At 29.9% G+C, this 121,896-nt stretch overlaps 7 protein-coding genes and 2 long non-coding RNA genes across 20 annotated transcripts in view; 3 read left to right on the forward strand and 6 right to left on the reverse strand.

The window, feature by feature from the left end:
• Positions 1 to 13,765, reverse strand: part of LOC122529427 (serine-rich adhesin for platelets) — a 107,714-nt gene extending 93,949 nt beyond the window's left edge. For 2 of the 4 annotated variants that reach the window (XM_043655564.1, XM_043655561.1), the window contains exons 1-2: positions 13,526 to 13,765; positions 9,068 to 9,457 (exon numbers count right to left, since the gene is read on the reverse strand). The gene's annotated coding sequence lies outside the window, so the exon portion shown is untranslated. Of the gene's footprint in view, positions 1 to 9,067; positions 9,458 to 13,485 lie in introns of all 4 variants that reach the window. The other 2 variants (XM_043655562.1, XM_043655563.1) reach the window with 2 other exon arrangements.
• A 26,100-nt stretch (positions 13,766 to 39,865) lies between these two features.
• Positions 39,866 to 77,920, reverse strand: LOC122529429 (pyruvate carboxylase, mitochondrial). 3 transcript variants are annotated; one of them, XM_043655565.1, is made up of 15 exons: positions 77,790 to 77,920; positions 77,441 to 77,711; positions 61,735 to 62,243; positions 57,894 to 58,213; positions 57,517 to 57,667; positions 55,169 to 55,380; positions 52,945 to 53,147; positions 51,852 to 52,113; positions 50,005 to 50,323; positions 48,166 to 48,219; positions 46,503 to 46,970; positions 45,562 to 45,951; positions 44,458 to 44,893; positions 43,476 to 43,872; positions 39,866 to 43,002 (listed from the first exon to the last, which is right to left on the reverse strand). In XM_043655565.1, the coding sequence occupies exons 3-15, from the start codon at positions 61,865 to 61,867 to the stop codon at positions 42,754 to 42,756; spliced, it is 3,594 nt and encodes a 1,197-aa protein (XP_043511500.1). In that variant the 5' UTR covers positions 61,868 to 62,243; positions 77,441 to 77,711; positions 77,790 to 77,920; the 3' UTR covers positions 39,866 to 42,753. The 3 variants fall into 3 exon arrangements, with proteins under 3 accessions (XP_043511500.1, XP_043511502.1, XP_043511503.1); XM_043655567.1 differs by lacking the exons at positions 77,441 to 77,711; positions 77,790 to 77,920 and adding an exon at positions 77,041 to 77,282; XM_043655568.1 differs by lacking the exons at positions 48,166 to 48,219; positions 77,790 to 77,920 and having other exon boundaries at positions 77,441 to 77,588.
• Positions 77,921 to 79,821: 1,901 nt separating this feature from the next.
• Positions 79,822 to 83,276, reverse strand: LOC122529430. Its single transcript, XR_006306800.1, has 3 exons — positions 83,162 to 83,276; positions 82,988 to 83,054; positions 79,822 to 79,905 (listed from the first exon to the last, which is right to left on the reverse strand). It is a non-coding gene; the product is annotated as an uncharacterized LOC122529430 (long non-coding RNA).
• A 481-nt stretch (positions 83,277 to 83,757) lies between these two features.
• LOC122529324 (GRIP and coiled-coil domain-containing protein 2-like) lies at positions 83,758 to 90,592 on the forward strand. Its single transcript, XM_043655328.1, has 11 exons — positions 83,758 to 84,075; positions 84,344 to 84,686; positions 84,768 to 85,061; positions 85,131 to 85,682; positions 85,759 to 85,929; positions 86,019 to 86,136; positions 87,165 to 87,383; positions 87,461 to 89,893; positions 89,980 to 90,108; positions 90,185 to 90,249; positions 90,384 to 90,592. The coding sequence occupies exons 2-10, from the start codon at positions 84,369 to 84,371 to the stop codon at positions 90,238 to 90,240; spliced, it is 4,290 nt and encodes a 1,429-aa protein (XP_043511263.1). The 5' UTR covers positions 83,758 to 84,075; positions 84,344 to 84,368; the 3' UTR covers positions 90,241 to 90,249; positions 90,384 to 90,592.
• A 267-nt stretch (positions 90,593 to 90,859) lies between these two features.
• On the reverse strand, positions 90,860 to 93,330 carry LOC122529332. Of its 2 annotated transcripts, XR_006306785.1 has the most exons (4): positions 92,675 to 93,330; positions 91,857 to 92,033; positions 91,562 to 91,724; positions 90,860 to 91,488 (listed from the first exon to the last, which is right to left on the reverse strand). It is a non-coding gene; the product is annotated as an uncharacterized LOC122529332 (long non-coding RNA). The 2 variants fall into 2 exon arrangements; XR_006306784.1 differs by lacking the exon at positions 91,562 to 91,724.
• A 74-nt stretch (positions 93,331 to 93,404) lies between these two features.
• LOC122529331 (proteasomal ubiquitin receptor ADRM1-A) lies at positions 93,405 to 97,883 on the forward strand. Of its 2 annotated transcripts, none has more exons than XM_043655339.1 (5): positions 93,405 to 93,727; positions 93,871 to 93,987; positions 94,267 to 94,609; positions 94,713 to 94,894; positions 97,395 to 97,883. In XM_043655339.1, exons 1-5 carry the CDS (start codon positions 93,527 to 93,529, stop codon positions 97,788 to 97,790), a joined length of 1,239 nt encoding a protein of 412 aa, XP_043511274.1. In that variant the 5' UTR covers positions 93,405 to 93,526; the 3' UTR covers positions 97,791 to 97,883. The 2 variants fall into 2 exon arrangements, with proteins under 2 accessions (XP_043511274.1, XP_043511275.1); XM_043655340.1 differs by having other exon boundaries at positions 97,563 to 97,883.
• Positions 97,884 to 99,382: 1,499 nt separating this feature from the next.
• Positions 99,383 to 116,873, forward strand: LOC122529333 (protein argonaute-2). Of its 5 annotated transcripts, XM_043655344.1 has the most exons (15): positions 99,383 to 99,990; positions 100,161 to 100,433; positions 100,880 to 101,175; positions 103,759 to 103,875; positions 107,295 to 107,432; positions 108,001 to 108,281; positions 108,635 to 108,941; positions 109,030 to 109,252; positions 109,323 to 109,470; positions 109,796 to 110,059; positions 110,896 to 111,214; positions 111,440 to 111,791; positions 112,055 to 112,388; positions 112,480 to 112,679; positions 113,680 to 116,873. In XM_043655344.1, the coding sequence occupies exons 4-15, from the start codon at positions 103,764 to 103,766 to the stop codon at positions 113,786 to 113,788; spliced, it is 2,787 nt and encodes a 928-aa protein (XP_043511279.1). In that variant the 5' UTR covers positions 99,383 to 99,990; positions 100,161 to 100,433; positions 100,880 to 101,175; positions 103,759 to 103,763; the 3' UTR covers positions 113,789 to 116,873. The 5 variants fall into 5 exon arrangements, with proteins under 5 accessions (XP_043511279.1, XP_043511277.1, XP_043511278.1 ...); XM_043655342.1 differs by having other exon boundaries at positions 99,383 to 100,433; XM_043655343.1 differs by lacking the exon at positions 100,161 to 100,433.
• LOC122529335 lies at positions 101,938 to 102,645 on the reverse strand. Its single transcript, XM_043655348.1, has one exon. It carries the CDS (start codon positions 102,541 to 102,543, stop codon positions 102,352 to 102,354), a length of 192 nt encoding a protein of 63 aa, XP_043511283.1. The 5' UTR covers positions 102,544 to 102,645; the 3' UTR covers positions 101,938 to 102,351.
• On the reverse strand, positions 102,903 to 105,464 carry LOC122529334 (39S ribosomal protein L53, mitochondrial). The gene is made up of 3 exons (XM_043655347.1): positions 105,249 to 105,464; positions 103,453 to 103,565; positions 102,903 to 103,193 (listed from the first exon to the last, which is right to left on the reverse strand). The coding sequence occupies exons 1-3, from the start codon at positions 105,392 to 105,394 to the stop codon at positions 103,000 to 103,002; spliced, it is 453 nt and encodes a 150-aa protein (XP_043511282.1). The 5' UTR covers positions 105,395 to 105,464; the 3' UTR covers positions 102,903 to 102,999.
• Positions 116,874 to 121,896: the final 5,023 nt, after the last annotated feature.

Raw genomic sequence — 121,896 nt, forward strand, 5'->3', positions numbered from 1 at the left:
ATGGGCGCTTAACTCTATGTATTTTTGCGATACAACACGTTTGAAATAAAATTAATCAGTCAAACAACTGATTCGACTGATGTTAATTAATAACTAAAATCGGAGGTTGAAATATAATATTCGTGAAACGTACAGAACAAAAGGAAATTTGAGATGAGTGATTAAAATGAAAAAATGATGCAGATAAATAATAAAACAAAATGCGACATTTAAAAAAAAAAATAGATAAAAGCAATGAATAAGTGTAAAATATTCTTCAGAACAAATTATGATCACTGACGTGACAAAGAATATAATATTTGGTAAATTATTAATACCTGTAACATTCTTTCTCCAGTTTGGTTATTTAGGAAATATTTTGTCAATTTTTTCCTAATTATTCTCGTGAATTCGTAACAGAAATCACGATCACTCTCGACAATTGTAAAACAATTTCACAATTATGTCTGGAATATATCGATTCGAATATTTGGAAAATACTCCGGCGAGTTATTTTTTGATCCAGCGTGATAATATTATGAACAATTAAATCAAATACATAGAATGGAAATAGCGATCACGCTCGACAGTTGTGAGATAATATCATGGCCAGGATGTCGTAGCAGAGAGGAAGAAAAGGATCGCGAAAGGGACGACGAAGAGTGAATTCCGCGCATTGCTCCGAGCTGACGTGTCAACTTCCACAAGCAGAAAGTTTTCTCAAACGTATCGACTCGATGAATGAACGTTTGATGAATGAATCATTGATCGATCGTTGATTAAAGTCGTGTGATCAAAAACTTGGATCACAATCTCTCGAGGATTTTCACGAGCAGAAGATTCGTAGAATGAGAACTGATGAGAACTGAAATGACAAATAGAATAAAATTAGAAAAGAATTATTTACAATCGTGCTTCAAACATGGTAATTCATAGTAAAAATTATTTAAAGAAAAAAGGTTGTGCTGAAGTAAATTCGTTGAAAAAAAAACTAGCCTAGTCGGCATTGCTAGTAATAAAATAAAATAATAAAATAAAATAAAGTAAAATTACAAGACATTTATTATTTAATTTATCAATATCTTTATCATTATGATTAAGATTTTTTATTTATCAATTATATAATTATCCAATTAATTTTTTAAAACATTTAGTTCCGTTAAATTCTCCTAAATTTCTTATACATTTTATAGTATTAATTGAATTAATTAGATTATTTATTCGACCTTGAACATTATCAATTCGATTATCATCAAATTTAATTTCTGGACATTTAATTTTANATAAAATAAAATAAAATAAAATAAAATAAAATAAAATAAAATAAAATAAAATAAAATAAAATAAAATAAAATAAAATAAAACAAAACAAAGCAAAATAAAATAATAAAATAAAAGAAGGACTATTATTTATAATTAAAGTAAAAATAATTTAGAACAGTAAAAGCTGCTCATTTTTTAGTAAAGTAAACTCAGTTTTAAAGTAAACTCAACGCGTTAAAAAATTGAACTTCTTTCTCATCTTAACACGTATTACATTCTAATTTTAATAATTTCTGAAAACACTTCAAATTCCAATTTTAATAGTTTTCGAAAGTGCTTAATTTTGACGCTAATCTTCAACCCGCCGATATTACAGTTTACGTTGGGCACATTCGCATTCTGACAAATCCAGTTCTTCGAAAGCTCAACACGAATTATAGGAATTCAGTATTTTAATTTTTCCCACGTTTTTCTCACGAATATTATTTAGACAAATGTATGTACATCACACACACACATATTGAAATATTACACACTGTGAAAGATCGTAAAGGGCCAGGCGAAAAAAAGAAACAGAGCCGAAAATTTCGTAACATTCGCCGGGGCTTAGACCGAAGATATTTATCAGCAGAGATTAAAACGGGACTTCCCGTGTGTAACTGCATAAATTTAACTTTCTTTCTACGTACACGCGCCAACACACATGCCCAGATACCGTAACTTTTCGGTCCGGTCAACGAATACAACGAGCAGCATCCGAGAGAGAAAGAGAGAAAGAGAGAGAAGAATTAATATGACAACCCTTTCGATTGAAATCTTGTATCGTTCTCGAATGAACGATCTTTGTGTGTACGTGTATGTATTTTGTAGCATGTTACGTTTATGACGAATATTTCACATTGCAGGAAATATTTGTGTATCGTGTCAAATATCGATTTGAGTTGTGTATTGTTTAACATTGAAACATATTAGAAACATATTTGAAAGATGTGAGTCGTAGTAAAAAGGTTGACTTTATATTTATTACACAATTAGTTATTAAATGAAAATTACTAATATTTTTTTTGTAATTTTTCTGCTGTTCACTTTATAATTTGAGTATAATTTAATTTTAATTTAATTAAATATAATTAATGTGTAATAATAGTCGATTATCAAGTATCTAATTAGATATTTTGGAGATATAATGCTATTTACGATTAATTCCAAATATCCATAGTCTCCTAATTATCGAATTAAAATATTTACAATTACTATTATTTATTTAAAACGTGTTTGTTGAAAAATATCATTTTTTAAGGTTAACAGTTGAAATATTATTTTAAGATTATTTATAATTACTTGTAAAATTAAAGTGACTGAAATTTTTTTAATTTTTCTGCTATTCACTTGAATTTGAATCGATTATAAGATATTTAATTTGATATCAGATTACTACTTTGTACTAATTACAGTTATTCCAAGTATTCGTAGCCTTTTAATTATTAAATTAAAATGACCAATATCTTCTGATTATTCAACCGAGGAATTTTTATTATTTAACCAATAAAATAATTCACATTAATTCGCTATCACTCGATTCAGAAATCTTTGCCAACGAAAGCAATAATAACGAAAGTTATTTATTAAATTAACAAATATATAATTAGGTACTTATCGATTATTATTACACATTATATTTACAATTTTATATATATATATATATATATATATATATACACATATGTATTTTTTTTCTTTTTTATTTTTATAGCTTAACTTTACTTTGAACCAAATTGTATATTATCACTATATTTATGTATATGACTCAGAATCGGATAAACGTTATCGATAACTCTTTCTTACTCGCGAATAGTTGTTTGTACACGTACTATCAGTTAGTAAAACGCTACAACAAATACTTCGTTGCTAATTACTAACTTCGAAGACATTATCACACACACACATAAGCGTGAAGTTTCAACCTTACGTCTCGGATTAAAGAAACAAACAGGACAGCGATTACGCCGAGAATGATAAAACTGATAAAAGCGATCTTTATCTATTAAATACGACTCGACAGATGCGCGTAATGACGTGTAAATTATTTGCATTCAATTTACGCGACGTTGCCGCAAAAAATCCTTGAGCAGTTTAATTCGACACGGTGATAAAAATATTCGTCCCTGATAACGATGGACGTAGGCATTGTTAAAACGAGCATTTCTAAAATCTTTCGACAGTAATCTTTGTCGCGGACAAATGTCTGTCCAGGTTTTTTACAATGAGAAAAGTCGAAAGTCAGATTCTATACATTCTGCTCCATTTGTCTCTCACACTTTGTTTCCTGCATTCATTCTATGTTCTGTCGGGTTATTAAAATTATTGGGTGATCTGTAATTGTTTGACTTATCAAAATTAAAAGAGAATTCTTTGGTCGTAATGTAATATAGTGTAAATAATCGCGGCTATTTTATATATGTTAAAACTATAATTATCATAAAAAATTCCTTGATTATTGAAATTGAAAGAGAATTCTTTGGTTATTAAACTAATTAATTACAGTGTAATGCTATTTGTCGAGAATATTGTCGACATAAATTTAGAAAGAATTCGATTGTTAAAATTATTATTATTATCATCACAAATTTTTCAATTATTGAAATTGAAAGAGAATTCTTTTGTTACTAAACTAATTAATGATATCATAATATAATCCTATTTTTCAAGAATATTGTCGATTAAAGTGCAAGAAAAACTAGATTATTAAAATTTCCTAATTATTAAAATTAAAGGAGAATTCTTTCGTTAGAATAATATATTTCGCTGATCAATAGCTACAGCTTTTGCATAATGCTACTCTTCGACAATATCATAAATTTCAGGGCAAGGAAAAACGTATCGTATTAATGAATTGTGCTTCACATACTGGAATTATTGTTTCAAAGTGTCGATCAATATATCATTGGAACGAAATTTAAATTTAGAAGTTTAATTAAAGAATTAAGGATAAAATTATGGTAACCGAAAAATTTATACGAGTTTCTTATCTTATAAGTGTAATATTTCAATCGAAACTGAATGTCCTTTTCTCTACCTACGTAATTAACAAAGTTAACTGCGAAAGATTAATTTTCCTCCGGCGACTACGTATATTTCCAAATGGTATTTCTAGGGAAAACTTTCAAAAATTCAACGATTAATTAAGAACGATTTAGTGAAAGATTAACGAGCTTCTCCCGGAAAAGCTCCTCTCAATTTATAATATTTTCATAATTCCATCGAAGCTACGTGCACGTTTATTCTCTTTCACAGATATTGCTATACGACTAACAGAATTAATCGTGGAAAATTCGTTTCTTTCCAAACTCGTTCGGAAAGTTTAATTTTTAAAAATTTCGAATTCGTACGTATGTAATATTTCAATTAGATTGAAATTGTATGTCCATCTTTCCTCCATAATTAACAAAGTTACTCGCGCAAAATCAGTTTTTCTTCAGTACCTCAAGAGGGGAGAAGTTTAAAGAGAAAATTTCCAGAAATTCAGTGTGTTTTACTTGAATTTTGAAATATGCAAAATTTACGTGTAATATTTTAATTTCATTAAAACTACACGTTTATCTTTCCTCGCAAGTATTCCTACATAATTAACAAAATTAGCGAAAAATCAATATCACTTCAGTTCTCGTCAAACGTGTCTCAACACGAGAGAAATTTAAGAAGAAAATTTCCAGAAATTCCGTGTTTTACTTGAATTTTGAAATATGCAAAATTTACGCGTAATATTTTAATTTCATCGAAACTACACATTTATCTTTCCTCGCAAGTATTCTTGCATAATTAACAAAATTAGCCGCGAAAAATCAATATCACTTCAATTCTCGTCAAACGTGTCTCAACACGAGAGAAGTTTGAGAAGAAAATTTCCAGAAATTGCGTGTTTTTCTTGAACTTTGAAAATTTTCCCATTAAAAAAAAAAACCTCAGTTCATGTTTCTTCGCAAGTGTCAACCTTTCAGCTCTCGTCGCGACATCCATATCGCGTAACAATACCTCCGGTGTTTCGAAGAACAGGCTGAGAGCTTCTAGCTCAAACACAAGCACACAAGCGATGACAAAATCGCCACGCGTTAACGACATCTAAATTATCAAGTACGACGATCGTTAAAAGTTTAAAGCACAGTCGAAACTTGTCAGCGTCGGCCACGGCTTTCGACGTCGACGCCATCAGCTACCCCTGTATATTCTCGTTTGCACGACACGTATGTATGTGTATGTATACGTGTGCACGGCCACAAAATCGTTCCGCAACGATGAGAAAAAGCACTTGGCGGATGAGTCAGCCGCTTCTTTCGCAACTTTCTAACGTCATTTACACGCTCGCGAGTCCGTGTCCGATCGTTTGCATGCAACTCCGGCGCTAAACACTGCCAATCTATCCCAAACGAGCGCGATACCTCGCGATATCCGAGTGTTTCTCGATTTAACCCAATTTTGCGCTCCAATTTTTTCTCAAGTATATATATTCTCGCAACAAATTCTATTTAATTCCAATTTGGGGGGGGGGGGCATATCTGGTAAATTATTTACTTGAAAGCAAAAAGTTCGGTGAATGCTAATGTTTGATACAAATTTTTCGAGTGAGGTTTTGCGAGAAAGTTGCAAGCTTCTTATAAACTCGATTTGAAAATTACTCAAATAACACATTCAACTAAATGTTATCGTGAAATAATCTTGTGTTAGTTCAGTTAAATAAGCAAACGATTATCTTTGATTTATTTTATCGTTTGACTGTCGAACGAAATAATTTTTCACTTTATCTCTCGAATCGTTTTAAATTCTATTCTGTCATTTTTCTGACTTGAGATGTCTCAAATGTTTTCGATGTAAGAATACATATCATCGTCATTCTCATCTGTCTTTTTAATTTGTCTTATATCCTCATCCTCGTCCTTATAATTTTCATTTTCTCCTTTGTCATAAAATATTCTATTCATAGTTCACGGACAATATCTCGAAGAGACAAGTGTCCTTTGAACAAGCTGTCAACAATTCGCAGCTCGCTGTCTGCAACATGCCTGCTCGCCAAATTAAGCTAATTCACCTTCAGATTAACGGTTCCATAATGAGATTTGTGACTCTAAGATTTCAGTTATATCGTAAGGATTCGCGGAAGTTCCGTTTCACGAAAAAAAATTGAAAGCTCACTGATGTTCTGTGTCGTCTTAATCAGATTACCCTTGAGTGGAAGAACTTGCCAACAGAGTTTATTATCAGTCGAATGTTTCGTGTCAACTACAAAATGATATTTCATTTAATTTCCAAGTTTCCAACGTATTTCTCAGGGTATAAGTGAAACGATTGAGAATAGTAATGCAAATGATATAGAAAATGTTTTGATTAGTTTATTTCAACAAGCAAATTATTCCCTCCAAATTATCACAGTACAGTTTACTCCCAAAACAGAATGACTTTTTATTTTAACTGCTTGTTTTATTAAGTACTTTTATTTCAAGTACTTGTTTCTGCATATAATTTCGCAGAAATAGTTTCTGATTCTGTAGTGCAGAAATTGTCAAAAGTACAAAATTTCTCGCGTCTCATACACGCTCATACGAGCTCAAACATATTCAAAAACAAATGTTACTCACTGCAAATGATATATCACTGTGAATGTTAGTTTACTACTCCCTCTGTTTAACATGTAAATGTTCCATTATTTGTTAATTTACTTCAATTTCAATCGGCTGCGTTCGATTGATTTTTCTACGTTTCAACTTTCGAGACAGAAATAATTAATTAAGCAAACGAGACGAGTAAAATTTGTAATCAAAATTCTCCATCAGAAGTGGCAACTCCATAAAAGACTTTTTACATTTTTTACATTTTTCTTTCGCGAACGGTGCGTGGCACTCGAGCGGCAGGTCTCGAGTTTCGTCAAAGAAAATTGCTACTTTGATAAAGCCTCGCGTTTTTCTCTTTCTTTTTCTTTTTTCACGTTTTCCTAACGCGCCGTTCAAAGCATGAACTTGAAATAATCCAATTACGCTAATTCGACGACTCTCCTCGTGCAGTATTTCAATAAGGAACGGGATTCCTCTTCGCTTTTTCAGCCGCGGTCATTTCACCGTCCCTTAAGTCTGAAAATTGGACATCATTCCCCGTGATAACGACGCTGATTGAATTTTAATTCGCTTCTTTTCTGCGTTCCCTTGTGCAAAACCTTGAAACCTCATTTACGAAAAATAATGGATCCAATGTTGTCCAATTATGCACGAGTTAAAAAATACCGATAACGTGGAACAAACTAATTAATTTTATAGGATATACAAGGAAAAAGGAACAGTTAATTACACACGAAGTATCCAAATAGTTTCCCATTTTCATTGCTCTCGGAAATTAATTTAGATACTTCAATCAGCGTTATTTTATTTTATTATCGTTCTGTCGTCGTGCTGGAAATTAATGAGAGACACATCTTTCGTATTTATTATTCTCAATGATTCTTAAAATAATTGCATCAATCCATTCATGCGAGAACCATGAAATTCGTCGAGACGAAGTTTTTGTAGATTATTGGAAATTCGAGTGATTTTTTCACAGAATGATCTTTATTATATTTACTTTACACTTTAATCTCTTGGATACTGTTTTATAATATAATATAATAATAATATAATAATAATATATAATAATAAAATATAATATAATAATAATATATAATGTTTTATAATATAATATACGAAAGATCAAATTGTAGCAAAAGAAATAGTGAAAGATATTTCAAAAGAAAAAAAAATCATTCAAATTTCCAAAACATGCATCGTCTTGTTACAAAATACTGCGAACTTGACGTGTCTTGTCGATCAGAGAGAAGATATATACAAGTAAGAATGGTCGAATCAAAGACCAGTGTCGTAACGATTTATAGTGAGTTGCCACGGCCTGCATTACCTTTTATTGACTGATTAGACCCAGCTGGAGACATCCTTGAATAGATCGAGATCACTTAGAGAGCATACAGTTCTCTATCCAATTTAACACGGACATCCAATTTATAGTTTCATTTGAATTGTGAACACGATCAATTTTAAACGTAGCGTGGATCTTTAATTTTAATTTGTTCGAAACAAACGCTCGACAAAACTGGAGAAAATAAAATCACGATATTGAAATCGACTTGTACAGTCAGAGAGTCTTGCAACGACTGAATGCAAGAGATTTACTCTGTTTATCGTCCATTTATTATACAACACTAGATTATCTATCTTCGCAGTTGCTCAAAAAGATACTGGCATTTTTGTATCAAAATTAATATTAATTAATATTAAATTTACTTTGATTATTATCATTTGAATTATGCAGAATATTTCAACATACATATATAGCAGTTGTTCCAGTGTTAATCTTTCACCATTGACGTTGTGTTGGATGACCAACCCGGACAATATTGAATCTATGCAAATACTGACAATAAGCTAGCAACAGCCCACATAAAAGTGGACTGTGAATAGTTAGTCATAAGGGCAAGATCCAATAGTTGGTCATCTATGCTCCATCCCCTTTCACTTGACGATGATAACCAAATATATATAAGGACATGCTTTAGAGACATTCTATATCGCTAACAACATTAAACATTCTAAATCATTATAGAGACATTCTAAACCATTGTAAATCATTCTATTTCATACAAGGGAACAAACTCTTCTAAGCGTGTTGACTCCATTACACGGAATCCAACAGTTGAAAGAACAAATGAAAATTTGCTTCAAACTCGCCCAGTTTTCAAGACACACGCGAGGGGGAGGAGAAATTAATTTCTTTTTTTTTTTTCTGTACTTACTACGAGCAGATCTGAACGTGCTGTTGACCAAGGCGGAAGCAACGAGTCCGCATTATTCTCCCTCTTTCTCCGGCTCTGCCTCTTCACGACGTGACGGCCACACGAGAGAGAGTAGCCTTTCGAAGTCTTCGGCCGGTCACGCTTGTCCACGCGTGTTCTCTACCTTTTTCTTCCTTCTTTTTCCCGCGCCTTTCACACTCTCTCTCTCTCTCTCTCTCTCTCTCTCTCTCCCCTTTCTTCCTGTGTCCCTCAGGTCTCTCTTCCCTTCGATTCACGGGGGGTTTCGCACTACACCCGCGGGCCACAACACACGGTACCCATGGCGACGCGTTCTCCCGCCATTTACGCGAGCCTCTTCCCTCTTCCTCCTAATCTACTTCCGCCGCCGATCTACGAAACCGTTTCCCGTCTCTTTGATTAATTCGTTTGCATCCGCCGTTCGAGCTTCTATCCGTCCCTCGCGGATAGAAAGCCGAGATCGAACCCACAGATCTAGATCTGCAGATCTATAGATCTATAGTCACGATAGTATTCGGACTAGTAAGGCACTAAAAGTGCCCTTTGTGAAAATTCATCTCTCGTGTACATGGTACTTATGGTAACGAATTTGAGAGTAGTGTTGCAGCTTTATTATGTAAAGAAATAATATTAATTGTGATAGTTACTACGTTTCTTTAATTTCGTATAATATTAATTGTGATAGTTACTACGTTTCTTTAATTTCGTATATTTTCATAATATACGAATTGACTGTTATTTTCTTTTTCTTTTTGTTAATATAAAAAAAATATGTGTACAATGTACGAAACTTAAACGGTGGTGAAATGAAACTAGAATTCCTATTATTTCTCGTAATTTTGGATTTATGGCACTCGTCATTTGAGGGACTCATTTATGGAAACTTTTTCTGAATGTACATGTTACGAGTAGAACTCAATATCATGCAGATGCCGTCATGATCAATAAACTGCAGACGCTTGTGCATTTGTAAAATTTAAACGTGCAAAAATATAATAGATATGTAATATGCAGAAGATATAAATAATAATATCGAGTAGGGTACTTAGTAAATGAAACACGTCTGCTTAGGTTCGATTTCTCATAAAAATATGAATCCAAAGTCTAATAGTGACATGGATAATGTCCCTGCACTTTGGTTCTTTCGTGATCTTTGCATATTTATGTAAAGACGTGGAGATGCAAAGAATACACGCAGTACACAAAAAATATATAAAGTATCGAAAGAAGGAATACCCTCTTAACTGTATTCAATGAAATTTCAAACTGCATATAGATCCATAATTTAATCATGATTGTATTGACCAAGTTTGAAACAAATCGAGATATAAGAGTTGCATGATATCGAGTGTACATGTAAGGCAGTAAGACAATACAATCTCTAATTGTAAAATAAATTGTATCTTGTCAGACAGTTGTTAATATCATTTGATAATACTTTACGAGAATCTCGTAACATATTAATAAAATAATAAAGATATTGAAAATATTGAAGATATTACTAGCTGCAATTTTCATTTGTTTCGAACTGGCTTTTACACACTGTACATAACATTTTTCTACAGTAAGTATCCGAATACTTAAATCACTTTATGTACATTTCAGGTTCAAAAGGCAACAGCTAATAATTTTTAACCTTCGGTCAATGCCGTATACGCATATAGTAAAAATACCACATGCTGAGTAGATAAATGCTCAATAAAACAAAATTTCTAATAATTGCTCAATAAAATAACGCGCTTCAAACTGAAGTTGAACGAGTTGGAATCATTAACGCGTTTTTTTTTTTTTTTTAGTTGCGTATCCAGTTGTATATTCAGCACGAAGTGGTATAATGAATCGAAGAGAAAAAAATATTTGCAGTTAACCGGTGAATTTAAGTATTGCACCGACGTACGATGTTAAGTAAATACTTCGAGGAAAATCACGACAGATGATGTCGATACGCTTTAACGAGTAATCGATAACAATGCAAGTGTTTTCTCCGACGTGTAGTTACGTAGCCAACATTTTCAATTAATCATAAAGAATAAAATGGAATTGAGAAGTATTCGCGGAAGAATATTCCTCTTACAAAATTATTGCGAATGTTCGTGCATTTTTAGGGATTAGGAAAGTACAGAAATTTATAATATAATAATGAAGAATATATAATGAAGAATATATATAATAATTACAGTGAATGGTAGTACAATAGTACAGTAATAAATGACGTAAATAATTATAAATGGTAAAATTGTGAAATATATAAAATTCATAACATTCGACAACGTAGCGAAACAAAAATGTCGAAAGTAAAATACATTTCATGATATTTAGTGAGTGAAATTTCTTATTTGAGCAGATTCAAACAGATTTGAGTTTATAAAAGCGTAGAAATGCATGAACATACACTCGGAAAAAAACATTCCGCTTCCAAGAAGCTGCTTATTACGTATTCAAGCATAGTCAAGGTTGCTTATCGATTTACCGAATTCTTTCAAACATAAACGAATTTCGCTCGAAATTTCTTGCTCAATAATATTCTGCTCAAACGTTATTAACGATAAATCATGGATAACATCACGATGTTTGAACAAACGCAATCAATTTAAATCGTCAAGTGAATTGAGGATTTAATAACTATATTCGTCGTCAATTATTCTAATCATACGTCAGTTGAATAGAAATATAAATACTCGTCGCGATTAATAATCGAGTAATTCCATCACAATTACTAATCGTTGATTGCATTGAATACCGATATCAGACAAATTCAACGTCATTACAGATATACTATACTTGTAGAAATTGTACCATGTTTGATCGAATATTCCATTCTGAACGAACGCCGGGAATAAATGGCTATGGCCTACTAACCGCAGTAATTATCCTACACAACAATAATTATCCTACAGCAGCAATCATCGAAAATTCGTATTGATATACCGATCTCCTAGTTTGGTTTTGAATTTCGATATTTGCAAATAATTCTGGAATTTATTCTGCAATATTTATCCAGTAATTATAATATTCATTATTATTTTATTGTTACATTTAACACCTAATGTTCAAAGCGAAGTTATTAAATATTCTACTCGACAGACATCGAGTATGATCATTTCCTTGACGAACTTTCGAACAGAGATAATAGAACACAGAGTTGATTTTCTTTTTTAAATTCCTCCAAGATTCAAACACGTTGCTGATTCCAAACATTGAGCCGACGATGTATATACAATACATTGCATTCTTAGCGCGCTATTAATCCAAAACGATTTCGTTTTCCTTCAACGTTTATTAGTCACCGAGCAAACGCGACGAGGAGGAAGAAAACTTGTTGCACGATCCGGATTTTTAAATCCACGAATTTCTTGCTCAGCTGACCGCAGCTGTTATTATTACTACACGAGAGCAAAACGGATTCATTCTCCGACGCACTTGATCGTCGAACAAGATCACGGTGAGAATCGTTATTATTGCTCGCGGGGCGGAGAGAGACTGTCGATAACAGTTCGATGAACAAGCGGCTTAATTATCGAAGTTTATCGCAATCGTCAACCGAATTGCACGGTTGATTGTTAATCGTATAACTCGTCCGATTAGCCAAGCGTTAAATTTCAAACTAACAAATAACGTACCTATAGAGAGGAGACTTTTCGTCGATGAAAGAAATTGCGGCTCTACTAGAAGTAGATCTCTTTCGTCGAGAAATGAAAGTTGGAGAGGAACAAGAACTTGCTGTGCAAACTTGGACACTGATATGATGCTTTCAGTTATGTTGTAATATTAACAGTAATATTAATATTTAACGTAATAGCATTAATACTAATATTTTTTTAATAAATATAATAATATTAATATTATTGTAGTAAACTGTAATCTTATAATATAAAATATAATATATATTAATAATATGTTATATTATTATCTATATTATATTATAATATATTAATACAATAATATTATAATATTATAATAATAATTATTAATGTAAAATAACTACATGTAAATAACAGCATAGTCGTGTCTAATACTACAACATACTATACATAATAATATAACAGCAATTGTACTATAGCAAACGTAATGTTGCTGCATTCGTCACTTCCGCAAACATGGTAGAAAGTTTCTAAAATTCCCGGTTCTCTTACGACAGCTACTAATTTATTCTCAAATAAACGTAATTAAATCGAAATTAAATTCAACGAATCCTCAACTGAATCTACAATTCTCAGTGACAAAGAGTACCAATGCAATCAAAGGAGACACGCTTCAAAAGTTCCCGGTAAAATTTCGAAGTAACCGAAAATTAAAAAGGTTACAACTGTGTTACCACTAGGCCAGACTAGGTCGACAAAAAAAAGAGCAAAGAAAAGAACAATTTCAACTTTCGTTTCGGCTTAGGTTGCACAACCGACCTTTTCACAACTCCTTCGTGTAAAAGCAGATAATGCTAACCTTCGAAAACGTCCGTGCTCGTCGGATGCAAACGAACTAACGACCCGTTGGCTCTCGTCCGTCGCACGCGTGAAGCGTCACTGGCCGCCTGTCATGTGCACACGACGGTATATCGGCGTGGTTTGATTCCGCGTCGCCGGAAGTATTTCAAATTCACCGATTCGAACCGCGAAACAATATTAAATCCCGACAATGCGCACTGTAAGACGCTCGGCGCGAGACTGACTACGCGAGTCATACACGTACGCTCGCTGTTTCGGAGTGTCGTGACGTCCGCCAATCAGTGGCACGGATTCCTGCGTAGGTATGCGTCCGCGCATGCGCAGCAATGCCTCTTGCCGATCGCGAGTCAGTGATACCACTGTTTTGGAGTAATACCACTCTCAAACGTGTTTCGATTAACAGATTCGTAATTTAATGGAGATGTATAACAGAATAAAAATTTCTACGATTAATTATTGAGATAATAATATATTTGTTTCGTTAATTATAATTACTTGAACGAATATATCGAAACAAATATATTAGATCAGGTGTATTGCAATGAATATATTATACACGATTATTATTAAGGTAACAATTAGTCATAATTATTTGAATGAATGTATTGGAACAAATATATCAGATTAGGTGAGTATATTGTAACGAATATACATATATTGTGAAATTGTAAAACGTCACTTGAAAATATATTAAAATGAGTAATACATCTCTATTACAAGATTGTTAAGTAAAATATGTGTTATTTGTATGTTATGTGTGTATTATAATATTGTAAAGTAAAATATGTGTCGCATTTATACATTACAATTTTATAATATGAATTCATCAATTTAAGTGTATCTTTGTATCGATTTACAAAATGGAAGTAAAAGACGACGCTCGAAATTAATTTATAAAAGCAAGAGAAAATACGTATTAGAAAATGCAGCGAAAAATTAATGAGTTGCAACTTTTGTCGTAGACAGCTACTTAATAAAAGTATATTTTTAGGTGCAGTGTTCAGTCGATTGCGCAATTTCCATGATAAGAAAATGAATTCCATTATAAAATGTGTCCTTTCGCGGCCAAACTTTATAACACAATTCACAAATGCATATGTATAGTCACTAGATTATCATGGTATCATAGTCCCCGTGTAAATTAATGACAGGGGTTTTATATTCTTGAAAAACATAAATAATGAAAATATAAATAGCGAAGAATAAATAATTATGAAATACATATATTTGCTACGTTAGTTCTCTGATTTTTATGCATTTGCAGGGAATTTTTAAGTGTGCAATATTGCATAAAACGCAATATGAAAAAAAAATATATAATAAAAGGATGAGAGAAACAGAGAAAGGGAAATCATTTGATATCGCTGAAAAATACAAATAATCGGCGGGAGAGGAAAAATTGTCGACGAGCGTATTTCACGGAAAGTGACGCGCAGGTTTCCGAAACGAGTCTGCTGGACAAACGCGGATACAGATTACAGGGCAAATAAAATTACAGAAAAAGGGAAAAAAGAAAAATACAGTTGAAAGCGGAAACTGTGTAACAACGTGGAAAAACATAATAGTTTAAACCGTTTCAAAAATTACGCGGCGACAAATTTTTGCAGGTAGAAAAGCTACGAAACGAAGCTGTGGAAAAATCGATGAGAGAGACTGCTGCCACCAGCATATATACATTTGATTTTCGAGAAAATCAAATTAGTCAAATTTTATTTGATTAAAGGGGCCGCAATCCTCTTTGTTCCGTGAGAAATTGATTCTACGGCGCAGGCTGTAAAGGAATACCAATTCGAACAATTTGCAAAACAGATTTAAGCGCTTTTACCGACCGTTCTTGCTTTAATTTGGTATTAACAGTGGACAGTCGAAATATTTTGCACTATTTAGAATTGCAAGTGACAGAACTATAAGATACCGGTGATTTCCTCTCAATTTATCTAATAGAGATTTTAAAATAATTATGAATGTTCCACAGTTATAGTTAACTACACTTATACTCAGCTGCAAACATTTTATATTTGAATGTTTTATACATGGAACTTCTTTGAAGACTTTCGTGAGCCATGGTAAGTGCCAAGGATTTTTAAAATTTTTGATCGTAACATTCAAAGTTCAATAAAACAACGAAAGAGAAAAGAAAATTGTACAGCAAGTTTCAAAAGGAACTTCAGTCTTCAAACGTCATACAAAACATTGTTCACAGACGGTTGAATTTTTACTTCTTTTTGAAGAAAACTTTCCCACCCGCCGCGTAATGTTAAAATATCTTCGGAAGAAACAGCTGTCAAAGTAGAGGCTTCAAAATGAGTTCAAGTGGACTCGTGTGTAATTCCTTCTTTTTTCACGAGGTTGTAACAGTTTCAAGTGTCGACAAGTTTTTCATCGTCGAGTGCGTCCGAATACTTTTACGAGCCAGCAGATGCATTGCACACACACACACACACACACACACACACACGCACGCACGCACACATCGTCACTGTATTTTAATAGTTTCACGATCAAGCGGGATTCGACTAAATCATGCATTAAGAGTTAACGAATTAAGAAAATTATCGACGTTAAGCCACGGTCTGCTGCCTCGACGAGAAAGTGCGGAGGAGGATGCGCATTTTCCGGGTGCGCACGTATCTAAGAGAAAAATCCTCGAATCGTTACGGTATGCCTCGTTGCGAAAGGTAAGCCCGAAAATTGTGTTTCCGTAACAGCGAACGAATCACGGTAATAACGAGCGTTGATCAACTTAAAATCCTTTTTCTATTCTATTCCGAGAAACACGGGGATGTTGGCGCGGTAAACCAGTTTTCCGCGCGCGCTCTCCGCTTCGATTTGATTTTATTACGTTAAGCGGCCCCGTTGTTCGTCGAGCCTCGGAATAAAATTGATTCGGGCGAAGAGAATTTAACAGCAACGCGTTAAACACAGCCACAGTTATTATAAACTGACCTGTTATAAATATTTTAGAATTATTGAATGCCATTAACGAAAAGTGATCGTGCGATACGAAACGAATGGAATTACGTTAACTTCCCTCGTCCATGCGAAACTTCTTGAAAATTCCGAGACATTTAGAGACAACGTGTCTTCCCGAATCTATACAAAATAGTATTCGCCAATACTATCGATTCAATTGTGCGAAAATTTCTTGTTAAAATTATAAGAAGAACCTTACGAAATAATATTCATCGATATTATTAATTTAATTGTAAAAATATTTTGTGAAACAATATAATATTATATATTTAGTATAAATCTCGGAAGAATTTTATAAAAAATACAATACATGCATCTTTACGAAATTACAGAATCTTGATGAAATAATAAAATAACGAAATAATATAAGTACGTGATGGAATTGTAAGAAAAAATTTAGAAACAATACGTTTCTTCCAATATCTAGAATCCTGTGATTAAAAATAGAATTACAGAAATCTTACGAAATAACATTCATCGATAATATTAATTTAATTGTGCAAGAGACTCGTTGTTCGCTATAGCATTACGTTGTTCGTAATGCTGTGTTGCACAACAAGCGACATGATCACACACGCAAACCGAACTCAAATCGATTCGTACGTTCTCATAAAGAAATATCGTCGCGGCGATGTATATTTCATACCTCGACTATGCTTTTCCGCAACAGGAAATTGACGCGAACGAAAGTTCACGACACAATGTCGTTCGCGTGGAATTACAGATATGGATCTAGAAATATAGAAACATAGCGCATCGCCCGGTGGAGGAAACCATTACTAGGCGAATTGTATCTAATTTTTACTCTATTTTCTTCTCTTTGAATATATCAAAATTTCCTTTTCTTCGTTGTATTTTACTTTATGTCGCATTAATTATTTATTTTATATTTATTTGTTTCCCTCCCTTAGTTGATCAATCATACAGTGAAAACTTGACTGCAATCATTGTTTCAATTTTTCCTCAATGATATTACATTTTCTCTGAATTGGCCATTTAGGCGTATCAGTTATTGTTAATTATTTGATTGAATTTCACAATTCAGTTACACGTTCGCGAAATGTAAAAATTTCCTTTCTACCGTTGAGCAAAAAGAAATTGAGAGAAAAATTGAAACAAGATGTTCAAAAATCGTAGCAAAGGCTGCTACTTTCCTTCATTTTGCCACCGCAGTTTAATCTCAGTTGGAACAAAGAATAAGATTTCTTTAGATTTCTTGTAAATTCATACACTGAAAAGGAGAATATAAATAATATTTCCTCTAGCTTCTCCCCTAGAAACAAATTAATCCGTCGTTACTTCTCCACCCGCCGTTTCGTTAGAAAACAACGGAACAGTCACGAAAAGAACAACGATCCGTTTAAGACATCTTTCACCGCCGTGTCGTGTTTAACAACGACAAAGCGACTGCTGCCATTGTAACGCTCGAAAAACGATTCTGCAACTCTCCATTCGCACAAAGGTTTGAGATTCCTTTTTTCCTTTCAAACACTGAGCCGCGCGAATACGCGGGGAGAAGAGTTTTTATACTCTTCTATACGCGCAACCGAGAGTTTCGCGAAACGAAATGTGACTGAGTTTATTATAACTCGTAATGTCCGCTTGTTCCTGGGTTCACGATACGCCACGTAAATTTCGAACGATGGGAACAAAAGCCGGCTTCGCTTTGTGCGGCGCGCCTCGTTTCGTATTCCACGATGCTCTCTGTCTGCCGGTTGTGTTTCATCGTTGCTGAAAACGCGAATTACCCGCGTAAACGCCAGGCTCTACCGCGTGCAACTTTAATGGCACAATTAAAGAACGGGAGTAAGAATGAGCGGCGCGCGAGCACACCGTTTCCATTTTCCCGTGTGAGTTTGCACACAATACGGGTTTCCATGCCAAAGTCGTAACTTAATACACCGTTTATTTCTATACACGTGTGTATAATAACACGCGTAACTTGAGTTACACTGCGAATGACTATTTTTTCAACTTGCCTCTTTTCGAGCTTTTATAATGCCGAACAACGTTCCGTTTGCTAAACTTATTCTTCCTTTACCTTTTAGTACTCTTCCTTTTTGAATTTTGTAATTTTTTTTTTTTTTTTTTGTCATTTTGGACAGAATTTTCGTTCCTTGTTTTGAATTTTGCAATTTTTGCAAAGACAGAGTCTTTGTACATCTCGTTTGCTCAAACTCTGTCAAACTACGTCAATCTGGCTCGCTTACCGTGCAACTTTTTTCGACCGACAGTGAAAGAATTAATATTTCTAGTTACACTGCGAATGACTATTTTTTCAACTTGCCTCTTTTCGAGCTTTTATAATGCCGAACAACGTTCCGTTTGCTAAACTTATTCTTCCTTTACCTTTTAGTACTCTTCCTTTTTGAATTTTGTAATTTTTTTTTTTTTTTTTTGTCATTTTGGACAGAATTTTCGTTCCTTGTTTTGAATTTTGCAATTTTTGCAAAGACAGAGTCTTTGTACATCTCGTTTGCTCAAACTCTGTCAAACTACGTCAATCTGGCTCGCTATCCTCCGCTTACGTGCAACTTTTTTCGACCGACAGTGAAAGAATTAATATTTCTAAAATGTATTTCTGTCATTGTAAACTGTTTATTATAAATTACAAATATTATATATATATATATATAGATATATGTATTATTACAAAATAACCGTTCTTTATCAAATGTTCTTTTACACCTTTGTGTGTAAAATATTATATTTGTGTAAAAGAACATTTGATAAAGAACAATTATTTTGAAATAAAATTATAATAAATATTATATAATCTAATTATAATAAATATTATATTATCTTTGTGTAAAAGAACATTTGATAAAGAACGGTTATTTTGTACTAATACATATATCTATATATATATATATATATAATATTTGTAATTTATAATAACAAACAGTTACAATAACAACACCTTTTTACCATTATATATAGATATATGTATTATTATTACAAAATAACCGTTCTTTATCGAATGTTCTTTTACACCTTTTAACTGACTCATCTCAGGGAGTATTGACTTCTTATAATAAATATCTCACTGTTTCAATGTGTTCACAACGTGCTTCTGAATTATTGTCCCAAGTACATAATCAAATATCAATTATTCACATTCAATTGCTCTTCGTGTTATCAGTGTGTTATCTGTTCCAATTCCTCATTCATATTTTCATATATTTCATATATCATATATCTATATTTTTTGTATTATCTTCCCCTCATATAATTATATTATCATTATAATATATAGATAATTGTATTTATTATGCATTTTCTATATTTTGTACGTACAATGATGAATTATAAAATTGACCTGGATTGAATTAAAATGCACGAAAGGCGGATAACGAGACGTAATTTTTGTTATCCGATTCCGTACGAAACTGTCGCTCGATAAAAATTTACAAATACGATAATAACAACGTTTCACAGCATCCGGTATCCTTTTTATGCTTTTTGTAATCACGTGATCTCTTTCTGATGGAATTATTTCGAGAAAGTATCGATTTTTAATGAGAACTACGCCTACACGCGAGAAAGATGGTACTTTTAATGAAAAACTAATACGAATATGCTTAAAACTGGATATAAATCCAATTCCACGAATTTCCAATTATAAATCCAATATATTATTCATCCCGTTGGTTCCAAATACGAGGCAGAGTTCGCCGTTTTAAATAATCAATCCTCGCCGCTTCGTCTCACGAATCTTACGAACGAAATCTTTGTAAATAAACGTTAAACAATCGAACACTGTTAGTAAACACTGGCATCCATTATTATTTATTATTTATTATTATTTATTTACTTGTCTACTTATTTACCGAGCCCTTAAGTCATTTTCAGCTGAAAATTTTCTAACTTTAAAACTCATGTCTCGAATGAAAGCGAGATGTCCTAAATTTTGCAAAGCTGAACTATATTTTCGTAATCTGTATTCACAGAATCAGACGATCATTCAGATTAATTGGTTGAGAAACTTATATTTTAGAGAGAACGTAATGTATACACGAACCAGCGATAGTACTTGAGAATTAGGATTTAATTGAACTGAGGCTTCTTACTGTCAGCGTTTTTACACGAAATTTCTATTTACACGTTCCAAGATTTTTATTCATCCGTTTACGTAACGCCGCTTGATTGCCACATTGCAGTCCGCAATCTAAAGTGGATTTCACGCTTTCACGGTGTCATATCGGCGTCATATTAAACGCGAGATATCAGCGTCGATTGTGATTTTTTGTTTCACTATTATTTCTCCTTTTTCTGCGTGGAGGAAGCAGTTGCGATACACGTGCCCAGGCTTCTTTCGTTATTTATCGAACCAATGCACCGAGAAGAAAAAAAAAAAAAAAAGAAAAAAGGAAACGGATTTCCATTCGTGTCGAAATCAGTGGTTTGCAGTTTTATTCGACGTGGAAAAAGAATATTTACACGTAATTTATAGTATCGGGTTGGCTCTACACAATGCTGGCCGCAAAAAATAGTCGAATTTTAATCTCCTCCTGTTGGAGTTTGGAAATTGTTGCGCGGAATACGTCGAAACACGATATCATCGGCAATTTATAGGAAACGGAATTTTTCACGCCGTGCAATTTCAAAAATTTTGCGAGAATTTTAATCCTCGAAAATTTAAAAGTTGTTACGCAATTCGTGGAAAATTTGCAATTTGATGCCGGTTAATCCTGCATACTACGACGTTGAAAATAGTAGAATTACATTCCTCGTCGTGGTTTGAAAATTACACGCGAATAATCGGACGTGATTTCTAAAAAAAAAAAAAAAAATGAAGTTTGATGACAGCGCGAGCTAGGACATTGAAAATAGTGGAAATCAAATTCCCCGTTGAAAATTTAAAAATTGTTGCGCAATTTATGCGATCTAATTTATAATTAATATACAATTTAATAGCTAATTTATAGTTAATTCTGCACAGTGGAAACTTTGTTAATTTATAATTAATTCTGTACACTGCAGAAATAGTAGAATTATAGTTTTATAAATAGTATTATAATAGTAATTATAGTTTTATAAATAGTATTATAATAGTAATTGTAGTTTTATAAATAGTATTATAATAGTAATTATAGTATATTTATAATAGTATAGAATTATATTTGACAATTGTCTCAGAATATGTGAAAAGTCAGTATTTCGTAAGAAACAAAATTTGTTGTCAATTAAAACATTAAAAATAATGGAATTTTAATCCCAAAGACGAAATTTTGAAATTTTGAAAATTTAAAAAGAGTAAAATTTAAGACGAAAATTTAAAATTTTGAAAATTTAAAAAGAGTAAAATTTAATTGAAAATTTATCAATGATCTCGCAGTATACGAGGACACTTTTATTTTATTTTCCGAATCACTATGGAAAATTTCTTTAATCAAACTAATGAGCAATAAACTTCGTATTTTCAATGTTGTCAACAGAAATGATCGATAAAATAAACGTAAAACAAGCGTCTGGACAGAAACAAGCAATTTTAAAATGCTGCTGCGATACATAATTATCACGGGATATTATGGTTTTAATATAATAAGACTGGATATTATGCTTTTAATATAATTCATCGAGCAATTATGTACGCGACGGCAATCTCTCTTTAAATTGAGACTTTATTATTCCATTAGCATAATTCCTTCATTAACTTCACGTTAATAGGATAATCAAACGCTTTGTAAGTAAATGATTAAATTGCGTATTGGATTCAAAAGTGCCATAACAGTTACCCTCCGCCGCGTGCCATTGGATATTAAATTGTTGATACAATTATTCGACTAGCGTTCTTTCCATTTTTCTGCGCAGAAGTTATTCCACTGAATCGCGCGAACGATTCTAAAAAAAAAAAAAAATTCTAGAAAATATTGTTCGAGCGAGTCGTTCTTAAACTTATCGACGAAGTTGACGTTTCAAATAACAATAATGAATTGCTCGCTTCGCTGCAGGTAATTAATGCGTAAAAATAAATTAGCAGAGTGATAAATATTTGTGGAACGTCGAATTTTTTAAAAAGTCCTATGTTCTTTTCCGCGTATTTTCTTACTTTTCTAATTCTCGATATTCGTTTGAAGTATTATTTTTCTCGGACAATATGTATTAAATCACTACCAACGTTATTGGACTGATTATAATTTTATTTAAAAACTGCTGTGCGTCATTGATCTTTGTTATTTATTTTATCCTTCTAACGACAGCTATCGATCTGTTCAATTTATTAACACTAGAACGATTAAAGCGTAAAATTTTCATCAAAAACACTTTACAATACGATAGACTACGCGTGCTTTTGTTCGTTTTACAAAAATTCGTAAAATTTTGAATTTTTTAAAACTTTACACTTAAATGTTTCGCAATTGTACAATTTTTAACAAAAATTGGTCGAACAATTTATAAACAATATTTCTTTCATTGAACAATTGAAATATATACCTATATTTATCTGTAAATTAAGATTGTTGAGATTCAACGTGCCGACAAATAAGAATCACGAAGATTTGTAGAACGTAAAATGTTTTGTTCCAGGGAAAGGGGAAAGTTTTGTTCACAACGAAGCTGGAATTTTTGTAACACAGATTTGCTCAGCTGCGCTCACTCTCCTCGTATTTCTCTAATCACTCCTTTTACACTTCGCAATCATCGTGTCCACGCGACCAAATCGACACGCGAATTTACACATTTGTCCGATTACTCTCGATCACCGCGGTTCGCGTGTAAATCAAACCTAATTATTCTTAATATGCGATGATTAACCGACCTACTCGGATGCGGGTTCGTTGTTGCTTTTAAAAATTCACGCTAGCAAAATATAAAATCGCCACATTTCCCACATTTGTTTGTCAAAAAAGACATAAATATTAGAATTCGAAGAAAAAGAAAAAAGAAAGATTTAAACAGCAGTAATTGATAATAAATTTAAATAGTAATTTCATTAACAATCAATTTAAATAGCCAATTTTTCGACAAGTTTTCAAATGATAAATTAATAATTAATTGAAATTGACTGCACAAATATGAACGTGCGATGCACTTGTAGAGACTTGTAACAAATAAACTTTATATTCGTCGCCATTATTTCCATGTTACATCCAGTTCACGAGACTCCCCGCTAAAAAAGAACGTTCGACAAAGAGAGAAAGAGAAAGCGTCCTGATAAATCTTGCAAATCCAATTTTCCACAAGCAGAAACTCCGGCCGTCGTTGGAAAACGAGTTGCTCGGTCGATTTCGCCGGGGAACTTGGACTCGGATTCCGTTTTAGATGAATACATTTCGGGCCCCGCGGGATTTTTGCTGGCAGTGCCAACGATATCTTGCGATACCTTTGTTGTGCTGACTCGTCTCCAGGCTACGCGCATCGACCATTAATTATTTTGCCTGGTTATTTAGTGCCTTCGCATTTAATCTTGATTCTCTTCGACCGAGATCGGTAAATCTTCGGTAAGTCTTTAAATAAAAAGTTTTCGTCATTTCAATATGGGCGTAGGGAGTGTCGTTCTCTTTTTTTAGAAAAACCCCTCTTTTTTAGGAAAATCTTTTCTTTTTTAAAAGGGGCGCATCAACTATTCGAATAAATTTCTCTTCAAATTGTCATGTAATAAACAGTTTTATTAGTTAGTGACTAATAAGACAGTTAAATGACTATCTTTTAGTATTTACGTGATTAACAATTAAATAACTGAGTTTTATAGTCTTTTTTCACATTAAAATTTTGAAGGTGTACCAATATTGTGCAATTATTTGAAAAAAGTTTTCATTTAAACTGTGTGTAAGTAGTTGTTGATAATATTGATGAGATATTGAAATTTTATAGTACATATGTAGCTCTTTCATCGATATTTTAAGGGTGTAGCAATATTGGACAGTTGTCTAATAAAATAAATTCTGATCCATACGATTATTATAAAATATTATATTCTGTATATAAATAATAATATATAAATTAATTATAAATTATTTATTTATGTTATACAATATATCATGCAAAGTTACTTGCAGTAAATAAAAATTTATTTAAATAATTGGCCATCGTTGCCGCACGCTTAAAATGTTGGTAAAAGAGGAAGAAAGGAGAGAAATTTAATACAGAGCTGTTTTACTGTTTGAGAGTTTAAATAAAAAACTCAAGAATAATTATTTATTATTTGAGTGGATTTGAAAATAATAAAATTAATTGTTCCAATTATTATTTCCTATTTGGTCTTCGTTATTTTTGTACAACTAGCAAAGCAACGTATTACAAAACCAATCACTTCAACTGTTTTCCCCGCTGTGTCATTTGGAATTTCATTCTCGAAATCATGGAATTTCCGAACGTTCAAAAACAAAATCAAGGACAACGCGACAATCGATCAGATATCGAATGACACTTACGCAACTAATCGAAAAACGTTTAAGCTTTAAAATAAAACGTTTAAGTTTCGTTGCGTAAAATAACAAAAGGGTGGAACAAAAATTGAAAAATACTTGTTACTTCGGCTCTCTCTATCTAATTCCTTACGCAGAGAACAATCTTTTATTTAAAAACTAGAAACAATAAAAATAAAATAATAAAAATAAAATTAGAAACAATAAAAATAAAACAATAAAAATAAAATTAGAAACAATAAAAATAAAATATTCGTTTGTTATTCACAGCTAAAATTACACTCGTTTATTATTAAAACGAAAAATTGTGCAAATACTTTAAATCGCCATGTATTTAATAAAAATAATTTCCAAAACTGTTCAAAAAGCGTCGCTTTATTTTCCGAATATTTCCAAGAATCACCAAATATTTCATTATTCCAGAACTAGAATTTATTATTTAAATAAAATTTCTCGCGCACCGATACTTTAAGCTAAGTATAGTATTTAATTGAAATAATTTCTAGCTCTATTTCTGGAATTACCAAGGACCATCCAAATCTAGAACTAGTATTTATTCACGTCTAAATAAAAATTAAAAACGAAAATATATATAAATATATAAAATATAACAATATATAATATAAAATATATATAATAATATATAATATAAAATATAATTAATATATAATATAATATAAAATATATAAAATATATTAATATATATAAAAAAATATAAAAAATTCCAAAACGAGAATTTACTTATCATTTAAATACCAGCGGATTCTGTTGTGCAAATACTTTAAATCACTATATATTTAATTAAAATAATTCCCAACCGGCTCTACTCTACATTTAAAATTTCCAAGGACCATCTAATATTTCATTATTCCGCGTTCTAGAGTTCTATTCAAGGACTGAACGGCGGCCGCGCTATGTAAGGAAATTTGAAAAATCGAACGGATCGTTAAACATCTTCTCGTTTAACGTTAAAAATAGCGGTCGCATTCGCTGCTATAAGTTGCTCTTAATAGTTCTTTCCTATGTTGTCTGAAAGATAAATGAATCATCCGAGAAAAGATGAAGTGACCGAGAAGAAATTCCATTAGTTACAAGGGTGAATTTCTAGTTTTATCGTTTGTTATAGATACCTTCATTTTTTTTTTTTTTTTTTATCGACGTGTAAATATAGGAGCTGAAGAAGAAAATCTATCATCTTCCGATGCGTTAATAATTATTAAATATCTACAGGAGCTTGTTCGTGCTTCGAATAACAGCATACAGAGTGATTGAAAAGAAAAGTATTGAAGAAAGGAGATAAATCATTTTTCTGTTTTTTTTTTTTTCTTTGCAATTGTAATAACGAAAACTGTTCAAAAATCGTGACTAGATTCATTTTCACAGTTTTCATTTCATAAAAATTTTGACGTGCATTTTTAAAATTTTTTATAAAATACCTATAAAACAAAAGCTTGAATTTTTTATTGTGTGGTTCGTCCTATTCCATTTATAGGAGAATATTTATTATATTATTTAATATTATATTTACATTGAACCTTGTTTGAATTTATATACTATCGCAGTCGTCGATAGTATTATGCTCGTCGAACATTCTTTTTAAATCTGGACTCTGGAATATTTTCGTGAAATTAATCTCGAAACGAGTTTCAGACAAGCAGACTGATCGCTCGGTGCTCGGCCGATTTCCCTGCGAACGTAATCAACACGCCCCTCGTAAGTTATCAACACATTTGCCGTAGATAAGTGTTTTCCTGATAATGTACAATTAACGCTTGCACGTCGAATTTTGCATGATTCACGCAACTGGCACCGGCGTAACGCGAACGTGGAATAAATATTTATCGATCGACACGCCGAGCATAAATATCGTTCGGTTTCGTTTAACAAAACGAGTGATTACACGCAAAAACGGGGATTCACCGAAATTATAATAAAATGAATTCTATCCCGTCGTTTTTTAATCGTAGGAAAAATATTAAACGTAATTCTTGAAACTGCATGTTACAGACTGTACAAAACTGTTTTACAAAACTGTAAAAGACAGATCTGACAATCTAAGATGATTGAAAAGGAACTGCGAGTAAATTAATCGTTTAATCTCGCTTCGTGAGACGAGAAATATAAACGTAAGTCCAGACATTTCTTACTGGCATTAGAAAAGTTGTCTGAACGAAATATAATTGCTTCGTTAAATTTCCTTGAAAAAAATCGTAAATCCCTCTCATTTCTTAAAACGGAAGGAATAGAACAAGTCAAACAAATGGCCGAAACGAATTCTAAAGGAGTTCTCTCATTGGCGTGCGTGATTTCTCCGGAATTCGATTGAATTTGAACAATACGTAAAAAGAATTCCAGCACGTACGATTCCCTCGTATTAGAACACTTCTCAAAACGTTCGTTTCCTAAAGAAGAAAAAGAAAAAAATGAGAGGACAAACGAGTCGAGGATGGAAAATGGCGGGCAAGGTTGAGACAAGTTCGAAGCCTGGCCTTCGCCAAACAGGTAAACGCGCTAGAAACGATTCGCTAGAAAGATCGACAAAGCACGAGGAACGAGATCAAGGTGGCAGGTGAAGATGAAACGGCGTTAAACAACCGGGATTAGAGAGAAGAAGGTTAAAAAGCAACCAAGAGGATATCCTTGGGACACGAGCTGCGGCAAACAACACGGCAGAGTTTCTCCGCGAATATGTGAATTATAAAAATACTTTCCCGGTTTCGGCGTTGAACGAACCCCTTGAAGATCGAGGCAACGTCGTCGCCGATGGTCTCGATTAATTCCGGGCCGAGGGCACCGCTGCTTCCAATCGAGTTACACTCGATAGGATTATGGAGTTACAAGGTTAAAGCCGAACGGCGAGTTCCACGCCGATAAGGTTAATGGCTGGAAGAATGTCGTTGGCAAAGGTGGAGCAAAGTAGAATAAAGTAACGTGGAATTACCGGTTCTTTTTTTTTTTTTTTTTTTTTTTTTTTTTTTGAGGAAGTTGTTTTTTTTTTGAAGAAGTAATTGATCGTCGTTTCGGACTCTCATTTGCATCGCTTACTTGAATTTTACAACGTAATTGCATACCAGATTCTTTATATAATTTATTGACTATATATAATTTATCAAATCATTTGCAATTTGTCAGATTAAAATATTTACTATTTTTTTATTAATATTAAAATTAATATGAATTACGAATTGTGTTCTTGGACAAATTTTTAAAAACTAATTAGTCCAATTGCCATTCGTTATTCTTTTTTTTTTTATTTAATTCATTTGCATCACGACTTGAATTTTATAATGCACTTACTAGAGTCTACATAATATATAATTTATCAAATCATTCACAATTTGTTTTGATTGAAATATTTTTTATTAATATTAATATTAATACTTTTTTATTAATATTAATATTAATATGAATTACGAATTGTGTTCTTGGACAGATTTTTAAAAAGTAATTAGTCCAATTGCCATTCGTTATTCTTTTCTTTTTTATTTAATTCATTTGCATCACGACTTGAATTTTATAATGCACTTACTAGAGTCTGCATGATATATAGTTTATCAAATCATTCACAATTTGTTCTGATTGAAATATTTTTTATTAATATTAATATTAATACTTTTTTATTAATATTAATATTAATATGAATTACGAATTGTGTTCTTGGACAGATTTTTAAAAAGTAACTAGTCCAATTGCCATTCGTTATTCTTTTTTTTTTTTATTTAATTCATTTGCATCACGACTTGAATTTTATAATGCACTTACTAGAGTCTGCATGATATATAATTTATCAAATCATTCACAATTTGTTCTGATCGATGTATTTACTATTTTTTAAGTGATATTAACTAATCAAATACAGCTTTGAAATTGAAATATCCATTATTTTTTATCAATATTAACTAGTAAATTAAGAGTTGCGTTCTTGGATGATTTTTTAAAAAGTAATTAATCCAATTGCCACTCGATTCTGTATTTAATTTACGACTGGAATCTTACGATGTACTTGTACGTTGAAATCTACACAATTGACCACGTATAATTTATCAAATTGTTTACAGGTTGTACGTATTGAAATATCAGTGTGACGAAAAATAACAATTTGAAATAACGAATTGCTTCGATTAATTTATTACTGTTGTATCAAAACTAACATAGAAAGAGTCCATTCAGATAAATCATTTCCAAACAATTTGTATTCACAAATTAAGCGAGCACTGAACTGTGAATCATCTACGAATTTATACACTACCGATAAATAACACATTCAGAATATGAATTTAACTGTAATAACTATTCAATATCATTGTTGTATCATTTATTATATATTATAGTATTTACTGCAACGATTAAAAATTGTTTCTCCTTACTATAAAAGAATTCATACATTTTCGAGAAACATTTATTTCCCTCATCCCTTATTCTCATTGGATAAATCTTCAAAAGCTTTCCAACGGTCTACGGTTTGAATGGGACTTATCGAAAGATTGCATAACTCCTTTCGATCCCTCGTTTCAACTGTAAATCGCAAGTGCTGATTGAAAACTGAAGCCAGTGATTCGTAACGGTGGGCGTATCATCTGGTTGCCCCGATCCCGACCGAAATAAAATCGTACGATGTTCACAGCTGAAACGAGTATGCCTTCAGAATGACGAGAAGATTCAAACGACGAAAGAAAAATATGAAATGTCGATCAAACTTCGAGCTAATTATTACTTCACAATCGAGGTACAATCGAGTCGACTGAACAGGGGGAAATTTAAAATTAACAGACGCAACGATTGGCCAACCGTTCTACTGCGAATGACACGGCGAAATGAATGTTTGCAAATGATGTGCTCGATAGAGCTACGTCGACATTTTGCGGTAACATCGATCGGTCACAGCGCACATGTATACACCAGATGACTTTGCTACGTTACGTCGGCATCGACGACTCGTAGAAAAGGCCAATAACCTCGATCGATTTCCAACCCTAGCCACGGATTAATCGTTCAGTCGTAAAAGACATGAGACGACTAAGATGAAAGCTGATCGTTCAAGCTTAACTTCGATTTGATTCGCAACCAGATCCGGGTAAAACGCTATTTTAAATGGCAAATGGTGAATAGATATTTTATATCATGCACGTATTTTTTGAAAATATTTCATCTGTTCGAAGGAATGTACTTTTTAAAAATAAAATAGTCTATTTGTAAAGAAATTTCTAAGGTAATATTTCAAATAGTATTTCAATTGAAAAGCGCTGAATATATTTTGTGCCGATTTTATTTTATTATATTGATCGTAAATGGTTCATTTTATATCTTCTTTTTCAACGTGAAATACGTATCTGAAATATAATCTATGACATTACTGTTGTCAAATATATGATATTGCTATTAACGTTCGAAAAGATCCATCATAAATATTATTATCTGTATTATATTAAATATAAATATTATTTTCAAATAAAAATATCTAGCGCATCAAACTGAATTTCTTGAATTTAAGATACACGTTCGAAAATTTAAATATATAATATTGCCATTGGCAAGGATTGAAAATAGTAATCACAAACGATTCATTTCGAAACAAATCGAGTAGTTTTCCTTTTTATTCAAAGCACATTATATCATGAATATTTATTATATATATTATGAATAATATTTATTGTTATTATTTATTAATATATATATTTATTTATTATATATATTGTGAATAACATTTATTATTATTATTTATTAATATATATAATATTTATTTATTATATATATTATGAATATTTGAACATTAGTATAAATATCTCGAGATCAGAAAATCAAGTGAATCGAACGCGATAATTTGACACGAGACGAATGTATTTTCAACTTGATGCTTTAATTTCAATTACGTGTTATTATTATTCTATAAAACCTGTCGATTATTCGATAAAACTGTTGCCACTTTAACGTTGCATCGAATTGCAAACGATATGATTATCACGAGCAAGTAACTACGATGACATACCTATTTCGCGTCGCTAACGAAAGGAAAAGTTCGCCACGTGGTTTTAATGAATCGTGTGTGTGTGTATGTGTGTACGCGATACGGAGGACAGGTGGATATCTAACAGATCTGTGTGTTCATCGTTAATTCGGAGCAGCGTGATAATAAGGTGAAGCGGAACGCTGGTAATTGTAATGAATTGCCGCGTGCGTTTCATCAGTGTTATTAATTACAACTCATTGTACTCGCTAATGAAGTCATTAAACAGAGATTATTACGCTTGTACCATCGTTGCCCCTGTTACGCCGCGTTCTATTATGCTGTCTTAAATTCACGTTGTTACCAAAGGGAACAGCTGTAACAACGCGACTAAACATATATATATATATATATACATAAATATGTATGTACATACGTACATAGTTTTCGTTGTCGTCGAAAATGAATTTACCATTCGTGTCTTAAATTCATTCGTACGATTAAGAATGTATTGAATCGAGTTTCGATTCACGATACGTTTTTGTCAAACGGTGGCGGTAATGTTCAATTTTAATTGTTGCAATTGAATTTTTTGTTGGTTTCATAATTATATTCACAGATTAGATGTTTTGTAAAATATATATACATATATTTATTATATTATTAACATAATACTAATTTATTAGTAAATATGCGTATATATCTTACTATAATTATTATTAATAAAAATTATTATATTAAGAAAATAGTAACAAAATAGTAAAAGAGTAAAATAATAGTAAAATAATAAAAATTATAGTAAAATTATAGTAAAATAATAGTAAAATAATAAAAATCATAGTATATAGTATTATAGTAAAAATAGTAAAATAATAAAAATTATAGTAAACTAACAAAATAGTAAAATAGTAAAATAATAGAAATTATAATAAAATAACAAAATAGTAAAATAATAGTAAAATAATAAAAATTACAGTAAATAGTATTATAGTAAAAATAGTAAAATAATAGTAAAATAATAAAAATTATAGTAAACTTACTAACAAAATAGTAAAATAGCAAAATAATAAAAATTATAGTAAAATAACAAAACAGTAAAATAGCAAAATAATAAAAATTATAGTAAAATAACAAAATAGCAAAATAATAAAAATTATAGTAAAATAACAAAATAGTAAAATAATAAAAATTATTATTATTAATGAAATAGTAACATTAACTCTCAAGTGCTATCGTGAAATCAATTTCTAAATAAATTTAAATTCATTCAACATCATTCGGATTATTGGGATTAGCAGTCAGATAAAAAAATTCCAAAATATCAAGCAACGCGGAACATAAAAAAATTTCCACGGCCTGAAGTATCCAATGATACCAATCAAACATTGAAAACATTCGTCAATCCAGTGTAAAACTCATAAAACTCTAAATCTGCCGTAATTTTACCAACAAACTCGCGATGTTGCGTAAGTACCTGTTCTGGATGGTAACGCAATTTGCAGACAATTTTACTCCAATCGTCCGTCAGCTCCGTTTATACATAACCCATCTCTTCTTTTACACAAGTTCCTTTGCAATCTGCTCTGATTGCCTCCGTTCCTCTCCGTTTCAACGCTCTCTCCAGTTGCCATTTCCTTCTCTCTCTCTCTCTCTTTCCCTCTCTATCTCGCATTCATTTATCCCTCTTACGTCGAGGACGTAACAAGAGAGTCGATTATTACAGACTAGAAGAAAATTGTCTACAATTTATGATAACCTTCCGTCATGGAGCACTTACTTGGCACGGTGCAAATAGGTTCTCTACTCGCGGTGAGAGTCTCGCGTTTGAAGGATCAGACGAAACGAAAGAAACAGGTGAACAACTACAAAGACCGAAAAGCCCGCGAATCGAATGTTTTTTCTCCTCTTTGAAGTTGCTTTTGACGAAAATTACCCGCTTGAATTTACATTATGTACGCGAGGAAGTTTCTACTTGTCTTCGTTTCTTGTTTCTCGTGATCGAGAGGATCAGCAACATGCCGAGTATCCCGGTCAGAAAATGACAAAACTACGATATGAGATCATAGTTTCTTTTTGATGTAAAAACTTATATTTCTTTTTATATTTCGCATTTATGAGAATTATTTCATGGAGGCTTGGATTTTTGTTCGCTCGTTACTTGTATTTTGGATTTATTCGTTCGTTTTATGTATTTTTACGTGAAAAGTTTCCGAATCATTGTCTGATCGAGTGTAAAAATCTTATTCATTTTCGTTATGTTGGCCAATCGAGAGCAATCAAGTCAGTTTTGATCTAATTATCCATTAATGAAATGGAAAATACATTATATTTTTCTAAAATTCTTAGATATTAACGTTTTTTTAATTTAAATCCGAGCTCATTTTAAAATGCCAAAGTATACCAATATCGTCTGGTATTATTATTAAATATAAATATCCTCATCATCAGTGTTTACCTTCATGATCGTAAGATCAGTTCATTTTTTAAATCAGGGAAACTTCTTTCCAAATTAAAAATAACACGCGCTTTCACGCTCAAAACGTTAATCTTCGTGATACGAAAATATCGTTCCCAAATCGCCGGTTCTACGATCCGAAAATCAGAGAAACAGAACGTCACGTCGTTTTTCAAAAAAAAAATTCCTACTTTCATTTTCCTTCGCCGAAGTAAATGAACAGAGAGCGTTGTAGCCAGGCACGACAGTATGCAAATTGGACAAAATGCAAATAGGACGGTGCCAACGCGTATTTCGCTCGGCAAAGCCTCTCCGACACTAATCACATTACGAGATAAAACGGCGGTGGTTCGCGGTCGATTCTCGCAATTTCGTTTTTCACGGTAAAAGCATACAGATCGGGAATGCATGCAGGAAAGTATTACACGCGCGTTGCAACGCGAGGAGAAAGCGCGCCTTGTTACAGGACGACACGTAATTCTATTTCCTGTAAGCAATGCTCTGGCCAATTGCATTGGATCGTAACATATGAAACGCTCGTTTGAATACCTCAAACATTCTCTACGTATTATAGACTGCATTATCGTCCTGTCGTTGACAAGTGAAAAGATGAGTAACAAAACTTTGGCATAATTAGTATAACTTAATTCTGTTTTTATTTGCGTAATTATAGAAAAGATTGTCATTTTTAGAAATACATCGAACTTTTATATAACACAGATTAACTTTTAAACAAGCAGCACGAGTTTATTATTTAGTTATTCTATAAAAAGAAGACGAAAATCTTTTTGTTGAATATCTGCTATAAAATATCTTCTATAAAAAGAAGACGAATATCTTTTTCTAGCTGTTGGCTCCTTATTAATTTCTGTATTTTATTAATATAGCTATTGCTATAATAATATATTTTATTAATATTTAATATTTAACATTTTAATATAGCTATTGCTATAATAATATATTTTATTTATTATTATATTTATTATTATAATATTTAATTTTTAATATTAATATTGCTATAATAGCTATTGCTATAATAATATTTAACATATTAATATAGCTATTGCTATAATATTTTATTAATATTTAATATTTATAATATTAATATTTAATATTTAATAATATTGAATATGCTATTGCTGAGAAGTTAATTACAACGGAGAGACTTAACAAAAACTCTTGTCAAATTCTTCGACTTTTTAGACAATAATGCATTCTATAATTTCAAGCTATTCAATTAAGATCATTCACGACTTTCAACGTTTCCTACATTTTTAGTAGAATTGAAATGTCCGAGTGAAATTTAAATTTACTGCATAAATGCTACAGCGTTGTCGTCTGCGAGATCGCTGCGAATTTTTATTCAGTCCTACACCCCTTCCCGCATTATTTTACATTTTTCAATACATTTACTGTTCCACTGTACAATACTATTTGGACGCGGAGAATTCTGTCCAAGTGACAACATTTAATTCAAGGGAAAACGTTTGCAAATGTTTAGAAGCGAAATGTTTCTTAATTCTATGTAGGACAAAGAAAAGTTTTAAATTTAAAATGTCAAAGTCGCAAAATACTTCTGTTCAAAATAAAATCACTAAATCCATAATTTTACAATAAAAAAACAATAAAAATAAACACGTATGTATTTTTTTATTAAGAACAGCGCAGAAAAGAGAGCAATAATTTAATAAATATTGTATTGGAAGCTACAACTGAAATAAATTTTATTGCAAATTTACGCGCCATAATACCTTTTTGACCCTAAAATTTTTATATGGAAATTACTTCTGTACATAGCGAACCATTTATGAAAATAGATTTTATTATCATTTGTTTTCACAATATTCCTTTCATCCTCTCTACTAAACTAGTACTACTAAAATACAAAAGTTAGGTTTAGTATTTTAGTAGGTTTGGGTTAGGTTTGGTATTTTAGTAGTATTGGGTTAGGTTTAGTATCATTTGTTTTCACAATATTCCTTTGATCCTCTCTATAATTACATTTACTCATTCCTCTCGTGACGATTCCCCAAAATAATAATAATTTTACACGCACACGCACATGAAGAAAGCGTCTATCGTCCATTTCGGCGTTTCGTGTTTGTAATACTTCCATCAGAAACGCAACAGGACGTTTCCAGTTTCGCGAAACGAACAAAAATGGGAATTCTCGCTGAGGCTGAAATTCTATATAGAAATTGTTTGCTTTTGTTTGACCAGTGATGTGTACGATGGCGCTCGAAAACGGGAGAAAAAATATCGATAACAAAGCAGAATCGTGTTTGCAAACGCTTTCACAAGCGTTGCATTTTTCCTTCCTTTCTTCTTTTTGTTTCTCTTCTCTTCTCCTTTTTTTTACCCTTTATTTCTACCCTCTTTTCACCACCCCGTTCCTTACGTTCCGAGTTTATTGGAAGATGCCGGTTTCTTTGACTTCCATCTGGCGTTTAACTGACAATTATATAACGCACGGGGGAAATTTCGACGATAACGAACAGAAAGGCGACGAAAATCGCCACAAAATACAATTAGACACGCTACTTAACAGTTTTCCTCGTGTCCCTTCGAGCTCGGCAGAATTTTCTTTGCTCATGTACACGAATAAAATATTGAAAAATGGAAACAATGACATATTACGTTCGTATATGAATACGACAAAAGGAAAAAAGTTTTTGAAGATTTTGTCTATTGAAAGTTATATAGCCGGCACTTTGCTTTGAATACTTGAACAATGTATATATAAATATATATATATATAAATTATATAGTTATATATAATTGTAACTATATATATTATAATTATAACTATATAAATATATAATTTAATTACAATTGTATAAATTATATAGATATAATTTAATTATAATTATATAAATTATATAGTTATATAAATAACTATATAATTTATATATATATATATATATATATATATATGTAATTTATAAAAGAACTATAGAACGTATAATCCTCTCTAATCACAATTTTATTTGCCTTTAAAAAAAAGAAAAGAAGATCACTTCGAAATTAAAATTAAATTCTGTTTGCTCTGAGAAAGAGAAGAAATCGACTATCATAAATAAATAATTTAGTATTTCTGTCATAATGAAATTTACAACAGCTCGTTTAAATTTCCAGCTACGTCGTTGTACAAAGAATTAAACAATTTTATCATATCAAACTGTAACACTTGTGAATTGCAGTATACAACGAAGAAAAGAAGAGAAGAAAGAAAAAGAGGGTGGCTCGGGAACGCGGAAACAAATTTCAATCGAAAGACTTAATAAATTTTATAATATTCAAACGAGTAACAGGAATACGCTGGACATTAATGTTCGCTTCTCGATTACTTAAATTATTACCCCAGCACAACATTGTTCCCGCGTACATTGGATATCGTCGATTTATTTGAGAATTTATGGTATCATGGATTTGTCAGAATTTATGGTATCGTAGGTATTATAGAATTTATGGCATTATACAGGAAGAAGGAGGAAACGAACCGACCTTTCAGGAAGCATTGATCAATTCTCATCATACATTCCATAATAGACTTGAGGGCATTTTACCTGGAACGAAATGAAAAATAACATGATTTGAAATAATTAATTATCGCGATTAATTTATTACAGCCATTTTAGAAACACGGGAGAAATAATTTTATTCAAACAAAACACTGTTATTTAACTCGATGTTATCTTGAAATAAATTTGCGTTAGTTTGACTGGACTATCGAATAAAATCGTGCTTTACTTTATTTTATATTCTGTATTTGTTACTGCAAATTGTATTTCTGACTATTGTATTGTATAAACTTCACTCTGTGCTGGAATTACTTGTTATTTTATCCCAGTGAATTAATTCGAACGAAAGATTCTTTGCAAGCGATTTACTCGATTTTCATTTGTCAAATAAACATGACAAATTAGAGGGAATGATTCATCGTTTCGAGAGAAATTTTAATAAAACGCACGTTTTTTAATAGATTAGTAAAGAAATGTTTTGAATAATTATTATGATAATCATTTCAAATGATTTTTTTTTTCATCTTCATTGTAAATAAAATTTATTCAATCTGATCTGTTCTATACTATGCTTTCAGTATGTATCTTTTAAAAAATCGACAGATAAATTTTCGTTGAAAATGAATTCTTTAATTTCACATTCGAGACGATTATCACAATAATTATTCAAAGCATTTGATTCGGTTCTTTAGTAAATTATAAAACGCGTGTGTTTGATTAAAATTTCACTTTAAGCTGCTTAATCATTTTTCACTTTTAATGTCGCGCTCTTTGTTGGTGTAATGAATGAATAACATAATAGAGAGAACAGAAAAGAAGTATAATGATAATGTAGAGTGGAATTTCATGTAGTTTCCTCTCATGCTGTATATCATTGTCAGCTCAGGAAATAAATTTTTGTTAATACTACTTAGAGAAAAGACAGTGAACGTAAAGGAAAATTTAACCTAAATGCAGATTTATGTTAATGCTGAAAAGAAATTAAGAAATTAATGACGGCGGCGTATGAATGAAAAACATAACCACGTTGTGACTTTGTTTCCTGCAGCTTCGACAACATTCAACGCGTAAAGTGTCATATCTAAAATAGGCTCTTTTTCGAGAAAATTCTCGTTTCTCGAAATTCATATTAATATTAATAATCGAAAAAACGAGAACTTCAATTTCGGATATGCCATCTTACTAAAAATAAAAACAATGGAAAATTTACCTGGATTGCTTCTTCTTAAAATTAAAATTTAGATCCTAAAGTTAGATCATCTCCTAGTTAATTATTTAAAAATAAGTTATACCCTTCGTTATAAGATCTCAAAAATTGTGTGATACAATTTTGTATGTTGCAACTCATTGAATGAACGAATGATTATACAATTAATTATTAATGAAATGTTACCAATTATTCAATGAACGAGTATAAAAAAATGTTCAAACAGAATTAATTTTTGTGGTATGAATGAGGAGAATAATTCTGGTAGCAGAATGCAGACGAAAAATATTCATGCAGTTCCATATGGTGAGAAAATATTTGTGAATATATCCCGAACGCCATGATCTGTAACACGATAAAATAAATTAATAAATAATTTATATATATATATATATATATATATATATATATGATAAAATAAATTAATAAATAATTTATATATATATGAAATTGTGTAATCTTTAATTGATTCTAATGATTTCAGTAATAGCTATTATCCTTAAGATCGAGTTGCACCTTGAAACGAACTAGGTAACCGTGACGAATTATTCATTTAGAAAGGTATACTTTGAGGATCGGAATGCGGCTGAATTAATTATCAAATTGGAACTTATCTACGTTGCGAGTAACATTAAAACTAAATTGTCCGGTGAGTAAGTTACAATTTATTTGTTTAACAAGTAATTAAATGTGTCACGAATTTGCGTAAACGAACGAAAGTGAAACACGAGGAAAGAAAGAAAATTTTTGTTAAAGCAATACGAAGATCGACTGATAGAAAGTTGTGCGTGCCAGTTGAAAAATCAAAAGAGGATACTGAATTGCGTGTATAATGAAAAACATAGCTGATTGCTAATTATATAATTATAATATTCTCATTCGTACAATTATGAACGAAGCACTTTCCTTCTTATCGATTTGATAAAAATGCTTTAATAAAATCTATCTACGTTTGTGTATTATTTATCAGCCGACTTTCGTAAGATCTCCGGATCTTAATCTACTATTAATAATTGATCTTTTGCAAGAGATTCAGTACAGCTGAGCTTCGCTCGCTTCACGTACGTAATACGTAAAGTAGGAGGAGCTCGTTCGATTTGATTGTAAAAAGACTGTGTTGCATTTGCTGCTTTACTTCATACAAATGCAATTACATTCGTTAAAGTTTAATATCTACACAAATACACTGCAAACTGCTTCGTAGACACGCATTGACGAGGGGGGAATTTGCGATGATCCAAATCCCTCCTTCTCTTTCTGACATCAAACACAACTGTACAATCTTTTGATATAAATCAAAATAAAGAGAAACATTTTACACATTGTACATGTATCATTGTATACAAACAATTATATGTACAGTTATCTCTTTGAATTAAACCAACGTCAACCTGTTAATTGGAGAGAAGACGAATGAACTCTCTTGAATATAATAATTTCCTCACTGATCTTTCCATGCACGTTTATTTATCGGTGAAATTAATTTTATTAATATGTTTGAATGACATATATTATTGTGTTAATATATAATTTATATTATAATGTGTAAGAGTGTACATTAATTACATTTGTATTTATAAAAGTATATACAACACATATTAGCACTTTGCATTAGTAATTACAAAAGATTGGAAATTCATTATTTTAATAAATATGTAATTTTAATATATATATAAATTTAATTTAATATATATTTTAATATATATTTTATAAATTTAATATATATTTTTTAATATATATATATAAATTTTAATACATATATTTTTTAATAATTTAATAATGACGCTAAAAAAAGAAGTCACTAAATTATTCAAATCAATTGGATAATTACCAGCATGAAGGTTCGAAATCAATGAAAGCTTGAAATCAATCAATCTCCAATTTATTATGTTTTAATAGTTCGCGATTATAAAAATTCCTGATTAAAAAACGGGCCAATTAACAGATTGACGATGTGATCGATTATGAACAACAATAAAATAAAATATGTAATTTCATTCGATGTTGAAACACGGTAATCAGATTGTATTAATTATAAGGAAAAAAAATCTCGATTACGTATCGATTTATTTTTATATATGTACAATATTTATTTCTTTGAATCCTCTCAGAGTTGCTACCGAAAAATATTATGCAATTCACGACAATATGTCATCAATGAAAATTTCATTCTCTATAAAAATGGTAAATTTCAATGAATTACAGTTAAGTTAATTCACTTATTATTAGACAATTTGGCATTATCTATCGTTAAATCCTATTGATATTTTTACGTCAAAGGGTTAAAATAGAACCTGATTCGAATCGGACATTACAACTAACTTTGTACACGAATTCGTCGCGAAATTTGTCCTCTTGAAAAAATTCGTCCTCTTGAAAAAATAAAAAAAAAAAAAAAACAATGGAACTATTATACAACGAACAGGAATCACGAGCTAAGACAGGACAATGTTATTCAGCCATGCTTCACGTACCGGAAATTGTAATAATATTCAGTTAGTGAGTATAGCATAGAACATCCAGCAAGTTTCCCTTTCTCGAGAGTTTCCTCGACTTAAATCTACGTAAAGCGTTTCCCAAACCACCTTGACTCACAAATTAATCACTTTGTACAATCTCGATACTAGCTAAAATCCCTGGAAAACCATTCAACAAATCCTGACAAAGAAACAAATAATTAGTCCCGCCATCGCCATTTATTTAGGCTAATATTTATATATAGTTTTATATATTTATACAGCTGCTATATATACATATGTAGTTTGAAAAATGCTAATGTACTGGCACTTTGATACCTTAAGGAGTTGAACAAATAATTTGTACAATTTCAACAGGCTTGAGCACTATTCAAAATGATGAATAACGTTTCATTTTATTTAGCTACAGCGAAGAGCATAACTGAACCAATAATTGTGCATCATATTTAACATTAAAGTATACAAAATACTACAACAGTGATACAAAGCGTGTAAAATAAGCTCAGAATATAAAAATTTGTTTGCACTGTGGTGCGGCACATCTTTGACTTCACTTGAGAATCCGTGAGAATTTTTAAAAAGGAAAGTATAAGACTTACAAATGCTCATCGAGAGTCTTGAACTTCTAAAGAGAATTCATAAGTAATGGAATTAAATTGCTGGTGAAATCTTTTTACATAAAAACTACAGAATCGTAAGGTAAACATTAGCATGTTATTAAAATTGAAAAATTTTGTTGTACAAAAATTAATAACAAAATTAAATGTGAAATTTCTTAAATTTCTAAAAATAACACGTAAAATCTCTAGAGGCAACTAATAAAAAGTATTGTCTCCAATTGCCCAAAACGTTCATCTTATTATTAATAATTACTAATGATTTATAAAGTTTGTACAAAACTGATTCAATTATGTTTCTTATTATATAGCTAAAGTTGAAACAATAACTTCAAATAAAACGTGCCCAAGCCTGAGTTTCAACTTGCCTCGTTAAATCACTTTGTCATCGATGGCGAGAATTACCTTTATTAAACTTTAACGCTCGATAATCACTTCTGTCTCTGTAAAAACGTTGTTTGTAGGCCTTTGATATATTTCTTAAGATCGAGTATGAACACGAAGGAATCGTCATTTCAGGCAGCATAGATCAATTCTTTGTTGCGTTCGATTAATTGCTTAAAAAATTGACAGACGAGATTTTGTAATTCACAGATTGCGAGTTTCGTTGCAAGGAACAAATTCTGTTTGTGAATGCAACGTTGCATTAAATACTAGAAAATGATCGTCGCGAATAGATGAACTCGACGAGAGATCACACAAACTGTCTCACCTAATACAACTTATCAAGAAATTTCTTGTATATTATATATATATTTTCTTGTATATTATATATTAGGTCATCCTACGGATAATATTGTTATTATATCGCGAAAGTATATTTTTATACATAATAAATATAAGGAACGATTCGTTAGTAATGTTTCAAAACTCTAATAATAACAATTCTCATTATTTTAAACTCAACTTCAAGAAGACTATTATTCATAGGATGACCCAATATTTATGTAAAAAAAAGATAATAATCGTAGAATGACAATATCCTTCGCTTGTATTTTCTGTCATATATATGCTACTGAAATTAAATATTTATACATCATTAAGAGAAAAGTAATTGATTAAATGATTAAATTGCTTGATTTAGATGAGACACCTTATATACAACAATCGAAAGGAATAAAAAAAGAATATTCAATGATCATGTCCAACAATGAAGATATACATCAATTGGACGTTCGTTGCTCTCATTCTTCGACAAGTATCTTAGAGCGAATGTTCATTTACATACAGTTATTTTCCTCGGCGAACAAGAAGTGCACCTTTGTTTAATTAAGTTGACATCTCGCGTCTTGTTCCTATTATTCCTCGAGGTAGTCAAAAATTTAGCAATTTTTTTCGAATTTTCGTATCCTTAAGGCTTTACAATAAACAATTACCTTATTTGTTCATAAATCTTACACTATATCGACATTTTATGCGATTAAAAGAAACGAAGAAAAATTATGTAAAAATATATATGTATATAAAAAAAAACATTGAAATTTGATTATCAAATCGACCCGGGATAAATTGGAACACGAATGATCTTTACCTACATTTTGGACGACAACGACGGCCGAAGTCGATTAATCGAACAAAATGCACTCTTGTTAAAAAAAAAAAGAATATATAAAACGATAACTAATTCAGAGACGTTTCAGTCTCGAATGATTTAAAAGTTCTATTCTAAAGTCAAGACTAAATCGTCTCCTTCTAATCTCATTCCTTGAGTGACGTCCAGCGTCTTGATCTTTCCAGCTTTTGGAGCTTGGACCACCATCTCCATTTTCATGGCTGATAATACAACTAAGGGTGCTCCTTTCTCGACCGTGTCGCCTACTTTTACCCTGATGTCGATCACAGTGCCAGGCATCGGTGCTCCGATTTGGTTCTTATCTCCTTTAGCAGCCTTAGGATGCACGTGGAGTTCCTAAAAAAGAGAAAGATTTTTTTCCGAGACATTTTAATAGTCACAAAAGTTTACATACATTTGTGAAATTTCAAATATTTAAAATAAATTTAAAAAATAATTCAAATAGAGAGAGAAGATTTGAGAGAAGATGAATCTTAATTAATTTCCTAGTTACAATTAGACTGTTCCTAAAATATTAACAATATTTCTTACAATTCAAAAAACATTTTTGTTTCTCTTTAAATATTTAAAAAACAGATTTTCCTGACTATAACTTATATTTTGAAGTAAGAATCAATGAGTTATAGACGGCTGTAGTAATTTATACTGAAAATTTGAACATTTCGTTTTACTTTCTTTCTGGTGGAGATTTAAAAGATTTTAATAATAAAATTAAAAATATTCCAAAACAAAGTAAAAATGTAATTTATTACAAATTAAATTATTACAGCCTCCAATGTTCAATAGTATCAGTTAAAGTTTAAAGTTACCTTAACAGCCTCTTTATCCTTAATGAACACAGATCTGAGTTGACCATTCATTTCAAAGAACACCTCGCGCTCTCCATTTTTAGTAAGATCCTCAGCGACTGCCAAAGTCTTGATAGCCAAGGTTTTCCCCTTTTCGATCGTTACATCGAACTCTTCACCGACTTTTGGTCCTGTCAAGAATATTCTCGTCTCTAGTTTGTCCACTGGGCCGAACTTCTCGCGGAAATTTAGGTAATCGTCCGTAACTTTGGGATAAAGGGCGGCTGACATAACGTCTTTATACGATATGTGGGGGTGAGATTCTTGTAATTGAGATTTCAAAGCGTCGAAGTCCAACGGTGCCAAGCTGGCACCTGGCCTTCCTTTTACGCGTGGCATGTCTTTCAATACTTTTGACCTATAAAATACAATTACAAAATTTAGTTAAAAATAGATAGGAAAGTTCAGTGAAACGTAGTTGTGAAACTAATAAGAAAGATACATTATTTCTGATATATCTGTAAAGTAGACGTAATACATCAAGATCAATTTTATCCAAAAGAAATACAGAGTCTACGTAAATTACTCTAAATTTAAAACTTTGGAATACCATCAAATAAAACAAGTATAAATAACGATTAAAATAATAAAAAGAATAAACAGATTCTTTCTTCAGGTTTTAAGTTCTGAATCTAACTTAAATGTTATCAATTTATAAATAAATATCAATATCTTTGATAACATAATCTTTTCTATTGAAAAAATCTTTTCTATTGGTTTTACTCAAAATTCATATAATACTTCATCTGCCAAATTCTTCATAAAATCTACAATATTGTACAAAATTCCCTGCAATATCTATAATAATTAAGTTCTCCTCCAAACTTCAAATTCTACAATCTCTATAATATAATAATTAAATTCTACGATAATTTAAATATTTTGTGACTGACTAGACATTTATCGAAAGAGATAATTTATTATTTACAATAATTTAACGTACCTAAGAGGTTCAGGGAATCCTCCGTAAGGTTCGCCGATAGCACCTTGCAAGAATTCTACGACCGATTTAGGGAAAGAGAGTTCTTCCGCTTTCTTCAGTACATCGTCAGCCGAAAGTTTATTCTGAACCATAAACTGCGCCAAATCACCAACTACTTTCGAACTGGGCGTAACTTTAATGATATCGCCGAGCAACAAATTCGCTTCCCTGTATGCTTTCTTCACATCCTCGAAGAATTCTCCCAAGCCGAGAGAATACGCTTGGAATTGTAAGTTCGTGTATTGACCGCCAGGAATTTCATTCAAGTAGACGTCCGCATTTCCAGATTTCATGGTCGTCGTACACTCGAACGGAGCATATAATGTTCTGGTCTGCTCCCAATAGGCCGAGTATTCCGAGACATCACCGAGATCAAACTGCGTGTCGTTCGGAGTCCCTGCAAATTTATTTTGTTTGTGGAAATTTTAATTTAAATTTGATCACTATCTCTTAATTAATCTATATGAGATCAGCAATCCGGTAGAATAAATGAATTAATCTGACAGTGCTATTTATGGAGTTGTAAATAAAATGAGAAACACTGCAACTGAGTCTATGTAATATAAATCTAAATCTAAACGTAATATCTAATACCAATTATATGAATATTATATCAATTTTCACAAAATCTGTAAAACATTAAAATCTATAAAACATATGATACTTCGTTACATTAATTCTTTACAATTGTATAATTTTCGATACTATAGCTTAACTGCTTGAGGTTCGTATAGAAGTGCATAAAAAATACAAGTTAACTTTTTCTTTAATCGCCATTGTCAATCATATCGAAAAGTAGATCTACAATACAACGTTTTTCGTTTCTCGCTATTTTTAACTTTTATTCAATAAACATTATTTCTTTGTATGTTATGTAAGGTCTCTGATATTAATGATATTATAGTATATGATATCTAGATTTTATACAGATTTATATGTAGTGTTTATACAAGTGTCATTGTACTATATGATATGATTTGTACATTTAGATTTACTCCAGTAATTCCAAGTGAAAATTTCTGCTGACGTTACTTTCACTCAATCAAATACAAGCAGTTTGCTCACCAATGAGACAGGCGACCACAGCACCCATGGATGGTTGGCTCGTCATTCCAGACATACTGTCGACAGCAACGTCAACGACATCGGCGCCGCTTTCTGCACAAGCTAACATCGATGCTACTCCAGCACCCGCGGTATCGTGAGTATGAACATGAATAGGAACATCAGGGTGCTTCTGTCTGATCGCGTCGATCAACATACGAGCGGCTTTCGGTTTCAAAAGACCTGCCATATCCTTAATCGACAACACGTGGGTACCGGCCTTCACCAACTCGTCCGCCAAATTCGTGTAGTATTTCAGATCGTACTTTTCCTTCTTTGGATCGCTCACATCTCCAGTGTATGAAATCGCTGCCTCGACGATGCCTCCTGCTTTGCCAGCTGCCTCCATACCTGGAATTTCATTTTATTCCTTGTACTATGATTATTTTATCAAGACGTTTGAGAAAAAACAAAGTCATTTTCTAGAGCCTACAAATTAAATTTCTATAATTTTACTATGTGATATAATTAATTCGTGACTTTCTTCATAATTATTTATAAGTTATAAATCGTGCAATTATTTGTAAATTGTAAAATTATTTAGGGGAGATGAAGATACGTTTTAATTTGATAAATAATTTCCATCAGTTCGTACAATCACTTTGTCTCATATAATATCATGAACTCGAATGACATAAATATATTATTCACTTGGAACGTGAAAATATTTCGTATAACACACATGATACATTCATAAAAAATTCTTATAACTATTCAAATAGCGAGCTTTCGCGAGCAACATATTATATATATGTAAAAGCAAAACCAGTCTTCAAGTTATAAAATATATCATAATTAATTATTATTTCAGTTTAAAGATATTCAGGTGTTCAATTTTCTCCAAGAATCGCCTGTACTATTGCAACAATATTTAAAAATGAAAAATTTTCTCATCAACTCACCAAGAATCAGATTCGGCAGATAATTCAACGAATCGAATACTCTGAACACGTCCATTCCAGTCTGCACAGCCAGTTCGCAGAATTTGTAAACGACATTGTCAGGGTAGTTGGTATAGCCAACGGCATTGGCACCTCTGAGAAGCATCTGAAAAGGAATATTTGGTATCGCCTTCCTCATGTCCTCCAATCGTTCCCAAGGACACTCGTGCAAGAACCTGAGAGCAACGTCAAACGTGGCACCGCCCCAGTTTTCCAGGGAGTAAAGATTGCTGAATTTGTGGGCGACGAAAGGCGAGATGGTTAGGAGGTCATGCGACCTGACACGGGTCGCTAGAAGAGACTGATGTGCATCACGGAACGTGGTGTCCATCAGAAGTAACCCTTTGTGCTGTCTGACAGCCTTGGCGAACGCTTCTGGACCTTGCTCCTTGTAAATGTGACGAAAGCCTTTCGGTGGTTCCATTACATCTGGAAAGTTCAGAAGGAATTCGTTGAAATTCAAATATCTAGAGGAACCGCCAGAGCTTTTCACGTGCGGGGTTAGTAGCTTTATAAAAGAAGCGTTAAAGAAGATAAAAGAGAGACCGAGAAACAAGAATTTACGAATAGTATGAATTTTTGTGAAAATTCCTAGAAAAAAAAAGAAAAAGTTTAGTAAAATATTTTTTTAAATGTTATATATGTAGATAAATATTATGGATATGTGTATTACAAAAAGCATCGTTTTTAATTTTGAAATTTCCTATAAATGCATAAAAGTTCACAGTCTATTTATTAATGATGACACTTTAAGTTAAAATATTTGAAATAAATATATCTTCTAATCTTGTTTAAATGGAAATATACAGTCTTCAAATCTCTCTCACGTTATGCTGAAGAAATTTAAAGACTTTAAAATTAAAATTATACTTCCCCTTACTGCTGTAATATCAAATTATATTACAAAAAAAGCAATCTGTTCTCTCTTTGCTGAAAATAGTTCCAATTTGTACAGTGTTACTTGCACTGTAATAAATAGACTGCGGATTTTTGACAATATAATTAGAAAAGCGAAATCACTATGGAAAATTATTTTAACTACCAAACATTATAGAAAACATTATACTTTTGCATATATCTTACATATATATTTTATTTACGTACATTTTCATATTACAAATATTTTGCATTCTACAATTTTATATAATTGCAGAAAAATCCGCAGTCTGGTAATATTTCTTTTACTTTTTATAATTAGTTTAGACTTCATTTTTATAACATGTACCAACAAATTCCGGTATTACCCAAATTACATTGACAACACATACTACACTCTTCTAAATCACAATTGTCACCCATAAACAAGTAATTAAATAAGAATTCAATATTTCACTTCGTAATATAACGAAAACCCTTTCGATCGTATAAACCAAACACCAATGCCAATTTCAATTCCAATATTTGTAAATTACAAATTCGAATCATGTGCGACTCGTCTGTAATACAATTGATGTACAATCACGATAATTTATCGTTTGATTTTGATAAAAAAAAAAAAATATCGAATTGTGCCTATTTTCCTACCTCCAGTTTCACTCCTTTCCTTATCCAACTGACTTAATTACTTTAAAATAGAGGAAAAAAAGCATAAGAAGATATGATGATAACACAATTTAAGGCATACCTGATGTGTCTGGATCACTGCACTCTTCTGCAGCTGCATTAAACTTAGCAAAGTCTAAAAAAAATGGCCAAACAAAAAGATAAAAGCATGCGATAAACAATGACATGTAATTACAAGGTTTATTAATTTCTAAAAAATAAAATTACTGGACGATAAATAAAGATATAAAAAAATATAGTGATGAGATTCGAAATAAACACGCTCTACTTATAATTTTTCGAAAAAAATTCAGATGACAAGCGTAATAATGATATAGTAGTACAATTATTTTTTAATCAAATTTTATTTTCTCGAAATTAATTTTGTTCAAAATGATGGGATTACTCACATTGAATACATTAATGAATACATTACACATCAAAAATTGTAATTTATTACAAACATGATTTTTAATTATCTTAGTTTCTCTAATCTTTCTAAGCTGTTAAATTGCATAATTATAAAGTTAATAATTCCTTTAGAACATTTACTGAGATATTTACTGGAATTATCGACGTTTGAATAATCGAAATTCTACTAACCATCATATCGTTCATTGATATAATGCTAAAATATACTAATAATGTCGAAAAAACTTGTACTAAAAACTTGTCGAAATAAAATTGAGAGAAATACATTTATTATTAATTAAATATCATCAATTTACTATTATTTATTATCTATCATCAATTATTGTTTAATGGTAAATGGTATTATTTAATGATTTGAAAATGCTTTTACATTAGTTAATACTGAAAGTCTTATTTTGTAATACTACATATCTTTCGTGATAACAAAATCTCTGACAACTGTATTAAGAAATAATTATACTATTACATTATTAATACGCATTTTATCTAAATTTTTTACGTCCCCAAAAATTTACGAGAGTATTCTTACGATAGAATCCCTCATATTATTGCAAATTAATGGACACAAGGAGAAAAAGTTTTAAATCACAAATGTTTCAGTCACATTGTGTGCCGAAAGAAAAATCTAATCTAAAGTTACGTCGTATAGAAATTAGAACACCATGCCAGAAAAGTATGTTATATGTAGAATTAAAAATAAAGGATTTCACGTGTATAGGTGCTGTATCTGTGTGTGTACATAGCGGCCCAATTTTGAAATAGCAACATAAAATATTTAATAGTGTAAATCCTTTGCGATTGATTTTTAACCCAAGAAAGAAGCGTGAAAAATATTGAAGAGGGTGTCTATACTACTACTAACTTTCTCTAGTAATTTAATAAAAATTATAAAAATAGACTGGCCTTTCAACAAAATTTACTAATCATGCAGTTGTTTGATCTAATATTTAAAAAAAATCTTCGTACATTCACCACACATGATTTTTTATAACAAACATTAAAATAGAATATTAAAATATTAATAATTATTGATTATATGTTATCAATATTGAAACAGTACATGTATATATCTATCTATATAAGTATATAAGTTTTTAAATCTGGAATAAATAAACATTCAACAAAAATAGTTAAGTATAATAAAATGATCTTATTCCTTCTTTCCTGTATATTAATGAAGATTAAAATAAAATATTCTTAAAAAGATATAAATTTAACAAACAAAACCTAGCCTGTTCCATTATACTAAAGATCAAAGAAATAGACTACCATCAATAGACACCCTCTAGTTGCCTCACAGAAAGAAGAAGTAGAAAAGATTTAGTCCCATTGATTCCTATCGAAACATAATGAAATCAAAAGCAGTTCGTGTGCTTCTGACATTTGAATCGTACCCAAACATGAAATCGATGCGAATAGTAACTCAAAGTGTCGTGTATACACGTGACTGGACATTTCCCCGTTCCCAATCGAAGCTTGGATACCATACCTAGAGCAATCTGAGGAATGTGAGGCTTTATGTCGGCTGGTTTCAACGATGTGGCCAACGGAGTACTTGGTCCGTTCACCAGAACCGAACCAATATAATTTAATAACTTCTGAGCACGGTTCTGACTCGGTTGAAAGTGGAATAACTGCGGATTCTCGTCGATGAAGTACGTGTCGACGTTTCCATTGAGGAACTTTTGGTTTTCTAGCACGTTCAGGAGGAATGGGATGTTGGTTTTCACTCCGCGAACTCGGAACTCGCGGAGGGCACGGTTCATTTTTGCACAAGATGATTGCAAGTCCCCTGCATGAGCGATAACCTGAGAACATAAATAAAAGAGTGATGAGTACTCTTAATAAACGAGTGATTAGTATTACTATTATTTAGTTCTAAATTATGATATTGTAGAGATTAAATGAAAGGTAAAGGACAAGATAACAAATATAATAACTAATAAATCCGGTCACCAGTCAAAAAAAAAAACTTCTTTTCAAAATCCAACTCTGTCTTCGAGTCAATCAACTCTGTTTGCATCGATCAACTGTTTTTTTTTTTTCTGCCACCATATTCATACTTCTCCTGTTTTCACGCATTCCTTCACTTAGCAAACACAATAGGCTATCTGGTATAATTAAACGCACTACAAAGTTATGACTTAAATGATTAATGACCTACGATGCTACAGTATCAACATTATAGTAATAAATAAGTATCAATAAGTTTTCTGGCTCTAAAGAGAGCAAACTGAAGACTAACAGTTGTCAATAAATTGTAGATTTTTATGCATTTATAAAAATATATAAAATGTCCAAAGTATTATGGTTTCTGTATATGTAATATGTAAAGCTATTTTCTGTTTTTTTTTTAATTATACGAGAGTAATTGAATAATTATTCGAAATGTAGTGACACAGTTTTGTTGTATTGACTATAGCATTATTTGATCTCATTGATTTATTGCAACTGTATAAGTTTTTTTATCATTTTATGTTTGCATCAAAGAAAGACAGCACATTATTATTCGATTTTTATAATGATTATATCAGTAGAGGTGTGCGAGAACCCGAAATATCGGGTTTTAAATTCATGGTGACAATGTATGCATTCTGCCTTTGTATCATCTTTTTCCTGAAAATGTTCCCAAACAAAGCTTCTCTTGACCTTCTTCCTTTACACGATATCTTCTGCACTACTTCCTGCTACCACAACTTTACTCTCACTATCACTCGACATTTTTTTTAAAGATTTTTAATCTTTATTAAATTCACACAAATTTTGAAATATACGTCTGAACTTCCCGAGTTTCTCAGCGATACTGCTCAACAGCGTACATAATGTCCAAGTACTAAGCACGCAGTCACACGTTTGCTTACATCAGGTCACACGATTCTTAGAATCCATGTTTCCAATAACTTCACCAAAACTGACAGAAGAAATTGAACTGTGTATTTACATACAATATTATAAAGTAGTTCGAGAAACGGTAACCGAGTTCCCGATATTTTCGGATTCTCGCACATCCCTAGATATCAAAGATTGAGATTTATAGAAAACTTTGACATATAAAAAAAAGAAAATGTGTAGCACATTAAATGTGTAAAGCACATCAAAGCAATTTAATGTTACAATTTTTCTTTAATATAATGTATATACTACGAATGAATTAATAAATTTAAAAATGGTCAAAAAAGAACTGAAAGAAGCAATAGCTTGTTTCTTGATGAGAAAGAAACTTTTTTTTTTCTTCTGAGAATATAACAATGATATAAAAGCCTGTACAGAAATGAAATAACAAGAGAGCTATATTGAAAAATGATATTATTGCAAGAGGTCTTTAATTATCTTTACCTTGACAAGAAGCGAATCGTAGTAAGGCGAAATAATGGCACCAGCGAATGCGGACGCACTATCCAATCGAATACCCATACCTTCTCCAGAACGGAACACTTCGATTCTTCCAGTATCCGGTTGGAAGTTCTTCGCAGGATCTTCCGTTGTCACACGGCATTGTATGGCGAAACCCTGAGGAATAATCTTCTCCTGAGTCATACCCAACTCAGGTAACGTTATACCCTCGGCAATACGAATTTGAGATTGCACCAAATCGATTCTAAAAAAAAAACATAATCGTGTGTTGGTCTGATAGAAATTATAAAGGAGCTTGATATATAGGCAGATGTATGAAATTTGTTGTTTAAACGTTTATTGTAATGATATTGAGCCATTTGAATGTATGATAATTTAGTTACGGTTTTCGCCAAATTTTTCTGTGGAAATCTTTTTATGCAATAACTTTATGTAAAGTAATAAATTGATATAATATATGTATTCTTAATATGTAAGGTGGATTAACTCGTATAAGATGTGACAAGAATGTCAATTGTAAGTACATAGATTAAGCCTCTATAATATCATAATTTGAAATTACATAATTTTCTGTTATTTAACTTGGAAGATATATGTTCATTTGTCCATATCTTGCAAATTATATTTATTGTTTTTTTATTATATTTCATCAATATCCTATTGCAAAAACACTCAATTTTATTTATAGTAATTGTTAGTTTCCAGATTTTTCATTGTTAAACTTGGAAAGTGATTAATTTTTTGTTGTCCATTGCATCAACTAGATCATCTATCATTTACAGTTATATATATAATTAAATTAAAATAGTAATCAATAACTTGCTTAATTTAATTACAATAACTTACTAAATTACAATTAAATTGTAATAGTAATTTAGTAACTATTAGTGCATATATCACTATCAGAAAATTTCCTTGAAAAATTACATATTAGTTATTTTAATAAAACTCCAGCAATTCTACTATTAAGAAAGAGCCTATCGTACTTATGTAAATGCTGAAAATCACGTGCAGAAAATACAATAGACGAGCTTATGCAGATTGCTTGTCACGTCATATCTTTCCCAGTACATACCCAGTGATCTCCTCCGTAACAGTGTGTTCGACTTGCAACCTAGCGTTGACTTCGATAAAGTAGAAATTTCCGGATTCATCGGCCAAAAATTCCACGGTGCCAGCATTCGAGTAACCAACATGTTTCGCCAATTTTACAGCATATTCTGTCATTTTGTTCCTGATCTTAGGATCTAAGCTTGGCGCAGGAGCAATCTCGACAACCTGAAATTTCCAAGATAATCTAAACTTCTTTGGAACTAAATAAATTTTAGAAAACTATTGTTATGTCATTCCTTGATTAAAAGTATTAAAGTAAATACTAAGTAAATACTTTAGTAAATAATATTAGTAAATACTAAGTTCTTAATTTAGTAATAAATTATAATATTAGTAAATACTAAGTCCTTCGGCAAGTACTCAATCGTTGCAATCATAGTTCAAATATGTCAAAACTTTAGGATAAATCATTTAAACTATTAAGGATAAAGCAACAATTTATCATGATATTGTAAATCTGAACTAATAAAAACATAAAAGTGTTCAATTAATGAAACTATCTCTTTTCTGATATTAAATCATATGTGTCCAAAAAAAAACATCAAGAAAATTGTTAGTTTATTTTAATATTATTTTTAATAATATTTTAATAATATTTTAATTTAAATTTTTAATAATATTTTAATATTTGTTTTTCACTATTACTAAGAGTTTGAAATATACATATGTATATATGTGTAAAACTTGATTAGTTTCTCCATAATATTATGTATTTATTTGTCCCCATTTTCTGATTTAATTTTATATTCAACAAACTGGTATTCTAAAGTTTTCCTCTACGATAAAAAATCTTTTTTTCAAGTTTAATTTCATTCTTCAATTTCATTCTTCTCTGCAAGAGAAAACTGTAAAAAATTATCATAAATTTTACATCCTGGCGTGTAAAAACTACTTCCTCAAACAATTTTGCTGTCTCGTTTCATTTATACAATGTTTCACAACGCCGACAAATACACGTTCAACTAGAATTAAAAATAGAATCGTTCAATTATCGTCGTTTTTCTTCTACGCTTCTTTTTTTCCTTCGCGTACTTATCCTGCAGTTTTTCCACTCTGTCCCCGTTTTCTATGCGATATATATGGGAACAGCCGAGTTCGTAAATGTCATTTAAACGCATAACAAGTTCTTGAACGAGGTGAAGAAATGAGGCGATTTTTTTCTTTCATTATTCCTCGTGGCGGAGGACATAACTGAGTAATTATAAATTTCTAGATTGTAGATTTTAGAATTGTAGATTTTTAGACTTAACATTAAAATATACAAAAAAAAAAACAACGCTTCAATATCTTGCGCTTCAATTTATTTCACTCCAACATATTGCGCTTCAATTTATTGTGCTTCGACATATTGTTGACATCTATTACACTTTGACATACTGCGCTTCAATTTATTGCGCTCCAACATATCACGCTTCGACGTACTGCGCTTCAATTTATTGTGCTTCAGCATACTGCGCTTCAACTTAATACGCTTCGCAGATATTATTACCATTGTCATTAAAAGAAAGTCACCACTTATTAAAAATGAAAACTCGCAGAAGACTCAGATAATTATTAATAGTGCTTATGAATAAATAATATTATATTAATATGCATATTTAAAATGTAGTATAATACTATGTCCAATAATGCAGATACAATTTTGACATATAGAATATATACATTTAATTTTGTATCTTACATAGAATTAAGAAACCAAAAAATTTGTATGATTCATTTTATTGGAATTGAATTTAAATTCAAGAATAATTTGGAGAATTTATTAAATCCTATGTTAGTCCATTAATATCTGATACTCAATTGTTTGAGTCATCTAAAATTGTATTTACAAATTATGTAACAACGATATTACATAAGTTGATTAACTATGTAACAACAGCTTATATAATAGTTACATCGATAAATTACGTTCGACAGTTTCAAACATAACGTTGCAATTTATTTCCTTTCCCGTAATGAAATTCAATCGATATCTATTTCACGAGAAACGGAAGAGTTATTGGATTAATTCCCCGAAAAAAGTTTAACATTTCTTCACCTAAATTTTATAAAATTTAAAGAAATTGTAGTGTACACGCTTGCTCTTTAATGTATCAAAAAATAAGTGCAATAGCTATTAAAGTGAATAAACGATTTTATGAATGGCTATCGTCCACGAATGCTTAGATCTCTTCTCGTCTACTGACCTTTTGATGACGACGTTGCACGGAACAATCACGTTCGTAAAGATGAACGACATTGCCAGCCTTGTCTCCCAATAGTTGTACCTCAATGTGCCTTGGCCTCTCGATGAATTTCTCAATGAACATCGCCCCATTTCCGAAAGCGGCTTTCGCTTCCGAAGAGGCACGATCAAACATCTCTCGAACCTCTTCCATTTGTCTCACGACTCTCATACCTGAGAAAATGCAAGGAAACATTATGTACTCTATCGTCAAAAGGAAACATTATGTACAAAATCGTCAATTTAAGAAAATTTGAAACAGAATATCGCAACACTGAGACTATCATGAATTGGAAGTATTTCTTTTTCGTGGATGTTTATGAAACTTAACACGAGAACTACCAACGAAATGGTAGAAATAAGTAATTTGTAATTTTTTTTTTCTTTTTTTGAATGAAATGAAAAGTTTCTTTATAAAAATAGTTTCCTCGTTGTATTAAAATGGAATTTTATGACAGAGTAAAGTTACTTTAAATATATGTGTAGTTATTGAATTATTTTAGAAAGATTCTTTATTATATTATAAACATTTTCCAATTCTTTGCATTTAAATTTTTCTGACTGTTTTACTTCAAACTATTTTGTCTTATTACTTTATTTTCAATTTTATGCTTTAATAGTTGGTAGTTTTAGTGTTAATAAATAGCAAGAAAACTTTCTACATATCAATAAAATTATACATATACATAGATATAGATATTTGTACTTAAAGTTTGTAACTTGAAATGGAATTATAATTGATGTAGAAATTTTCTTAGATATTTGGAATGAAATGGAAAAGAATTTGGAAATGAAGATGAAATTTTTAAAACTTAAGTGAAAATTTAATTTAATTAAAAATTTTTAAATTTAATTTGAAATAGAAGAAATAGTATTTCTATTGAAAATTTGAAAAATGATTCTTTCTTTAAGGATTGTTCGAAATGATTCACTTAAAAATTGTTCACTTTGGAAGTCCTTGAATTTTTAGATAATTAACTTTATGCACACCCTTTCTGAAAACTGTTATCTTCCGGGAAGATAACGCACTTTCATTTGTGAAAACAACATAGAAAAGCTATCTAATCTGTTTTATAGTTCACTTCAAGTTACACTCAATTTACGAACACATATATTCTGCTCCGATTCTGCTAAGTAAGTAATATTTGCAATATAAATATAATCTATATCTACTTTGACATATCTCAAGGCTGCAAAATCATTGAAATAATCGTATGAACAGTTAGTTTCAAATAACACGTTTGACACTTTTAATGCGTGTAAAAAGTAGTGCACTCGATAGAAAATTATCGATATTTTAAACTCCTATAACTTCGTAGAAACAAATCGTGCAACAAATTTTAAGGAATTAAACGAGGAATTTCATTCCTTAAGATCATGATTGATTTAGCTATAGAAAAAATGTTTTCCAGTGACGTTTGAATGAAGATACCTTTTCTCTAGAAAATTTTACAAATTCAAATGTCCTTACGAACATTGAAACAATTTTTTTCAATCAAATTTACCACATAGTCTTGAAGATTGAAATCTCCTTTTAAAAATCTCTTAAAATTTATTGTATAATTTTTTTCCATGGAATTATAAAAATCTAATCCTACTGTTCTTTTCAATTCTTCATCATGTTGTACCTTTCTTCTCATGCAGAAAATTATACTGTAAAATATTAATATTAAATATTTAAATGTTAAATATTAATATTAAATATTAACATTAAATATTTAAATAGTACCAAAACTGCGTGTCTATTGAATAATAATATGGAGAAGAGAATCAGGATTAAAATATCGATAATCTTTCAAACACGTGAATAATTTTTATAGCCACTGTACAATATCTTGATCTTCTAAACAAATTATTCAATCCCTCTCTACTGGAAATCTTCATAATATTTCTGAATGTTCTTCGATAATTGCTTCACTCTTACGAGGAGTATCATTGAGGGGACCAATAGCAGTTGACGAAGTGTAATTAATCCTACTCGTAAATCGTACAATAGAAGCAACAAGCATTTCGTGATGAATGAAGAGTGTTCGCGCGAAAGAAGATGAGAACAAAAAGAGCGCTAGACATACCAGAAATGAATGCATTCGACGTTGCGCATCCAGGGCATTAGCCTACTTTATCGAAACCTAGTTTTTATTTTCAGACAGAAAATAATCACGGAATGAGGCATTTAATGTGAAAAACCATAGAATATTTGAGTTAATAAAAATAACTTAAAGAAACTTCTCTATTTCTATTAAAAAAAAAAAAAAAAAACAAAGACTAAGATCTGACTATTATTTACTGTTGATGAAGTGGAGATCCTACCTCTTCCACCTCCTCCGTAGGCAGCTTTGAATATCACCGGAAGCCCATGTTTCATGCAAAATTCCATCGCTTCGTCAGACGTGGTGACTGGTCCATCTGTTCCTGGAACAATTGGCACTCCAGCGTCTATCGCAGCTTGCCTCGCAGCTACCTAAAAATTTGCATTATTTTTATTTGTTGACATTCAATTTATTAACATTCTCTTATGGAGAATGTAAAATACAAAATGTATTTGAATATCTCTCAACGTTATATACTAGTTGAGGATTAATATTCAAGTTGAACGTTTGATTAATTTTTTGGTCTTGGCGATCAGAGCACCTGACTTATGACTCGTTAAAAATAATATGGAAATATTTTGTTGAAAAGAATCGTGCCTTGTCACCCATTTGTTGGACAACTTTCGGACTAGGACCGATGAACCTTATTCCAGCATTGATCACCGCCTCCGCGAAATCCGATCGCTCGGAGAGGAAGCCATAACCAGGGTGAATGGCGTCTACATCGTTTTCTTTCGCGACTCTGATGATTTCCGGAATATTCAAATAAGCCTGGACAGGTGGAAGCCCTCTGCCAACCACGTAACCCTCGTCGGCTTTTTGCCTGTGCATCTGCATCTTGTCCTGTTCCGAGTAAATGGCCACCGAACGGATTCCCAGCTCGGTACATGCTCGAAATACACGAATGGCAATTTCTCCTGCAAGAACAACAAATCTATTTTGTTATAGCGGTACGTTTCTAGAATTTGCTTTTATTTGCTAGAATTTCATTTTATTAATTTCCTGTCGTAGAGTTAGTGTCGGAAATTTTCATACAGTTGCTGTTAATAATCGTTCGGACAATACAATGTTAAAGAGATGATGCATTGATTGGATCATCAACATATTAATCTTGGTTAATCCCCCTATGTCAATTTAATACATTTTTTTTATAAAATTGAACATATCTATATTTATATCTGATAATGCACAATTGTAAAGAAATTTAATTTATTTATTGTTAATAAAAGAACTTGCAAGTTTTCATTGTAGGTATTAATTGTTTAACCAGCATATCAAGGGACGAATTAAATTGGAAAAATGAGGAACGAATAAGAATTAAAACACCTACTGTTGTTATAAAACAAAGAATAAAATAATTCGGATCAACAGATTGATATTAATATTGTAGTTAATTGATTAATTAAACAGATTAAAAATAAATAAGATACACATAAATTTTTGTGACTCTGTGCGTCATCGTGAGATTTAATATTCCTTGAAATCTTTAATTCCAAAACTCATTTCATCTCATTTTCATTATCCTTTGTGAGGGTTTCCGTACACAATTAAACAGAGTGCTTGTTCAATATTCGAAGTATATGAAATTTCCATGCTGACTTATCGCATAGTCTTGTTATAGATATTGACTGAGATGCTTCATTATCATATCCCATTAAAGATAAATGTACATACGTATATACTTGCAAGGAATTTATGAACGTGGATCATGAAAGCATCCACCGTTATCAAGATGAAACATACGTTTAATTTGTAATTCTCATATCGCAAATATTGTTCCAGTACGAGAATGTTAATAATTTGACACGAACATGAATTTTTCTACAAAATGACGCACATTGTTTGAGTTAAATGTTCTCTAGCGTTTCATTATGAAACTAAACGAACAAGAATTTCACAATTAATCGAACAATGTCTCTGCAACATTCTCGTTTACATACGTTTACAAAATCACGTTTTTTAAGTTGTGTCACTTTCATAGCAATTCTTCAGTTTAAAAACTTGAATTTTTCCTGATGATACTGAGGAAGAGGGATATTTTTCTTTTAGAAAACGTATATTATTCATTACCATGGAGATACGTTATCCTATTGATTGATTATTAAAGAGTTCTGTTATCAAATGTAGACACAATAATGTCCGCCTTGCATCAACTCGCATTATCGTCTCGTTCTGGTTCGTTAGTCGATCATTTCCACCATATAAATATACTCACAATCAGTTATCAAAAACCTATGTACATTTGAAAATTTCAAATATTTAAAGAAAATCGAGAATTTTATAGACACTAATTCTAATTATTAGTTAAAATTATGCGAAACACATTATGCTCTTCTAATAGAAAAGATGAATAAATAAAAAGTATGAGTAATGAGATCTACTGAGGATATTACAATTACTATGGGTATATTAAAATATGCAATAAGTGTTTTTATTATTATTACAATTATAATCAAAACAAGTTCCATTCACTTTACTTTACGTATGGTAATTAAAAAACATTATTAATATTTTTTTTTTTTACTAAAATATCAAAAATCCTTTCTCTTCTGCTTTAAATATTTGAAATTTGACAGGTATACAATAATTTCCTATTAATATTCGAACATCTTGATGCTGGGGAGACACCAATTACATTACTTATAATAGTGTTATTAAATTAATTGTTTTTCACTGTATTAAAACATTTGTTATAGTTAGTAGAAATATAAATTTCTGAGTTTTTACATAAGACAGATATACACTGTATATAACTGATTATCATTACATACATCTTTAAGATTCTTTCACTAAATATGATCAATGCTTTATATTAATTACTAAAAGTAATTAATTACTAAAAATAATTGAAAATAAATTCCTACAAATAATAAAATATAACGATGTGATAAATTTTCAATATTGAATTCCAAAAATACGACAATTTTCGAGAATGAAAGATCATGTTATCAAGCTTACAAAAAAAAAAAAAAAAAAACGATGTTATTGACAATCCTGACAACCTGTTACTTATTGATAATCTTAAACAAAACAGAAAAAGCAGAAAATATGTTATTAATAATCTTAATCAACATTTTGTATTTAATTGCGAAATCTTTAACTGGTTTATCATTAGTGGGTCAGTTACGATTGAAGCTAAAGATAGACACGTGAATGGCTTAACTTCGAACTGACAAAGTAAATACTGATAGATAACAATGCACAGAACTTTAGTTGTAAACAAATGAAATAGAAAAATTAACAAGTGCAAAAAATTTAACAAACTTTATTCATCGGTCCATCGATATTTCATTTTAGAGATATTATCGTTTAAAGTTCTCTTTGTATAATATTGTTTCTCTTTCTTCTCATATATGTATCACTTATACGTAATAGTACTTTTATTAAAATAACAATATAGAATGTAATTTCAATCGTTTCTTCTTTTTGTACAGAATAAGTTACAATATAAGCAAATTAACGAAAATAAAAAATAAAAGGAAAGATACGAATAATCATTGTATTCTCTAAGTTCTAAGCAATATCATTATTTTATCTCAATGAATATAAATAAAATATTGAATTTACTTTTTTTTCAAATATATAAAATTTATTTTCATTCATTTATTCATATATAAATCCTACGTTTTGTCAATTCTGCAATTCATTTAATTGTAATTAAACACAATCGCAGATTTATCGCCTTACGATGTTAATCACATCAAATAGTAAAACAATTTTTTTCAAATTTTTTTTTTTACCTCTGACCTCTAACAATTATTTTATATCCAAGAACTTTGACATGAATTTGTTATCTTTCTAAATATATTTTGAGCACGTGCTTAAAGTATACTTTAATCATAATCTTGTAACATAATGTTGGATGACCAACCAATATTGAATCTATTCAATTACTGACAATGAGCTAGCAACAGTCCACATAAAAATGGACTGTGAATAGTTAGTTATAAGGGCAAGATCCAGTAGTTGTCCTTCACCTTCCACTTGACGATGGTAACCAAATATATATAAGGACATGCTTTAGAGACACTTCAGAGCATAAAACATTCTAAATCATTATAGAGACATTCTATATCATTAAGAGCATAAAACATTCTAAATCATTATAGAGACATTNCTATATCATTAAAAGCATCAAACATTCTAGATCATTCTACATCATATTCAAGAGCATTAAACATTGTAAATCATTCTATATCATTTCATACACGACCACGACTGTAAGTGAATAAACTCTTCTAAACTGTAAACGTGTTGACTCTATTACACGGAATCCAACAATAATAAGTCTAAAATAAATTGCGAAATTAATATGTATCGTTATACAGGGGGGAAAAAAAATAAGATAAGCAAAATAAAATAAAACATTTTTAAGGTCGCAAGGAGAATTAAAAAAAAAAAAAGGAGAAAAGAGGGAAAGGAAACGAAAAGAACTCACCTCGATTGGCAACCAGGACGCTCCTGATCGGTTTGTACTGGACATCTGTGCCGAAACATCTTCTTGCCACTTTATACACTTGCAACACGTTCCTATGTTTGATCAATGAGTATCTAATGCGCAAGGAATGCATTTCTACGATCTAGATTCGCAACACCTTCACTAAATATATCAATTTACACTGTTCGATTGAAATTTAATATACTCTTAATATACTATATATCGAATTAACTTTGTTAGATATCTCTCCTCAAATTTCCTCGATGTCACCGTTCTTTCAACGAAAACCGCTTTCGTACTCGCGAAATATCTTTCGCATCCGCGCGTAACAGAGAAAATATATATATCTTTACAACACGAAACTTATCACTCTTTATTATCTCAAACAAACACTGTCTCGTACACGATGTTACATAGGTCTCGATGTATCGTGAAAGTTCAGTTCGAATAGCTGGAAGCTGGCGCCTCGTTCCTTATCGAGAGTCCGGCGTGGAGTGATTGCCAGGTTTCTGAAACAATAGATGTTCAAGTTCGCGCGTGATCAAACAAAAATCGTGCAATTAGCGCATGGGGAGGGGGAGGAGGGGTAGAAATATTCGAAACAGAGTCGAAGTTGACGTCATTTCGAGATGTAGTTGATCGAATTGTTAAATATTCTGTTGCAAATTGTTACAATCGTGACAGGGACACCTGGACGATGTTTGCCGATGAATGACGAAACATCGAGTCTTATCTCTTAATTGTTAATTGTTGAATGATTCCTGACGAATCTAACGAGACAGGCGTAGATATTTGATTCGTCAAAGGCTTGATGATATTACAGAATATTAAAATTTGGTAAATTAATCGATTAATAAAAAAAGATCTGCTTTAAATCATCAATTATTCTCAATATCATATGATTATTACTTTGTTATTATTATTATTCCTTACTTATTATTATTTTTACATATTAATAATAATTAATAATCATAATTATTTATTGCAATTATAAGTATTCGTAATTATAGGTGTGCCTAATTTTATTAGAGAAGAACATTATTTTGCAAACTTCGCTGCAGGATGTTCTAATCACAAATGAAACATCGTGAGTGATATATTTTCTTAGATTATAAATCGCGATGTTAATCGAAACGAACGTGACCGAAAACTCAACGGATTTGCTTGCGATGAAAATATTTTCGATTAGGAATGATCGGTTGATTATCAAATACGACAAACAAAACGTGTTAGCCTTCTCGTTCTTTTTGTTCATTCTACGTTTGGTTCAATAAACTATGACTTTCAAAGTATAATATGCAAAGTATAATATGCAAAAGTGTAAAATACACAAAGTTGATATGCCTACGTAAAATATTATATAAAAAATATAAATTTTAATATTTATTTACTGTAAATTCAAATACTTTCTGCAACATTCAGTAGATATAAAACAGATCTTTGCGTTCGTGTAAAATATAAAAATATTACACAAATATTCACAGTCCACTTCATCAATTATTATAGCTTTTCTTTCAACGAGGTGCGAATGAAAAACCATCGATTGTTATCCCTTAATTATTAATTAATGACTGTTAACGACATATAATTGGTCTTTTACGAGTTACCTTGAAAAAAACGCAGGCTTTTCTCTGCCAGATATTTGTTAGGCGACGAATTGATAATAAAGAATATTAAAATTCGATAAAATTCCACTGATCGATAAAATTCGATAACAAAAATATTAAGAACTGATTGACGAGTTGATTGACATCGATTGATTAATAAATAAAACTTTCAGTTATTAATTATTCTTGTAAATATTACACCATGTTATATTCATTTTGAACAATCATTTCAAATTATATTCTTTTAAAATATGTATATAATATAATACACCTATTACATTTATATACCTTTTAAAGAAGAACATTAAAATTGTTCATCGCGCGACATTCTGATCACAATGGAATTGTCGTGAATCATACAGTTTTTTAAATTACAGATCGCGATGTCAATCAAAACGAACGTGACGGAAGGTCGATGGATTGCTTATAACGATATATTTTCGACTTTAGGAACGATCACACAGGTCGATGGATTGCTTATAACAATATTTTCGACTCTAGGAACGATTACACAGGTCGATGGATTGCTTATAACAATATTTTCGACTCTAGGAACGATCACACGATGAAGTCAAACGTAAACGAACATGAACTGAACTTGTTTCTTCGACCTTCGGGAGCGTACTTTGAATCCGCGGCTGTTAGTCTCGGTCGTTAACATTATTATAACACGATACGCTCCTCTTATAAATAAATAAAGCCTAGTTAAAGTCTCTTCTGAATATATTGCCCCGATTACTTACAGGGCATCACGAGCGTAACGATGCCTATTGAGTAAATTAAAATGATGAATTCTTTTTAACTATCGAAACGGATGGACCTAGCAGATTTCTAATGTAACATAATATAATGTAATATAAGTTAGAAATTTGATATATAATTTTATAATTATATATTACACATATATATATATATATAAATATAATAATATTATATTTTATATATATATATATATATATTTATTTTATATATTATATTTATAATCATATAAGTTAGAAATTTGATATATAATTTTATAATTATATATTATATTTATATATATAAATATAATATTATATTTTATATATATATATTTATTTTATATATTATATTTACAATCATATATTATATTTTATATATTACATTTATTTCATGTAAATTTAATATAAATTATGAATATACTACGAATTTTATAATGTAGGAATCCCGGCTTGAGACCCCAATTTGTAGGGATTTTGATAAAAGATGGTTTAAGATTGAAAATAAGAAAATTTGTTCAATGATGATTATAAAGTGACGTTTTACATTATTTTTTTCTCTACCGCTAAATTCGTCATTCATACACATATATACTCAAACGCATCCCTTAAATGCTAGGCCTGGAGGGCTAGCCATAAACATTCCCAAGTCCCAAGCCTAATTTTCTTTACAATTTATGGTACACCACTTGGGACATCTGCAATTGTTGGGCACTGAAGAAAGTTCTGGACCCTTTCCCACAATAATAACATAAGTGCTGCAATTTCAATAGATTTTGTCTTACAGTTAGAATTAAAATTAATTAATGTTATTATAATAAAATTAACAACAGAAATATATCATTAATAAACAAGTATTAAGATACTGTGACATTTTCCAGAACTAGATTTAAAATGTTTGTTTTTCAATTCCAAGTGTATACAATCGATCATCAAAGGTCAGATACATCTATGAATTTCAAATATTTAAATCGAAACGACGATTTTACTTATTTATTAGCTACAGTTATACTTTATAGTTATACTAGTAGTGATTAAAGTACTAATTGTAAAAAACCACGAATGGATATACTAACAACGTGTATACAACATGTATAAAATATGTTCTTATTATTACTATATTTCTAATTTTCGTAAGATTTTCTTTAAATAAAATAATAATAATAAAATAATAATATATTTCTTGTAAGAAATATACTAAACTCGTACAATACTTGCAACACTGATTGTTAGCCCTAACACTTTTGACAGCGTGTATACTTTTCCAAATAGAACTCAAAATGAAATCGGCACATAACGAACGAAATTTCTCTCGTGAATCGAGAATGCTAATTTTTCAATAAGGCTGTGTTTGAATTTACGAGCGTCAGAAAAGTTTAAATTTACTTACGCTAGTATTAATACACTTATAGTAATATAACGCTTTAATAAATAAACACTACGAAACAACGCCGACTCAGATAATTGCATAACAAAGCGTGCAACGTTAACGAAAAGATTACTGCGTTTTTGTTTTTCCAACTTTCTGTATTCCCGGCCGATAAGGAATCGTTCGCACGATAAATGGAAACAAACGTTTAAAGAGCCGGAACGACAAACGTTCAATCCACATCAGTGGAAACCGATGGAAAAAGAAAAGAAATATGTGTCACGTTTTATGATTCTCCGAGGTCGATGCCAATTAATTATCGCGCCGAGACTTTTATCGTTCTTTGACATTATAGGTTTACCAGAACGATTTCCTTACGTAACGCGTAGACTATGAACCTCAGACAAGACAATAATTTGCAATCGATTCGTGCATAAATCTATGTACGTTCTGAAAGGAAGGGAACAGCTCTGCTTTACTTCGAAAACGAGCAAACAAAAAAAAAAAAAACAGTTGTAATTTCTAGTTAAACGATCGATTCTTTCACTGTTTTGTTGACAGCAAATGTGAGAAACACTTGTACACAATTTTCAGTTCGATGCGGGACGATTTTTACAATTTCCATCTTGTTTGCTTAATCATTCATTATTTGATTGGCTGATTATTTATTTATCTACTTAATGTTGAAAATGTCGATTCAATGAGAAATAATTGAAATACGCTCTGAACTTGTTAATCCTTTTGCTAAATTTTTGAAAAATTTCTGTCATTTAATTTTGTCCTTCAATTTTTAGTTTAGTTAATCCTTTTACTGTTTATCGTTTCGCTTGAACGATTTTTGCAAATGTGATTCGTAATTTTGCAGTTTTCAGTTTGGTTAAGTTCTGAGAAAATTTACGCTGTTTATTTAATTGAAAATAGCAAAAAAGAAATATCTTTGCAATTTTCAGTTCAGTTCATAATTTTTCTTAAAAGTAGCAAATATTAGATGCTTGTAATTTGGTTAATTCTGTTTCTATTCTATTTTCTTTTGCACCGTTTGGAAACAGCAAATACGAAGCACTCGTAATTCTCAGTTTGATCGAGATCCTCTTATTGAATTTTGAAAAGCTTCTTGTTATTTTTGAAAACACCGAAAGTAAAATACACATAATTTTCTGCTTTATTGACTTTGTTTCTTTGAATTTGTAAAAACCAACAACTTTCACTATATTTATAATCACTTACTATTCGTATATTTTATTTCAAGAAATGTCCACTCTCATTAAATGTAACAAATTCACTGAAAATATTTTGAAGATATCGTTTTACTTTATAGTGAAATAGAACCATTGTTTCTTGAAATAAACCTAACACTTTCGGACATTAAAACAGCAAATGAGAAAACGCATCGAACTACCGAAACACACTGAACGACAAACATAATGTTAGAATATTTAACGTAAATTAGATTAGAAAGACTTTATTATGAAGGAAATTTCTTCAATGTCGAGTACATTTCACTCAGGTATAAAGGTGCGTGCGCACTCGATTTAGAAAGGATCATTTCTCACGCGTGTGAAACGCTTATGCGTGTGAAACGCATTATGTTAAATATGAAAACGCACTATAGCCCCTTAAGCTCTGTGTGCGAAGGGGATGCTATAGAATTTTGTCCCTCGTAGATGATACAACCAACTCGAAGAGTCGACGAAAGAAAGAAAACGACCGTTTAGAATCATGTTTACTTTCCATTTCAACTCGTGAAGTTATATTTTATGTATTCAGGGAAATAATCAGTCCGAAAAGTCTATGTATCATACATTAGGTTAAATAATTAAATAAGATAGAACATAGAGTGAATAGAAAAATAGTTGAATAAATAATAATAAGATAATAGAAGTAGACGAACGATTGAAGAGAGGAGCAATTGAATGAAAAAGTCATAAAAGATGAAGGAATTTTTATATATCATTAAGTTCCACTATTGCAGTTGACATAAAGAAAATAATTTATATTTATTGTGTATAGAGATCCATTTCATTGAAACAGAAAATCTTTGGATAATATCATAATTCTTAAAACATTATGAATCACATTCGACAATGTTGAGATTGAGCCAGAATGTAACAGAGTTATAAATAGAGTTATAACATTAAGCTCCCTCGTTTGTTACGAAAACCACAAAGCAGGTATATAAGTATGTATGTGCATATATAATGATTCGTGTCACTGACACGAATGATGACACGATATTGCTATTACGGTCATAACAAGGAACGTAACATAAACGAAATATTTAATATTTCAATTTTCTCAACTTCTTAAGTTTCTTTTCTTAGCCTGTTTTTTTTTTTTTTTTTTTTTTTTAGCTTATTCACTTATACTTACGTATATATTGAAAAATAATTGAAAGAGTATATTAGCATACAATCTCGCAAATCGATTCGTCGAAGACATATTGCCAAGATTTATATATAAGATCCTGAACAAGAATGAAGAAACTTCGCGACCTTGTACACGATCGAGAGGAAACACTTAAAATAAATCTACTTATGTAATTAAAATCGTCGTGATTTAGATTTCATTTCACAGAGACTTATTATTTTCTCCTTCCGGTTCTTGCATATACTTTTTACAGTGTCTGATAAAAATCGAAGACTGAATGTTTTGTTTCAAGTTATTTAACATCAGAAGTCAAGAACTGAGAAGAAAAATCAACTGTCCTTTAATTTTTAAATCCTTCTTTTTTCTCAATGTATAAACGTTTCCCTTGTATCGTTGATATGAATTATTTACGAAATGGTAGAGGAAAATACCGATTGGCAATAGCAGAAACTGCATTTCATTACATTTTATTCAGCTTCTTCTTTTCCTTAAAAAATAAGGAAAAATTACGTAATATATATTTGCTATCTCTTCGAAGATCTCATTAATAAATCCAAAATACTCTAAATCAAGCTACTCCAAATCTATTCAGAAATCAAGATGCTCTAAATAATTCGTACTTCAATATAAGAGAAAAAACAAAATTCTAAGAATAAAAAGATTTCTGCTTTTTAAAAAGCACAATGTTGTTTAACAAAATCTAATACACGTCGTGATTTTAAATTGCGTTTATTAAAAAATTAGTAGTTCAAGGAGATTATTATGAATAAATATGTAAAATAAAAATAATATTATAGTACAATATTTTCTTTTTTTTTTGTAAAATGACTAAATTAATAAGAAAAAAACCAATTCTGTACGTTCAAAGGAAAAGAGAAAAAAAATTATTTGCCAAGATATTGTGAAAATATAAAATACAAAAAACGAGCGTATAAATTACTGGAATAATACCAGAAGAGAACAATAAACAATACGTTTTCAATTTCTATGTTGTTAATTTATGAACTATTTTAAAAATACGAAGACAAAAATAGTAGGAAAATCCTATTCAACTTTTATTACTTCTGTTATTCATTTTATCACAAAGACGTAATAAATTAATAGTCAGCAATAAACGTCATTAAAAGAATCCTGCGAAGCTGTATTTCAAATTACAACAACTGTAAGATATTGTGAGTCACACTTAACAACATGTATTTGTCAGAATTAATGTATACAAACAGAACAACTTATTGCGACGAGTTTGAAACATCAAGCATTTTGCATTTTTAGTTTTTTTTTTAGTAACAAAGAAGTCTAAATACAAAATTATATTAAATAATATTATTATTTATTATAAAATTATTCAATATATATATACATATACTAACAAAGAAGTTTAAATACAAAATTATAATAAATAATATTATTTATAATATATATATATTATAAAATTATTATAAGAAACGTGCCATTAGTCGACTTTGAACGTAATATGTATTTTGTCAGACATATTAAATTGGTGCGTGTCATAGAATCAACCTACTCACTCAATAACCCTAATATAGCCCCTGTTATCGGTTTTACCCTTTTGAATCGGCTCCTCTCTTCTCATACCTATTCAGTGCCTGTACAACGTATTTGATTGTTTTACGATAACCGAAATAATTTATAAAATTTATAAAATTTCGTAGAAGTTTTGCTCAAAATAATTGTTATAATATATCGTAATGCGTGACATGTTCATTACAATCCTTATATTAAGAAAATGACAGATTTAAAGAAAGATAATTAAAAAAAAAATGATAAACGTATTAGATAATAAGAAAGGTATAAATGTTTAATAAAGAAGAAAAATTTCTCTGCAATTTCACAAAAGAAAATTTCTAATTAATATAGTTTCCTTTCTTTTTTAAGTGAAATCTCCAATTTCAAATAAATTCTCTTTAAATTCTACTCTCACGCTTCTTTGTGTTTTTATTCGTATTTATGAATATTTTATTGGAAATATTCCTGAAATTATCACAAAAACGCGATTTTGATTGATCAGGGATTATTCGTAACAACAGACAAAAAGATACGTTCAAACAGATAATAACATATTGGTGAAAAAATAAAATTTGTCTCAAGTGTTTCTGAATCAGAAGTTATTCGCGTGCATTCGTTGCCACGATAACTATACAGAACCTCCGACTACGTGTTTATTGGTCAATGACCATGCAATAAATCAATTTAATATTCGTTGAACACGTCAGACTGAAATTCAAGATACGTTTTCGTTTTATATACCGAACCATACAGTGTTCTAAATATTTTGTTTTTTCCTTTTAACTCTGTCATTTTCTTTGTTATTTTATTATATTTCGCACTATTGATAACTCCTTTGAAACATTATTTATGGAGAATGATACTTTAATTGTCAAGTCTTCTAATTTTATTATTAGAATTTTATTATTATTATTTATCAAAATGCGTTTAAAATTTTTTTTTTCAAACTCTGTCATTTCCTTCGCTACCTTATCTTTGTTATTACACTTTGTACTATTAATAATTCCCTTGGAAAATGTGTGTTCTATTTATCAGGGTTTTCAGCTCTATAAAATTATATGAAAACTTCATTTCAGTAGATCCATCGAATATGTAAATATTCGACATGTATGTTTGCTTTCCTGGAATGATCGATTAGATAACAACGAGCGAGAAATTAGTTCTTAAAATACCTCGAAATTAATGGTGCCGCTTTACGAAGAAGGAAATATGCAAACAACATTAATTCACCTAGAAACTGGTTAACCTTCGAACTTCGAGATCTTTTTATTCATCAACCGCGACACACACAATATAATAAATATAATTGCAACGTGTGTAATTTCAAATTACGATTGTACGAAAAATAGTATCAGTTGTAAGATATGAATTTGCACAAAGATCTCCAAATAAAATTGAATCGTTCGCTTGCTAATTATTGTTCACGTTTGCGTGAAATTTCGAAAAATTTCCATTCACTTCTACATATATTGGGTAAACGATTATTTCATTTGTATTGTTATCATTTATTATCTCTACTATGGAAAATACAAAGATTTCAATGCGTTTGCTTCCTTTAGATTAGAGGAGTAATTTTCCACATCGAATGAATGGAGTAAGTTCTATGCTGCATGATTTTACCAGATATATCAAATGCACAATCGTTAAAGTGTTAAGGTAAACGAATGCACGAAATGTGTCATGTTTTGAAGGAATAAATTGTAAGTGTCTTTCAACGTGTATGAATATACATACGTCCTTCTACTTTAATCGACTGAAATAAAATTCGAATAGGGACTTGTGCAACACGTTACTGTCCAAACTATTATGTGAACAAAGTCGTTACTCGCTCAAGTATATCGAACAGAATGAAAAGATTGATTAACACGGATTACTAACTATGATAAATGTGAAAAAATTGAAAAATAAACTAAGTATTATGCAAATGTAAATGTCAGACAAAATTAGGAAATAAAATAAATACGAGCTAGTAAATGAAATATAAACATAGATGTAAGAAACATCAAGGACTAAAATAAATACGAAAATAAAGTTAAACAGAAAATAAATGAAATATAAATATAAACGTCAAAGAATAAAATAAATTACTATTAATAAAATGAACTGCTAGTAAAGTCCTATGGAGAATGAGACGAGAATAAATTAGATATAGAGCACAAACATCGAAGGACAAATAAATGAAATCTAAATGTAAAAATAAATGAAACATAAATATATAAGAATCTATAATGAAATCACAACAGAAACTAAATATCAAAGAGCAAACATTTGTTTGTCGAAATGTGCTGGAGAGAAATAATTGTCCTCGCACTCTCCTTTCCATTTGTGCCAAGGATTTCCATTAATATGACTTCTTAATTAATCTATCCCTGTTTTCCATGTTGTAGGTCTTCGTCAAATTAAACTTGTTAAACTGCCACCACCAAGATTGAATTTCAACTAAACCAGTTGCGATACGTCATTGCGTTACGGTGTGGACGTACTCGTTGAAGCTACGAAACAATTTCAAGTATCGATCCTACAGCGGCGTCAGAAACAGCTGAGCCAGAAGTCACATACACGTATGTAGATTACTGAATGATGTTTTCCGTCCCATTTCAGGTCAATCGATCGAAAATCATCGTTGCGTCAACGCAACTCATTTGCAAGTCTTTCTGGAGTTAATTTCTGCTGTCAAATTTTTATTTTTCAAGATAAGAAAGATTGTGGAAAGAAAATTGCCAAAGGAAATTGCATTACCAAATTCTCTCAATATTGAGGTAAGGAGATTCCAAGGAAGATTACGTTGATACATATATTTCTTAATATTGAGAATATGAAAGAAGAATCTTCTTTTGAATTCTACAGTTTTAAAAAAATTTGAACATTATGATGAACTAAATAGATCAACGAACTAAATTTTATCGTCGCTTAATTTCTTAGGAAAGAAGAAGATTTGATTGCATTTACTCCGATTAAAAGAGAAAAACTTGCAAGAGAAAAGGATTGTCAGTTGATTGGATTTACTTCAATTAAAAATCTTATTAATTCTAAATGTGTAACTTAAAAAAAAGAATTAAGCCTGCAAATTTGTAACATTCCCCGTTATTAATTCTAAACTTATAAGTAGAAGACAATTGTGCATTTAATAGATAGAATAAGGATTAGCATACGCACGACAAAACTTTATTAACTTGCATGATTAATTTGTAAGACAATAAAATGAAATAAAATTTAGTTTCAAGGTAGCTTTAATAATAGGACAAGATGAGTGTTATATCAGCAGGATCGTTTATACTTTGGAAATTCTCCAAGAGACAAAATATAGTATCGAAAACTTTTCCATGTAAAAAATATTATAATATATTAAAAATCAGTTTGCTTAGAAATATATTTCATATATTTCGCATTCTATGGAATTTTTCACTTTGAAATGTCCACAGTCTATCCATTCAATATTATAACGAGTGCTACACATATACTCGACACCCTAGCGCTTGTCACTCTCGCAATTTTTACAACAGTGTGAGTCCATTAACAGCAACTCGGCGCCAGAAAACGGTATCGATCTGGAGCATTAAAAGTGTTGTTAAGATTGAAACAGCTGATCCGTCAGTTTCACGAGTAGCCGGATGAAAACTAAGCTAAAGGGCTGCATTGAAGAGCGTGGTAGCAACCAAAGCTAGGCAATTTCGACGTTAATCCGAAAAAGGGGCGTCAACTGAATCGATACATCTGGCAGGGTGGTAGGAACATTAATTGACTCTTGAGGAGCCACCTCTTCTTCATGATTTCCTCGTTCTTTTTGGCACTAGGTTCCTTCAGACTATCTGTAGTGTGTGTATTTTATTGAAGAAGATAATTGTGACATTTTATTGAAGAAGATAATTGTGACATTAGCTTCTCAAAGAAAAAGAATACGATTTCAAAGTTGAAAGACAGGTCCTTGAACGTTGCTGCGCAACTTTCGCGGTTTCGCCTTGGGACACTTTTTACTTTTAACTTTCAAACTGCATAAATTAAATTATTTACAATTTATATTATTTAGTGATATTGATATTTTAATAAAGTAAAATAAATTAATATTTCTAACTAGACTAAACTCTAGTCTCCAGCTCTGGCTTTGATTTTGACTAGATATTTAGACATTGCGTATTTTTTTCTCTCTTGCTGAGAGATTTATTGTTAATAACATGCATTTTGTTTTTTCTCCATTCAAACCCACGATTTCTATGTATATTTAATATATAATGTTATTATATCGTATTTATATCTTTTCCAATAAAATCCAATTGAGATACGTATGGAAATTTTTTTGAGAAAGCGAGAGAGAACGCATAAGTTTCACTGAAATGACGGATAACGCGCAATATAAGGAGAAGAAAAGGATTGCAAAAAACAACGGATCGCATTACTAGCACATGCTACTGGCACACGTGCTCTCATCGCAGTATTCATACATGCATAGACGTCAATTAACGCGTCCGTGTCTATTTATCACACGAATTGCAGTTGCATCAGAGACGAAGCCGCAACGCATCGATGTTTAACCAACGCAGTTGAACATCCGTCACTATTCAACTTCAACAGTTGACCACACAGTTTTACGTTATCGAGTACAGATAAAATATGAATGAAAGTGTAAAAAAAACGCGCGTCGAAGGACAAATTTAATAGGAGTGGAGTTTCAAAAGAAAACTCGCGAAGAGGAGAAACGTAAAAATTGATCAGTGCAATGATTTACGTCTATACGTATATACGTTCCTAATTGGTATCTATCAATCACTGAAATTCTAATTCTTTAGTTGGCACTTTTACTATCAGTCTCATTGAGAAGTCGAACAGTGGCTTGTCACAGTAGTTATCAGTGAGATGATTCACGATACACAGAAAATAAATAAATCTACGTGAAGAAATTTTGTTGTTTAAAATACTTATAAATGTATTATTTCATATTTTATGCTATTAATTCAATTTAATTTAATTAACTTAATTTTATATAACAAAATAACATCACATGTATTTATGTCTTCCCAGAGAAAAATTTTTTAGAATAAAATTTCTGTAAGAGAAAATTAATCAACGACAGTCTATATTATGATTGCCTCGAGAATTACTTCAAGAACTAAAATTCTATATTATGATTATTTTATGAGATGCGAAACTACCACGTTGAAACTATTACTAAACGAAACAACCTAATTTAGTAATATTTATTGTAGTTTCTTTTTCTAACCAAGCAACCAACTATACGTAATACATCTAGTGATGCATTTAAAAATATGCCTTTCATTCATCATATGGTATACATGAATGTGAGAATTACTCAGACAATTATGAAACGAGTAGATAAGGAAGATTGAAGATATAAGAAGGACAGAGAACACTAACAAATCCTATTCTATTTTTTGTCTTTGTCGATATGACTCAACAATGAACAATTGACCTAATCCTAACGTTGTTTACATATCAATTACCACTGTGTTGTATTGAATTTTTAATAACAATGGTAATTTACTTTTGCTTGTCCTCCGTTTATACTCACAATAATGAATAGAACGTTTTACTTATTCCTCGTTTCATAGTAATGTAATGCGCAAATGCTACGAAAAGTATAATTCCACTTCTGCACTGCATTCCAAAAAAATGTGCGAAAGAAATGTGCAAAAGGCGACTTGTTGAATATATCTGAAAAACGTGCATTGCAAATTCCACATTCACGGGCGTCAATGTATAAATATTTATGAACCAATACTTCTAAACAGAACTTTAGACACGAACTTCGAAAAGGGATATTCGTGTTTAAAAATGAATTACAATTAACAACGTTGAAATATTCTATTAAAATTGGTGTAATATAATTACTATTACTAATGTTGTAAACGTATACTAAAGCAGAAATAAATTATAAAGTATCAATATTTATTGTAAAAAAGCATTTTTCAATAATGATCAGGAATTTCGATTTTCATTTTGGTTTTCAATTTAATTTCCATTATTTTTCAATAATGCACGCGACGATGCAGGAATTTTAATTCTCATTCAATTTTCTATTCTTGTTACCATTATTTTTCAGTGATTTCAAATAGTCGAAATGAAAAAAAAAAATTGGTTTATAGCACGCGGCTGTACAAATCGAACGCGTTGATTGCCACAGAATTTTTAATTATTTTTAAATGATTCGAGTAAAATGAGTATCATTGACAAAAAATTTTAAATAACGTAAATAATTATATAATGCTATAAAGTAAGGAACGCGCTATCACTGCATTTTTATTGTAACATAATATTTTATAAAAATTGAATATTCTGTTTCATAGAGTCAAAACGTATAAATTTCGCGCGACGATCAATGTGCCAATTGTAAAATCGTAGTAACTCAATAAGAGCAACCAAAAATTCAATCAATCTGCTTGGAAAAGAGCAAATTGTCACATTGAATAACATTTTGTTACATAAATACAATGCATTAAGTAATGAAAAATTATTTCGTCAGGTTAATAAAATTTTACAATTCCATCATTTCGATTCCATTAATTTATAAATTAATAAATTTACGAAGAAACTAATTTCCAAATTTACGATTAACACATTCCAGACAGACAATTCTTCCAGTTTCTAGTTTAAAAATGCAGTAAAGAAACTTTTTTCTGTTATTCTGTTACTAAACGCACGCAAAAAAAAGAATAATTTCCTTCTCTAGATCGTGCAAAGTTGCAAAATTGATTGAAGCTATTGTTGACACCAAAATTCTGATTACGAAAAGTTTAAGTCGACGCTCGAGCAATCAACATAGAGGATCATGATCTTCGACCCTGCATCGAGACCTCGTCGATTAAATAGCGATTCACCGGGTTATTACATAAACGATGTCCGAAACGTCATTCGGGGTTGATCGTACGATCAAGAACGTTCATAAACGTTCCAATGTTCAACTAAATTTCTTGTCATCTCGGTAAAAAAATATGCAAAAAGCTTTGTGCTTCTCTTATCGTCATAGATATGTGTTTTTGAAAAATCCACAAAACGAAGCAACTTCCTCCAAAACGTACATTCTACTTTTAATTGTAACTTCACTCGTCCTTTTATCAGTAAGGAAATATTGTACGAAATGATCTATCTCTTCTTCGCGTCACCGCGTATTCTCAGAAATGTACGAAACAAACAAAATCTTTTTTCAGATTAATAATGTACTCGACGATTTCACATATCTGTGTATACACATAGACAGGAATGTGTTGCAATCGCGGATGCGCCAATTCGAATTCGGACGAGCCGCGGAGCAAGTAACAATATTGAAAAGAAAATTTGGTACACGTACGAGATAGAATCGGCGCATCTGAAATCCACGGCAATTGCATTGTTGAAAGCAAGAAGGATCTTGAGACGCTGAGGACCTCTCCAGTAAAACACATATCAGTATATATACAAATACGAAAAATAGAATGAGTTAGGAGTCTCTACCAATACGAGAATAAAACGAGTTACGAACCAAATTCTGTTACAACATTGTGCAATTTCCTAATATTATGAAATATACAAAGCAGTACGATTATGAAAAATAAAATAAGTCTGTATTAACAACGAATTACGATTGAAACGAATTGAAATGAATTGTGACTGGTATTGTGTTAACAAAGCTGCCAAATCTCTTAATGTTACAAAGTATTTGAAGTATAGTAATATTATTTAATTCTTACAATAACTTCACTCTACGTACTAGAAATATTTCACTTTCAAACGTGTGGCCGATTTTCGTCACTTGCCCTTCTTGCACCCAACAGTACAATTCGCGTGGGTCAGTTCCATCGTGGGCGCGGACCGCGAAAAGCGGCCCGCACGCGATGTTTATAACAGAACACAGGCACACGTCATTGCGTTTCGGCACTGCGATCGCGACAGCCAACGGATTTCAGGTTTCTGGGCCAGTTTCGCCCAGTCACTTGCATACGGCGACCGTGAATTGTCAATAATTCATTGCCGGGGAGAAAAAAGGAAAACGGCGCGCGTAAAAGACGCCTGGCCACGATTTTTACGCGACGCGACGAACCGCGCGAACGTAACACCGTGAGAGCAGTCGAAAATACGGGGAATTTCATTCAATAATTCGGTGTACTTACGGTGTCGTACGACGGGGACAAGACAAACCCCGTCCGGCTAAAGTCTAAGCCGCAGTGAAACCTTCGAGCACGTCGAACTGCTCTCGCTGGCACACGCGTTCGACCTCTACGGAAATAGACAGGCGCGATTGGTGTACCAACCTGCGCGCCTGCTCGTACCGTGATGCGCGTTTCCTCGGATGATCGATAGTGTCGCCAGCTAGCGGGCGAACCTTATCGCAGACTGGACGAGGAACATGTCATCCGATAGTGTATCGTGCGAGTTTACTGGCTGCGGAATAATGTTCCTGTTTGGTGATGTGCTTTAGAAAGCTTCGAGTATATACGTACAGAGGAAAGTTCAACTCACGTTTGAACCTTGTTTGATATTTTGAAAGTCCTCTTGGATCTCGAGAGCTTGTTAGATCCTCCGAGTCTCTGAAATTTCGATGACCTTTGGCAAGCCTTGGTAGCTTCTGAAGGTTTCAGGTGTCTCGATATTCTTGATAGATATTCTAAAATTTTGGAAATTGGTGGGTGTTGAATATGTTGCACTGCGAGAAATTCGAATTGCTTGGTTTGAAACTTACGAAAGTCTATTGTTAGCCTTTTTGAGTTTCCAAAATTTCGGTGAACCTTGGGAACTTTAAATGCCTTATTATGTTTTGACGGTTTCAGGAGTCTCGATATTCTTGATAGATTTTAATATGATTCTCGATATTTAAGGAATTTCTCGATATTCTTTGATAGGATTTGAAATCTTGAAAACATCATGGTTATTGGATGTTTTACATCATCAAAAATCTTGGAAATTGAAGTTTCAATCATTGTTCCTCTTGGACTTCTCTGGAAAAAAATAAGAAATAATAAGATTAGAGTGTTATGTTTCTTAAATTTATTGTTTCTAAAAGAGAAAATTTTCTAAAAGAGATAATTGTGCTTGTTATATATAATATATATATGATGTTTTCGAAATTAATTATCTATGATTATTATAGATTATCATAGATTCTATACAGTAGTAATTGAAATAACGTTCTTCTTTCGTTTCTTATACTTTATCGTAATGTTATAAATACTTCAATTTTTTTTTAATTTTGTAAAATTATAGTCTCAACTCAAGTTTCTTGGAAACTTCTCATTCATAATTCTAATATTAAAAAGTAGAATTTGATGACATAGATTAATTGAAAATAATTGCAAATGAAATATCACATTAATGCAATATAAATAAAATGTTATTAAATCTTCTAATTATTTTGTTCCTAAAATTATTATATTTTATTTATCGTACAAATATAATCTTCAATAGTTTCATAATGATCATGGTTGTCTGTCATGTAAGAATTACGTCAATTATAATTTTCTACGAAGGAAAAAAATTATAACTAATTCAGTCATTTTGCTTTGATAATCATTCCTCGAATAATTATGTGTATTAAAGCACATTTTCTTTAGATGTGTAATACCGCTTAACAGTTTCTTATCAAGTATTCAATGACATTATTGTTAATAGTAATAGTAATGTCACGTGAGTTTCGTTGGAAGTCTGGCCTGACAATCACGCCACCTCTGACGAAATCGTCCGAGAGTGCAGTTTTCAAGTTCTCCTCCAGTTCTATTTCAGTTATTAGAATCTCTCTGAAGAATATTAATTCTGGGAGTTATAGCATTCAATCTCGAGATTTATCGCATTTAGATAAATCGTATATCATGTGTCGAGATCACGATTTAACATGGTTTTGTACAATGGTTGTAATTTCCTATTTAGGGGAATATTATTAAAAATATATTTATTTACATCCAGTGATCTTTTTACATATTTATTTACGTTACAGTAATTCTTTCACTCTTTCAAAGATAAATCTTTGATTATTTATACATGTAATGAAAATCAGAGTATAACTAAGAACGCAGAATTTTAATAACATTATCAATAAATAACCTTCCCAAAAAATCTTTTATTATAATCGAGCACATACAAATCTAGTAAGAAATTTAAAGAAATGACTTATCTGAAAGTGACAAATGACTGACTAGAGTTTTACTGCACAATTCTAATATTTACTCACTGATATCATACAACAACGCAATTGCAAAAGTCAAACTATCATTACTACTGCAAAGAAAGACTATATACTTGAAAATAAATATAATATGTATAATAACATTATGATGTTATTTTTAGAGAAACGTATTCGTTTTTCTTATATCGATGCAAAATATTTTTTTAAATATTCGTTTAGTTTTTAATAAATATTAATAGTATTTTAAGCAAAAATTCAAAAAATTTAATAAGATATTCATTTTTATAAGTGAGAAATAAAAGTGCATTACGTAGTCTGGTTTGTAGATCAGTAGAATAGGACAGGTACAGTACAGGCGTCTGTCTAGCATAATATGTCTGTTTCTTCTTAGCATATGCGATGTAACTGCACAACACTCGATCTTTATAAATGATATTGCATATCATTGTACGTACATATCTGCAAAAAAAGAAAACGTGATAAAGCAATGTGAAAAATGACAGATTTAAATAATCTTTCAAAAATATCGCGCCCAGAAATTTTAAATATTTGACGAAACGAAGCAAATAATTATTAATATAGATAACTTAAAGGTATAAAAAATGGAAGAGGAAAAGATATGAAATTATATAACTGTTTTAGATTCGACACATCGAATCGTTTCAGAGTTCGTTTATTTGCGATATAGAAAAGAAGATAGTTTTTCAAGAATAAAAAAATTGGCTTATCTCTTGTGTACGAGTTACATCCTTTACATTTTGATAGTATAGCCAACACTACTTTCGTAAGCAATAGCTAATTGATTATGGAACTGAAGTAGAAAAACATTGCGTGCATAATGTTGACTTTGTGTTCTTCTTTTGTTTAATTACGCAGGCCAATATTGTCTTAATTACCAGCCAATTTAATCCTCTTCAAGTTTCAACTTTTATAGAGCAAGCTTTGATATTCTCTTCTGTACTTTAAAGTTTTGATATTCTCTTGGAAATTTTTGTAAAAAGATCTAAATTTAATCTACAATTTTCTAAAATGTAATCCACGATTTTATTAAAGATTTTTTTATAGTACTAAAATATGAAATATCAAAGAATCACTGTACTTATAGCGACAATTGCAAATTTACAATAGAGACACTATCAGGGTTGATAATCTAAATATCACATTTACCGCATTAATGATAATAATCTGCTCTGTAATAGGAACATATATTTTATATTTGTTTATTGCTTGTCAAATTACATTTTCTTAAAATTTATCCATGAAATTTTCTTTTGTCTATCGCCGAAATTGTTCTAGGTTCATTCGCATAGAGATTTGCCGATCATCAAGTATGTCTTAGACAATTTTTATATATCAGTAACTAACAAACAAACTCGATTTCTTGTTCTTTATTTTTGTCTTTTACAAGTAAAATTAAAATAATTAGTAATACAATAATAACTGAAATAATTAATAATAAATCTCTCCACATCGAAAATAATGTATATAGTATACTAACGAAGGACAGGATAGTGGTACTTCTTTTTACTTGAAATTAAGAACTTAAAACTCACGCTAACAAAATAATATTCAATCTTGTGAAATATTTGTCGATCATTATGCGATAGTAAATTTTAATATATTCGGTCATATTATAATCACTCTTTCGCAACGTGGGTATATCTGGTGTACGCATCAAAATGACACGCTACTTCGTTATATAAGCGTATATCGATAAAACGATAATTTTATCTTTATCTGAGTCCTTTTAATTTTATCCTATAAGTCGCGTCAGAATGATGATAAAATGGAAAAAGGCAAGATGATATCAGAGACGTGTGTGCAGATCAAACTTTTACTGAACGAATTAATTTAGTAATTAGCAGAGTAAATGTCTTTTTTCTGGAGAGAAGTTGACGCTCTTACTAGTTACGAAATTGAGAAAGAAACATTCAGCTAGCACATGAATTCAACTTTAGTTAAATTTCTAGAATAGTTTCTCAAAGTAGTTTTAATAAAGTCTTAGAGTAGAAAATAACAAAATTACAATGAAGGTACCAAATTTCATCTGTAATATAGCTCATTGGATCACATGGCTTTGTTTTTGAAGAAACACGCAAACTCTTTCAATTGTACATCCACAATTTGCTAATTGAAATCAGAATATAATCGATTTTTTATCGCGACTTGTGCAATGATCACTTTCTTTGTACGTGCAACAGTCGATTTCAAGAAAATGGTACGTATTTATTGGAGTGTGAACTCCAGTGTCAGAGCAATGCCCTGGGACGCACTCCCTAGATTGTAAGCTCTTTGCATTCAAATGGCTTAAGTGAGAACTGGAATGTTTGTGTTGATATGCTTGCCATTTTTGAAATATAGAACTAGACAAGATAGGTAGCATTTGGTGTGAATATTAGCTATAAGTAGGTAGGGCCACGTCGGTTTTCCATGAAACTTCCATTGTTCGTGAAAAGGGAGAGATTTAGAGAGATTGTAGATTGTAGATTGATCTCTAAAACTGTAAACTGAATTCTTTTCTTCCTACTTTTGTGAATGTATAGTGTCTTTAACATTAATATTGTAGAAGATTGTAGCCTTTGTTGTTATTTTTTAATTTCAGAACATCAAGATCCATAAGATGATAGATCTATTTTTCTACCTCCTTTGTGAATAAATATCAGGCCCATTTTAAATTTATCTCGTGTGCATTTCAATAAATAAAAGATCTTTTCATAACGAATGTTTCATGAAATATAAATCATTTTTATTATAAACTAAATATATATTAATAGCTTTAGAATTTTAATATATAACGTGCAAAAACCTATCGAAACCTATGAATCCATAAATACAGATGAAGCTCTTTTCGATTTAATAAAGTGATTTGACTTTTTCACGGTTCCGATATTGAAAATTTGATAAAATTTAACAAATTATAATATATTAATATAATAATATATTAATGTATAAATGAAATTATTCCGACATCATATCTCTGGCGTATTCGCTACCTGATCAATTTCGACTGTTTTATTTATAATTCTCCGAGTTACTGTTTTTTAAATATAGAGTGCGCTAAAAAACGAATGATTCCTTTACCATGGTCGATATTGCAGGTCACGTGTCACAAACTTCTAGAAAATGTGTTTATCCCATACCTTGTCTATTACTTCACACGAAATTCACTATATTTTAATGTTCTTCAATTTTAATTTTAATGCATTCCGATTATATAGTGCCATGTTAATTCAAATAGGTGTATCTAATCAGAAGGAAGTTTGACAAACGACTTTAAAAAAAGAGATTTTTAGTATGTAACAATCACAATAATAAATAGAAATTATTATATCTTCAGTTTCAACGCAGTTGAGGTTTTCTTATATATAGATAAACTATTTTGGCTTGATTTAAACGAAACTTGCACCCTTTTGATTTAATATAAGAGCAGTATAAATGTTTAGTTCATTTTTGAAATTGTTACACATATTTTTACTCTTATTCATGATAATCTAACCTTCGTAATTAAATGACTAAAGAAATAAAAATATGTACGACTTACAATTAAATGCGACATTTGCAATCGTGGCCCAGAGGAAATCGTTGCAAATATCACCGGTTAGAAATGTCTGTAACAAATCATAATTGAACACACATATGTAATAACGCTTTTAAATAACGCTATCTGTTTTAAATTGTAGATGTATGTATTGGACAATTCGAAAACAAGCCTTACCGCTGGTCTTTACTTGACGATTTCTCGATAAGCAGCTTCTTTCTACGTCTCCTGCCATGTTCCCGCCTAAAACTGACGATTTACGTTACATTCCAATATTAGATCGATTAAAAAAACATCGATTATCGTTCGAGAATCACAATACGCAACTGCGAGATTTCAAGCATCTCATTGGCGCTGCAATCTTCACTAAAGTTATAATTATTGCGCGCGCATTTCGTATCGAAAGATACAATATATTGCATAAATTGAAAAAAAAGAAAAAGAATACAAATTCCCTGTTTTCGTTCATAAAATTTTTAAAAAAATGTTATGTCTACAAAACATGAAAAATTACGTGATTTTATTTCTTGAGTCTTGGTCTGGTTTTAAATTAAAATTTAATAGATTTAATTTCTTTAAGAATAAACTAGACATGAATCTAGTCCATTCTATCAATTCTATTCTTATTCAATGGTATTACTATTATAATTAGTCAATGCTTATATGAATAAACAAAATTTCATATAACTTTTTACATCTATACTATCCTCAAGTCAATGTTGAAATACAATTGGTGGAAAACACTAGATAGTGATATCGCGCCGTTGGTAAGAAAAATTCTGACATTTTGTGCGCACAGCGAATTAGTGATTTGTCTAAGGTTTTCACAATAAGTCGCATAATTGTTCTAAATGCACTCTGATACCAAAAGTTAATTTCCAAGCATAAAAATCAATAACAGAGAAAAAGTTAAGAAATATTACTTCTTATTGACAAGTCCATATTATTTTGTTCTATAATTAGAACATAGTCGTAGAGATGACCACATAACATTATCATTAGTCAACCAATATATCAATACGTATAAAGTGAAGTATAATGAACTGTCATTTTTGTGCAATATAATGTTAATAAGACAATGATTTCGGTAAGTTTGAATTCTATTGAAAACAGGAGAAAAGATATTAATGCATTAATGTCAATTGTCATGTTTATTGGCATGTAAAAAATTGTAATTCTAAGCTATTGTTTATTAACTTTTTTTTATTATATTATTTATGACGTAACTTTTAAAAATATTTTCGATATCACTTGATTGATATTCAAATTATAGATATGGTTTTTTCAGAATTTTAAGAAAATATACATATAAAATACTTGCTGTTGCTAAGAAACTATAATTATTAATTATAGTGCAAGCATTGATGCAAATGATTTCCCAACCATGGAGTCTAATGAAGAAAAAAAACCTTCGTCGCAAGAACAAGACGCGACTAAACCATTAAATATCAATCAAAAACTATATCCTGAACCAGAAAGCCATTTACAAAGCCTTGGCTTTACCTTAAACAATGGAAAGGCCAGATTCAAATTGGACGAGGATGCACCTTTGCATTCTAAAGCAACAGTGACAAACTTTTGTGGTGCTGATGCAGATGACACATCACTATCTTTTGTGGTGCTAGGTAAAGATTCACTGGATACTATTCAACAATCGTCACTTGCATCTTATGTTGATATACAACAAAAATCTATGTCTATTGTATGTATCTATTTATTGACTGAAATTTGTTTTTTCTCAAATTCGTTTCAATAAACTTGTTTTGAATTAACTTATGTACAGGACTACAATTCCATGATAGCATCATGGGATTCAGCAGAGGTACATCGAAAATTAAATGAATTGTTGCAAGAAAACACTAAATTAAAAGAAACATTGAAACAAAATAACATAGCTATGAAGCAACAATTCAACAGTCTAGCCACTTGGCATGAAGAAATTATGAGAGTACACCAAGATCATAAGAAAAAATTTGCCGAGACTAGAGAATTAATAAATTACCTTAAGAAAGAAAATGCTGATTTAAAAATGAGGCTTAGCACTGAATTAACTAGTCACACAGAAATGGGATACGAGGTATAATGCATTTGACCATTAGACTATACTTCAAATTATATATTTCTTAAGATCACTGTTTTATTGTAGCTCCTTGATGCAAATGACAAACAAGATAATACAAAAGGAGAAAAGATCTCTATACTTGAAAACACACTTAGCAAATCAATTATTGCTGAACTGGACTCAATGATAAATGAAGATATTGAGAAAGAAAGAGTGCAGAAACAAGGCGCAACTTCCGAATCTGTTCAAAAAATAGCAGAATTGGAAAAACAGATTGTTGATAGTAAACAATTATTGGAAGAAGAAAGGAATGCACTTCGGAAGGAACAAGAAAATCTTACAATAGAAAAGAAATTGCTCGACAGTCGAAAAGAGACCCTTGAAATAGAATATAAAAATTTAAATGATGCTAAAGAACTCCTACAACAAGAAAGAATAAGTTTACAAGAAGAACAGTCATCTTTGGATCAACAAAGTCTACTATATGAGACTCATTACAAAAAGGCATTAGAATCAGAAAAAAAGAAGTTCGAAGTAAAATGTAATCAATTAATCACTGAACTTGGCATAATGCATGAAAGTCTTGAGAAGAAAGAAGTAACTATAAAAGAGCTGGAGAAAGAATTGATGCAGCATGTAAGTATGAATGAACGAAAATTAAGTAATTAGTTTTGACAATAAATGTACCAATAGTCATTTATTATTAATGCAGAAGGAAGATATCAGTTTATTACAAACGCAATTAAAACTTCATGAAGAAGATTTTAGACAAGAGAGAAAACTCAAAGAGTTGGCATTAGAAGAGAAAAATGCACTAAGTGAGCATTTACAGAAGCAAATAGAATTTCACGAACAGTCGAAAATTAGTTCTGAAAGACATGTAAGTTCAACTGTTTCCATGTTTCTTTAGATATACGATCTGATAATTTGTAACATAATACAAATTATATTTTATATATTCAATTTTAGATGAACTCTACTGAAGGATTGCAACATCCACCGTTACCATATTCGTGTCCAAATTGCAATCATACTTGCGAAAATCTGCGTTTATTGGAAGCTCACGTTAATCGTTGTTTAAGCATAGACTAATGCCAGGTCTTCAAACATATATTTTTTAAATATGCATAATGAATATGTAGAAATGAAAGAAAATCGACGTGTATAGAAGAATTTCTAACAGAGATTTCTTTAATCTTAATAGAAGTTGTAAATAAGTTTTAGCATTAACAGTGAAGTGTATAGTTTATTTCTCCCTAATTCTGATATATTTAGACAACGAAAAACAAATTTTCTTGTAATTTAGTAATAAGCTCAAACGTTAAATTAAATAATTAATGGAAGATTCGTTCAAATAATCATTAAGAAGAACTTGAAAAATAACGCATGTAGACTGAAAAAAATTTGTCAATTACATTTGAAAATTACATTTTTCATGGCTAATCATTGAAATATATTGTTTAAAAAAAAAAATAAGAACACGCATGCAAAATTACTACGATAAGAAAAATACTTACGTTTTTGAAAGCAGAATTGAACAGCTGTTACACGAAAGTTCAAATCCGCACTGGCGCGCAAAGATTTTTTTTCTTACATCACATCCGGTTTATCAATTTCATGTTTTACGTTAAACGTTATTTTTAACATTAATTTTTTGTATCTCAAGTTTTTAATTACATTTAATGATATGATTTAATAAAAAATTATATTTAATAAAATACATCGTTATAAATTATAAAAAAAGATACACCAAGTAAAAACACACATCGCTAGTAATATTTCAACACGGAATCGCTTAACAGTTATATTAATGAGAAAAAGTTCTAATTTTAAAATTAAAATTAAATTATAAATTAAAATTATAAATAAATAAAATATAAAATTTTACAAATTTCAGTCAGAAAAAAATTCCGGTATTCATATATTGAGTTTTATATTAATTCGTAATAGCTTTATAATAATAAATTATTAAAGAAAATGTTTCGTTTGTAGTTACCCATTTACAATTTCATTTATATTTTCGTTTCTTCGAAATTTGGATTTTAAGAGGACTGGTAGAAACAGTTACTATTGGTAGCACTGTTACAGCGTAACATATTTAAATTGTTTTCCGTTGAACTGCAAACAGTGAAAAGAGAGACGCGTTCAATTCCGTAGAAAGTGAAACTTTAAATAAAATAGCAATGCATCAACAGAAATACAAGACATTCAACACCGAAAGTAGAGAAAAAAGTCGTGTTACTCGTGCAAAAGAATATACGGAATCGTGTAAAAGCCATAGAACAAGGGCTTTTAATGATAATCGTAATTTATCAAATAGCACAATAAACACACAGGGTAAAGATTTACATTATTATACATTTATATTATCTTACACATAACTTTATAAATAACTAACTAAAACGTAATTCCAGACGCACAGATTGATCCTGTAGTACAAGATCGTCTTGCTAGACTTAAAAAATGGAGGGTTGAACGTGATAAACGTAAAAAGGTTGAACAACGCAAAAAGAAACAACCTTTTGTAGTTGGTGTTGTGCATCATAAGATATATTCACCCAATAATTACACAGCTACTAAATCGACAGTAGCTTCAAATATCCCATCTAAGCCTGTTGTCAGAAAGATAAGCAAGGCAACAGAGAAAAGACTTATGTATAAAGCAAGTCAGAAGAATTTAAGTGCAAAAAATGCTAATAAGAATTCAGACGAATTAAATAATGATCAAAAAAAGAAGTCCTTTGCTCCAGAGGGTCACATATTTAAAGCTCCAGCAGGATTGCCTAATATACCATTATTCGGCAGAGTAGTCATACAAAGTATGTCACCTGACAGTGTACAACAATTTTTACGTTCTCCCTTAAAAATGACAAGATCTAGGAGCAGCACCATTAAAAACAATAGTACAGAAATCATTAAAAAGAAAAATTGTTCACCAGTGACTAAGACAAGTGATAATTCTATAGAATCTAGATCAATAAAATTATTATTTAAAGATACAGAAACAACAAATTCTGTTAGTAGTAACAGTAGTAATGATAACGAAACGATAACTAAGGATACACTGAGCTCTTCAGACAATAATAAATCTATGTCAAATTCTCCATGTGAGCCAGCTTTTTTCTCACCTCACATAGTTTCTAGTCGTGGGAAAAGTAATGCCAGGAAAGAGCAACAGTTAAAGAAAGGTCTTATTCGTCATTCTTTGGGTGATGATATTCCCACGAAGGATACAGTTATGAGAAATTTAAATATTTCAGTTGAAGAAGAAGAACACACTGCACAATATTTTCATTTTCTTTTGAGTAAAGAAATAAATAGATTAAATGAATTATGTGAAAAATGGATAGAAATCAAAAAGCAATCCAACACTACAGAAGATGGTCAATATGAAATAAATCAAGCTATTGGACAAACAAATTTGTTAATAAACAAAAAGTTTGAACGATTCCGTGGATTAGTTAATGATTGTGAAACAGGAAAAGGAAAAATGTTAGTGACTTGTAAAGATTTGCAAGGATTTTGGGATATGATGTACATGGAAATAGAAAATTGTAACTTACGATTTGAAAAATTGGAAAAACTTCGTGCACAAGGCTGGAAAGAAGAGGAATTGTTTATTGATAAACCAGTTACTAAAAGGAAAGTTTCTAAAAAAAAAGTTGTACCAACTAAATCAAGTTCTGTTAGAGCTTTCTTAGCAGAAAAGAAAAGAAAAATGAAAAATGATAATGATATGAAAGAATTAAATTTAATTAAATTTAATTCAAATCGTAGTATAAATGGCAAATGTGACAATAAAAGTCCTAACATAAAACAAAACAAAATAAAATCCAGATCTCTTAATTGTAATGAAAATAAATTTGTAAAAAATAATAGATTCAGTTTATTACAAAAGATACAATTATCTGAAACATCAAAGAAGACAAGAAGTCCACTAACACTAATAAAGATAAGTCAAATGTGTAAAACTCCTAAGATTCAGCTAGATAATTCAATATCATACATTAATTCTAATAAGACACCAGGAAAGAGCATATTGAAACAACAAAAGAATTCAAGTGAAACAGAATGTGTAAAATCAACAAATAAAATTAATTTTAATGATCATGTAATTTTAAATGAAGTATCAGTTGATGAAGAAACACAGACAAAGATGGATTTAAATCTATTATCAACAATAGATAATTTTGACTTTGATAATACAGATGAAGTAAAAATTAATGTAGAAAAAAAACTGGATTTTGATGACAATAGTTATAAGGAAAGTGAGGATGATAAAAAATCTCCGGAAAATAAAAATTCATCGAATGAAAATATTTTTAAAACATCTATACAGATACAAAAGTCTATACCATTACAAGAAATAAAACAAAATTCTAATAAATCATTAAGGAGGATCACAAGACAAAATGCAATAGATGAGGTTGAATCAACTTTAGATCAGACTTCTCCATTAAATACAAGTACTTCCATATCCCTTAAAAAAAACATAGATGACATTGATTTAAATATATTGAATGACAAATTACAAAAACAGTCTATAAGTAGTACTGAGGGAACAGACGAACAAAATGAAACTACGAGAATTTTAAGGAACAGAACTATTATTTCAACAGATACACCCAGACTTAAGAGAAGATCTTCTAGAAAAATGTCTGTTAATGTACAAGAAACAGAACATAAAGAAACCGAAACTCCTATTGATAAGAGAAAAAGGAGAAGTCGTTTTAAACTGAATACTAATGAAAGAAATGATATAGAATTGCTATGTCGCAATTGTGATGATATATCTTTAGACAAAAGCAAAGACAAGAGAAAATCGACTAAAAGTGTAAAGTTTTCTGGTACAGATAATTTTAAATAAATATTTAGGTATTAGTACTTCGTCTTCTTTAAATATGATGTTTTAAATGAGCATATTTTGTTTCAGAAAAAGAATATAGTGATGGGACAAATAAACCGTCTTTACCTTTGACTCCGCATGTTAAAAGAAGTAAAAGTAGGAGTAGGAGTAATGGCACACGCATGGAAATTTCTCCTTTGGAAATAGAAGAAAAACGTAATTATTTTATTCTAGTTTTTACCATACTAAAAGTATTAAATGTACATAATAAATATTTGAAATTTAATTTCAGCTTTGCAGCGCGTCACCAGAAGATCACAAAACAAGAAATTATTATCTCCAATTTAAAATATATTTGTACATAAGTATAAAATCTTAATTGTCATTTAATAATTCGCCATTTTATATGAATTAACTTTATTTTTATATTTAATACATAATAGTCAAAGTATAGTTAAAATATTTTTTATAAGAAATTATATATTTTATAGAACACACAAAATACAGTAGCCTTCACGTAACCGTCACTGACCAACAATTGGGACCGAAACTGGTCAGTTAAGTATGAAGGAATTGGCATCAAAAGAAAAAGTGGGGATGAGCGTCAAGTGTTTCACCGATACCACGCACCAATATCGGTATCATATATGTCATTTGTTTTGTTTGTAAAGTGTCATGTTTCAGGAAAGTCGCAGGGTAACAAAAAGCGTAGAGTGAGGATAGTTCCAATTCCAAAAATTGATGGAGATAAACGCTGGTCAGTTACGCGAGGACTACTGCATACAAAAGTTAAATGCATTATATGCTAAATGTATTATGTTTACTAATAAAACGTAATTATTATTAAAGTGATGTAAATATACGTAAAATTACTTATTTTAATATACGAACATCAAGATACATAAAAATTATTGTTCAATAATTAGTAATATGTAATAGAATAATTTTTATTGTTTTTTATATAAAAAATCATAAATGAGATTAAATCCAATTTTGAAGTCAAGAGAACTTTGTAATTATTCTTTAATTATTTTCTATAATAATTTTGACTTCTAAACTCTGATGAAGTCTTCATTGTGACTTAAACTTTGATTTCTTTAACTCTTTCAATCAAACACTAGTACCAGGATTTCGGCAATCGTATGCAGCCAATATCAGTACCTTGTACCGAGCTTGGTCGCTGCGTGCGACTAATATTAGCATGCCAAGAATGATACGTGAAACACTTTACATGTTATCACATGATACTTTGTTTATATTACTACAAAAACTGTTCTCGGTCTTCAATGACCATGTACTTTTATAATTAATTGCTAGTCATGGTATCCACAGGGGGAGGAAGGTCTTTTTGATTTATAAAAATATGCAAGTCAATGAATTCCAGACCCCATTAGAATCAATCAGAACTTGCTGTCCTTATCTTTGATTCCTTTCCAGATGTTTTTTAATAGCAATAGCTTTTTTGATTAAATAATCTTCTGGCAGAGGTAAATCCTATACTTTTGACAATTTTCAAAATTTTGTTTCCAATGTGGTAATGCACCTATGTCATTCCATGGGAATATCAAAGTATCACATCTAGATTTCATCATCTGCCTAAATAAATATATTAAATAAATAAATGTAATGAAAATATAGCATATATTAACTTGTAAATGTTGGCGAGTACCTATAATAATATGACAAAATGCCATACCACCTCAAACATCACCATGTTTTTAATATTGCAAACTGTTCATGTGATAAACAATGATAAAGCATTGAATCTTAATCAGTTTGCTTGAAACAGATTCTGAATAAATTTTTATAAACAAAACATACGAGGAATAAAGCTATATTTTGTAACAAATATAATATACAATGTATTAAATATAATATATAAATATAATATACAATATACAATATGCAAATATTATTTTTAAAATTTTCAATAAATTAGTTATATCAAATAAAAAAAAAATTACCAATTTCGGATGAAATATGTCCTTTTTTAGTTAATTTACAAATTAATTCTGTATAGCCCTCTGATGTTAATTTCAATCGATGTTAGGATACTGCATCTATGGTATGTAATATCCCTGACTAAAATATATTCTTTTTCCAATGAAGTATTATTATTAAAATATCCGATCCTTTTAATGCTAATTAAAATAACATTGGATATTAATCAATTATGCTAGTGATTACAGGCAAAAATGATATTGATATAAATCAAGAAAAATACAATTAGTCCATCCTTCAAAAATATTAACAGACACTTTGAGATTATGTATGCATTAAAAAAAAAAAGATTTATAAAAAAGATAAGCTCTTCTCGATTCCAAATTTAAAATTACTTAGAATATGGTTAACATCTATTAAAACATATAAATTATACTTCAAAAAATGTAATTATTCACATTTTTGAAAAAAAAACACTTGAACTCTCAAGAAGAAAACATTGTTGTGGTAATCTTTTATACAAAAAATTTATGAAACTATACTCTAATAGCAAAAAAAATTAAAAAGCATGTAAGAAAAGACTAATTTTTAAAATTAAACGTAGTAATAATTTACATTAAAATTTAATTAATACCACAAACGCAGTGAAACATGTTTGAACTCGTTTAGACATAAAATAGCAATCAAGTAAACCATAAATGATTCTATAAAAAAAAATTAGTTTCTCATCTTCTATAATTACAATTATTTCTTAATCTTCGTAATCCCCAAAGCAAAACAAATTGTAAAATTTGATATATCATTATTTTTATATTTTGTATAAAATTAAATATATTCTTACCGAATTCAACTGTAATAACTCAATAATCTCAAGATTCGAAACGATGACTTATACTTGCATTAACACGTGTCGTGCAGAGATGAGAAGTTCCGCGAAAAGAATGTGGGTCAGGTTGGTTATTTCCAATCCATTCTTAATACCTATTGACTGAGAATGTCACGCAGAACAAACAAAACCTAGTGGTCACTGAGAGAAGGACCTGCTTCCTTTGCTCTTGCATTGGACTTTTCATTTTTGTACATAGATACAGCTATATATAACTGATAATATACAATTTGCAATTCGTCAGTAGGTGAAATTTCTATAGCGGATGATTTTATGTACAATATAAGGTTATAAAGATGGAATGTATTTCGTTTCGGAGTCACCACTATTCATCAATAGGGCTGATGCCGGCGACCCCTAACCTCAGACGCTCGGTTTATTAGGAATCTCTAGCTTGGGCCAAGAAATGGCACCCATCTTAAATGTGTTCCGCATGCTATACGCTTAACCTAAAGATCGCACTTGATCTGTAGCTATTGATCCGTAACATAACTATTTTATTATTAGGTATCTATATTAAATCTTATCTGTAGTCTCTTGGTACAGATGACATAAACACAGAGATACATATATAAATAATCTATGATTGTTTATACTCTATCGATAAAATCTAAATCTGTGCACAAAGAATACTTATCGATCTTGTCACTACGTGGCGCACATATTTAAGAATTCTATGTAAGATTGGCAATCTTCTGACACGCCATTTTAAAGTGCACTGTCATCAGCGCGCCGTGAAACGTAAATTAACCGCGTGTAGTGTTTTAATATATTTATCAAAACAAAAAGGAGTTTGAAATATCAAGTATGTCAGGTGGAGCACTTTTCGGAAATAATGCCTCACGCGGAACCCCGAAGAATTTGGTCGAATTTAAAGCGGGGAAAATGACGATGAAGGGAAAGATGGTTTATCCAGATATTCGAAAGGGCCAGCTTTACGTTTACCAATCCGACGATTCATTGATGCATTTCTGTTGGAAAGATCGTGTATCAGGATATGTCGAAGATGTAAAAATATATTTTAATTTTTTTATTGTCTTTAAAATTCATCATAATTTGAAAATATTTTGAAATTGCTATACTTCTTTCAAGCTTTCTTGGAATTTCTCTGTGACCGTGTGTAAACGTACTTTATCTCTTTTTTTTTATAGGATTTGATTATTTTTCCTGATGATTGTGAATTTAAACATGTTCCTCAATGTAAAACTGGAAGAGTATATCTGTTACGATTCAAATCATCAAACAAAAAATTCTTTGTTTGGCTTCAGGTAAGATTAATGCTTTTAATATTAATTGTTAGATTTCAGACATCTGTTTATAGCTTTTTACAAATTATATTACAAAAGGCTTTGTAAAAGATGCGAGAAAGTTCCAAAATTACAAAATTAATATCATAAAAAATATTATGAAGTAATATAATTTCAAGGTATATTATCTGAAATAAATACATGTGTATTTTACATAGTTTGGGAAAAGATAAATATATTGATTCTGTAAAAATTGATAAGATTTTAATAATTAATTAATGTTGATTCATTTATCTGCAGGATCTTAAAACAGACAAAGATGAAGAATATTGTAGAAAAATTAATGAAGTTCTTAATAACCCACCAACTCCTGGATCACAAAGAAGTAGCAGCACTAATCCAGAGGGGGATCTTCAAAATTTATTAAACAATATGTCACAACAACAACTAATGCAATTGTTTGGTGGTGTAGGCCAAATTGGTTTAGGTAGTTTATTGGGTACAATGAATAGACCCCAAGGTGTGCAAAGTACTAGAGCATCTACAACAACTGCATCAACTCGAGTTACTACAAATACCTCAAGATCTGCTACGCAAATAGTCTCTTCAGCAGCATCTGCTAATGATTCTTCTAAAACTAATGGTAATGATACATTGTTATATAGTTTATTATATGATTTTATATAGTTTATCATATAACATTTTATAGTTTATTGTATAAATGATTTATATAAATTTTTGCTTAGGTGATAATAAATCAACATCGCGGACATCGGGTACATCAACACCTGGATCAACAACAACAGCAACAACAACGACGACGACGACGACGACAACGACAACAAGTACAAATAACAAAATCCAACTTAGTGATCTGCAAAACTTTTTATCGGAAATTCCAACATCTACAGGAACAGAATCTGTTCAGGTAATATCTTTTGTTCACATATACAGCTTTATTTAATATATTTTATTTTTCCTAGGTTTACAGCTAATATGATATTGTTACCATAAAACTGCCTCAAAACATTAACATAAATAACTTTATTTAATATTTAGATGCTAACAATAATCCATATATACCTAGAAATAAAAATTAAGTAGTTATTCACTAATATTTCATCTAGAATGTATTGTATATTTTTATTTTTTTGTAGTACTTTTATTAAATTAAATCAAGGTTAACAATCATTGAAATCATTTCAAACTTTAAAATAATCTTATAAAGAAGACGTCTTTTTGTATATATTCTATGTCTTATTTATAAGATTATTTTATATATATATATATAGGTTTGGGACAGGAAACAACAAATGAATTTTTACAATTTATTTTATATCATTATTAACTTTTTCATTTATATATACATTTTTTCTACTTAGTTATATATTTATAATGATTAAATTTCTTATATTTTAAATATTCAAGTTATCTTTAATTGTTTACTTTTGAAAAAACATAATCATCAATTTACTTGAAATACTATCTTTATATTCAGTATGTCTATCAATATGTAATATAAAAGTATTTATTTTACATGCATTAAAATTTGATTTTCTATGATCAAAATATTATGAAAAAGTATTTATAAAATAATCTTGTTTTTCTAAATGTTCTTAAATTGTTAATTAGTTAGAATATAAAAATTAAGCTAAGATTTTAGTACCTGTTCTGTAAAGAGTGTAAATATTTCAAGATTCTTATTTTTAAATAAAATTTAAAAATTATTTTCGCAATGTTATTATAAATGCATTATCGATATTGTATAATATAGCTACATAATTTGCATAAATTCCATTCTGTTTCTGTCTATATATGTTTTTTATACTCATTGTTTTAATAAAAATTAAAGTACTATAATCCCAATTGTAACAAATAGGAGAGAGAGAGAGAGAAATATAAAAAATAATAAAATAAAAGGAAAAATAATATGAACACTAACAAAATAATATAAACTATATAAAATAATATTTGTTTATGTTTCATTTGAAGAAAAATGCTAATAATGAACATACTTTGATAAGATATTTAGTAAAACCAAATAAATAAAATATTTATTTTTAGTTTTAACACATATCTTAAAATAAAATTTATTTTATGATGCAATAATACAAAACATATTATGTATAACTCGTTAAATAACATATTAAAAATACGTCTATTCACATCATTTTTTGCATTTATTCATTCTATTGTAACGAATTTTAATCATATAAAAAATCTATTTTTTTTTTTTAATATAAAACACTAAGTACGATCTAAATTTTATATTTGATTTTTGTTTTATTATTTTAATTTATATAGATATAGATTAAGCGTCGATCGTGTGCTTGTACATATCAATGCTATATATCACATAATTCATAGAATATAATTACATATTTTATATTAACATTACATTCTGTTCAATGATAACAATTATTACATAATACTTCATTATATATTATCTGCCTTATTTATTAATTATATCTTTTCTTTCAGCAGTTATCATTATCAGGAACAGAATGATATTCTTGATAACGTGTTTGAAATGATATTTCATTGTTTAATAACTTGAAATTATTGCCTTTATAAGCAGCTCTTCAAAGTATTCTTTCATATGTCACTGTTTTCTATCACAAGATTGATTTAATATAAATTTTATTGGTAATAAATTATTAAATTTCAAGACCAGGTATTGATGAACATTTTATATAAATTATTATACGTATATTAATTTTTATTTCCTCTTATAACAATAACTAACACATGTGTCAAATATTGTAACTTTTAATTTATACAATCCATATTTACTTTTTTAATAAGTAAGTTTTCTGTTTTGAATTATGACTGAAGTTTTTAGTGTACTGATTAAATTGTTGATATTAATAACATTTATAAATCTTAAAAAATGGTATATAATATATAATTTATATTTACATATTATATCTATCTTTGTTGAAACTAATATGAATCTAATTCAAATGAAAAATAATTTTTTAAACTATATGTGTTATTAAACTTGCTGACACAGCTTTTATCTGTTTTAATGTTTTTGTCTTATCATTTGTACGCTTTGATTTACTTAATATCATTATTAATTTTTCAATTATTTTTAATTATCACAAACTGGACAAAAGATACAATATGATAAACAAACGAGTAATATATATTAAATGTTATGAGTTAAATTTTAGCTGTGTAATGTATAAATTTTTGTTATTTCATAGAATCAGTGGTATCGCCAGTAATAGAAACGCAGTATAAAGTGACAAAACTATTGCTATAAAATCAAAGGCAGAGACATGGTTGTTTCTTTATTTAATATTCTTTTCCACATGAACTTTTCCTGGCTGTCGGAGACTCTCGCTCTGCTGAGCAGTTGGGGAAGTTTCTCTGGGATTATTTGTTGCTTTCGGCCACCTACAGCACAGCTTATTGTCCGGCAGAGGGGAGTAGCAACTGAGCTGACCAATGCCATCCCGGCGGCGATTTCTGCAACGGAAAGCTTGGAGCGTGCAATGAGCCCGCACTTACCACCAGGGGATCACCTGTGTACCACGCTAGTGTCTCCCCAGTTCTCCCAGGCGCTATCAATGTTCTGGTCTGCTTTGCAGTCAGGCCAGGCGGGACCTGTCATCCGTCAGTTTGGCTTGGGCCCAGATGCTGTCAATGCTGCAACCAGTGGAAACATTGAAGAATTCGTCACTGCTCTCGAGTCTGAAGCTAAGAGTGGCCAAGAGCAAACACAGCAAGGACAGGAGGACAAAAGTACTAAACAAGCACCACCAACATCTAGTCCTGATAAGAAAGGTGATGATGATGAAGGATTGGATTTAGATTAAAAATAGAATTTAACAATATTTTCATTTAAAAGATACACAATATGTATTACATTATAATCGCTTATGTGTAATAAATAATTCCTTAAAAAATAATATACTTTGTTATGATATAATGATATTTGATTGATAGTTTACATCATATCCTTTTTATTGTAAATTATCAAGTTTTGGAAATATTAATTTCAATAAAATTTGTATAATAAAATATCAATAAAGAAATCAAAATTACTAAAAAAATTATCCTAGAATTAAGTTCCTCAGTTGTATTTACCTGATATTATTAATACATATAGTTATATTAATGTTTCTAGGTGTAATTTTTAACTTTTATACTTTCTAAGTGTGTAATATTTGAGATAATATTATTTATATGAAGATTAAAAAGAGATAAGATTAATTTACAAAACTTATATAATAATTTATATCCTACAAATTCAAATTTTCATTTAAATTGTTTTAGGAAATTTAAATTCTTTATTTATGATTAATTGAATGTATATTGTTTCTCAATTAAGTAACTTATAACGAATATCTCGAGAAACAAATTTAAAAAGAGGAAATTTTAACTTGTGTACGTATAATTTTCAATTTCTTCGATAGTATAACGCGGGAATATAATTGACCAATAGAAGGACGCTATTTACGACGCACAAACATGTTATTGGCCAACACCGATAATCGATATAGAAAATTAAACATAGCCGTTTTATCATGTTCTATGTAAAATTGCGCAACTTGCATAAAGAAATGATTGTTATGTAAATTCAATGTTTCTACTTCTTTAAGTATTTAATACAGTCATATTTTATTGCTATCATGTATTAACAGATTTGTTCCTTATATTTAAAAAATTGTTACAGCCTATATATAACCTGTGTTGCTAGACATTTGTATGGTTAATTCGCAAAGTTTCTCATTGGTCTGCCGATTATGACATCATCCAGGGTCGGCTCAAAGCAAGAAATCATATTTGAAAGCACTTCTTTTACATTTTATTTAAAAATAGTTACAACTTGAAAAATAGAAAGCCACAAGTATTTCCAATTGTAAAAATATTGTAAAACTATCTGAATTACGTAATTTTTAATGCACAATTTCTTAATAAAATTAAGTTAAAGTAAAATTACGTTTCGGCGACATCAAGTCAAATATATCATTGACAATTTTTCAAACATTTAATTTACACAAAAATCAAAGATCTTTTATTATTTTTCCTGGGAAGAGTTATACGTTTTCCAAAAAAAACATGCAATCGCTCATTATTTTCAAAAACACGTATTTATGCGGCGTGCCACATTAAATTAAAAATAAGAAGTATTTGATGTTAAATTTCCTATTGTATGAACTGTTGCACGCGTATGAATTGTATACGCGTTTAAATGCACATAGCAGTTAAATAAATTTAAATGCCATCGTGCGTGCATCATTGTTTGTAAACAAGTCCATGAGACAATGATACCTCATTCTATTTACTTGTTACAATCCTGACCACATGAGCATTCGCAATAACTGGTGAATCGAACAAGTAGTGGGGTCCTTCTCGCGGATGTTGATTACTTGCTTTCGTGAGTGTCGCCAAAAGTAACCCGGTGAATTTCTGTAAAAACTTAAGGCGCTCGTTGCGCGTGAAATCCAAAGGCGCGTCGAGATACACCGCGGCCGAAGGTTGCCGTCCATCGGCAACGGTGTCATTGAAAAATAAAGTGCGAGCATCGCGACAAAATACTATTGTTTTGCTTGGTCTCTGCTGGCATAACAGAGACGAGGAGAGTGTAGAGTGTATGCGAGTGCATTCGACATACTAACACCAGTCGGTATATTCGGCATGTTCGTGTACAATGGCAACCTTGACACTTGGTGATCGTTTTTGGCGGCTTCGTCCCGCTTCTACTGAAATCGTGTTTGGTAGGATCGCGCGACGCGAGTGAAAGCGACGGTGGCCATTCTGTAAAATCTCTCTCTCGAGGAGTTTGGCAGTATCGGTGTCGGTGAAATATTCGTCGCGCTTCATGCTAATGGACATCGTTTCGTTCTCCCCAGTTTCTTTTCCGTGATTGGAAATTTCGCCGTGGCTGTAGCACCCGGTGTGAAATACTATCGTTCGTTAAAAAAAAAAAGAGGAGATACATTAAACAAGCGACAAGCCACACCAAATATCTTGCACGTATATATCGGGAATTGAGGGAAATAAACAGTTAAGGTTAGACAACCGTGAAATCATAATTAAATAGATATTGTACTACGTTTAAGTGAGACATGTATTTTAAGGAAACTCTACTCGTCCCGAATGGAATTTATGCCCATTAATTTTCTCTTGTAATATTTCTGTATTGTACGGTTTGACGACCTGATTCTCTTCTTTTGTTTAAGAATCAACAGTGAAAACAAACTATGCTATATAACTGTATCAACATGTTGTGTATATGCGATCGTGAACTGCACTGTACGTGTAAACATATGTGAAGGCTAGATGATTCTTACTTTCAAGCGAATTTAAGAAAGAACGATTTGTTTAAATTTTACAAAAGAAGGGAAAACGGAATTTCATTGCCGAATTACGCAGGAATTATCCGACACGATATTGCGAGACTTTTTCTCCCTTTCCACGCTTTAGATAGGAAAATCGGAACAATACAAACCGAGGTTTTAAACTATTTTATTTATGAAAGTGTTTTTATAAAGATAGTCGCTTATTTATGCGTTGATTGCGTATTAATATGAAATGCTGTTTGTTTACATACTATACATTTATATTCTCGTTATATTTTATATAAAATCCACGCTCAAACGATAAATAATAAATTATTATAGAGATTGAAGAGACATATTTGATACTCGTATATTTGCGGTTAATATGAATCTGTTGCTTCTTAAATCAATATGCGCAGAATTTGGTAAAAAGGTTTCACATTAAATAACGAGTTATCTTCTAAAATACTGTAGTCGAACGAAATAAAAATTAATGATATTGCACTATCAAGTCGGACAATTTCTTTCATAAATATATTATTAGCTGCATGCATACAAACGCTAATGCTTTAGTTCTACTTGAACTTATAACCCTGTTAATTGTTGAAATCTTTTTGTAGATGTGAATCTTAAATACATGTTCGTCGAAAACAATACAAAAGAAAAAATAATAAATTTCGTGTGACTTCTATACCTGCATGTAGATAATTATTGTCACATATGACAAATTGTTATCATCACGGAAGATGCATCTTACATAGTGTTACATACAAAACTATTACATAGTTAGTGTATAGACACGGTCGTGAAGTTTGTATAAACAAAAGAGAAAAAAAAAACAATGTTCGTGTGAGTTCTGTAACAGTGTGCGTCTATTCTGCATATCATAAATCGAATACTACTTCTATAAAAACAGGTGAGTTTTCAAATTGTATAATGGTAATAATATCTTTAATTGCATACATGTTTAAATATATGCGTGCGTCGAATTAATACTTTTATAACTACGAATATTCATGAAAATAAATAAGATCCCGATTTCAGGAATGAATAAATAAAAATTTTGTACACTTTTATTTTGAGTAATTTATCTGAAAATTAAAGCTGATCTTAATATCATAAAATAAATAAAAATTGTTAAACAAAAATATAAATGATTTTAATAAATGATAACTAGTTACCAAATAGAAATTTTACTGTTCATCTGTTTTTTAAAAAACATAAGATTTAATTAAGAACTTACAAATTGGAAAAACATTCAATTTATTGGCTATTTTAATTTAATGATTCTCTTGACATACATGATAAATAACGTAGAATAGGCGTGCATATCATGAAAAGTTTAATATGTATATATTGAAATTTCGATTAAGATATATAGTGATTTTGCGATAATATATTTTATATAAACACAATATTTGTGGTTGTAAAAGAATCTTCAAACAATAAATGAATTAAACATATATTGAATATAAATATGTATTTAAATCAATTAAATATATATTAATAAATAGAAATAAATATTAATGTATATCTCTTTAAATTGTATTTATGATATAACTATAATTAATGGGATTATTAAAGTGTTGCGTTTTTGAATTTGATCATATATTGATTATGTGCAATTACAAAATAAAACTAATAACATAAAATATCTGTATTAAATACTACAATGATATTTTGTTAATTTTATTAGATAACTTTTATTACATTAAAGATACAAATTATTTAACGTTCACTAAAATCATCAAAATACATTTATGAAAACTATATAATATAAATGTCAATTTGATAGATTGCATGTTCAAAGCAGAAAAGAGTATATAAAACTAATTAATCAACACTTCACAATAGGAAATAATATAACTACTAAATAAATATTTCAAATAATTGAATATACTTCAATATAATATTGTATATAATAGTATAATATAATATTTGATTATAATAAGTGTTTTGCATTTACATATCATATGGAACATATAGAAAATTTTATTATTACAATATAATGTTAATCAAATTTGTCAAATGTATTTGATGCCTTCTCTATATGAATACAAATTACAAATTTTAAAACAATATTTTTGTAAATTTATTCTACAGGTTTCAGTGTAATAAATCTAGAAAGGATAAATGCAACTAAAAATGTGCCTGCTACAAAGCAGGCAACGAAAATGTACCATGTTTCTTCATCAAATACATCAGTAAAAGCTGGAACTTGATTATAAAGAGTATCAATAAGTTTCATATTATAATTTTTACTGTTTGTAGTATGACTCGCCATTTTAGAAGTAAATTACTTTTTTTTTATTGTAAAATTTAAATCTCTTTTTTAAAAGTAGATTAACAAACAAAAAAATGAAGCCAAGAAATTTTTTGTTAGAAAAAAGAATTATTTATAAACTTTTATATGTGCAATTGAAAAAAATTTATACAATATTAAAAAGAAATGATATAAGATTTTTATAACTTGATTCTCCTTTCTTATTTTATAGATAGATGCTAAAAAAAGAATCAAAGTGTAATTTTTGTGACTAAGATTTCTTTATGAATTGACAATGTAGGTTTAATTTTCTGTGTTGTTTCAAAAACAAAGTGAAAGATGAAAATTGGGCTGTTTTAAATAAATGATAAAATTGATTCTGACATGTATATCTAAAGAATTTATTTTTTAACTTATGCTTGCATTTATATTCAATATTTTCTTTGATCTTGTCTCATAATCAAATTGCCAATAAATTTATAAGAATAGTCCTCTACGTTTATTTCCTGGTTTAATTTTAAATGGCCTCTTCTTTTTCCTTTTTTTCTTTTCGTCTTCAGGTTCAGCTTCAGAGTCACGTGGTGACAAAGGTGTTATATGTTTGTTGTAAAGTTCCAAAATATTTAAAGTTGTCAAATTTTCAGCTTTGCATACTATTTTATCACCGGATACTAAAAGATACAAATGCAAGAATAGGATATAAAACATATTTTAAGTAAGCTTTTTGAAATTGCAGTTTTAACTATTGTACTTATTGTAATTTAGCATTAGTAGTATATTTATATTCATTTTCAAAATATCACATGAATATATTTTAGTTCCAGATAAAGCTAAGAACTTTTAAAGTCACATCTTTATATTAAAGATAGAACAGTATAAACTAAGTAATTAATTAAGTATATTTAAATGAAAGAATATTATAATACTCACATAAATTAAATGTAATAGTGGGTTCAGATAAATCAGAGACAATGTGTGGTTTTACATTGCAACGTGGATTTGTTGCAATAATCTTTGGAGTTGTAATTTGAAATAAAAAGTTTCTGTAAATATAACACATGTTTATTATAATCTGTATTATTAGATAATAATTTAATAATGATAGATTATTAAATTATTTTAAATTTAGCCTTACATTTATAATTGCAATTGTATAATGGTTTTTTCTTATCAATTATTATTTTAATCAATGATTGTTATATGATGTTTTACTTTACTTGTTTGTAACATTTTCAGGAAAAATGGCACAAATGAAACAACAATTACCACTTCAAATGCCAGATTTAAGTAGTCTTCGCATAACTACGGCTGTTTCCATGCTTGGTAAAGCATATGGATGTGGACAATGTAGTGGTAAGTTTTTATTTTTGTAATTAAAAAAGATATTTTTTTTTAAATAAAAAACATGTTTTATGACAAGTTTAGATGGTATAAATTACATAGACACACTTTATAAAGATTTTTTATAACATTTTTAAAGAAATTACAGGAATATAACATAAATTCAGGTTCTAGAATTTTCTAGAACTTTCTTTAAAAATATAACATTTAATCTTAAATATTTTGTACAAAAGATTTTAAAGTGAATAATTAAACAAAATATAGATCTTTCATTTTAATTAAAATATTTATTATAAAACTGTTTTCTCTAAAACAGTAAGGCAAGATTAAAGATAACTAAATTGTTTTAACTATTAATATACGAATTTAAAAATGAAAATATCGTGAACTAGTAGAAACAGCCCCTTCAAATGTATTCTTGGATATCATTTAGATTCAGTTTTAAATGGATTAAAGATCATAAAGATTCAGTTTTAAATAGATTAAAGTGACAAATGATGAATCTTAATTAAAACGCAGTTAATTATTAAAAACTATATATCAAAAATATTTAGTTATCAAAAAGATCATAAAGCAAAAAAATGATTGTAAGTCAATTATAAATTAATTAATTTTTTAGATAAATGTCAGAATTAAATGAAAAATACAAATATTTATTATATATATATATATTTTAGTATAAAGAAAATTTGCTTTTTTAAAAATTCAATTATCAACGTCATAAAAAAGTATAAAAATTAATAATGATATAATAATAAATTTCATCGTCACCTTTAATAGTTTTTATAATAGCTGGAACACCCTATACAATCGCCGAGATATGGAGATCAACTAACTTTTTCATTTACAATAAGAAATTGTGTCACACGTATATCACAACATTCAATTTCAGTCTTTTGCAGGTTACTTAATTTTCATATCACGCTTTTACTACATTTATTACTGTAGCAACATTAATCATTGAAAGTTTTCTAAAAATACTAACGTCGTCTGCTAGTTACTAGAAACTTCGTATTGCACATGCGCACAATATTGACGTCATTAAACCAACCCAACCTCTTAGACGCAGAAACGAAATATAATCGTTATTTAGACAATATTTTTAATCTCGAAAAAAATATTGTTATTATTATTATTTTCAAAACTTTTGTTGTTTCATTCTAAGTAAAATATAGGAATCAAGTGCCATGTACTAACAAATTATATTATAAAAATAGTATTTGGCTTAAAATGTATCAATAAAAATTAACATTTTACGAATAAAAGAATTTATGTCTACATTTATATGCCATTTATTGCAAATTCAAAGGAATGTTACACATTATGATAATGTTACACAAATTCTAGTAAAATATATACAAGAAATGAAAATTGGTAGAACTAACCTTGCTTCCAAGGCCTTACTATGAAACGGATCAAACTTTATGTCGATTGATTTAACTGGTTTTAAGGTTAAATATCTCAAGTGCTTTGCAATTGCGCTTATTAATCCAGCTGACCGTGTACGAGTCCCGTTGAACGGAATCGACATTTTAGAAATCGAGCACGCAATCGCATGCAGTATGTATGTACCGATAGTTACATTCTAGGGGAAATAGTTTTGATCGCAGTGCAACCAATATAACCAAAATTTATTTATCATTAAATTATAAGAAGATAAACGTGAAGAAAAATAAGTCAAAACGTAGAAAACAAACTTTATATTACTTTATGTTATTTCAAATATTATTTTTATTAACAGTTTTGCCTCACTGAAGTAGTATATGAAATATTACTAACATTCTCTACGTATTATTGATGCTATATAAATTTCTTACACACTGTGTATATATATTTTTGGAATATTCATTAACGTGTTTCTATTCGGACATGAAAAATTAAAATAATTTAGAAAAGAATGACAACGCCGAGAGCTATTAACTGTTGTTTTATTATTCACGTGCTGATTGGTCAAGATAAGATCAATCGGAATCAAGTTGGTGGCAGCCATTGCAGGAGGCAGTCTCGTTCGCAGTGTGTATTGTGGAGAAGTGTGTTGTGTGGTCAGTGGGTTTTGTGTTGAATTTTTTACTTATTTATTAGTGGTTATCTGGTCTTTTTCACCGTCAGCTGCCAAAATGTATCCTGTAGGGCAGCGTGAGTATTGCAACACGTTTATTTTTCTTTATAATATCTCAAAATATTTCAAAAATAGCCTTTTCTGTATTTCTAAGCAAGAACAGGATTTCATTGTTTGACTAGATCTGATCCTTTGTTCCCGTTTGATTACCCTAAGTTGACGAGAATTCATTTGACACACGCGTATGCTAATCAAAATCACTCACAGCAATGAATTAAGGTTTAAGAAATCGAGGAAAATTTAAAATATGACCTCGAGTGAACCTCGTTCAACAGGCACAATGTGTCGTCACTTTGATCCGTCAATGCACGGATAACATACAAGTACATACGTATATGTGTCTAATACCGATGATTTTTTTATTATTTATGATATGTGGTGTGTATTATTTTAAGTACAATAATTCCAATATAAAATAAAGATCTTTCAATTTTTTATATTGACGTACATACACTTTTAAATATCCACCATTACTATGTATATTTTAGATAGTATATTTTATGAACTTGTAAAAAAATTCGTAAATAAAACGTGTACAAAACTGTAACTTTTTTTAGTATTTTTTGCTTGTTTAATATTATATTACATCTTTAATTTATAACATAACTTGCGTGATTAAACACTATGGATATTTAATGTAACAAGGAAAGATTCAGCAAATCATATTGAATTAGAAAATGATAATGTTGTATTGATGTTGAAAAATTATAAAATAATAAATAATCATAAAGTAAATTCTTATTAAGTCTTAAGTAAATTACAAATCTATTCCATATATATATATATATGTATTATGTTTGTCCCTGCGATATGCAGAATATTGCTTGTAATTACTATTTACTTGTGATTATTGTATAAAAGAAAAAACATGTACATATATAGAATGAGTCCATAAGAATGTCATCTAAAATAACTTGTTTCCTAGTGATTTAAAAAAATGTTTGAAATGAAATTATGGAGGCTAATCAGATGAATATATTTTAATTTTTGGATATTTTATATTTGAGTCTTTTAAATAAGATACTTTTTGATCCATTAGTTGATACAGCTTAATATTAGTGCCTTCTCTCTTTCATTAAATATAAAATATTAAATTGAAATATATTGCAAATATAAACATGATATTAATCAAGTGAAATTTTAATTAACTTAAGATTTAATAAAAATTCAGGAATTTAGTTATAACAGATACTGCTATTAAAATTTCCATTTATTAAAATATATATAGTTAATTACTACTTTTATATTATATTATATATACTATATTTATACTATATTAATTTATAATTTATAATAATCTATTTTATTTCAGCTCCCCCACCTGGACCCACAACAAGTTCTTCTGTTGGAGCAGCTGGAGCAACTGGAAGCAGTGTTGTAGCTCCTAGTTCTTTAGGACTTGTTTCCACACAACAAACACACACTCCTCCTCAACCTCCTGAACTGCCAAGTAAGTTACATACATTAAGAAAAAAATATGATATTCATATGATAGTACACATACCAATATTTATATGATTTCTCATACATTATTTTATCAAAAGCTATTTACATTAGACTATTTTATAATAATTTTAATTAATTAACAATATATGCATTTTGTTTTTATTGCTAATTTCCATATATTGTAAAATTAAAATAAATGTATAATTTAATTTAAAATGAGTATACATGTATTGAAATTTATATAAATAATAATTTAAAAAGAAATTCAAATATACTAGTTTCTCTCAGTCAAATGAATATATGAATATATATGAAAAATATTTATATCTTTAATAGCTAGGGAAAGTAGCTCGTATGTATTTAAATCATATATATTATATATTATAATAATACAATTCATATTCATATATAATTCAGTCATAAAAATTGCTATATTTTCCATTTTCATTTTTAAATAATAAAAAATGTGATATATAATAATATAATGCTATCATATTTAAATTTGACTGGATTTTAAAAAAGCAAATGTTATATTTTGAAATAATAATAATTTAAAATTCATATAATTACAGTGTTTTCATGTCCTCGGAGACCAAATATAGGACGTGAAGGCAGGCCAATTGTCTTAAGAGCTAATCACTTCCAAATAACAATGCCACGTGGTTATGTGCACCATTATGATATTAATATTCAACCTGATAAATGTCCTCGTAAAGTTAATAGAGAAATAATTGAAACAATGGTTCATGCATATAGTAAAATATTTGGAACTCTTAAGCCTGTATTCGACGGCAGAAATAATTTATATACAAGGGACCCCTTGCCTATTGGTACTGATAAAATAGAATTAGAGGCAAGTATAATAAGTAATAAAATATATTTATAATAAAATTTCCTATGACATGAAAGATGTGTCTGAACACTGATGTTATATGAGCCTAAAACGCAAAATTTTTAAATTCAATAAAAAAATTACTTTTTTGATATAACAGGAAGTAATATCATTAAATAAAAAATTAAGCAGAACTTCCCATTAGAATTGTTTAAAATTAAATCTAAATTTATTTGTATGCATTTGTCTGCATTTGAAATCACATTTGGAAAGTAACAACGAAAGTAAAACAATTTTTTGATTGTGTTGTATGGGATCTCACTGTCTTTTTCTTTTTTCCTTTTAAATTTTATTTTCTACTTATGTATTTTTAGGTAACACTGCCTGGTGAGGGTAAAGATAGAGTTTTCAGAGTGGTAATAAAATGGGTGGCTCAAGTTTCATTGTTTGCTTTAGAAGAAGCTTTAGAAGGACGTACTAGACAAATTCCATATGATGCTATACTTGCTTTAGATGTTGTAATGAGGCATTTACCATCTATGACATATACTCCAGTAGGTAGATCATTCTTTAGTACACCAGATGGATATTATCATCCATTAGGTGGTGGCAGAGAAGTTTGGTTTGGCTTTCATCAATCTGTTAGGCCATCTCAATGGAAAATGATGCTAAATATTGATGGTAAATATATAAATTAATATAAAATAAATGTATTATTTAAATGTATATTCATTATTTATATATATTTATGTGTATGTTTATGTTATAGTTTCTGCAACTGCATTTTATAAAGCACAACCTGTCATAGAATTTATGTGTGAAGTATTAGACATTCGGGACATAGGTGATCAAAAGAGACCTTTAACAGATTCTCAACGAGTTAAATTTACCAAAGAAATTAAAGGACTTAAAATTGAAATCACGCACTGTGGGACGATGAGACGAAAATACAGAGTGTGTAATGTTACGCGTAAACCTGCTCAAATGCAATCGTAAGTATGCAAGAACAATCGTAATGTTATTTTAGACATTTACAATATATAACATTTATGAAAATTTTAGATTCCCATTACAACTAGAAAATGGACAAACGGTCGAGTGCACGGTCGCAAAATATTTCTTAGACAAATATAAAATGAAACTGCGTCACCCATATCTTCCATGTCTTCAAGTTGGACAAGAACATAAACATACATATTTGCCACTTGAGGTTTGTTGATTTTAGTATTTTTCTTTTATTTTTATCTAGTATTTTGTTCAATCAATACTAAATATTTGCAAAGTATATATAATTTATTAAATATTTTACAACTATAACATAAATTAAAACATGCAAATTTCTTGTAGCAATGGTAAAGTTATTTTTAGCTCCCTTTTATTAGTTAATAACATAAAAATAACATAAATAATTGAAAATATAAAGGAAATAGATAGTTCTAATTTTTAAAGAATTTATTGAATCAGTACTTTCGTACAAGAAATTTACATATTTCGAATTTTTTAATAATTTTGAAATATCATGTATGTATTATTAGGTCTGTAATATTGTCGCTGGACAACGTTGTATCAAAAAATTGACTGATATGCAGACTTCTACTATGATAAAAGCTACAGCTCGCTCTGCTCCAGACCGTGAACGAGAAATAAATAACTTAGTTAGAAGAGCTGATTTTAATAATGATTCATATGTTCAAGAGTTTGGTCTAACGATATCAAACAATATGATGGAAGTTAGGGGTCGTGTTTTGCCTCCACCCAAGCTACAGTACGGAGGGCGCGTAAGTTCCCTCAGTGGACAGGTGAGAAACTTCCAACTTAATCAGTCAGGTCTAGCTAAATCACACATTTGCAGAGGCTGTTGTATTATTTTTGGTAGGAATATATCGTTTGCAATGCTGTAGAATATAAAGTTATAATCTATTTTTTTTTTTTACTTGAAGATACATTAACAATAGTCTTGCAATCATGATTTAGCTTAAAATCTTTATTTTAAACTAGCTTAAAAATTTCTTTCTAATATTTATACATTTTTTCTTTTAAGGCAAAAATCTTAATAAATATGATTTCACATAATGGAATGAGATCTTTCTTAAGATAATAATACGTTTGGTCTTTTCTATTTTAAAAATATTAAAAAATTGATAATAAAATGAAAAGTTGCCAAATGAATGCATGGGTTCTAGACCTGGTTGATTTTGATATATGGACTGTCACTGTAATGAGAACAAATTATTTTTATAAAATCTGTAAAAAGATCAGAAATAATAATTATTTTAAATATTTTTTTTTCTACAAAGAAAATTCAATTTTTTAAAAATATAATTTGCATTACATTCACAGTCCAATATCATTAGATATTGCCTGATGCTATCAGTTTCATTCCATGCAGTAGTGAAGTAAAGTGGATTCTTATTTATTTTGATTTACTATTGTAATCTTTATAAATTTTTATTTATATTATTTTATGATTAATATACATATGACTTCTGTTTTAAAAAGAAATGAACATACAGAAGTGATGATTGCATGGATTATGTAGAAATGCTGGTGCATCATTTTTGTTTACTTGTTATGATTCACAGTATATATCATGATATTTAGTAATATATTTATTTTTCTCTTTTCCTTACTGAAGACGAAGCAGCAAGCTATACCTAATGGTGGTGTTTGGGATATGCGTGGCAAACAGTTTTTCACTGGCGTGGAAATTAGAGTTTGGGCAATTGCTTGTTTTGCTCCACAAAGAACTGTACGCGATGATGCAATACGTAATTTTATAGCACAATTACAAAGAATAAGCAATGATGCTGGAATGCCAATTATTGGGCAACCATGTTTTTGTAAATATGCTACTGGGCCAGATCAAGTAGAGCCCATGTTTAGATATCTTAAAGCAACATTTTCATCATTACAACTTGTTTGTGTTATATTACCTGGAAAAACACCTGTATATGGTAATTATATACATATTATATTTTGTTATACTTGTATATTGCAATGAAAAATTCGTTCTATTATGCAGTAAATTAATCCCATATAACAACATAAATAAATAGAAAAATATTTTTATTGTTATAACATGAAATATGTTTCATGTCTTGTGTTATATGGGTTTTTTTTTATAATATATAATATTGACAACGTATTTTATATACACAAATTGCATACTCTGTTTACAGCTGAAGTTAAAAGAGTAGGAGATACGTTATTAGGTATGGCAACACAGTGTGTACAAGCGAAAAATGTTAATAAAACGTCACCTCAGACGTTGTCGAATTTATGTTTAAAAATTAATGTAAAATTAGGTGGTATTAATAGTATTTTAGTACCCACTATTAGACCGAAAGTGTTTGACGAACCTGTTATATTCTTTGGAGCTGATGTAACTCATCCTCCTGCAGGAGATAACAAAAAACCTAGCATAGCAGCAGTAGTTGCTAGTATGGATGCTCATCCATCTCGGTATGCAGCTACTGTTAGAGTTCAACAACATAGACAAGAAATTATTCAGGAACTTAGTTCAATGGTGAGGTAAGTAAATTGTTATAATTTTTAAATAATACAAATTTATTTACTATAATGAAAATTTCTGTTTTTTATAATTTGATATATTTTATAAAATAAATTTAATTATTCATTATCAAAATGAGTTTTTTAAATATTCGAATAATTTGTGTATAAAGACATTTATTTTATAATATAAATTTATATTATTTATTAATTTTATAATATAACTAATGTGTTAATTTTAATATTACTTTTAGTTATTAATAATTGATATATTTCTTTTTAAGGGAACTTCTTCTTATGTTCTACAAAAGTACTGGTGGATATAAACCACTTAGGATAATTCTTTATCGCGATGGGGTTTCCGAAGGCCAATTCCTTCATGTTCTGCAACACGAATTAACTGCCATTCGTGAAGCTTGCATTAAACTTGAAGCTGAATACAGACCTGGAATAACATTTGTTGTAGTCCAGAAGAGACATCACACTCGTCTATTTTGTTCAGAAAAAAGAGATCAAAGTGGTAAAAGCGGAAATATACCAGCCGGCACAACAGTTGATGTTTGTATAACACATCCAACTGAATTTGATTTTTATTTATGTAGTCACCAAGGCATACAGGTAAATTTTTAAACTTATAATTAAAATTTTTTCTTTATTTGTTTCAGTTACATTTTACATATTTCAATAATTATATTTACATTTATTATAGGGCACATCACGACCATCACATTATCATGTTTTATGGGATGATAATCGTTTTGAAAGTGATGAATTACAATCTCTAACTTATCAATTATGTCATACGTATGTCAGATGTACGAGATCTGTTAGTATACCTGCACCAGCATATTATGCTCATCTCGTAGCATTCCGAGCCAGATATCATTTGGTAGAAAAGGAGCATGATAGGTTCGTATTTTATTATTCGATATCGATTACGAATTCTTTTTTTCAACTGTTATTAAAGTATTAATTTACCGCAATAAGAAATTACTATTATAAAATTGAATATATCGTAAAACTTCATTGTGAACAATCATGAAACTTAATATACGGTCAAAAAATCGGAAAATAATAAATAAATATGCATTAATTATCATTTTTGAGAAAAATAGTGGTTAATGCTAAATTCGATGTAAATTAGTAAAATTCACAGTGGTATTACTTTTCAAGGTAGATACTTGTTAATAGAAGAAATATCCACTTCTACACTTATACACGATAGCGACTTATACTCGAATAGCGATCACATAAATTTATTAGAATAAGAATTTCTAGTCATTTTTTATAATATTAAACGTTAAATATTAAAAAATTATTAGTTTAATAATAGTTTATCAATTACACTTATTTTGAATTCTATTTATGTCTATTATTCATTCTTGCTTTTATTTACTTTTATTTTATTTGTTTTTAAATTTTTCTTCTATACTTCTTTCAAAGCTATTTGTTCTCATAAAAATTTATAACATGCAGGATTGAATATCAGTCTAATAATAAGAATCAAATGAATCTATAGTATTCAATATAAGAAGAAATCTATAAACTAAAAAAGTAAAAATCTAGAATAATAAAACTTTATTTGTTATAAACATAGACCTGGCTGAAAATAAAAGTTGAAAGAAGATAACATTCAACATTTTAAAAAATTTTTGTTAGTACATGACAATTACGTTAGTATAAAATCTTCTGTATATGTGTAAGAAAAAATACAAATTAATTAAATTTTTATCAATAGGTCAATTTAGTGAAATATTATACAAAAATTTTAATATTTTTACATGTAAATGTATATTTTTTATTTTAATTTATTTATATTTGTTTATACTTTTTTTAATTTGTTTATAATTATAATTTGTTCATACTTTTGTATTTAATACTTATAATACTGATATATTTTATATTTCAGCGGGGAAGGATCTCATCAATCTGGCTGTAGCGAAGACAGAACACCAGGTGCAATGGCAAGAGCTATCACAGTTCATGCAAACACAAAGCGGGTTATGTACTTTGCATAATTCTTCTTTGAATTTTTCTTAGACACATAAATAAAATAATAAAAATGATACCATAAAACGATAATCATCATATCTTGCACGTGGATATTTCTAGACTACTTAAATGTTGGACAATCTTCTTGAGTGGTCAATTTTTTTGCTTACTTTTATAATCAAATAAATCTGTCTAATACCTAAAATACGAATTTTATATTAAGCTTGATTTTTTTTTATGTTCTATTTAATATATTGTCGACTAGGTTTTAGACGGATTTTTTAACATGTTAGCAAGTAGTTATTAAAAAAGGTGCTTTTAGTTAATCATGTTTTAGATTGATGCAGCTTGATTGATGGTCATTTCGCGGTAAAGACCACACAAATGAACAATTTAAAGAAATCAGCTGCCGTGTATATTACGCTTATTTTTTCTTTCTTTTCTTTTTTTTTTTTTAAGAGGTTAATTTTCCTCTAGCACTTGTAGGATAAAAAAAGGTCACGTTATAATATAAATTCACGATTGTATAAATCGCTTTTGCAAGACTGTTATCGTGTGTATAGATAATTATCATTTGAATCAGTCACTTTTTTTTTTTAAAGAAAAAAATGAAGAAAAATAGATTATCAAGTCGTGACGATATTGGTATATAAAATATTGGTATATATGATCTATTTTCATGTTTGAGCATATTTGTTATTGTAGGTATGAGACTACAATTCTTTATAAATATATTTATTATATTTATCATAAGCATCAAAAAATTTGACCACATCAAGTACTGATTTGTCAATAGGAAAATATAACTGAATAAAAAATTTGTAAATGTTAATTGTGAAGGTCTTCGAGTCAATGGCCAAAGTAAGTTAAGAATCTGTAATAGAATCCAAAGTTGTGGCAAGTTGATAAAACATAGTGTTATGTAATATCTTTAGTGTTGTAAAGAACATCGTGCCACATTTGCTAAATAATATCTTTTGTATGACAAACTTTCAATGAGAATAAATCTAATGTCATTTTTGGGATTGTTTAAGACATGTAGAACATTGACCTACACATATAGATCAAAAATTTTTTCACGTGACTAAGAAAAATTTCAAAAGAATCAATTCGAAGTTGTTCTTCATAATAATAAGTAGAAGGAAATATGATTTGATCGTTGAATTATAATTACGTAAAAAAATAGCATATTACGTCTAAACAATTTAATATTACAAATCGAAAATCCAGAGATACACGTTTTATTTTACTTCCTTTAGTTACATAGATGTTATTTTTTGCATGTGGAACGAGAATCGCGTAGCTTGAACTGTGGTAGTACTTTATTCATATCAATTATGCACTGACATGTTTTTGAAGGTAAATGAATAGCTACGTTTTATCTGGCAAATGTGAAATGGTAAATATGAAACATCTCTTCAGGCAAAACAAGTACTTTTAAGTGAAATCTATATGGCATTAGATCCGAGCTAACAATGATGCTCTATCAATACAGAAAATAATTCGAATAAGAATAGGATAGGAATAATTCAATAAATGCAAAATAAATCAGAAATATAATATGAAATTATTAGGATAAGCTACATTTTATTTGTCATACAAATTTTAAGGTCCTCAAGTTTTTGTTTTAAGAAATTCACCATTCATGATTCATGTGCAAATGGAATCTATGTAAATGGAACACAATAATTGTATTAAGAGCCTTGCAAGTAACTACTATGTAGAGGCAATAGATAGAATAATTGAAGCGTATAAATATGTATTGATGCTGTGCTCCACAAATTGTTTATTATATACTATTAGAATCATTAATACACTAGCAAACTTTTTATCTTGAATTTATAATGCACGTAATTCTTTAAAATAACAATTTAATTTTATTTAACACAACAGTATTAATAACGTTCAAACATCATATCATTGCATGATTGAGCAAACTAAAAAGTTGTGAAACTTGTTGAAAGCTTTTAACAAATATCCGAATGGAGTTCTACAAATTTTATTTAATCTAGGAGCCAATTCACAAATAGACAATAAATACAGAAAATTTAGTCTAACGTTTGATATTTTAATAGTGATCCTAGAACACAAAAGAGAATCCAAGAGAGAAATCGTTTCGAAAAAGAATTATTAAATATTGGAATCGAAAGAAAAAAATTAAATATTGGAAGTTTGGATAATAGTGTAAGTCATCATCTGAAATTTGTAGAACTTTGTGCATTAATGATTCTAATCTTAGACTTACAAGAGATACAATGTTAATATTATCTTGGAAAGTATGAAAAGGACCTTAATCTATCAATTATATTTATTCTAGTTGTAAATTTAAGTCTATAATGTAGGTTATCACTTATACTTATAATGTTTAATATCTAGTTTTTGACTTTATAACAGATTAGATAACTTGTTAAATATGATTTGAGCATGGGTAAAAATTTGAAAGTTTACAACGATAGTTCAGCGGTTGAATCAGTTCCAAATAATTGAAAACACCAAATAGTGAAATCGGTATGCAAAGTAAAAGAAGAAATTACAAGTTCTGATCAATGAAAAGATAAAAAAAAAAAAGAAAAAATTATTGTTCGCAAGAGTATGAAGATACCAAAATATGAAACGTGAAAATCTTAAATATTAACGAATTACGAATCGATTTGAATCGTAATAAGGCGCCATATGGATCTATTAGATTTAAGTCAATCTAAATGCTGCGAAATGTTGCGGCAGGCAATCGGTGCGCAAGTAAATACCAAAATTCAAGCAAATATCGAAGAATTAAAAGATCAAAAGTAAAATATTCATTATTCATGTAGCCCGAAGTAAAAAGCGTTCATCGTTCTATTATTCATATTTCGCATTCATAAACTAAGCAATCCTTTGTAACGAGATTTTTTCTTATAGGCTTATGCGGTAGCATTTGATATTTTCCTGCGCCCGATCAAAAACTAGCCTCCATTTGTAAATATACCTCAGTAACTTATCCATACATCACTATCCCATTTAGTAAATAATGCTCGGTGGGCAATAGATGGAATGTTTTACGAAAATTTTTGTAATTTTTATTTAAAAAAACAAGATGAATTAGTTATACGTTAGTTTACTGATCTTTTAAATCCGATATGAAGACAAAAAAAAAAAAAAAAAAAAAAAAAAAAGAAAAAAGAAGAAAAAAAGAAACCGAGTATACGAGTACACTGCTTTCTTTCCAGGTATTTTCTACTCTGTGGAAACCGTTGAAACCGTCAGGATCACAATTGGCGAGGGAATGAAAAGCGATTACAGCTGGGCATCGTAGTGTTCCAGCGTAAGTGGCTTTATCGATTCAACCGCGCGACGTAGCTGAAAATTCCCCAAGCTGTACAGTTCACCTGTCACGGGCTTACACGTGCGAACGACACACCATCCGAGCTTACGCTTTTCGTCACTCGTCGACCGCGTTTGTATCGGCATTTTCACCTGTTGATAAACCTGTTGATGACGCGGGGCGACCGTCCGTTTCGGGCTCGTACGCGTTATTACGCAAGAATCCTTTGTAGGACGTCGATTTTCTCTCGTGTCGATGCCGTACGCCACCGCAAATCTCGCTGGCGAACCACCCGTTCGTCGATTGTTTCGTGAATTCGCGCACCAGTGCATGTAAATTTTATATATTAATTTGATATTATATAATACTGTAATATAGTAATATAATGTTATAAAAAATGTATAATATAATATTATATAACAATATATATAATGTAGTAATATAATATTATAAAAAATATATATTATAGAGCAAGGTATGGGTTAGGTTTACAACATAACGACGTTCACGAACATAGCAACGTTCCTTATAACTCGTTAACTCACTATATAATATATTCTATAATAATATAACATGTTAATATAATATTATACAAATTTTATATATCAGTATAATATAATAATATATTAATGTAACATATTTTTTATATTAATAAGATTTATATTAATGTATAAAAATAATAAAATATAATATGTTAATATAATATTATACAAATTTTATATATCAGTATAATATAATAATATATTAATGTAACACATTTTTTATATTAATAGATTTATATTAATGTATAAAAATAATAAAATATAATATGTTAATATAATATTATACAAATTTTATATATTAATATAATATAATAATATATTAATGTAACACATTTTTTATATTAATAAGATTTATATTAATATATGAAAATAATAAAATTTAATAATATTTATAAGATAATATAGTAATAAAATGGGACATCCTGCATTATAGATTGAAATAGGACACCTGTACATATATCGTTCACGGACACATGAAATTACGATTTCGTATTTTGTTTCAGTCCTTTCTCACCTTCTAAATTTACTTTGAAGAATATGCGGGATGTCACGCGTAACTGGGATTAGTTCTATTACAATTTTGACGTGATAGAAGACGAAGAGAAATGCTAGCGGAAATGAAACGGCATGTTCGCGGGGTAGTAATATTTCTTGAAGTATATTCCGAATAAAACTGTAAATCTGCTTGCGTGCCAATTGGTGCGTAAAATAGGGAAGTATTAGAAGTATTAAATATTTTTTAAGAATTAATTATACAATACACATAACACCATATTTTAATTTTAATTACTAAAATTGATAGATTTTTATGGATTTGATTATATAAAACGTGTATAACGTACATGTATATATTAAAAACTATATTATAATATATAATATATAATATAATAAACTATATTATAATATATAATATATAATATATGTATATATATAATAATATATAATAAAATAAAATGTATTATAATAATATAATATTATAATATATATTAAAATAAAATATATTATGAGATTATATATATAATAAAATATAATATGTTATAATATATATAAAAGAAAAACACACATTTTGCGTATTTTATACTTACGTAACGTGCATATATCAGTAGTTAATAAAACTCATTATTAAATAACACTTGAATCCTTCAATTCTACCATAAGATATCGAAAGATGTTGAACGGTCGTAATTCAATGGCAACGAGCTGTATCATCAATCGTTTATTGAAACTGCAGTTGTTAATTTTGAAATTCAAGTGAACACAAATTATCCTTCACTCACTACGACGCATAAGTTCATTGTGAACGCGCACGAGTGTAAGTGCCTAAAGTTTCATTTCGTTCCGCGAACAGTCCACGAAGGTCCGAACAATTCCGTTTTCAAAACGTAGCACGCCCGAGCTCCCATCTCCACGCGAAGTTCCATATCGGCTTTTATTTATTATTATACGCTGCTCTTATCGAGCTTGGAATTGACTTGGCCACCGTCACGCCGTTTAGAACGCCACGTACCACGCGGACAATATTCTGAAAAGTTTCGTAGCTCCTTGGCCGTCGTTGTTCCATTAACCGACCGACGGCCATAATTTTCCCGCATCGTCGACTCGAATTGAACGCCCGTTCCGATTCTCCGAGACGACGTGAAACTTCCACCGTACCTGTTTCGCAGAACGAAAGATGGTCGAGGGGCAAACTGATTGGGGAGAGAGAGAGAGAGAGAGAGAGAGAGAGAGAGAGAGAGAGAGAGAGAGAGTATCGGTTCGATGCGATTTCGTCGAATCTCGCGGCGGTACTTTTAATTACGCTCGTGGAGAGCCCGGGAATTATCGAGAGCCGGCCAGTTTGAAAGTAATTTCGAGCCTGCGCTAACCTGGCGTGAAACGTCGATTCGTAGGTGAATGATTTAATTAAGAAAGTTCCTCTTTTATTTTATTTTCAGCTGGACGAACGAGATTTCGATCGGGGGAGGCTAATTCGAGTACCACGTACTGGTTGGAGAGACAGTGATTTTAGATAGAATCCAGAGATATTGAAGCTACTCGTTGAGAACTAATCTCGCTATTATATCAATAATTATCGTGTTAATCAGTGCTGTATCAAAGTCAATTGTATCGATAATATTTTCGCTACCTCCTAGTTTTATAAAGCTCCTCTCCGAAATTTTCACCATTTTTACCATTTTCAGATCAATATCGATTCAATTTTCGCCATTTTCTGTAGAATTATATTTATAACTATGTATAATATAATAATATATATTTATATAAATAAATAAATAAATAAATAATTATATAATAATTTATATATTTATATAAATAAATAAATAACTATATAATAATTTACATTCATACAAAACCCATTAATTTAATAAATATTTTAATCTCAATTTCGTAAAATCTATCGTACGAGAGGTATGAATTATGCTCTTGTATCACATTATGTTACTCTGTTGCATCGTCTTTGTCTCTCATGCGAAGTATTTTGGAGTGTTCTGAATGAAATTAGAGAAAAATTCACACGAAAATCCATCTCGTGAGATATTTAAAGCCGGCGATATTTAAATATAACAAAATCGACTGCCTTCTAACTCTGTGTCAGTCAAAAATCAGTGACTACGTCGCATAATTCATTTTCCACATCAATAATACTGATTTCTCGAGCTCGCAAAAACTTTAAATTCTCCCATTCAGTTTTAGCTATGTTCTAGCTCGTGCACTATTTACGCGAGCTAAACAACAACGCGAATCAGTGTCAGAGAGATTGTCGGAGGGAAGCTCGAAGCGAAACGCCATTTTGGAAACGCTCGAGCGGGAGATGTTATTTGCGCAAAATTGTGAAAGTTTACTCGTACAATATTTACAGTGCTGTCTGATGAATATGTATACGTATATCGCGCGACACGGGATGACACGACGCCTCTTTTCACTATGGAAATATACACTTTAGGAACGCTGTTTAATCTGTCGACGAACGTCGGCGTGCAATTTTATTCGGATATCGAGAAACGGATTGATGCCATGAAATATTTCGTGGACATTTACTCAGCGATTTGAAAAATTCCACGACTCTGCGCGAGGCGAAGATACACACGCCCGATGAAAAAAATCTTGCAATCTCTCATTATATCACGTTTGTTTGTTTGGAATTGAATTGAGTAAGAATTAAATGACACTTTATTGTACGAAAAATCATTATGTCACGTTTGTTTCGGAATTGAGTAAGAATTAAATATAATTTTATATTATTATATATAATTATAATTATATTATGTGTAATTTTATTTTATATTTAAATATTTAAATAATTAAATATTTTATTATACGAAAAATCCACGAGGATTAGAACGAACAACAGGAAGATCTTTAAATATAATCTATAAAATATAATTTTATATTATTATATATAATTATAATTATATTATGTGTAATTTTATTTTATATTTAAATATTTAAATAATTAAATATTTTATTATACGAAAAATCTACGAGGATTAGAACGACAGGAAGATCTTTAAATCTTTAAGATCTCTCTAAAATCTTTGCACTACGAAATATCTGATACACTAACGATTTTATTGCATATAGTGCTGTCATAAAATTGATTTATTAATCTGTCGATGAAACTCGAGAGGAATTTTTGAAATGTTATAATTTACTATAAAAAGCATCCCAAGGGTCTCGAGTGAGAGTTCGAACACAGAACAGATTCAAAGTTGAAAATTTGTTCTTTCAACTCTTTAAAATTGAATTTCTTTGAAATCTTGATGGGGAAAACTGTATTTCAAAATGATTGAAAATGATGATGATTTTGTGTCTGATAGTATAAGTAAATTCCTAGTTCTCTTCAGTTAGTTCTTATAGAAACTAATAATAATATTCCAATAATACATTAGTCCTAGTATATTATTTAAAACAGAATGCAGTGTGTATTATTTGAAAAGTTTTTTAACTTTAAGGCTGATACTTCCTGAAAATCTGAGACAACAAAGTCGTTTAGGAAAGTGCATTAAATTAAATGCAAATTAGTTTAGTGAAATATGTGATGTTTTGAAGAAACTTCGTGTGATTAAAGCTTCCTTTGAAGAAGAACGATATTTCACACACACCGGTCAACTATAGTTCTTCAAAGTTTCTATTTTTCTTTTAAAAAGAATATTCTTGGAAGTGAATGTGGATAAACTGTTAAATAATGCCGCTGAATAATGATTTTAATTGTTTAAAAAATAAACAGATTGTTCGTTTCAGAATGTCACAATCACTTTTTAAATCTCGTTCTCACATTTTAGTATACTGCACG

The sequence above is a fragment of the Frieseomelitta varia genome, unplaced genomic scaffold, assembly GCF_011392965.1.
Source record: "Frieseomelitta varia isolate USP_RPSP 00005682 unplaced genomic scaffold, Fvar_1.2 scaffold_285, whole genome shotgun sequence".
In the NCBI taxonomy this organism is placed as follows: domain Eukaryota; kingdom Metazoa; phylum Arthropoda; class Insecta; order Hymenoptera; family Apidae; genus Frieseomelitta; species Frieseomelitta varia.

What these genes read in the sequence shown, in the direction of transcription:
- LOC122529429 (XM_043655565.1), bottom strand. Translation starts at nt 61,867, where the DNA reads ATGCATTCCTTGCGCATTAGATACTCATTGATCAAACATAGGAACGTG. An exon ending in TCCAACAAATGGGTGACAAG is followed by an intron (nt 57,668 to 57,893) that starts GCACGATTCTTT and finishes GCAAATTTTTAG; the next exon opens with GTAGCTGCGAGGCAAGCTGC. An exon ending in CATTCCTCAGATTGCTCTAG is followed by an intron (nt 48,220 to 50,004) that starts GTATGGTATCCA and finishes CATTTTTTTTAG; the next exon opens with ACTTTGCTAAGTTTAATGCA.
- LOC122529324 (XM_043655328.1), top strand. Translation starts at nt 84,369, where the DNA reads ATGGAGTCTAATGAAGAAAAAAAACCTTCGTCGCAAGAACAAGACGCG. An exon ending in TCGTTGTTTAAGCATAGACT is followed by an intron (nt 86,137 to 87,164) that starts AATGCCAGGTCT and finishes TTTTCCGTTGAA; the next exon opens with CTGCAAACAGTGAAAAGAGA. An exon ending in TAAAAGTGTAAAGTTTTCTG is followed by an intron (nt 89,894 to 89,979) that starts GTACAGATAATT and finishes ATTTTGTTTCAG; the next exon opens with AAAAAGAATATAGTGATGGG.
- LOC122529331 (XM_043655339.1), top strand. Translation starts at nt 93,527, where the DNA reads ATGTCAGGTGGAGCACTTTTCGGAAATAATGCCTCACGCGGAACCCCG. An exon ending in TATCAGGATATGTCGAAGAT is followed by an intron (nt 93,728 to 93,870) that starts GTAAAAATATAT and finishes TTTTTTTTATAG; the next exon opens with GATTTGATTATTTTTCCTGA. An exon ending in CAGGAACAGAATCTGTTCAG is followed by an intron (nt 94,895 to 97,394) that starts GTAATATCTTTT and finishes ATTGTCCGGCAG; the next exon opens with AGGGGAGTAGCAACTGAGCT.
- LOC122529335 (XM_043655348.1), bottom strand. Translation starts at nt 102,543, where the DNA reads ATGGCGAGTCATACTACAAACAGTAAAAATTATAATATGAAACTTATT.
- LOC122529333 (XM_043655342.1), top strand. Translation starts at nt 103,764, where the DNA reads ATGGCACAAATGAAACAACAATTACCACTTCAAATGCCAGATTTAAGT. An exon ending in TCAACCTCCTGAACTGCCAA is followed by an intron (nt 107,433 to 108,000) that starts GTAAGTTACATA and finishes ATATAATTACAG; the next exon opens with TGTTTTCATGTCCTCGGAGA. An exon ending in GAACTTAGTTCAATGGTGAG is followed by an intron (nt 111,792 to 112,054) that starts GTAAGTAAATTG and finishes TTTCTTTTTAAG; the next exon opens with GGAACTTCTTCTTATGTTCT.
- LOC122529334 (XM_043655347.1), bottom strand. Translation starts at nt 105,394, where the DNA reads ATGTCGATTCCGTTCAACGGGACTCGTACACGGTCAGCTGGATTAATA. An exon ending in AGTAAGGCCTTGGAAGCAAG is followed by an intron (nt 103,566 to 105,248) that starts GTTAGTTCTACC and finishes TTATATTTACAG; the next exon opens with AAACTTTTTATTTCAAATTA. An exon ending in CACTATTACATTTAATTTAT is followed by an intron (nt 103,194 to 103,452) that starts GTGAGTATTATA and finishes TGTATCTTTTAG; the next exon opens with TATCCGGTGATAAAATAGTA.